Raw genomic sequence first — 144,179 nt, forward strand, 5'->3', positions numbered from 1 at the left:
CAAAAGAGGTCGAGTTCATACCAGCTTTTCTCATCTCAGTCAGTCCATCATATATCATCATAATTGCCTTTCACTTGCATGACCGAACGGTGTGAATAATAATAAGAGTGCACGTGCATTGGACTAAGCTGGAATCTACGAGCATTCAATAAACAGGAGAAGACAAGGCAATATGGGCTCTCGGTTAATTCAACAATGATGCATATAAGAGCCACTTCAACAATTTAATTATGGTCTTCTCCTACCGACCCCAAAGAAAAGAAAAGAAATAAAACTATTTACACGGGAAAGCTCCCAACAAGCAAAAGAAGAACGGGAAATATTTTTGGGTTTTCTTTTTAATTATTACTACTACAGCAGAAAAATAAACTACTACTATTTTTTTTGGTTTTTATTAAGGTTTAACAAACACACAAGAAGAAAACAACAAAAAGAAAATAAACTAGCATGGATATTACAGTGAAAAAGTATGAGCACCGGCATTTAGCAATGAGTGTGTGAACATAAATGTAATGTCGGTGAGAAATACGTACTCCCCCAAGCTTAGGCTTTTGGCCTAAGTTGGTCTATTGCCAGGGATAGCCTGGCGGATACCCGTAAGTGTAGCTGGAGTCGTACTGCGATGATGAAGAATAGTTGGGATCATACTGTGATGAAGAAGAAGACTCTGACTGCCACTGGCTGACAGTCATCTCTGGATCCCAAGAACAAACAGATTGTCGTGGAGGCTCATCTTGTGGTTCCTATTCCGGGGCTGGTGCAGGATTCTTGTAAGCTTGGACGGCAGCCCACGTAACGAGGTAGTGTCCTACAAAATTAAACAAAGAAGGAGCAGGCAACGTAATAGTTTCAGGATGATGTTTGTTAAAGAACAATTGATACTTAAGCTCTCCTGCCCTATTCTTAACAATAAAATCATGTGCCACCATACTTTTATGATCTAGATAAACACGGGGCAACACCTTTTCTTCCTTCTCAACATGCCTAATAGGTATGTTAAAATGTGCGGCTAGGCGTGTGGCATAGACGCCTCCAAAGATGGGACCCTTAGTACGGTTCATACTTAACCGTCTAGCAATAATACCGCCCATACTAAAAGTGTTATCACTGTATAAATCGTGGTGCAGAATAATTATATCAGGGATACTAAGGTTTCCACTCTTTCCACGTCCAATTAAACAACGACTAGCAAATAATGCAAAGTAACGTAAAACAGGAAAATGTATGCTAGTGATTCATGCATCGGAAACCTTTCTAGTTTCTCCTACAGTGATAGTATCAATAAACCCAGCCACATCATCATGATGTGGTTCTTCTGTCTTGCCCTCAAAAGGGATTAAACAAATCCGACAGAAATCATAAAGTGACATCTCCTTATGCTCATCATATAAATGAAACTCCACCGTAGGTGGTGAGTTCCTAGAATGAAAATGAAAGTTTTGCACAAAATTATTTGTGAGTAAGAGATACTGATCGCATTGGTCGTGGAGGAAAGCGGTGAGGCCTGCATTGTGAGCCAATTCATGAAAATCTTCATAGATACCGGCTGCTCTCAAGAAATCTTCAGAAGGCCATTCACACGCCCGAATCTCCGCGGTGCGCGGCCAACTATACTTAGGCTTCGGTGCCTTTTCCTTCGAGCTTTGGCTTGATGAGCCCCTCAAAAATCTCCTCATTATTTTTCTGAAACAATCTGAAATTTTTAGTAACTTCAAACAAAAGTGAACCAACTTCAATAATATTGATAGCAACTACTCCTACAAGTGCCTAGAGCCTATATCAAGCATTAGAACTACTTGGAACCATATAAATTTGACATGCAAGCTCAAGAAAATGGTCACCTATGCAGCACAAATTTGCAAAGAATAAGGCACTAGAACAAAAACTAATTGGACCAATGGAGGAGTCACATACCAAGGAACAATCTCCCCAAGCAGTTTTGCGAGAGGTGCTTTGAGCAAGGAGATCGAAAATCACAGCAAAAGTGGCTGAAACTCGTGCTTGAGTTGGTTTTTCGGGTTTGTGTGAGATAGAGGAAGAAGATGGGTGCTGGAATAAGTGGAGGAGGGCCACCGTGGGCCCATGAGGCAGGGGGGCGCGCCCACCACCCTCGTGGCCAGGTGGCAGCTACTCCCGCAGTAATTTTTGCACAATAAATCCTCAAATATTCCTGAAAAAATCATATTAAATTGGCATGGCATTCTGAGGACTTTTATTTTCGGGATATTTTTATATTGCACGGATAAGTCAGGAAATAGACAGAAAATACTATTTTTACTTTATTTAATATAAATAACAGAAAGTAAAATTGGGGTAGAGAAGGTTGTGCTTCTAGTTTCATCCATCTCATGCTCATCAAAAAGAATCCACTAACAAGGTTGATCAAGTCTTGTTAACAAACTCATTCCGATAATCATGAAATCGGAGAAATTTCGAATAACACTAGGTTACCTCAACGGGGATATGCACATCCCTTATAATAATTATATCATATTTCTTCTTGACAGTAGGAAGAGGAAATTCAAAACCTCCAATTATAATCGATGGAATTTTTCCAATGGAGTTGATACTATGAACTTGAGGTTGTTTCCTCGGAAAGTGTACCGTATGCTCATTACCATTAACATGAAAAGTGACATTGCCTTTGTTGCAATCAATAACAGCCCCTGCAGTATTAAGAAAAGGTCTTCCAAGAATAATAGACATACTATCATCCTCGGGAATATCAACAATAACAAAGTCCGTTAAAATAGTAACGTTTGCAACCACAACAGGCACATCCTCACAGATACCGACAGGTATAGCAGTTGATTTATCAGCCATTTGTAAAGATATTTCAGTAGGTGTCAACTTATTCAAGTCAAGTCTACGATATAAAGAGAGAGGCATAACACTAACACCGGCTCCAAGATCACATAAAGCAGTTTTAATATAATTTCTTTTAATGGAGCAAGGTATAGTAGGTACTCCGGGGTCTCCAAGTTTCTTTGGTATTCCACCCTTAAAATTATAATTAGCAAGCATGGTGGAAATTTCAGCTTCTGGTATCTTTCTTTTATTAGTAATGATATCCTTCATATATTTAGCATAAGGATTTGTTTTGAGCACATCAGTTAATCGCATACGCAAAAAGATAGGCCTAATCATTTCAGCAAAACGCTCAAAATCCTCATCATCCTTTTTCTTGGATGGTTTCGGAGGAAAAGGCATGGGTTTCTGAACCCAAGGTTCCCTTTCTTTACCATGTTTCCTAGCAACAAAGTCTCTTTTATCATAACGTTGATTCTTTGATTGTGGGTTATCAAGATCAACAGCAGGTTCAATTTCTACATCATTATCATTACTAGGTTGAGCATCATCATGAACATCATCATTAATATTTTTACTAGGTTCATGTTCATTACCAGATTGTGTTTCAGCATCAGACATAGATATATCATTTGGATTATCAGGTGGTTCAGCAATAGGTTCACTAGAAGTTTGCATAGTTCTATCATTTTTCTTCTTCTTCTTTTTAGAAGAACTAGGAACATCAATATTATTTCTCTGAGAATCTTGCTCGATTCTCTTAGGGTGGCCTTCAGATATAAAGGTTCCTGGTTCATTCTAACAGTTCTAGTAGCCACTCTAACAGCATAATCATTTTTCTTACTATTCATTTCATCAAGCACTTCTTTTTGAGCCTTAAGTACTTGTTCTACTTGAGTGGTAACCATAGAAGCATGTTTGCTAACAAGTTTAAGTTCACCTTTAATATCAGCCATATAATCACCCAAGCGTCTAATCATATAAGCATTTTCTTTTAATTGTCTACCAAAATAAGCATTGAAGTCGTCTTTCTTAAACATAAAGTTATCAAACTCATCCAAGCACTGACTAGCAATTTTAGTAGGAGGGACTTCAGCTTTATCATATCTATAGAGAGAATTTACCTTTACTACCTGTGCCGGGATATCGGGATCAGGAGGTTCTTCAATAAATAAAGAATTGATATCATATGTTTCTTCAACAGGCGGTATATTAAGACCATGTATTTCATCAATAGGAGGTAAATTTTTAATGTCTTCAGCTTTAATACCTTTCTCTTTCATAGATTTCTTTGCCTCTTGCATATCTTCGGGACTGAGGAATAGAACACCTCTCTTCTTCGGAGTTGGTTTAGGAATAGACTCAGTAACTGGAGCAGGAGCTGGCTCAGGAGCTGCCCAATTATTTTCATTTGTCAACATATTATTCAATAAGATCTCAGCTTCATCCGGTGTTCTTTCCCTGAAAAGAGAGCCAGCACAACTATCCAGGTAATCTCTGGAAGCATCGGTTAGTCCATTGTAAAAGATATCAAGTATTTCAGGTTTCTTAAGAGGATGATCAGGCAAAGCATTAAGTAACTTGACAAGCCTCCCCCAAGCTTGTGGGATACTCTCTTCTTTAATTTGCACGAAGTTGTATATTTCCCTCAAAGCAGCTTGTTTCTTATGAGCAGGGAAATATTTAGCAGAGAAGTAATAAATCATATCCTGGGGACTATGCACACAACCAGGATCAAGAGAATTAAACCATATCTTAGCATCACCCTTTAATGAGAACGGAAATATTTTGAGTATATAGAGGTAACGCGATCTCTCATCATTAGTAAACAGGGCAGCTATATCATTTAACTTAGTAAGATGTGCCACAACAGTTTCATATTCATAGCCATAAAACGGATCAGATTCAACCAAAGTAATTATATCGGGATCAACAGAGAATTCATAATCCTTATCAGGAAAACAAATGGGTGAAGTAGCAAAAGCAGGATCAGGTCTCATTTTATCTCTAAGTGATTCTTTGTTCCATTTAATTAATAACCTCTTAAGCTCATATCTATCTTTGCAAGCTAAAATAGCGGCAGAGGATTCTATATCAAAAAGATAACCCTCAGGAATAACAGGCATATTTTCATCATCACTATCATCATCGTATTCAGATTCAATAATTTCTTTTTCTCTAGCCCTAGCAATTTGTTCATCAAGAAATTCACCAAGGAGCACAACAGTATCAGGCATAGAAGCAGTTTCATCATAAGTATCATGCATAGCAGAAGTGGCATCATCAATAACATGCGACATATCAGAACGAATAGCAGAAGCAGGTGTAGGTGTCGCTAACTTACTCGTAACAGAAGGTGAATCAAGTGCAGAGCTAGATGGCAGTTCCTTACCTCCCCTCGTAGTTGAGGGATAGATCTTGGTTTTTGGATCTCTCAAGTTCTTCATAGTGTCCAACAGATATAAATCCCAAGTGACTCAAAGAATAGAGCTATGCTCCCCGGCAACGGCGCCAGAAATTAGTCTTGATAACCCACAAGTATAGGGGATCGCAACAGCTTTCGAGGGTAGAGTATTCAACCCAAATTTATTGATTCGACACAAGGGGAGCCAAAGAATATTCTCAAGTATTAGCAGCTGAGTTGTCAATTCAACCACAGTTGGAAACTTAGTATCTGCAGCAAAGTGTTTAGTAGCAAAGTAATATGATACTGGCGGTAGCGGCAACAAAAGTAAAGACAGCAAAAGTAATGTTTTTGGTATTTTGTAGTGATTGTAACAGTAGCAGCGGAAAGTAAATAAGCGTAAACCAGTATATGGAAAACTCGTAGGCACCGGATCAGTGATGCATAATTATGCCGGATGCGGTTCATCATGTAACAGTCATAACATAGGGTGACACAGAACTAGCTCCAATTCATCAATATAATGTAGGCATGTATTCTGTATATAGTCATACGTGCTTATGGAAAAGAACTTGCATGACATCTGTTGTCCTACCCTCCCGTGGCAGCGGGGTCCTATTGGAAACTAAGGGATATTAAGGCCTCCTTTTAATAGATAACCGGAACAAAGCATTAGCACATAGTGAATACATGAACTCCTCAAACTATGGTCATCACCGGGAGTGGTCCCGATTATTGTCACTTCGGGGTTGCCGGATCATAACACATAGTAGATGACTATAGACTTGCAAGATAGGATCAAGAACTCACATATATTCATGAAAACATAATAGGTTCAGATCTGAAATCATGGCACTCGGGCCCTAGTGACAGGCATTAAGCATAGCAAAGTCATAGCAACATCAATCTCAGAACATAATGGATACTAGGGATCAAACCCTAACAAAACTAACTCGATTACATGATAAATCTCATCCAACCCATCACCGTCCAGCAAGCCTACGATGGAATTACTCACGCACGGCGGTGAGCATCATGAAATTGGTGATGGAGGATGGTTGATGATGACGACCCCCCTTTCCTTCCCTCTCTCTCCCTCTTCCTTCTTCTCCTACTCCAACTAGGAAGGGGGGACCTACTCCTACTAGGAGTAGGACTCCCCCTTGGGCACGCCATAGAGAGGGTCGGCCCTCCCCTATTCCCTTGCTTTATATACGGGGGGAGGGGGCACCCCATAGACACACAAGTTGACAGTTGTCTTAGTCGTGTGCGGTGCCCCCCTCCACAGATTTCCACCTCAGTCATATCGTTGTAGTGCTTAGGCGAAGCCCTACATCGGTAACTTCATCATCACTGTCATCACGCCATCGTGCTGACGAAACTCTCCCTCGGCCTCAGCTGTATCAAGAGTACGAGGGACGTCACCGAACTGAACGTGTGCAGATCGCGGAGGTGCCGTGCGTTCGGTACTTGGATCGGTTGGATCGCGAAGACGTTTGAATACATCAACCGTGTTACTCAATGCTTTCTCTTTCGGTCTACAAGGGTACATGGACACACTCTCCCCGCTCGTTGCTATGCATCTAAATCTTGCGTGTGCGTAGGTAAATTTTTTTGAAATACTACGTTCCCCATCAGGAAACATTAGATTTCAATTTCCATTAAAGAAAGGCATGTAACACTTCCCTAGAAAGAAAATTAAATTGACTTATGAATCTATTATGAGAGCCACTTATGGATTGCATACCAAAGATGATAATACTTAGATCTATTCGTGTTTATATGCCTAGCTAAGGGCGTTAAACAATAGCGCTTGTTGGGAGGCAACCCAACTTTATTTTTGTTTTTGCTTTTTAGCTCCTGTTTTGCAAAAAATAATTTATCTAGCCTCTGGTTAGATGTGGTTTTATATTTTAATTAGTGTTTGTGCCAAGTAAGACCTTTCGGATAGCTTACGGTGATAGTTGATTTGATCTTGCTGAAAAACAGAAACTTTTGCGCTCAGGAGACTGATTTTCATTTTTAGCAGAAGCGTGATAAAATACTGATTCCTTTTTCAGAAGATTTATAAACAAATTGCTTAGGTCGTCCTAATTTTTCAGGATTTTTGGAGTTACAGAAGTATCCGAAAAATCCATATTGCTACAGACTAATCTGTTTTTGACAGATTCTGTTTTTTGCATGTTGTTTCTTATTTTGATGCATCTATGTCTAGTATCGGGGGGGTATGAACCATGGAAAAGTTGGAATACAGTAGATACTACACCAATATAAATAAAGAATGAGTTCACAACATTACCAAAATTGGTGATTTATTTTTTTATACTAACGGAGCTTACAAGATTTTCTGTTGAGTTTTGTGTTGTGAAGTTTTCAAGTTTTGGGTAAGGATTCGATGGACAATGGAATAAGGAGTGGCAAGAGCCTAAGCTTGGGGATTCCCAAGGCACCCCAAGGTAATATTCAAGGACAACCAAGAGTCTAAGCTTGGGGATGCCCCGGAAGGCATACCCCTCTTTCATCTTCGTCTATCAGTAACTTTACTTGAGGCTATATTTTTATTCACCACATGATACGTGTTTTGCTTGCAGCGTCTTGTATGATTTGAGTCTTTGCTTTTTAGTTTGTCACAATCATCCTTGCTGTATGATGTCTACTACACAACCTTCTTCTTGTAGACGTTGTTCGGCCTCCAAGTGCAGAGGTTTGTAGGACAGTAGCAAATTTCCCTCAAGTGGATGACCTAAGGTTTATCAATTCGTAGGAGGCGTAGGATGAAGATGGTCTCTCTCAAGCAACCCTGCAACCAAATAACAAAGAGTCTCTTGTGTCCCAAACACACCCAATACAATGGTAAATTGTATAGGTGCACTAGTTCGGCGAAGAGATGGTGATACAAGTGGTATATGGATGGTAGATAAAGGTTTTTGTAATATGAAAATATAAAAACAACAAAGGTAACTAATGATAAAAGTGAGCACAAACGGTATTGCAATGCGTTGAAACAAGGCCTAGGGTTCATACTTTCGCCAGTGCAAGTTCCCTCAACAATAATAACATAATTGGATCACATAACTAGCCCTCAACATGCAACAAAGAGTCACTCCAAAGCCACTAATAGCGGAGAACAAACGAAGAGATTATGGTAGGGTACGAAACCACCTCAAAGTTATTCTTTCCAATGAATCCGTTGGGCTATTCCTATAAGTGTCACAAACAGCCCTAGAGTTCGTACTAGAATAACACCTTAAGACACAAATCAACCAAAATCCTAATGTCACCTAGATACTCCAATGTCACCTCAAGTATCCGTGGGTATGATTATACGATATGCATCACACAATCTCAGATTCATCTATTCAACCAACACATAGAACCTCAAAGAGTGCCCCAAAGTTTCTACCGGAGAGTCAAGACGAAAACGTGTGCCAACCCCTATGCATAGATTCCCAAGGTCACGGAACCCGCAAGTTGATCACCAAAACATACATCAAGTGGATCATAGAATACCCCATTGTCACCACAGGTATCCCACGCAAGACATACATTAAGTGTTCTCAAATCCTTAAAGACTCAATCCGATAAGATAACTTCAAAGGGAAGACTCAATCCATTACAAGAGAGTAGAGGGGGAGAAACATCATAAGATCTAACTATAATAGCAAAGCTCGCGATACATCAAGATCGTACCACCTCAAGAACATGAGAGAGAGAAAGATCAAACACATAGCTGCTGGTACATACCCTCAGCCCCGAGGGAGAACTACTCCCTCCTCGTCATGGAGAGCACCGGGATGATGAAGATGGCCACCGGAGAGGTATTCCCCCTCCGGCAGGGTGCCGGAACAGGTCTAGATTGGTTTTTGGTGGCTACGGAGGCTTCTGGCAACGGAACTCCCGATCTATTGTCGTCTTCGATAGTTTTAGGGTATATGGATATATATAGGTGGAAGAAATACATCAGGGGGGCACAAGGGGCCCACTAGGGTGGAGGGCGCACCCAGGGGGTGGGCGCCCCCTGCCTTGTGCTCTCCTCGTTGATCCCCTGACGTGCACTCCAGGTCTCCTGTATTGCTTTCTTTCCAAAAATAACTTTTCCGAAGGTTTCATTCCATTTGGACTCCGTTTGATATTCCTTTTCTGCGAAACACTGAAACAAGGGAAAAACAGAAGCTGACACTGGTCTCTGGGTTAATAGGTTAGTCCCAAAAATCATATAAAATAGCATATAAATGCATATAAAACATCCAAGGTTGATAATATAATAGCATGGAACAATCAAAAATTATAGATACGTTGGAGACATATCAGCATCCCCAAGCTTAATTCCTGCTCGTCCTCGAGTAGGTAAATGATAAAAACAGAATTTTTGATGTGGAATGCTACCTAACATATTTATCCATGATCCATAAGATTCAAGACAAAAATTTAATATTGACATGAAAATAATAATACTTCAAGCATACTAACCAAGTAATCATGTCTTCTCGAAATAACATGGCCAAAGAAAGCTATCCCTACAAAATCATATAGTCTAGCTATGCTCTATCTTCACCACACAAAAGATTTAAATCATGCACAACCCCGATGACAAGCCAGGCAATTGTTTCATACTTTTGATGTTCTCAAACCTTTTCAATCTTCACGCAATACATGAGCATGAGCCATGGACATAGCACTATAGGTGGAATAGAATGGTGGTTGTGGAGAAGACAAAAAGGAGAAGATAGTCTCACATCAACTAGGCGTATCAGCGGGCTATGGAGATGCCCATCAATAGATATCAATGTGAGTGAGTAGGGATTGCCATGCAACAGATGCACTAGAGCTATAAGTGTATGAAAGCTCAAAAAGAAACTAAGTGGGTGTGCTTCCAACTTGCTTGCTCACGAAGACCTAGGGCATTTTGAGGAAGCCCATCATTGGAATATACAAGCCAAGTTCTATAATGAAAGATTCGCACTAGTATATGAAAGTGACAACATAGGAGACTCTCTATCATGAAGATCATGGTGCTACTTTGAAGCACAAGTGTGGTAAAAGGATAGTAGCATTGCCCCTTCTCTCTTTTCTCTCATTTTTTTATTATTTTATTTGGGCCTTCTCTTTTTTATGGCCTCTTTTTTTGGGGCTTCTTTGGCCACTTTTTTTCGTCCGGAGTCTCATCGCGACTTGTGGGGGAATCATAGTCTCCATCATCCTTTCCTCACTGGGACAATGCTCTAATAATGTTGATCATCACACTTTTATTTTCTTACAACTCAAGAATTACAACTCAATACTTAGGACAAGATATGACTCTATATGAATGCCTCCGGCAGTGTACCGGGATGTCCAATGACTCATGAGCGACATGCATGAAAGGATTATGAATGGTGGCTTTGCCACAAATACGATGTCAACTACATGATCTTGCAAAGCAATATGACAATGATGAAGCGTGTCATAATAAACGGGACGGTGGAAAGTTGCATGGCAATATATCTCGGAATGGCTATGGAAATGCCATAATAGGTAGGTATGGTGGCTGTTTTGAGGAAGATATATGGTACCGGCGAAAGTTGTGCGGTACTAGAGAGGCTAGCAATGGTGGAAGGGTGAGAGTGCGTATAATCCATGGACTCAACATTAGTCATAAAGAACTCACGTACTTATTGCAAAAATTTATTAGTTATCGAAACAAAGTACTACGCGCATGCTCCCAGGGGGATAGATTGGTAGGAAAAGACCATCGCTCGTCCCCGACCGCCACAATCAATAAATACATCATGCTCCGACTTCTTAACATAACGGTTCACCATACGTGCATGCTACGAGAATCACAAACTTTAACACAAGCATTTCTCAAATTCACGACTACTCAACTAGAACGAATCTAATATCACCATCTCCATATCTCAAAACAATTATCAAGTATCAAACTTCTCATAGTATTCAATGCACTTCATATGAAAGTTTTTATTATATCCCTCTTGGATGCCCATCATATTAGGACTAAATTCATAACCAAAGCAAATTACCATGCTGTTTAGGACTCTCAAAATAATATAATTGAAGCATGAGAGTTCATCTATTTCTATAAAATAAAACCACCACCGTGCTCTAAAAAGATATAAGTGAAGCACTAGAGCAACAACAAACTACTCCGAAAGATATAAGTGAAGATCAATGAGTAGTCGAATAATTATGCAACTATATGAAGACTCTCTAGCATTTAAGAATTTCAGATCTTGGTATTTTATTCAAACAGCAAGCAAAATAAAATAAAATAAAATGACGCTCCAAGCAAAACACATATCATGTGGCGAGTAAAAATATAGCTCCAAGTAAAGTTACCGATGAACGAAGACGAAAAGGGGATGCCTTCCGGGGCATCCCCAAGCTTAGGCTCTTGGTTGTCCTTGAATATTTCCTTGGGGTGCCTTGGGTATCCCCAAGTTTAGGCTCTTGCCACTCCTTGTTCCATAGTCCATCGAATCTTCACCCAAAACTTGAAAACTTCACAACACAAAACTTAACAGAAAACTCATAAGCTCCGTTAGTATAAGAAAATAAATCACCACTTAGGTACTGTAATGAACTCATTATAAATTCATATTGGTGCAATATCTACCGTATTCCAACTTCTCTATGGTTCATACCCTCCGATACTACTCATAGATTCATCAAAATAAGCAAACAACACATAGAAAACAGAATCTGTCAAAAACAGAACAGTCTGTAGTAATCTGAATCAAACGTATACTTCTGGAACCCCAAAAATTCTAAAATAAATTTCTAGACGTGCGGAATTTATATATTAATCATTTTCAAAAATAATTAACTAAATATCACTTTCCAAATAAAAATGGCAGCAATTATCGTGAGCGCTAAAGTTTCTGTGTTTTACAGCAAGATCAACAAGACTTTCCCCAAGTCTTCCCAACGGTTCTACTTGGCACAAACACTAATTAAAACATAAAAATTCAATAATAAAAGAGGCTAGATAAATTATTTATTACTAACAGGAGCAAAAAGCAAGGAACAAAAATAAAGTTGGGTTTCCTCCCAACAAGCGCTATCGTTTAACGCCCCTAGCTAGCTAGGCATGATGATTTCAATGATGCTCACATAAAGGGTAAGAATTGAAACATAAAGAGAGCATCATGAAGAATATGACTAGCAAATTTAAGTCTAACCTTCTTCCTATGCATAGGGATTTTGTGAGCAAACAACTTATGGGAACAAGAATCAACTTGCATAGGAAGGTAAAACAAGCATAACTTCAAAACTTTAAGCACATAGAGAGAAAACTTGATATTATTGCAATTCCTACAAGCATATATTCCTCCCTCATAATAATTTTCAGTAGCATCATGAATGAATTCAACAATATAACCAGCACCTAAAGCATTCTTTTCATGATCTACAAGCATAGAAATTTTATTACTCTCCACACAAGCAAAATTCTTCTCATGAATACTAGTGGGAGAAAACTCAACAAAATAATTATCATGTGAGGCATAATCCAATTGAAAACTAAAATCATGATGACAAGTTTCATGGATATAATTATTCTTTATAGCATAAAATTCATCACAATAATCATCATAGATTGCAACTTTGTTCTCATAATCAATTGGAACCTCTTCCGAAATAGTGGATTCATCACAAAATAAAGTCATGACCTCTCCAAATCCACTTTCATCAATATAATCATCATAAATAGGAGGCATGCTTTCATCATAATAAATTTTCTCATCAAAACTTGGGGGACAAAAAATATCATCTTCATCAAACATAGCTTCCCCGAGCTTGTGGCTTTGCATATCATTAGCATCATGGATATTCAAGGAATTCATACTAATAACATTGCAATCATGCTCATCATTCAAATATTTAGTGCCGAACATTTTAATGCATTCTTCTTCTAACACCTTGGCACAATTTTCCTTTCCATCATACTCACGAAAGATATTAAAAAGATGAAGCGTATGAGGCAAACTTAATTCCATTTTTTGCCATTTTCTTTTATAAACTAAACTAGTGATAAAACAAGAAACAAAAAGATTCGATTGCAAGATCTAAAGATATACCTTCAAACACTCACCTCCCCGGCAACGGTGCCAGAAAAGAGCTTGATGTCTACTACACAACCTTCTTCTTGTAGACGTTGTTGGGCCTCCAAGTGCAGAGGTTTGTAGGACAGTAGCAAATTTCCCTCAAGTGGATGACCTAAGGTTTATCAATCCGTAGGAGGCGTAGGATGAAGATGGTCTCTCTCAAGCAACCCTGCAACGAAATAACAAAGAGTCTCTTGTGTCCCCAGCACACCCAATACAATGGTAAATTGTATAGGTGCACTAGTTCGGCGTAGAGATGGTGATGCAAGTGGTATATGGATGGTAGATAAAGGTTTTTGTAATATGAAAATATAAAAACAATAAGGTAACTAATGATAAAAGTGAGCACAAACAGCCTGTTTGGTAAACACTTGGACATGAGAATGAGAGTTTGCATCAGGGTGTTTATGGAGGGATTATTCATGGGACGTTGATTTTTACTCCCATTCCCTTGTTTGGTATATGGTGGGAATTAGCATGGGATAAAACTCTTCTCATGAATTAACAGGGTACCCCCTGGGAAGAAATAGGTGGGAATTGGCTTCCTCAACTCCCAAACCCCTTCCCACTTAAACTCCCATTCCCTCTAATCAAATAGTGGACTTTTAATCTCCTCACCCCTCAACTCCCATTCCCCATCTCTAATTCCCCCGAACCAAACGCGCTAAAACGGTATTGCAATGCGTTGAAACAAGGCCTAGGGTTCATACTTTCGCTAGTGCAAGTTCCCTCAACAAAAATAACATAATTGGATCACATAACTAGCCCTCAACATGCAACAAAGAGTCACTCTAAAGCCACTAATAGCGGAGTACAAACGAAGAGATTATGGTAGGGTACGAAACCACCTCAAAGTTATTCTTTCTAATCAATCCGTTGGCCTATTCCTATAAGTGTCACAAACAGCCCTAGAGTTCGTACTAGAATAACACCTTAAGACACAAATCAACAAAAACCCTAATGTCACCTAGATACTCCAATGCCACCTCAAGTATCTGTGGGTATGATTATACGATATGCATCACACAATCTCAGATTCATCTATTCAACCAACACATAGAACCTCAAAGAGTGCCCCAAAGTTTCTACCGGAGAGTCAAGACGAAAACATGTGCCAACCCCTATGCATAGATTCCCAAGGTCATGGAACCCACAAGTTGATCACCAAAACATACATCAAGTGGATCATAGAATACCCCATTGTCACCACAGGTATCCCATGCAAGACATACATCAAGTGTTCTCAAATCCTTAAAGACTCAATCCGATAAGATAACTTCAAAAGGAAAACACAATCCATTACAAGAGAGTAGAGGGGGGAAAACATCATAAGATCCAACTATAATAGCAAAGCTCACGATACATCAAGATCGTACCACCTCAAGAACACGAGAGAGAGAGAGAGAGAGATCAAACACATAGCTACTGGTACATACCCTCAACCCCGAGGGAGAACTACTCCCTCCTCGTCATGGAGAACCCCGGGATGATGAAGATGGCCACCGGAGAGGTATTCCCCCTCCAGAAGGGTGCCGGAACGGGTCTAGATTGGTTTTTGGTGGCTACTGAGGCTTCTAGCGGCGGAACTCCCGATCTATTGTCGTCTTCGATAGTTTTAGGGTGTATGGATATATATAGGCGGAAGAAATACATTAGGGGGGCCACGAGGGGACCACGAGGGTGGAGAGCACGCCCAGGGGGGTGGGCGCCCCCCCTGCCTCGTGCTCTCCTCGTTGATCCCCTGACGTGCACTCCAAGTCTCCTGTATTGCTTTCTTTCCAAAAATAACTTTTCCGAAGGTTTCATTCCGTTTGGACTCTGTTTGATATTCCTTTTCTGCGAAACACTGAAACAAGGGAAAAACAGAAACTGGCACTGGGCTCTGGGTTAATAGGTTAGTCCCAAAAATCATATAAAATAGCATATAAATGCATATAAAACATCCAAGGTTGATAATATAATAGCATGGAACAATAAAAAATTATAGATATGTTGGAGACGTATCACTGTACGCACCTTTTGATAGAGACACACATGAATCATGGTTTATTAGAATACTCTATGTGCTTCACTTATATCTTTTGAGCTAGGCAAATTTGCTCTGGTGCTTCACTTATATCTTTTTAGAGCACGACAGTAGTTTTATTTTATAGAAATTGATGAACTCTCGCACTTCACTTATATTATTTTGTGAGTCTTTAAAATAGCATGGTAATTTGCTTTGGTTATAAAATTAGTCCTAATATGATAGGCATCCAAGAGGGATGTAATAAAAACTTTCATATAAAGCGCATTAAGATATGAAGATGGTGATATTAGAGTCATGCTAGTAAGTAGTTTTGAATTTGACAAATACTTGTGTTAAGGTTTGTGAGTCCCATAGCATGCACGTATGGTGAACCGTTATGTAAGAAAGTTGGAGCATGAGATATTTTTTTGATTGTCTTCCTTCTGAGTGGCGGTCGGGGACGAGCGATGGTCTTTTTCTACCAATCTATCTCCCTAGGAGCATGCGCGTAGTACTTTGTTTCGATGACTAATAGATTTTTGCAATAAGTATGTGAGTTCTTTATGACTAATGTTGAGTCCATGGATTGTACACACTCTCACCTTTCCGCCATTGCTAGCCTCTCTTGTGCCGCACAACTTTAGACGGTACCATAAACCCACCATATACCTTCCTCAAAACAGCCACCATACCTTCCTATGATGGCATTTCCATAGCCATTCTGAGATATATTGCCATGCAACTCTCCACCGTTCCGTTTATTATGACACACTCCATAATTGTCATATTGCTATGCAGGATCATGTAGTTGACATCGTATTTGTGGCAAAGCCACTGTTCATCTTCTTTTATACATGTCGCTCTTGATTCATCGCACATGCCGGTACTCCACCGGAGGCATTCACATAGAGTCATATTTTGTTCTAGTATCGAGTTGTAATTTTTGATTTGTAAGTAAATAAATGTGTGATGATCTTCATTATTAGAGCATTGTCCCATGTGAGGAAATAAAAAAAAGAGATAGAGAAAGGCGATAAAGAGAAGGCCCAAAAAAAGAGAGAGAAAAGAGAGAAGGGACAATGTTACTATCCTTTTGCCACACTTGTGCTTGAAAGTAGCACCATGATCTTCATGATAGAGAGTCTCCTATATTGTCACTTTCATATACTAGTGGAATTTTTCATTATAGAACTTGGCTTGTCTATTCCAACGATGGGCTTCCTCAAAATGCCCTAGGTCTTCATGAGAAAGCAAGTTGGATGCACACCCACTTAGTTTTCTTTTTGAGCTTTCATAAACTTATAGCTCTAGTGCATCCGTTGCATGGCAATCCCTACTCACTCACATTGATATCTATTGATGGGCATGTCCATAGCCTGTTGATATGTGATACGTCCATTTTGCATCATGTTTTCTTACTATTATTTATAATGTTTTTATCCATAATAATGCTTTTTGGAGTGATTCTATGCCTTTTCTCTCACAATTTGCAAGGAACACACCAAGAGGGAGAATTCCGGCAGTTGGAAATCCGGACCTGGAAAAGCTACGTCAGGCCACCTATTCTGCACAACTCCAAATGAGCTGAAACTTTATGGAGATTTTTTATGAATTATTGGAGGAATACTGAAGCCAATAATCACCAGAGGGCGGCCACCAGGTGGGCACAACCCACCTGGGCGCGCCCTGGTGGGTTGTGCCCTCCTCGGCCCACCTCTAGTGCCCATCTTTTGGTATATAAGTGGTTTTGACCTATAAAAAATGGGAGAAGGACTTTCGGCACGAAGCACCGCCGCCTCGAGGAAGAACTTGGGCAGGAACACCTTTGCCCTCAAGCGGAGCGATCCTGTCGGGGGAACTTCCCTCCCAGAGGGGGAAATCATCGTCATCATCATCACCAACAACTCTCCCATCTTGGGGAGGGCAATCTCCATCAACATATTCACCAGCACCATCTCATCTCTTGTATTCTATCTTGTTACCGAAACTATAGATTGTTGCTAGGGGGTGACTAGTAGTGTTGATTACATCTTGTGGTTGATTACTATATGGTTTATTTGGTGGAAGATTATGTGTTCAAATCCATTATGCATATTAATACCCATATGATCATGAGCATGTTTGTTGTTTGTGAGTAGTTACCTTTGTTCTTGAGGTCACGGGATAAATCATGTTGCAAGTAATCATGTGAATTTGATATGTGTTCGATATTTTGATAGTATGCATGTTGTGATTCCCTTAGTGGTGTTATGTGAACGTCAACTACATGACACTTCACCATATTTTGGCCTAAGGGAATGCATTGTGGATTTGTAAATAGATGGTGGGTTGCGAGAGTGACAGAAACTTAAACCCCAGTTTATGCACTATTCCGTAAGGGACCGATTGGATCCTAGAGTTTAATGCTATGGTTAGAATTTATTCTTAATATTTTTCTTGTAGTTGTGGATGCTTGCAGGAGGGTTAATCATAAGTAGGAGTTTTGTTCAAGTAAGAACAACATCTAAGCACCGGTCCACCCACATAGCAAATTATCAAAGTAGTGAACACAAATCAAACCAATATGATGAAAGTGACTAGATGAAATTCCCGTGTACCCTCAAGAATGCTTTGCTTATTATAAGAGACCGTTTTGGCCTGTCCTTTTCCTCAAAAGGATTGGGCTACCTTGCTGCATACTTGTTACTATTATCGTTACTTGCTCATTACAAACTATCTTGCTATCAAACTACTCGCTACTTACAATTTCAGCACTTGAAGACACCACCTTACTGAAAACTACTTGTCATTTCCTTCTACTCCTTGTTGCGTTCGACACACTTACTTATCGAAAAGAGCTACAATTTATCCCCTATACTTGTGGGTCATAAATATGCCTAGTTGATGTGACACTATCTCCTTCTTTTTTGTCTTCTCCACAACCACCTTCTATTCCACCTATAGTTCTATGTCCATGGCTCACGCTCATGTATTGCGTGAAAGTTGAAAAAGTTTGAGAACGTCAAAAGTATGAATCAATTGCTTGGCTTGTCATCGGGGTTGTGCATGATTTGAATATTTTGTGTTATGAAGATGGGGCATAGCCAGACTATATGATTTTGCAGGGATAAGCTTCCTTTGGCCATGTTATTTTGAGAAGACATAATTATTTTGTTAGTATGCTTGAAGTATTATTGTTTTTATGTCAATATTAAACTTTTGTTTTGAATCATACGGATCTGAACATTCATGCCACAATAAAGAGAATTACATGGATAAATATGTTAGGTAGCATTCCATATCAAAAATTCTATTTTTTATCATTTACCTACTCGAGGACAAGTAGGAATTAAGCTTGGGGATGCCTGATACGTCTCCAACGTATCTATAATTTTTGATTGTCCCATGCTATTATATTATCTGTTTTGGATGTTTTATATGCATTAATATGCTATTTTATATTATTTTTGGAACTAACCTATTAACCTAGAGCCTAGTGCCAGTTCCTGTTTTTTTCCTTGTTTTAGAGTTTCGCAGAAAAGTAATACCAAACGGAGTCCAAACGGAATGAAACTTTTGCGATGATTTTTCTTGGACCAGAAGACATCCAGAGGGCTTGGAGTGCACGTCAGGAAAGCCACGAGATAGCCACAAGGTTGGAGGGCGCCCCCAGGGGGTAGGGCGCGCCCCCACCCTTGTGGGCCCCTCGTGACTCCACCGACCTATTTCTTCCGCCTATATATTCTCAAATACCCCAAAACCTTCCAAGGGAGCCACGAAACCACTTTTGCACCACCGGAACCTTCTGTACCCATGAGATCCCATATAGGGGCCTTTTTCGGCATCCTGGCGGAGGGGGATTCGATCACGGAGGGCTTCTACATCAACACTATTGCCTCTCCGATGAAGCGTGAGTAGTTGACCACAGACCTACGGGTCCCTAGCTAGTAGCTAGATGGCTTCTTCTCTCTCTTTGATTCTCAATACCATGTTCTCCTCGATGTTTTTAGAGATCTATTCGATGTAATACTTTTTTGCGGTGTGTTTGCTGAGATCCGATGAATTGTGGATTTATGATCAGCTTATCTATGAATATTATTTGAATCTCCTCTGAATTCTTATATGCATGATTTGATATCTTTGCAAGTCTCTTCGAACTATCGGATTGGTTTGGCCAATTAGATTGGTTTTTCTTGCAATGGGAGAAGTACTTAGCTTTGGGTTCAATCTTGCGGTGCTCGAGCCTAGTGAAAGAAGGGGAACCGACACGTATTGTATTGTTACCATCAAGGATAACAAGATGGGGTTTTCATCATATTGCTTGAGTTTATCCCGCTACATCAAATCATCTTACTTAATGCGTTACTCTGTTCTTATGAACTTAATACTCTAGATGCAAGCAAGAGTCGGTCGATGTGTGGAGTAATAGTAGTAGATGTAGAATCGTTTCGGTCTACTTGATATGGACGTGATGCCTATATTCATGATCATTGCCTTAGATATCGTCATAACTTTGCACTTTTCTATCAATTGCTCGGCAGTAATTTGTTCACCCACCATAATATTTTCTATCTTGAGAGAATCCTCTAGTGAAACCTATGGCCCCCGGGTCTATTTTCCATCATATAAGTTTCCGATCTACAATTCTAGTTTCCTATTTACTTTCTTTGCAATCTTTTACTTTCCGATCCATAAATCAAAAATACCAAAAATATTACTTTACCGATTATCCATCTATACCAGAGCTCACTTTGCAAATAACCGTGAAGGGATTGACAACCCATTTGTCGCGTTGGGTGCAAGTTGGTGTTTGTTTGTGCAGGTATTCGGTGGCTTGTGCGCTGTCTCCTACTGGATTGATACCTTGGTTCTCAAAAGTTAAGGGAAATACTTACTCTGCTTTGCTGCATCACCCTTTCATCTTCAAGGAAAAAACCAACGCAAGCTCAAGAGTTAGCACAACTATAGTTGAAAACAATAAGAGCGCTAGTTTTTGGCTTCACCCGTCCGATGTACGAGTTCGAATGACCCGGTCGTAACAATCGCAGAGGTGCTCCCTTTACTCCCTAGCCGAACAATCGGGAACGTAGGGGTATGCACATGAGCCAAGCAACCCAGCTTTGCGGAACACTTAAGTCAACATGATATTTTGACATAATGCACGAACAAGGAATGGTGTGATACATTTATAATCATATGCAAGAAGAATGACGTCATAAAGGAAGCCCCCAAGTAAACAGAGTATTTGAATTTTTTTGTAACAAACAAGGTTTTGACAAAGAAAGTTTTTCGCAAACGACTTTTTGTCAAAAAAGTATAATGCTTGGTCTCGAACAAAATTTAAAACCGAAAGTTTTTGAGCATGAAAGCGACTTAGTTGATTAATGTGCTCGGTGTGACGTGGGCCGAGCTAGTAGCGGCTCAAGGTCCCAACCCCCAAGCCGGTCTTAACGTACCCAAGCGAAGAGCTCGACTTGATGAAGTGATAGCATGACAGTGCCAAAGTGCCGAGGCGAAGCCCCCGATCCAGCCGAGGAGACAGAGTAGTTCGGCAGCGTGACAATGAAGCCCCCACATCAGTCGGTGTGTCGAAACAGGTCGGCATGGTGGACGTCAGTTTGATGAAGCGACGACGCGATAATGGCGACACAGGGTATCACACCATGGTGACGGTGGAATTTGGTTGATGGAGGCAAGAGGACGACTCTGTATGCGCCAAGGTGACGGCGTAACAGTGAAAATTAATTATCTTCACACATAAAATAGTGCAAGGCAGAAGTAACAATAATAAAATATTTTAAAACAAAAAATAGTTGCATGATTAATAATTTAAGCGAAGTGGGTAATAAAAGATATATGGCCTGTGTGCCGAACGCTCAATGAGGTAGAGCTCTCTCAGCGATGCCGAAGTCCCCGAGGCATCCGAACATGTCGATATGGCAATTCGACCAATAAGATGATCACGCGAGTCGATTTATGCTGATTGGGACGACGGCGTCGGCTTGCCGAAGTGAGCGCGTGACGCAGTCGAAGTCGATTACCTACACATGTAAAATAGTGCAGCCCAAAAAATAATAATATAAATATATAAAAATTCCCCACATAATTAATTTATGCAAAATATTTTTTTAAAGAGATGTTGCCTGGTGTTGAAGCCAATGTCGATGCGGGGCATCGGCGTGACAAAGCCTAAATTCGCAGAGCGGTCCAAGTCCCAAATGTGACATCAAATAGGCCAAACAGTTGTCTGCATACACACAAGAGTGCAAACCAACAGAAAATATGATGACACAAATAATTCATACTGTTCATAAGGAAGAATAGTACTTGGTCCGGATGTAGCCATCGGAGTGAGAGAACTGCCCCAAAGTGACTATATAGCTTCACATGGGAGTCACTAGGTAGGCTAGCTCGTGGCTCGTCTAAAGTAATAGTACTCATTGCCTCACAGGAAGTGCATGGAAGATAAACCATTAGAGAAAGTGTGGTGGACCTGCTTAATTAAATAATATAGAGGGAGAAAGGAAAAAGGAAGGTCAAATCTCCCTGTGGTTGCGTCGAGCCGAACTTTCTTCAGCCTCAATGGGCGTCGTTGCGCCGGGTAAGGCGCGGTGTAAGTCAATTGCCTGAACACCGTGGTCGTCCTGATAGAATGGCCGCGGACATGCTGACACAGGGACGCGCGCTGAGGCGATGCTGCAACTTGGTCGATGCAGGCAAGACGATGACATCGACCCACAGAGTTATCCGCGTGATGCAGTCGAAGTTGATTACCTGCACAAATAGAATAGTGCAAGCAAGTAATAATAATAATTGAAAGAAAAAACACATAATTAATTTGTGTGAAGCGAATAATATGGTGAATATGGCACCAGCGCCAAGGTTGACTTGATGGCGTGACGGTGTTGTGGCGCGGCAATGTCCACACAGGTCGGCCGACTTAGTTGACGGCGAGAGTCTGGCCAGACCGACACCCTAGTTTATTTTGCGTGTAGCAGACCGAAAAGGAAATTCTTCTACGTCCCAGTGTGATCTAGGCAGACCAGCCTCCACGAGAAGTTGTAATGGCGACTGACAAGGAGCAACCAAAAATCAAACATTAAATTTTGTCATCATCGTGAGCAAAAGCTGAGGCACCCTATTCATTAATGAAACCTTGACAGACATGCTGTACTTAAAACAAATAGTACTATTTAAGGAATTGATTTGTTTCCCGGGTTGATCATGTGAGGAAGAACTGGCACGACCTCGGTTTATGCCACGCAAACCAGAAAAAGGGTGTACGGCCTCGTGGTTGTCCCTAGGACCACACGCGGAACCAAAAAGCGGTAGCGGCCGCCGAACCCATTTTTTGAAGCAGGTCCACAAGTCTCAGCGTAGAGCACACGTATCAGTTTGATCGAACCGATCCCACCGCAGAGCTCGGCCACCGAACACCCTGCCGCCGCCGCTCTAAGCGCGCGCCGCCATCTAGAGCCAATGTATACACGCATACATTCTGCCCAAAAAATATATCTATGCAACGGCGGATCCTTGGAATTGTTGATCGGTCACACAAATTTTTCCGCGAGCTCGATCTGCAGAAAAGCAGAGATACTTTTGCAAATAATTTGATCTATGCAAAACAGAATAAAGTGGAAATATAACACCTGATCGTCCCATCGATCCGTGACGACCACCCAGCAAACTCTCAATGAAAGCACCAATTTCAGTGTCAAAACCAGCGAATCTCGTAGTAGGGGTCCTAAGCTAGACGTCTTGGAGCAATGGTAACATGGACACACGATTTTACCCAGGTTCAGGCTCTCTCGAAGAGATAACACCCTACGTCTTGTTTTTGATTGTATTCATATGGAGTGTAGTACAAGATACATGTATCTACCACAAGATTGTTCTAATGAATATGAGATTGTCTATTGACTAGCCTCGCCTCGGTTTATATATGCACCATAGGCCTTAGGTTTAGAGGAGTCTTTGTCGTGTGCGCCAAATCTTGTGGAATTCTCCTTATATTCGGCATGGGCTGCCCGAAGTGGCCCATTAGTGAATGATCATGGGGGTCCTCGGTCCGACCCACTGGTCGGGAAACGACATGGTGAGTACCCCCTAGTTCAGGACACCATCACAAGGGTTCCTAAAGAAACTATTCATCAAAGGAACATTACATCAAAGTTTTCAGTGAAATTACAAATGAGGTAGTCTAAGTAGAGAAGGAGATTAATGATTACAGTCAATTCTCTATTCACTTCATTAATCATTTGGACAAATTTTAAGACAATCTTTCATTTCTTTTGTGGCGATGTATGTAGTCTAAAATATATCATGCATGCTCACCACCTCTTAATTTTTTTGTGGAGTATGATTGACTGGATTTTTTTACTCAGCTAGATCATCTATACTAATACAAAAAGACCCAAAAGGGCAGAATCAATCAATCTGGGCTATTAAACCATGTTAATCCAACGACCTAGATTGCTCTAAACGCTCAACTTGTTTATCGTGCAATTAATATCATACTAAATATCAACATACGTCCTAATCACATAATTAACATGTAATCGATATTCTACCTAATGTAATTAATTTTCCTCCAAATATCAACGTGCATTGCATTTATGTATTTACTAGTGCACAATATAGCAACTTACACTAAGCTATTATAACCCGCAACTGATTGACATATCAAACCCCATAATTGATGCAAACCAATCAGTAGTTGGATGGTTAGAGGGACTGTGGTATCCCCAGCCCACCCAGGTTCAAATCCTGGTGCTCGCATTTATTCCTGGATTTATTTCAGAATTTCCGGCGATGCGCATACAATGGGAGGAGACGTTCCCGTCGATGACGAGGTGCCTACGGCAACTTCGTAAATCTCAAGATGATATGCCGGCTCAGTCTTTCGGAGGTTCTCATAGGGGTAGGGTGTGCGTGTGTGCGTTCATAGGGGTGAGTGTATGCGCTTGTACATAAGCGCTTATGTCTATACTGATGTTCAAAAAAAATCATAACTGATTTGTGCATTCCTAATTTGCCTACCATTGATTCAAAGGACACTTTTTATTTTAATACTCTCTCAGCGACACTTATTTTGGAACGGAGGAAGTATATCATAATTGATACATCTCTTGTGGCTATTACATTTATGTAACATAATTATATTAGCTGAACCATAGTCAATAGATCTTCATCACTATCTATAAACCCTTTTGGCCGTTACTCTGGCGGGCCTTGATTATTGTTTCAAGCGTAAAATATAGAGTTCTATAATCGTGTAACCAATAAACAATGACCAATAATCTGAATTTTAACCTTCCATGGTGACCTAACATCACACAAAAACTGCCAAGAAGCTCAGGATGTGATATTTCTGGAAATGTCATAATAACTATTTGCCCCCATATCAATTACGATTAAAGATATACACCACAAAAGTGATATATTATTCGGCAAAATATTTGTGGTGGTTTTAGAATATCATTACTTGTCATATATAGTGTAATATATTTTTATGCAAAACACAAAATAATACTCCCCTAACACATTCAACGCACACAAAATTGCGAGGGCCACTTTGCTAGTTCTACTAACATCAAAAGCTAGTGCAATGATGAACATAAAGTGTCATGGACACAGAAACAATTACAACGAAGCACTCAATTAACAAGGCAAATCAACAAAACTCACACGGCAGTGGGGCCGGGGGGGCATGCTTACTAGTTTGATAGAAAGCTAAAAATTAATAATCTAATACCTAGTGGTTTTCAAAAATTAAATAACAAAAATCCTATTCCTACTTAAATGAAGCAGTACAAGGATACGTAGGTGTGTGCAATAGGTGCGGGGGGGGGGGGTATAGAGTGATCTCTCAGATATTGGTTGTACAACAGTTTTCTCCTCTCTCCATTTCTAAATATAAGCCTTTAAAAGATTTCAATATGAACTACTCTCTCCATTCCCTTAGACAAGGCCACAAGCTTAGGTTACAGGTATCAAGGTAAAATTTAATAACTACTTTACAAGGCAACTTTTCTTTTCGTTAACCAGGATCATTAATTAATACGCCACATGCATGCAAAAAAGAAATGAGAGGGAAGTAGTTGAGTGTCATTATGACTTACAAGCATGTAAGTATTAAAAGAGTTGCTAGTATGAGGAAACATCATTAATTTTTTCCTCGATTACTATTGGTGGCCTTGTATAGATTCAAATGTATTTTTTCATATTGGACTTGTATAAGAGAAGGAGGGAGTATATACAGTTGGACTGTATTACTCTCACACATTGTATTACATGGCCTCGATGGGCTTATATAGGGTACATCAGTAGAGTACAGAGAGGTGGGGTGAGAGGTTGGATCGGCATGCCTAGCATACAGGACGTGCAGGCACATGTTGAGCGAGAGAGAGAGAGAGGGGCTGGTGAGGGAGTCCTGGATTAGGGGGTGTTCGGGTAGCCGGACTATACCTTCAGCCGGACTCCAGGACTATGAAGATACAAGATTGAAGACTTCGTCCCGTGTCCGGATGGGACTTTCCTTGGCGTGGAAGGCAAGCTTGGCGATGCGTATATTTAAGATAGCCTACCATTGTAACCGACTCTGTGTAACCCTAACCCTATCCGGTGTCTATATAAACCGGAGGGTTGTAGTCCGTAGGACATCAACTCCATATACAACAATCATACCGTAGGCTAGCTTCTAGGGTTTAGCCTCCTCGATCTCGTGGTAGATCTACTCTTGTACTACCCATATCATCAATATTAATCAAGTAGGAGTAGGGTATTACCTCCATCGAGAGGGCCCGAACCTGGGTAAAAACATCGTGTCCCTTGTCTCCTGTTACCATCCGGCCTTGACGCACAGTTTGGGACCCCCTACCCGAGATCCGCTGGTTTTGACACCGACATTGGTGCTTTCATTGAGAGTTCCTCTGTGTCGTCGCCTTTAGGCCCGATGGCTCCTTTGATCATCAACAACGATGAGGTCCAGGGTGAGACTTTTCTCCCCGGACAGATCTTCATCTTCGGCGGCTTCGCACTGCGGGCCAATTCGCTTGGCCACCTGGAGCAGATCGAAAGCTACGCCCCTGGCCATCAAGTCAGGTTTGGAAGCTTAAACTACACGGCTGACATCCGCGAAGACTTGATCTTCGACGGGTTCGAGCCACGGCCAAGCGCGCCGCACTATCTCGAGGGGCATGATCTAGCTCTGCCTCCGGACAGTGTCCTGGAGGCCGCACACGCACCGGTTCCAACCCCTAACTTGGAGCCTATTGCGCCAATCGAGGATGAGCAGTTGGACGTCACCTCGGGGGCTGCGATCTCAAAGGCGATCGAGCCGAGCGCCAGCCCCACACTCTGCATGACCCGTGACTCTGAGGATCCGGACTCCTCCCCGGACTCCGAACCCCCCGCGCCCCTGCCAATCGAATCCGATTGGGCACCGATAATGGAGTTCACCGCCGCGGACATCTTTCAGCACTCGCCTTTCGGCGACATCCTGAATTCTCTCAAGTCTCTCTCTTTATCAGGAGAGCCCTGGCCGGATTACGGTCAGCGAGGATGGGATACGGATGATGAAGAAGTTCAAAGCCCACCCACCACCCACTTTGTAGCCACTGTCGACGATTTAACCGACATGCTTGACTTCGGCTCCGAAGACATCGATGGTATGGACGACGATGTAGGAGGCGAACAGGAACCAGCACCTGTAGGGCGCTGGAAGGCCACCTCGTCATATGAAATATACATGGTGGATACTCCAAAAGATGGAGATGGCGATGGAACAGCGGGGGATGACACCTCCAAGAAACAGCCAAAGCGCCGGCGTCAGCGGCGCCGCTCTAAATCCCGCCAAAGCAAAAACGGTGATTCCGGCATGGGAGATAATACTACCCCGGATAGCGCCGAAGAACACCCACCCCAGCAAGATTCGACACAGGAAGATGGAGAAGCCAGCCCTCATGAGAGAGCGGCAGACCAAGAGGTCGAGGATAATAACTATATGCCTCCCTCCGAAGACGAGGCAAGCCTCGATGACGACGAATTCGTCGTACCATCAGACCCCGCCGAACAAGAGCGTTTCAAATGCAGGCTTCTAGCCACGACAAGCAGCCTCAAGAAAAAGCAGCAATAGCTTAGAGCTGACCAAGATTTGCTAGCTGACAGATGGACTGAAGTCCTTGCGGCCGAAGAGTATGAACTCGAACGCCCCTCCAAGAGTTACCCAAAGCGCAGGCCGCTACCCCGATCAGAGGAGGAAGCACCTACATCACCAGCGCACGACATGGCAGACCAGCCACCTCGCGGCTGCGATAGAGAGGCCTCTCGGCCCTCCACCCAAGCCATGCCCCGACGCCGCTCAACTAAGGCACGGGAAAATGCGCCAGACCTGCGAGACGTACTGGAGGATAAGGCAAGACAAACAAGATCGATCTACGGATCGCGCAGGCGCCCTACGACATGTGACGATGATCTTCACTCCGGATACAACAAATCCGGCCGGGCCGAACACAACAGACATAGCTCTTCCGAGCTGCGTCGTGATATAGCCCAATACAGAGGCGCCGCACACCCGCTATGCTTCACAGATGAAGTAATGGATCATAAAATCCCAGTGGGTTTCAAACCCATAAACATCGAATCATACGATGGCACAACAGATCCGGCGGTATGGATCGAGGATTATCTCCTTCACATCCACATGGCACGCGGCGATGATCTACACGCCATAAAATACCTCCCGCTCAAACTTAAAGGACCGGCCCGGCATTGGCTTAACAGCTTGCCAGCAGACTCAATCGGTTCTTGGGAGGACCTGGAAGCCGCATTCCTCGACAACTTCCAGGGCACTTACGTGCGACCATCGGATGCCGACGACTTAAGCCACATAATTCAGCAGCCAGAGGAATCGGCCAGGCAATTCTGGACACGGTTCCTAACAAAGAAAAACCAGATAGTCGACTGTCCGGACGCAGAGGCCCTAGCAGCCTTCAAGCATAACATCCGCGACGAGTGGCTTGCCCGGCACCTGGGACAGAAAAAGCCGAAATCTATAGCAGCCCTCACGACACTCATGACCCACTTTTGCGCGGGAGAAGACAGCTGGCTAGCTCGCAGTAACAACTTATCAAAGAACCCTGGTAATTCGGATACCAAGGACAAAAGTGGTAGGACACGTCGGAATAAGCAAAAACACCGCGTCAGCAGCGAAAGCAATGAAGACACGGCAGTCAATGCCGGATTCAGAGGCTATAAATCCGGTCAGCGGAAAAAGCCATTCAAAAAGAATACTCAGGGCCCGTCCAGTTCGGACCGAATACTCGACCGCTTGTGCCAGATACATGGCACCCCCGAAAGGCCAGCCAATCACACTAACAGGGATTGTTGGGTGTTCAAGCAGGCAGGCAAGTTAAGAGCCGAAAACAAAGACAAGGGGCTACACAGCGACGACGAGGAGGAGCCCAGGCCGCCGAACAACAATGGACAGAAGGGCTTTCCCCCACAAGTGCGGACGGTGAACATGATATACGCAACCCACATTCCCAAGAGGGAGTGGAAGCGTGCGCTACAGGACGTATACGCGATGGAGCCAGTCGCCCCAAAGTTCAACCCATGGTCCTTCTGCCCGATCACTTTTGATCGAAGGGACCATCCCACTAGCATCCGTCATGGCGGCTTCGCTGCATTGGTTCTCGACCCAGTCATCGATGGATTTCATCTCACAAGAGTCCTCATGGACGGCGGCAGTAGCCTGAACCTGCTTTACCAGGATACAGTGCGGAAAATGGGCATAGATCCCTCAAGGATTAAGCCCACAAAAACGACCTTTAAAGGCATTATACCAGGTGTAGAAGCCAACTGTACAGGCTCAGTAACACTTGACATGGTCTTCGGGTCCTCGGACAATTTCCGAAGCAAAGAGTTAATCTTCGATATAGTCCCGTTTCGCAGTGGCTATCACGCCCTGCTCGGACGAACCGCATTCGCAAAGTTCAATGCGGTGCCGCACTACGCATATCTCAAGCTCAAGATGCCAGGCCCTCGAGGGGTAATCATGATCAACGGAAACACCGAACGCTCCCTCCGTACGGAGGAGCACACGGCTGCTCTCGCAGCGGAAGTACAAGGTAGCCTTCTTAGGCAATTCTCCAGTCCGGCCGTTAAAAAGTCACACACTGCCAAGCGCGCCCAGAGTAATCAACAGTAGTACCGCCTAGCACGCTCTGAGCAAGCGTAGCAATGCGGCCCCAACCCCAGCTCTCGCGACATAGCGAAACCAGTGCCTCGCGTACATAACTACGCCCTTGAAATACCATGGGCACAGGGGAAGGGGCACAATAACGGCACGCCCAAAATACGACTTAAAACGTACTAGGGGCTGCCGGACTCTTTTTTTAAATTTTTTCTTACTTTCAGGACTCCATACTTCGGACAACCTGTTCGGCAATTCGACTGCCGCACAAACGATGCAAGATCCAGGGAGGCAGACAAGTCATGCCGCATTATGGAACTCCCAGGTGGTCTCTGTTACGAGCAGTATACCTCTTTTGAATACAATTCCGCGGCCTGCCCCTGGTCAGGACATGTTAAATAGTCCAATATCTTTTTTGCTTATCGCACTATTTGTATCGTTCGGCTTTGATAAATAGCCTCTCTATAAACAATGCATAGCTTTTTGTCTATTTTTTGCATTATCCTCTTTTCACATATATGTTTATTAAATGACATGATTGCACCCGTACACCATGGTACGGCAAACACGCCAGGGGCTTCAGTACCCCTCATTATGGTGTGAGAAGTCTGTACACTTTCACAAGTGCGGCACCCCGAACTTATAGCACTATATGCATCGGCTCCGAATCATGATTTGGATCAATAGTTGGGTTTGCCCGGCTCCTATGTTTTGGTGCCTTACGTTCCGCTATATCGGCTAAGGTAGCACTAGGAGAACCACTGCGATTGTGCCCCGGTTCAGCTGGGTTAAGCACCTCACTGGAGAAAGCTAAAACTGACTGTCATGATGAGGCAAGAGACCGGTCGCTGTTCGAGAGGTTTTTCGAGTCCCTAAAGACTTATGCCGCTTCAAGCGAGGAGCTGGCTTTGTCCGGCCAAGGCGTGGATAGCGCCCCGAACTCGGTCTTCCGAACTAGGGGCTTCGCCGAAATTTAAAATTATAGAGTTCTATGGCTAAGTGAGAGTGTTCAAGCATTATAGTCCGATTGCCTGGTTCGTTGTGCTGAGCGCCTCCCTCGAAGGACCCAACTATGGGAAGAAGAGCGCTCAGGTTTATCCCGAACACCCCAGCACTATTGGCATGGGGGCAGAAGCCGACGACTGGCCATCTCTCAATTTTTTGATAAACGACCGGACAGAAAGTAATATTTTAAATTCAATAAGCATTGCTTAGCGCATATGAACAAGTTTTCAGCGCACAGGATAAACACGAGCGAGTTCATTCAAAAATCACATCCTTGGTACATTCATCCGCCACAAGGCGGGCACCTGCAAGAACATCCTTGTAGTAGTTCTCGGGCTTGTGATGCTCCTTCCCCGGCGGCGGCCCGTCCTTCACAAGCTTCTCACCGTCCAGCTTACCCCAATGCACCTTTGCACGGGCAAGGGCCCGACGGGCACCTTCAATGCAGACGGAGCGCTTGATGACCTCGAGCCTCGGACAGGCCTCCACCAGCCGCCGCACCAGGCCGAAATAGCTCCCAGGCAGGGCCTCTCTGGGCCACAGCCGAACTATGAAGCCCTTCATGGCCTGTTCGGCCGCCTTGTGGAGCTCGACCAACTGTTTCAGCTGGTCGCTCAAGGGCACAGGGTGTCCGGCCTCAGAATACTGAGACCAGGACACCTTCTCCATCGAGCTGCCCTCTTCAGCTCGGTAGAATGTGGTGGCGTCGGATATGCTGCGGGGAAGATCTGCGAATGCCCCTGGAGAGCTCCGGATTCGGGTAAGTAACAAGTAGTTTACTTTTATATTTCTGCTTTGCATAAAGAATGCCTTACCCGCTGCTATCTTCCTCATCTCCTCCAACTCTCGGAGGGCCTTTTGGGCTTCGGCCTTGGCAGACTTGGCAGTCTCAAGCTCCAAACTCTCATGTTTTTTCATGAGAGCCTGAAGCTCTTGCTGCACCTCGCCGACCTGAGCCCCAAGTCTGTCTCGCTCGGCGCACTCCGCGGCCATTTTCTTTTCGGCCTCAGACAGCGCCTGCTTAAGGGTCGCCACTTCAGTCGTGGCCCCTACAATAAGCAGTACAATCCTGTTATCTTTTTTGCAATCACGCCTTTCTATAGGCACCTTTTCTGTAAGGTATTTCTTACCTTCTTTCTCCTCGAGCCGCCGCTTGGCAAGGCCGAGCTCTTGCTCGGTCCGCTCGAGGTCCTGCTTCAGGACACCCACCTCCGCAGTCAGTGCAGCGGTGGATAGCAGCGAAGCCTGCATACGCATATTGACTCTTTTTTTTGTTAGACTCCTGCGAAATTTAATAGATCCTTTATTCGGCTTTTCTTTCCGAACGCCAAACAGAGCATCAGGGCTACTATCTATGCGGTAATATTTTTACATATTTTTACTTACCTCGAAGCCTGTAGAAGGCTAGCGCAAGCTTCAGTCAGTCCGCTCTTGGCGGACTAAACCTTCTAGATCACCGTACTCATAATAGTACGGCGCCCCTCGTCGATGGAGGCGCCGTCAAGCACCTCCAGCAGATTGTCCGGCACCTCCGGTTGGACGGAGGCCGCCGGCTCAGAAGGCTTGCTCCTCTTGGAAGGAGTTCGCCTACCGCGGTCCGGAACTGTGGAAGATTCCCGAGCGGTGTCCGGCACAAAGCCAGACTTGGATCCCTGAGGGGCCTTATCCCCTTCACTCCTGGAGTCCGGGAGGTTGCCTTGCGGCTCCTCCGGGACAACCTCCTCCTGCCCCGGAGCTTTTCGCGACGCCACTTCGGCGTCGTCTGCAGTGCGGGGGGAGACAGCGGGCGGAACTGAGTTCACGTCCGATAAGTCCAGGGAGCCGCCCGACGATTCGTTGAATTCGGCCCGGGGCGGGCTGCATAATTACATTCGACATTAGGGAAAGCTGTGCGACAAAGGAACATCATGAGTTACTCTGATATCCGAACTTACGATTCCGCCGAACGCTTGGCCCTATTTGGCCACTCCTATTCGCCCTCTTCGGCGTCGGGGGAGTAGTCCAGCGGAGGGGTCTTCCTTTTCCTAGACCCCTCGGCCTCCCCCGTTGGGGCGGCCTTCCTCTTCTCTTCTCCCTCCGCTGGGGGGAGAGTTTTCTTCTTCCTCCTCCTCGTTTTCACGGGAAGAGGGCGTCTCGGACTCGTCGGAAGACGAGTCCGACACCACCACGTTACGGGCACTCTTTTGAGTCCCCGTGGTCTTCTTCTTCTTCTTGGCCTTCTTCTCCGGCACCACATAAGGCGCCGGAACCAGCAGCTTCACTAGTAGAGCTGGGGCTGGGTCTTCGGGCAGCGGAGCCGGACAGTTAATCGGTCCGGATATCGCCTGCCAAGCCTGTCAAAGGTAAGGGAGTTTAGATCCCGCATAGAGTCAAACTATGAAAAAAGCTTAACATCCTGTAAAAGGTGAAGATAGCTTACCTCGCTAGCGTGACGCTGCGAGCTGTATCCGCGGTCCTCAGAAGCGGATGCGGGAGCCTCGGCGCCCTTGAATAGCACCTTCCAGGCATCGTCGTACGTCGTGTCGAAAAGCCTGCTAAGGGTTTGGTGCTGCGCCGGGTCGAACTCCCACAGATTAAAATCTCGTTGTTGGCACGGGAGGATCCGGCGGACGAGCATAACCTGGATTACATTAACAAGCCGGATTGGCTTGTTCACCAGGGACTGGATGCATGTTTGCAATCCGGTCACCTCTTTTTCATCACCCACGACAGGCCCGTCTCTTTCCAGGACATAAGCCGCGTGGGGGGTCCGGATCGGAACTCGGGGGCTGCGATCCAGTTCGGATCGCGTGGCTCGGTGATGTAAAACCACCCGGATTGCCACCCCTTTAGGGTCTCCACAAAAGAGCCCTCAAACCATAGGATGTTGGCCATCTTGCCCGCCATGGCGCCTCCGCACTCCGCCTGGCTGCCGCGCACCACCTTGGGCTTGACGTTGAAGGTCTTGAGCCAGAGGCCGAAATGAGGGCGGACACGGAGGAAAGCCTCGCATACGACGATAAACGCCGAGATGTTGAGGATGAAGTTCGGGGCCAGATCGTGGAAATCCAGGCCGTAGTAGAACATGAGCCCCCGGACAAATGGGTGGAGTGGAAAACCCAGTCCGCGGAGGAAGTGGGGAATAAATACTACCCTCTCATGGGGCCTCGGGGTGGGGAGAAGCTGCCCCTTTTCGGGAAGCCGGTGCGCGATGTCCTTAGACAGGTATCCGGCCTTCCTTAGCTTCTTGACTTGGCCCTCCGTAGCGGAGGAGACCATCCACTTGCCTCCCGCTCCGGACATTGCTGGAGAAGGTTGAGGTGGTAAGTGCGGGCTTGGGCGCTGGAGCTCGAGTGCGCAGGAGATGGATAGGCAAAGGAGGAAGAAGGCGTAGGTAAAAAGGTGGATCCTTATCCCCTTATATGGGCGGATGCGGTTGTGCATCCCCACCAGCCTAGTAAAACTCGCTTGCCTCCCAAGCGCCGTGATAAATGGCGCGGTTGGGTTACCCACATCCGTATTGATGAGAATCCCGTAAAAGGGGTACACGATCTCTGCTTTGACAAGACGTGCCAAGGAAACCGCCTCGCAAAATGTGCTGAGGTGGAAAAGTAAAAACGATTCGAGTAAAGGACTTGGCCGTAGTGTGATGACGCACTGCGGAATACGTCAGCAGATTTGATATGTGTTAATGTTATTCTCTCTATGGCAATATGTGGAAATTTATTTTGCAGAGCCGGACACTACTCTTGGTGTTTACAATCTTCTATGAAGGACTTGGAGGAGGAACCCGCCTTGCAATGCCGAAGACAATCTGCGCGCCGGACTCGTCGTCATTGAAGCCTGGTTCAGGGGCTACTGAGGGAGTCCTGGATTAGGGGGTGTTCGGGTAGCCGGACTATACCTTCAGCCGGACTCCAGGACTATGAAGATACAAGATTGAAGACTTCGTCCCGTGTCCGGATGGGACTTTCCTTGGCGTGGAAGGCAAGCTTGGCGATGCGGATATTCAAGATCTCCTACCATTGTAACCGGCTCTGTGTAACCCTAACCCTATCCGGTGTCTATATAAACCGGAGGGTTGTAGTCCGTAGGACATCAACTCCATATACAACAATCATACCATAGGCTAGCTTCTAGGGTTTAGCCTCCTCGATCTTGTGGTAGATCTACTCTTGTACTACCCATATCATCAATATTAATCAAGCAGGAGTAGGGTATTACCTCCATCGAGAGGGCCCGAACCTGGGTAAAAACATCGTGTCCCTTGTCTCCTGTTACCATCCGGCCTTGACGCACAGTTCGGGACCCCCTACCAGAGATCCGCCGGTTTTGACACCGACAGCTGGCCGTTTAGCCCAGCGGCAGACCCAGTCAGGTGGTTCAGCCACCTGATGACTAGAGAGTGCGTGCAGTCGAACACCCCCCCCCCCCGCAGCCTGAACGTGGGGCTCGCCAATGTTGAGGCTGGAACGAAAGTCGGTGAAGATGCGTGTCGGCAACCCTTTCGTGAAGATGTCCGCGAACTGGGAGCTTGTGGGCACATGAAGGACCCGGATCTCGCCCAGTGCAACACACTCCCATACAAAGTGGAGATCAATCTCAATGTGCTTCGTACGTTGGTGTTGCACCGGGTTGCTGGACATGTAGACGACGCTGACGTTGTCACAGTAGACCACGGTAGCTCGTGAGGGGTGTTGGTGAAGTTCTCCAAGAAGATGGCGCAGCCATACTGCCTCGGCGACGGCGTTGGCCACCGCGCGGTACTCGGCCTTGGCGCTGGACCGAGAGACAGTGCTCTGGCGCTTCGACGACCAAGTGAGGAGGTTGCTGCCAAGGAAGACACAAAAGCCCAAGGTGGACTTCCGTGTGTCGGGGCAGCTGGCCCAGTCGGTGTCGGAGTAGGCAGTGAGCTCGGTGGAGGCGTCACGGTGGATCTGAAGACCGAGTTGTGTCATCCCGCGAACGTACCAGAGAATCCTTTTGACAAGCTGGTAGTGACAATCCCGCGGTGCATGCATAAACAAACAACACTGTTGTACTGCGTAGGAGAGGTCCGGGCGCGTCAACGTCAGCTACTGGAGAGCATCGACCAAGTTGCGGTAGAGAGATGGGTCGTGGAAGAGCAGCCCATCTTCGGTGGAGAGCTTGGCGAGTGTGTCGACTGGCGTGGTGAGCGGCTTACAATTGAGCATCCCGGCGCGATCGAGGATCTCCAAGGCGTACTGTTCCTGAGAGAGGAAGAAACCGCGAGCCGTGGTGGTGACGTTGATCCCGAGGAAGTGATGAAGCGCGCCGAGGTCTGTCATCGTGAACTCTCGATGGAGCGCCTGGATCACGGAGTGGAGAACAACACCCGAGCTGGCGGTGAGGATGATGTCATCCACGTATAGCAGCAGGTAGGCGAGCTGCTCACCACGGCGGAGGACGAACGGTGAAGAGTCCGCCTTCGACGTGACGAAGCCGAGGGTACATAGGTGCGTGGTGAAGCGGGTGAACCACGCCCGCGGGGCCTGCTTGAGGCCGTAGAGAGAGCGGTTCAGCCGGCACACATGCGAGGGCGAGGAAGAGTCGACGAAGCCGGAAGGCTGAGCGCTGTAGACGGTCTCGGCGAGGTGGCCGTGAAGAAAGGTGTTCTTGACGTCGAGTTGATGAATAGGCCACCCGCGCCCCACCGTAAGAATGAGCACGGTGCGGATGGTCGCCGGCTTGACGACAGGGCTGAATGTCTCATTGTAGTCGACGCCGTCCTGTTGTGTGAAGCCGCGCAAGACCCACCGCGCTGCGAGCGAGGGAGCCGTCGGAGTTGTACTTGTGCCGGAATATCCACTTCCCTGTGACGACGTTGGTACCTGCAGGACGTGACACTAAACTCCAAGTGTTATTCCGCATCAGTGCATCATATTCTTCTCGCATAGCGTTGGCCCAGTTGGGATCTTTGAGGGCAACACGGTAAGATGAAGGGATGTGGCTGATAGCGGAGGACACAGGAGCAGGAGAGGAAGTGGTGAGAGCTTTGGGTTGTGTGAATCCGGATTTAGCACGGGTACGCATGCCGTGGAGGTTGGCAGGGGGTACTACGGCGACGGCCCGAGGAGGAAGGGCGTGCATGGGGACTGCATGGCGGGGTGATCCCGAGGGACGTGGGTGAGGCGCAGGGTGCGGGCGTGCATGCAGGGTCACGAGCGGGGGATGGGTGTGGTGGGGTCGCGGCGGCTGGCGAGCAGCTCCGCGCGCACACGGATTGGGTGGGAGTGGAGGACACGGGTGATCCAGGGGGGCCACGGATTGGCTGGTTGCGCCGAGTGAGTGGGATTGGTGGTTGGGATCGCGCGTAGGGAGGGCGGTGGGTGCTGCATGGCGGGGGGCGGAGAGACCGAGGTGGGGACCTAACGAGGCAGGTACGAGGTAGGTACACAGAGTTCGGGGGGGGATCCCGAGGCCCGGATTTTCTGTGGCCGTACGAGTGCGTTGTGGTGGCGTGTCGCCAGATGAGTAGGGAAAAACTGTTTCGTCGAATGTGACGTGACGAGAGATGATGACCTTGCGGGTAGTGAGGTCTAAGCACCGATAGCCCTTGTGCTCTAAGGGGTAGCCGAGGAAGACGCAGCAAGTGGAGCGCGGGGAGAGTTTGTGCGGGCTGGTGGCAATGGTGTTTGGGAAGCAGAGGCAGCCGAACACGCACATATGGTCATAAGTGGGGTGTTTGCCTAGAAGGCGAAAAAAGGTGTCTCGGAGGCGATGGATGAGCATGGGCGGCGGTTGAGTATATATGTGGCGGTGTGAAGAGATTCTACCCAAAATAGTGGCGGGAGGTTGGCATGGATGAGGAGCACTCGTAGGATGTCGTTTGTAGTGCGGATAAGGCGCTCGGCCTTACTGTTTTGGGGCGAGGTGTGGGGGCAGGAGAGGCGAAGAGAGGCGCCATACCGAGAGAAAAGGTCACGAAGGGAGGTGGCGAGGAATTCTCCTCTGTTATCACACTGCATACACTGGATGGCAACGTGGAACTGAGTAAGTACGTAAGCGTGAAAGCGGTAAATAACATCAACGGTGTCAGACTTGTGGCGCAAGGGGAAAGTCCAAGAGTAGTGAGAGTAGTCATCAAGTATCACTAAATAATATTGAAAACTAGAAAAACTACAAGTGGGGGAAGTCCACAGATCACAATGTATGACTTGAAATGGCGCACTAGTAGTAGAAGTGGAATTGGGAAAAGGCAGTCGTGGCTGCTTGCCTAATTGGCATGCCGTACAAACAGAAGTTTTAGACACACCATTATTACATGTTGGAAGGAAAGTGCGGGATAAAATGGAAACAGTCTTATTACTAGGATGCCCCAATCGCTGGTGCCACACGTCACCGCCAACGACGGTGAGGAGAGCTTGGACGCCGGTGTTGGTGAAGAAAGGATACAAGTCCCTGTGACTATTGGATCTCATGATGGTCTTGCTGGTGGCTAGGTCCTTCACGGAAAAACCGAACGGGTCAAATTCTATACTGCAATGGTTATCAATGGTGAAACGACGTACGGAAATTAGATTCTTGATGATAGTAGGTGATACTAAGACGTCGTTAAGTGAGAAAGATGAAACGAAGGTGGAGCCAACAGCAGTAATAGGTAAACGGGATCCGTCGCCAACAACTATCCCAGAAGAATGATGCAACAATGGGGAAGAAAACTTGGAGAGAGTGGACGTCATACCAGTCACGTGGGAAGAGGCCCCGGTGTCCAAGGACCACTCCTGGCCGCCGCCGCCATGGTGCTGCATGGACAGGTTCTGAAGCGCGGCGTAGAGCTGGTGGTACTGCTCCCATGAGGGGTCGCCGGCCGGCGGCGTGGTGGCCATCGGGTACGCCTGATGAGGAGGCGGAGGGCGTGGCCCCAGAACCCCCGTGGCATTGGGCGCGGCCCAGGCTGGACGAGGCGGAGGCGGCCCGGGCAGGAGCGTGCCGTAGGGTGCGAAGAACCCAGAGAGCGGCGAGCCAGTAGCGGGAGGGACGATGCCGTGCCCGGTCGAGGAGCTGCCCGCGGTAGGGGAGCCGCGTCCATGACCGCGGCCGCACCCACGTCCGCGCGCGTTGGTGTCGGTGCCGAAGGATGCCGTGGCCTTGCCCTTGTCGTGCGAAGCCCGGTCGATGGAGAAGCCAGGTCCGGGGCGATCGGCGGGGGAGCCGGCCCCGGCGGTGCCGATGGTGAGCGTCGTGGCGGTGACCTCGGGGCGCCCCTCGAGGCGAGCGCATTCGTTGGCCGAGATTTCTTCCATGAGGAGACGTGAGCGCGCCCGCGCGAACATGGGGAAGGGCGACTGCATCGGGAGGAGAGTCGCCATGACATGGAACTTGCGGTTCAGCCCACGGATCAGCTGCAGGGTCAGGGTCTGGTCGGTGACGCGCTCGCCGACCTTGGAGAGCTCGGTGGCGAGGGTCCGGAGGCGCCGACAGTACTCGGTGACGGAGAGATCCCCCTGCACCAAGTTGCAGAACTCGGCGCTGAGGATCACGGCGCGACCTGCTTGGTTGTCGCGGAAGATCAGGTGCAGCTGGGACCAGATGTTGAAGGCGGTGCTCGCCGGGGAAGCGGCGACGTCCATCAGCTCGTCGGCGACGACCCCATAGAACCACAGGACTATGGTTAGGTCATTATTGCGCCAGACGGCGCTCTCATGCAGTGGGACGGGGCCTCGTCGAGATGATGCTGCACGTGGTGTTCGCAGCAGATGACATAAAAGAGATGACGCCACTTTGTGTAGTTACCAGACTCTAAGTCCAGTTTGGACTGGAAGTGATGCGCGATCGAAGATGGCAGGCCGGCGGGAGCGAAGGAAGAGCCGGCGTCGGGCGTGGAGAGGCGCGGGATCATGGCGCCGTGGGAGATGGGGACGCTGCCCGCGAGGTGAAGAGAGCCCACGGGAGGGGCCGTGGGTGGCGCCGGGGCCGCGGCGAGGTGGAGCCCGTGACCTGCAGTGGTCGAGGAAGAGGGAGTGGCCTCGGGGACGGGCTCCTTCCCACGGACAACGTCCGGCGCGAGCCGGGTTGGACGGGCCGCGGGGACCGCGGCGGGATTGGGGATGGCTGCGGTCGGAGCTGGGGTAGCCGCGGCGGGAGCGTGGACGGCCGCGGGGGACGCGGCGGTCAGGGGAACCGCGGCGAAGGGTCGCGCAGGTGCCGCCGGCGAGTCGAAGTCGGCGGAGAGATAGCGACGGAGAAGGCGGTTCATGGCGGAAGCGAGAGAGGTGGATCGGGAGATGCGTCTGATACCAAGTTGGACTGTATTACTCTCACACATTGTATTACATGGCCTCAATGGGCTTATATAGGGTACATCAGTAGAGTACAGAGAGGTGGGGTGAGAGGTTGGATCGGCATGCCTAGCATGCAGGACGTGCAGGCGCACGTTGAGCGAGAGAGATGGGCTGGCCGTTTAGCCCAGTAGCAGACCCGGTCAGGTGGGCTATTTTTTTTAAAATAATACATTTTTTGATTAATTTGCACAAATATTACGCTTAAAAAAGAATTTCAGAAATAATACACCGTCGGCCCGCTGTGGACCGACTGGGCCTAGTCAGCCCACAGCAGGCCGACTGGATGCACTCGGCGAGGAGCATGCCGACAGTTGGCCAGCCTACGACGTGTCGCGCACGAATTGGGCAGGCCACGTCGCGAGGGGGGAGAGGGAGCTGTCGGCGCGGCGGTCATGGGGCGAGCCCCTGTCGGCTTACCGCGGTCAGTCAGTCAGTTGAAAGAATGGATTGTGGCAATGAGCGCACCTCAAACATGGTATGTCAGTCAGTTGAAAGAATGGATTGTGGCAAGTTTAGGTCTTGATACTGAAACACACACCGTAGGTGTTCATGCATTTTGGACACGGTCAAGTTTAATAATTTACTTTTATTTGAGGCCGATAGAGCGAGACTCCGAATGGGTGCGGTGGTTACAAGGTTGTGAACGAAGGGGATGCAATCTTGTTGCTTTAGTGCTTCCGTCGTGAAGGAGGTCACTGCACATGAAGGCGAGGGTGGCTACGATCCTGGTCATAGCAGTGTAGGGAGGCAGTTATCTATGTCAAATGCTGGAGATGATGGTTACGAATAAGGACAGAGCAGTCAGGTAGAAGGAGGAAATGCTTATGGTTATGAACCAGGGCAGAGTAGTCAGGTAGGAGGAAATGCCGATGGTGATTGCAATGGCGAGGTGGACGCTGACGAGGTAGATGGGCACATGCAGGACCAGATGGAAGAAGAAGACATCGATGTTGAAAGGGGTCATGCTGATGATTCTGATGAGTCAGATGAAGAAGAAAATGTAGAGGAGGTCCCGAATCCTGCATCGTGGAATCATGACTTCTCATATGCAATGACCATGAATGATGGACATGATTCAGCCTGGCAATATCACCAGAACAATATTGTGATTGGTGCTATGTATCCGAACAAGCAAGCCCTGAAAGATGCAATAATTAACTGGGCAATGTCCATGCAAAGGGTTTTCACAGCTCAGGTGTCCAGTCAGAAATTCCTGACAATGGTATGCAAGAACGCAGATTGTCCCGCCAGGGTGCACGGCTTTCTCCCTAAGTATGGCACAAGTTGGGTGATAAGTGACTTAGTTAATCACAGTTGTCTTATTCCCTGCATCCCTCAGGATCATGCCAACCTTTCATCGACGCTTATTGCTCGGTTGTTTTACGATGAGATAGTGCAGGGAAAAGCTATGGAAGTGAAGGCAGTCCAGACAAAAGTCTTCGCCAGGTTCAAGTACAGAATTTCTTATGGCAAGGCTTGGAGGGCTAAGCATGCGGCACTTGAGAGGAGATTTGGTTCTTATTTTGATGCATATGACTCTGTTGTCCAGCTCCTCCACACCCTGCAGCAGCGGAATCCAGACACCTATATCGATATCCAAGACATGTTCATGCCAGAGTTCTCAACTGTGAGGGTGCTGCATCGTCTCTTCTTCTCTTTCGGTGTATGCATCGAAGCTTTCAGGCATTGCTGACCAGTGATATGTGTTGACGGTACTTTTCTCACAGGCAAGTACAAGGGTCAGATCCTGACAGCCATAGGTCAAGACGGCCAAAATCAAGTCGTCCCACTCGCATTTGCTTTTGTGGAGAGTAAGAACATTGAAAGTTGGACATGGTTCTTCAGGCAGTTGAAAATATCAGTTGTGAAGGAGAAGCCCAATGTGTGCATCCTTCATGACACGCATGCAGGTATACTCAGTGCGATAAGGACACTGACAAACCCAGGCCCTGAGGAACAAGTTCCATGGAAGGACTTGCAGAGCCGTTGGTGCATGCACCATCTTGGGGCTAATTTATTCTCGCAGTTTAGAAATAAGAACCTGATGAATCTGTTCAAAAAACTCTGCAAGCAGAACCAGTTATGGAAGTACAATTTGATACGCGACAGACTTAATGTGTGCACGCAGAGACACGTGAGGGACAGGAAAGCTGCAAGAGATGCAGCGGTGAGGGCACATGTTGAAGCAGTAGCTGCATAGTTGGCAACAGGAACAGCGGCCGTGGAGGAGGAGCCTGTTGGGCTATGTGACCTACCAGGCTTTGACCCACCTGGTACTAGGAGAAGGCTTGGGAGGTCGATTAAAACCTTCGAGCAGTGGATAGAGCATGAGCCTATGGAGAGGTGGTCTTTGCTACATGACACACATGGAGCAAGGTACGATGTCATGACAACGAACCTCGCAGAAACATACAACTTTGTCCTCAGAGGAAACCAGGCATTGCCACTTACAGCCATCGTTGAGGGTATTTTCTATGGCACCGTCAAGTATTTCAGAGATAGACGTCAAAAAGCAGAGCAGCATATCTTCAACAACCCGAATACACGGTACTATGAAAGAGTCACGAAGTACATGGACAACAAGATGCAAAAAGCTAGATCACACACTGTAGTCGCCATCGGTAATCAAGAAAGAAGGTTTGAGGTCCGCTTAGCCAACAACAAATTCGGATGTGCAAATGACTTGAGGACGCATGAGGTGAAAATTGGTAATGAAGCCTGGCCAACGTGTGAGTGCACATGCAACAAACCGAAATTGCTTCACCTACCTTGCTCACATGTACTTGCTGCTTGCGGGCATCTTGGAATGGACGCAATATCGTTTGTGTCTCCATTTTTTCTGAAAGAGTCTGTCCTCAATACCTGGACAGGTGAGCTGATGGGTTTTCGATCAATGGGTAATTTCAACAGCGTCAACCCCGCTGAAAGGTGTTACATTCCAAACCCAGAGCATATGCATACAAGTAGAGGCAGACGGCAGTGTCAGCGCATCCAGAATGATATGGATGAATCTGAAGCAGGAGGTCCGACTAGGCAATGCATTCTATGCAATGAATTTGGCCATAGGGACACTAATTGTCCCACTTTCGTCACTGGGCGTGGACGAGGCAACTGGGGAAGAAGAGGAGGTAGAGGCAGTAGAGGAGTAAGGGCGAGAGGAAGAAGCTAAGCTAGCAGTAGTATGTTCTGAATTTGTATTAGGTGTGGCACTATGTTCTGAATTTGTATTAAGTGTGGCACTATGTTCTGAATTTGTATTAAGTGTGACACTATGTTCTGAATTTGTATTAAGTGTGGCACTATGTTCTAAATTTGTATGAAGTGTGGCACTATGTTCTGAATTTTTATTAAGTGTGGCACTATGTTTTGAATTTGTATTAAGTGTGGCACCATGTTCTGAATTTTTATTAAGTGTGACACTATGTTATGAATTTGTATTTAGTGTGGCGCTATGTTCTGAATTTTTATTAAATGTGGCACTATGTTCTGATTTTTTATGTGCAGGAATGTCGGGAATGTGGTTGCTGAATGGGGACATTGATAGGGGTCATCGTGGTGCGATATGGTATGAGCGCAAGCTTGAGCCTCTGGTCACTCGCACTCCTAAGGAAAACTGGATGATACACCCAGGATGGCTTCAGCGGTACGTGCTTTATTAATTTGCACACTAACATGCATATTAATGGGAGACACTAACTGAAATGTTCTCTGATGAAGGTTGAAATGGGTCGGCCTTTTACTTTTTGCGCGTCTGGGTGAGTCTATCCCCGGTGAGAAACGCATCTCCATCGATGGGTCCTTGTTGAGTTGCTTAGTGGACCGTTGGAGGCCAGAGACCCACACGTTTCACTTCCGATGGGGAGAGATGACTCCTACTCTGGAGGATGTGTCACTTTTGCTCGGACTACCGTTGGCTCCTACTCTGGAACGAATTCAGAACAAGATACAGACTGTGTACGAGGCTATCACGTGCACCCAGAGAACCGACGTTGTTCAGCACCAGCAGCAGCAGCCGCATCACTACATGCACCGACATCAACCACGTCCACGTCTAGCACATCAGCCGACAACCAGGCCACCCCGTCCTGACCAACCTGGAAGTTCAACGTGGCAGCAACCACAGCACCACTAGTGCAGAACCGGGCAATAGCACCGGTTCGTAAGGGGCTTTAGTGCCGGTTCGGTAACAGGCACTAAATTGTAGGCACTAAAGCCCCCCCCCCTTTAGTACCGGTTCAGCATGAACTGGTGCTAAAGGGCAAACACTTGGCACGAGCCAGCTCCGTGGGCGCGTAGGACATTAGTACCGGTTGGTAACTGTTGGAAATATGCCCTAGAGGCAATAATAAATTGATTATTATATTTCCTTGTTCATGATAATCGTTTATTATCCATGCTAGAATTGTATTGATAGGAAACTCAGATACATGTGTGGATACATAGACAACACCATGTCCCTAGTAAGCCTCTAGTTGACTAGCTCGTTGATCAATAGATGGTTACGGTTTCCTGACCATGGACATTGGATGTTGTTGATGACGGGATCACATCATTAGGAGAATGATGTGATGGACAAGACCCAATCCTAAACATAGCACAAAGATCGTGTAGTTCGTATGCTAAAGCTTTTCTAAATGTCAAGTATCATTTCCTCAGACCATGAGATTGTGCAACTCCCGGATACCGTAGGAATACTTTGGGTGTGCCAAACGTCACAACGTAACTGGGTGTCTATAAAGGTACACTACAGGTATCTCCGAAAGTGTCCGTTGGGTTGGCACGAATCGAGACTGGGATCTGTCACTCCGTGTGACGGAGAGGTATCTCTGGGCCCACTCGGTAGGACATCATCATAATGTGCACAATGTGATCAAGGAGTTGATCACGGGATGATGTGTTACGGAACGAGTAAAAGAGACTTGCCAGTAACGAGATTGAACAAGGTATCGGGATACCGACGATCGAATCTCGGGCAAGTATCGTACCGCTAGACAAAGGGAATTGTATACGGGATTGATCGAATCCTCGACATCGTGGTTCATCCGATGAGATCATCGTGGAACATGTAGGAACCAACATGGGTATCCATATCCCGCTGTTGGTTATTGACAGGAGAACGTCTCGGTCATGTCTGCATGGTTCCCGAACCCGTAGGGTCTACACACTTAAGGTTCGATGACGCTAGGGTTATAGGGAATAGATATACGTGGTTACCGAATGTTGTTCGGAGTCCCAGATGAGATCCCGGACGTCACGAGGAGTTCCGGAATGGTCTGGAGGTAAAGATTTATATATGGGAAGTCATCATACGGTCACCGGAATAATTCGGGGGTTACCGGTATTGTACCGGGACCACCGGAGGGGTTCCGGGGGTCTACCGGGAGGGTCCACCTGCCTCGGAGGGCCCTATGGGCTGTATGTGGAGAGGGACCAGCCCCTTAGTGGGCTGGGCGCCTCCCCCCTTAGGGCCCATGCGCCTAGGGTTTGGGGGAACCCTAAAGGGGGGCGCCTCCCTTGCCTTGGGGGGCAAGGCAACCCCCCTTGGCCGCCGCCCCCTCCTCAGATTAGATCTGAGGGGGCCGGCCCCCTCTCCCTTGACCCTATATATATGCGGGGGGTGGGAGGGCAGCCGCACCCAAGTCTTGGCGCAGCCCTTCCCCTCTCCCAAGTCCTCCTCTTCTCCCGTGGTGCTTGGCGAAGCCCTGCAGGATTGCCACGCTCCTCCTTCACCACCATGTCGTCGTGCTGCTGCTGGATGGAGTCTTTCCCAACCTCTCCTTCACACCTTGCTGGATCAAGGCGTAGGAGACGTCACCGGGCTGTACGTGTGTTGAACACGGAGGTGCCGTCCGTTCGGTACTAGGATCTCCGGTGATTTGGATCACGACGAGTATGACTCCTTCAACCCCGTTCTCTTGAACGCTTCCTCATAGCGATCTACAAGGGTATGTAGATGCACTCTCCTTCCCCTCGTTGCTGGTTTCTCCATAGATAAATCTTGGTGACACGTAGGAAAATTTTGAATTTCTGCTACGTTCCCCAACAGTGGCATCATGAGCTAGGTCTATTGCGTAGATTCTATGCACGAGTAGAACACAAAGTAGTTGTGGGCGTTGATTTTGTTCAATATGCTTACCGTTACTAGTCCAATCTTGTTTCGGCAGCATTGTGGGATGAAGCGGCCCGGACCGACCTTACACGTACTCTTACGTGAGACTGGTTCCACCGACTAACATGCACTAGTTGCATAAGGTGGCTAGCGGGTGTCTGTCTCTCCCACTTTAGTCGGATCGGATTCGATGAAAAGGGTCCTTATGAAGGGTAAATAGCAATTGGCATATCACGTTGTGGTTTTTGCGTAGGTAAGAAACGTTCTTGCTAGAAACCCATAGCAGCCACGTAAAACATGCAAACAACAATTAGAGGACGTCTAACTTGTTTTTGCAGGGTATGCTATGTGATGTGATATGGCCAAAGGATGTGATGAATGATATATGTGATGTATGAGATTGATCATGTTCTTGTAATAGGAATCACGACTTGCATGTCGATGAGTATGACAACCGGCAGGAACCATAGGAGTTGTCTTTATTTATTGTATGACCTGCGTGTCAACTTAAACGTCATGTAATTACTTTACTTTATTGCTAAAGCGTTAGCCATAGTAGTAGAAGTAATAGATGACGAGACAACTTCAAGAAGACACGATGATGGAGATCATGATGATGGAGATCATGGTGTCATGCCGGTGACAACGATGATCATGGAGCCCCGAAGATGGAGATCAAAGGAGCTATATGATATTGGCCATATCATGTCACTATTATTTGATTGCATGTGATGTTTATCATATTTTTGCATCTTGTTTACTTAGAACGACGGTAGTAAATAAGATGATCCCTCATAATAATTTCAAGAAGGTGTTCCCCCTAACTGTGCACCGTTGCGACAGTTCGTTGTTTCGAAGCACCACGTGATGATCGGGTGTGATAGATTCTAACGTTCACATACAACGGGTGTAAGACAGATTTACACACGCGAAACACTTAGGTTGACTTGACGAGCCTAGCATGTACAGACATGGCCTCGGAACACAAGAGACCGAAAGGTCGAGCATGAGTCGTATGGTAGATACGATCAACATGAAGATGTTCACCGATGTTGACTAGTCCGTCTCACGTGATGATCGGACACGGCCTAGTTGACTCGGATCATGTAATCACTTAGATGACTAGAGGGATGTCTATCTAAGTGGGAGTTCATAAGATGAACTTAATTATCCTGAACATAGTCAAAAGATCTTCGCAAATTATGTCGTAGCTCGTGCTTTAGTTCTACTGTTTAGATATGTTCCTAGAGAAAAATATAGTTGAAAGTTGACAGTAGCAATTATGCGGACAGTAGAAAGCTTATGTCCTTAATGCACCGCTCAGTGTGCTGAACCTCGAACGTCGTCTGTTGATGTTGCGAACATCTGACATACACATTTTGATAACTACGTGATAGTTCAGTTAAACGGTTTAGAGTTGAGGCACCGAAGACGTTTTGAAACATCGCGAAACATATGAGATGTTTCGAGGGCTGAAATTGGGATTTCAGGCTCGTGCCCACGTCAAGAGGTATAAGACCTCCGACGATTTTCTTAGCCTACAAACTAAGGAGAAAAGCTCAATTGTTGAGCTTGTGCTCAGATTGTCTGAGTACAACAATCATTTGAATCGAGTGGGAGTTGATCTTCCAGATAAGATATTGATGTTTCTCCGAAGTCATTACCACCAAGCTGCTAGAGCTTCGTGATGAACTATAATGTATCAGGGACATATATGATGATCCTTGAGATATTCGCGATGTTTGACACCACAAAAGTAGAAATCAAGAAGGAGCATCAATTGTTGATGGTTGGTGAAACCACTAGTTTCAAGAAGGGCAAGGACAAAAAGGGATGCTTCATGAAATGGCAAATCAGCTGCTGCTCTAGTGAAGAAACCCAAGGTTGAACCCAAACCCGAGACTAAGTGCTTCTGTAATAAGGGGAACAACCACTGGAGCAGAATTACCCTAGATACTTGGTACATGAGAAGGCTGTCGACAGAAGTATATTGGATATACATTATGTTAATGTGTACTTTACTTGTACTCCTAGTAGCACCAGGGTATTAGATACTGGTTCGGTTACTAAGTGTTAGTAACTCGAAACAAAAGCTACGGAATAAACGGAGACTAGCTAAAAGGTGAGATGACGATATGTGTTGGAAGTATTTCCAAGGTTGATCAAATATCGTATGCTCCCCCTACCATCAAGATTGGTGTTTGCGTTGAGCATAGACATGATTGGATTATGTCTATCGCAATATGGTTATTCATTTGAGGAGAATAATGGTTACTCTGTTTATTTGAATAATACCTTCAATGGTCTTGCACCTAAAATGAATGGTTTATTGAATCTTGATCGTAGTGATACACATGTTCATGCCAAAAGATAGTAATGATAGTACCACCTACTTGTGGCACTGCCACGTAAGTCTTATCGGTATAAAACGCATGAATAAGCTCCATGTTGATGGATCTTTGGGCTCACTCGTTTTTGAAAGGTTTGAGACATGCAAACCATGTCTATTGGTGTATATGCATGAAGAAACTCCATGCAAATGGAGCGTTTGGACTCACTTGATTTTTGAATCACTTGAGACATGCAAATCATACCACATGGGCAAGATGACTGAAAGCCTCGTTTTCAGTAAAATGGAACTAGAAAGCAACTTGTTGGAAGTAATACATTTTGATGTGTGTAGTCCAATGAGTGCTGAGGCATGTAGTGGATATCGTTATGTTCTTACTTCACAGATGATTTGAGTAGATGTTGAGTATATTTACTTGATGAATCATGAGTCTGAATTATTGAAAGGTTCAGTAATTTCAGGGTGAAGTTGAAAGATCGTCGTGACAAGAGGATAAAATATCTATGATATGATCATAGAGATGAATAACTGAATTACGAGTTTGGCACAGAATTAAGACATTGTGGAAATTGTTTCACAACTAATACAGCCTGGAACACCATAGTGTGATGGTGTGTCCGAACATCATAATTGCACCCTATTGGATATGATGCATACCATGATGTCTCTTATCGAATTACCATGATAGTTCATGGGTTAGGCATTAGAGACAACCACATTCACTTTAAATAAGGCACCACGTAATTCCGATGAGATGACACCGTATGAACTATGGTTTAGAGAAACCTAAGCTGTCATTTCTTAAAAGTTTGGGGCTGAGACGCTTATGTGAAAAAGTTTCAGGCTGATAAGCTCGAACCCAAAGCGGATGAATGCATCTTCATAGGACACCCAAAACAGTTGGGTATACCTCCTGTCTCAGATCCGAAAGCAATAAGGGATTGTTTCTAGAATCGGGTCCTTTCTCGAGGAAAAGTTTCTCTCGAAAGAATTGAGTGGGAGGATGGTGGAGACTTGATGAGGTTATTGAACCGTCTCTTCAACTAGTGTGTGGCAGGGCACAGGAAGTTATTCCTGTGGCACCTACACCAATTGAAGTGGAAGCTTATGATAGTGATCATGAAACTTCAGATCAAGTCACTAACAAACCTCGTGGGATGACAAGGATGCGTACTACTTCAGAGTGGTACGTAATCCTGTCTTGGAAGTTATGTTGCTAGACAATAATGAACCTACGAGCTATGGAGAAGCGATGGTGGGCCCGGATTCAGATAAATGGCTCGAGGCCATAAAATCCGAGAGAGGATCCATGTATGAAAACAAAGTGTAGACTTTGGCAGAACGGCTCGATGGTCGTAAGGCTATTGAGTACAGATGGATTTTAAAAGGAAGACGGACAATGATGGTAAGTATCACCATTAAGAAAGCTCGACTTGTCGTTAAGATTTTTTCTGACAAGTTCAAGGAGTTGACTATGATGAGACTTTCTCACTCGTAGCGATGCTAAGAGTCTGTTGGAATTATATTAGCGATTACTGCATTATATATGAAATCTTGCAGATAGGATGTCATAACATTGTTTCCTCGACGATTTTCTTGAGGAAAGGTTGTATGTGATACAACCGGAAGGTTTTGTCAATCCTGAAAGATGCTAATAAGTATGCAAAGCTCCAGCAATCCTTCTAAGGACTGGAGTAAGCATCTCGGAGTTGGAATGTATGCTTTGATGAGATGATCAAATATTTTGGGTGTATACAAAGTTTATGAGAAACTTGTATTTCCAAAGAAGTGAGTGGGAGCACTATAGAATTTCTGATGAGTATATGTTGTTGACATATTGTGGATCAGAAATGACGTAGAATTTCTGGAAAGCATATAGGGTCATTTGAAAGGTGTTTTTCAATGGAAAACCTGGATTAAGCTACTTGAACATTAAGCATCAAGATCTATAAGGATAGATCAAAAACGCTTAATGGTACTTTCAAATGAGCACATACCTTGACATGATCTTGAAGGTGTTCAAGATGGATCAGCCAAAGAAGGAGTTCTTGTCTGAGTTGTAAGGTATGAAGTTAAGACTTAAAGCTCGACCACGGCATAAGAAAGAGGAAGGACGAAGGTCATCCCCTATGCTTTTGTCATAGGCTCTATACGGTATGCCATGCTAAGTACCGCACCTGATGTGTGCCTTGCCACATGTCTGGCAAGAGGGTACAAAGGTGATCCAGGAGTGGATCACTAGATAGCGGTCAAAAATTGTCCTTGGAGTAATAAGGACATGTTTCTCGATTATGGAGGTGATAAAGAGTTTGGTGTAAAGGGTTACATCGATGCAAGCTTTAACACCTATCCGAATGACTCTGAGTAACAAACCGGATATGTATAGTGGAGCAACCATTTGGAATAGCTCCAAGTGGAGCGTGGAAGCAGCATTTATAATATGACCTAGAGATTTGCGAAGTACATACGGATCTGAATGTTGCAGACCCGTTGACTAAAACCTCTCTCACAAGCAAAACATGATCAAACCCAGAACTCATTGAGTCTTAATCACATGATGATGTGAACTAGTTTAGTGACCTGTGAGTGTTAATCACATGGCGATGTGAACTAGATTATTGACTCTAGTGCAAGTGGGAGACTGTTGGAAATATGCCCTAGAGGCAATAATAAATTGATTATTATATTTCCTTGTTCATGATAATCGTTTATTATCCATGCTAGAATTGTATTGATAGGAAACTCAGATACATGTGTGGATACATAGACAACACCATGTCCCTAGTAAGCCTCTAGTTGACTAGCTCGTTGATCAATAGATGGTTACAGTTTCCTGAACATGGACATTGGATGTCGTTGATGACGGGAACACATCATTAGGAGAATGATTTGATGGACAAGACCCAATCCTAAGCATAGCACAAAGATCGTGTAGTTCGTATGCTAAAGCTTTTCTAAATGTCAAGTATCATTTCCTCAGACCATGAGATTGTGCAACTCCCGGATACCGTAGGAATACTTTGGGTGTGCCAAACGTCACAACGTAACTGGGTGGCTATAAAGGTACACTACAGGTATCTCCGAAAGTGTCTGTTGGGTTGGCATGAATCGAGACTGGGATTTGTCACTCTGTGTGACAGAGAGGTATCTCTGGGCCCACTCGGTAGGACATCATCATAATGTGCACAATGTGATCAAGGAGTTGATCACGGGATGATGTGTTACAGAACGAGTAAAAGAGACTTGCCAGTAACGAGATTGAACAAGGTATCGGGATACCGACGATCGAATCTCGGGCAAGTATCGTACCGCTAGACAAAGGGAATTGTATACGGGATTGATCGAATCCTCGACATCGTGGTTCATCCGATGAGATCATCGTGGAACATGTAGGAACCAACATGGGTATCCAGATCCCGCTGTTGGTTATTGACAGGAGAACGTCTCGGTCATGTCTGCATGGTTCCCGAACCCGTAGGGTCTACACACTTAAGGTTCGATGACGCTAGGGTTATAGGGAATAGATATACGTGGTTACCGAATGTTGTTCGGAGTCCCGGATGAGATCCCGGACGTCACGAGGAGTTTCGGAATGGTCCGGAGGTAAAGATTTATATATGGGAAGTCATCATACGGTCACCGGAATAATTCGGGGGTTACCGGTATTGTACCGGGACCATCGGAGGGGTTCCGGGGGTCTACCGGGAGGGTCCACCTGCCCCGGAGGGCCCTATGGGCTGTATGTGGAGAGGGACCAACCCCTTAGTGGGCTGGGCGCCTCCCCCCTTAGGGCCCATGCGCCTAGGGTTTGGGGGAACCCTAAAGGGGGGCCGCCCCCCTTGCCTTGGGGGGCAAGGCAACCCCCCTTGGCCGTCGCCCCCTCCTCAGATTGGATCTGAGGGGCCCGGCCCCCCTCTCCCTTGCCCCTATATATATGTGGGGGTGGGAGGGCAGCCGCACCCAAGTCTTGGCGCAGCCCTTCCCCTCTCCCAAGTCCTCCTCTTCTCCCGTGGTGCTTGGCGAAGCCCTGCAGGATTGCCACGCTCCTCCTTCACCACCATGCCGTAGTGCTGCTACTGGATGGAGTCTTTCCCAACCTCTCCTTCACCCCTTGCTGGATCAAGGCGTAGGAGACGTCACCGGGCTGTACGTGTGTTGAACGCGGAGGTGCCGTCCGTTCGGCACTAGGATCTCCGGTGATTTGGATCACGACGAGTACGACTCCTTCAACCCCGTTCTCTTGAACGCTTCCGCATAGCGATCTACAAGGGTATGTAGATGCACTCTCCTTCCCCTCGTTGCTGGTTTCTCCATAGATAGATCTTGGTGACACGTAGGAAAATTTTGAATTTCTGCTACGTTCCCCAACAATAACACCAACCGGTACTAAATGTTTTGGTGTGTTTTGGTTTTATTTTTTATTTTTACTTTAATTTTGTGTTTTCAATTTAATTTAGTGATTGTTTTACATTATAATGAGTTGTTAAATCATTAGGTGATTAGTTTGACTGGATGCGTGTGGATCCTAGCTAAGTCATCAAGTATATGTCATATCCATATTATATATACTTGATCACCTACTTAAGTGATGGAGGTAATATGGATATGGCATATACTTGATCACTTAGCTAGAATCCATCCAGTTGAAACTAATATGCAATTTCTTTCATAAATGATATAATAACTCATCATCATCATCATCATATTAATTAGTATAAAAACTCTTGCATCATATATATCATCACCAACGGTTTTCATAGCAAAGATATCATCGAGTTCAACATGGTAATGATATTATAAGCGTTCATAACACCACAAAAGCAAATCACTCTTTGAGATTAAGTTCAGGACGAAGAACACGGACATGAGAGGACAAGTACTAAGAGCATGAACTAGCTAATTAATCACTCCTGCTGCTCTCTCTCTCAGGTAAAATAGCATAGAACATGTATAGCTTTGCTGATTCATCATATTGGAGCATGCAGATGAACCTGTCTCCTAATCGTGGGTTGCGCTTCTGATTGCTTCCCCCTAGTACTTCTCTGTGATCGTTCACAATTTTGCTCCAGTCTTTTACTATTAAGCATTCCTTGCTATTAGAAATCATGGATGCACTAAAGTGCATTGTAGGATATCTTGGCCGTAAGCTAACAATATTCATGGTACCTTTAGTCTCGATCCAATCAGGCACAACATTCATCGGGAGTCCCTGTTGAAGAACATCGTATAGTAACATACTTAGCAATGAAGTTTAGCTTAAAAAATAATGGATGCAAAAGATGCATTGAGGAGAAATAGTAGAAATCTTACCATCTTTCCTAAATATATGTGACCGTAGTTCAGTACGAACACTATTGGTCGCACGTTTTGAGTACTAACATTTCTAAGTGCAGGAAAGAAATTTGTCTTGACAGCATCAAGATCCTCAAGCCATGAAACATAATGACTTGTCTCCTCGCAGTTTAGTTCAGCCCCGAGATAGTGGACGGTCCTGTCTACCAAGCGTCGGACATGTTTGCTTGATTGGAAGTAAGCTGTCAATATAAATTGAGATCTATTAATTATTCAACTGGTTCAAATAATCTCATATCGAAGACATAAATATGGTTGAGAAACTCACATAATGGTAGAACTGGAGGCGTCTGCACATCGACCCGGATGTCTCTATTACCTTCAATATCATCTTCTGGACGAATATCAAAGGTGATAACCATATCAGGCTCAAATGCATAAGCCTTGCATAGTGCTTGCCAAGTTTTGCATTCAAAATAGGTGTATGTGTCTGCATTGTATAATTTGACGTTGAAGGTATAACCATGCTCGGTCTTCAAGTAAACTCTTTTTACCTCCATAGTTTCGTTAGGACTGAAACCTATCTTATCCAAGACAAAAATTCTTGCATGGCAGGGGATACGCTAGTAGAATAGTGAAAAATTAAAATTAAAAGGTGAAGCAAATGAAGCATAAGTCATGCTTAATTACGAAAAAATACTTGTCGTTGTGACTTACTGTATCCACTTCGAAGTTCTCATCCAGCTTGATGCTGAAGCGTCTATCATCAACTAGAAAATTTCTGCCGCACAGGCCGTGCTGGTCTTCGCAATTTTCGCACATAATGAAATCGTGTTCGTCGTCAGACGACATTCCTATGTTCATAGGTGAAACATTAAACACTTATTAATTCAACTAGTTCAACTAAGCACTTACGAAAAATATACCTAATTAATTGAACTAATTCAACTAACTAGTTCAACCAATCAATTCAACTAAACTAGTTCTGTTAATTAGATAATGAAATCTCATATAACTAAATTAAATATATATCTAACATATAATTTATATCTAATATCTAACATATATGTTCATATATAGGTGAAATATTAAACACTTACTAGTTCTATTAATTCAACTAAATAAACTAGTTCTATTAATTCAACTAAGCATTTACTAAAAATAAACTAGTTCTATTAATTTCTTACTAAAATAAAGTAGGTAGTTTTATATAGTAATATTTTGATTAGATCATCAAATCTCATATACCTAAATTTTCTTACTAAAAATAAACTTGTTCTATTAATTTTCATACTAAAAATAAACTAGTTATATTAATTCAACTAGTTCAAATCTCATATATATACCTAATTAATATCTAGCTATACTAATTCAACTAGTTCAACTTGTTCTAATTCATGTAAAATATATTTGACATTAATATTTAACATCTTTTCCATATAATTCATCTAACATTAACATTCTAACATTATTATCTACGTAATTTATCTAACATTAATCTAAACAACAGAAAATAGAATAAGTAAAAACAATGTGTGTGTGTATGTGTGTGTGTCTCTCTCTGTGTGTGTGTGTGTGGTGTGTGTGTGTGTGTGTGTGTGTGGGGGGGGGGGGGGGGTGTGTGTGTGGTGTGTGTGTCTCTCTCTCTCTATGTGTGTGTGTGTACGACCGGGGGGCGGCGGCGTATAGGCGGCGGCGGGCGACGACGGGGGGACGGGGGCGGCGACGTACGGGCGCGGCGGGGGCGACGGGCCGGGCGGTGACGGCGACGACAGGTGGCGGGGGCGACGGCGGTGACGACGACGACGGGTGGCGTGGGCGACGGCGGTGACAGCGACGACGGGCGGCGGGGGCGGCGAGGGCGGCGCGCGATGGGGCGACGAGCGCGGCGAAGAAGTTTGGATCGAGAAGAACTACTGGTGGGCGAAACTAATTTTTTCGTAGGTTCCATATATATAGGAGGGGTCTTTAGTGCCGGTTGGAGCCACCAACCGGTACTAAAGGCCAATTTTCGCCAGGCCAAGGGGCAGGAAACGTCCCCTTTAGTACCGGTTCGTGCCACGAACCGATACTAAAGACCCCCCCCCTTTAGTACCGGTTGGAGCCACCAACCGGTACTAAAGGTTGTGCGCTGCCACCGGCGGTGCACAATGTTTAGTCCCACCTCGCCGAGCGAAGGGCAGCCGCACTGGTTTATAAACCCAGCCGCGGCTGCTCCTTCGAGCTTCTCTATATAGCAGGCTTCTGGGCCTAATTAACTAGGGCGCGCTGCCCTGTGAGCCTGCTGGCCCTTCTGGGCCTGCATTTGCACACCCTAGGTCTGGCAGGCCCACTGTGCAGCGCCAACAAATTTTTTATATAGTTTTTTCTTTTCTGCATTATTTATTTTCTTCTACTTATTTTGAGTAGTTTTTATATAGTTTTTTTATTTTCTGCATTATTTATTTTCTTCTATTTATTTTTGAGTAATTTTTTGTATAGTTTTTTTTTCTGCATTATTTCTTTTCTTCTATTTATTGTCTTCTGGAAATTGAATGCTGCATACTGGACACAAAAAAAGTCTGGAGTTCAAATAAGTTTAAAAAACATTGAAGTGGCCGTATAACAGATGAGTTCTCGTCCGAAACCTTGATACTCCGAAAGAGTTTGTCTAGTTTGTACACAAAGTGTGTCCAGCTTTTGCCGTGACCCTCTCTACTCTTTCGTGCATGCTATGCGGGTCATATGATGATACCATGCCAAGTTTCAACATTTTCAGGATTCATTTTGTAGTGATTTTCAATTTCACGGTCATTTAGCTCTCTTAACAATTAGGTAAATGACCGAAAAACAACAAATGATGTCAGAACATGTTGGAAATTGATGACATAGCTTTGAATGTTGCATACTGAACACAAAAGAAGTCCGGAGTTCAAATAAGTTTAAAAAACATTGAAGTGGCCATGTAACAGATGAGTTCTCGTCCGAAACCCTGATACTCCGAAAGAGTTTGTCCAGTTTGTACACGAAGTGTGTCCAGTTTTTGCCGTGACCCTCTCTACTCTTTCGCGCATGCTATGCGGGTAATATGATGATACCATGCCAAGTTTTCAACATTTTCAGGATTCATTTTGTAGTGATTTTCAATTTCACGGTCATTTAGCTCTCTAAACAATTAGGTAAATGACCGAAAAACAACAAATGATGTCAGAACATGTTGGAAATTGACGATGTCACTTTGAATGCTGCATACTGAACACAAAAGAAGTCCGGAGTTCAAATAAGTTATTAAAAATAAAAAAGAGGTGCAATGCTGGTTAATTTGCTTCAAGCCATTCGGAATAGTGTAGACTGCACTGCACATAGCTCAGTGCAATCTATGCTATTCCGCAAGGCTTGAAACTAATCAACATGCAGGTGAGCATTGAAACTCTTCGTCATTGTCTGTGCACTCACGGCTTATAAACCGCTCATATTGCCTCTCTCTTGGCGAGGTGGGACTAAAAATCAGATTACAATGAAACTCTAGTACCGGTTCATGGCATGAACCGGTACTAAAGGTCTTTGTGGGGGCCCCAGCCTGACCATAGCCTGACACAGCCTCATTAGTACCGGTTCGTGGCATGAACCGGTACTAAAGGTTGCCCACGAACTGGTACTAATGATGCCCGCCCGCCTAGCCGTTGGAACCGGCACTAATGGTCACATTAGTGCCGGCTCAAATTCAAACCAGCACTAATGTGCTTCACATTTGACCGTTTTTCTACTAGTGCACTATGGGCCCACGTCGAGCTTCGTGTTTTCTCCACAGCCACAGCATCACGGTCCCTCATCGAGCTTCGTGTTTTCTCCACAGCCACAGCAGCACGGTCCCTCATCGAGCTTCGTGTTTGAGCGAGAGCAGCCGTCACAACCAGCAGGTAAGTGTCTTCATTTTTATTGTTTTCAATATTAATTGAGGCGACCTCATTCTTCATGACTAAACGTTCCATCATGCAGGAGCCTACGGATATCATGCGTCTATGTCAGCATCACATGATACGTGGGGGAGTGATCAACAACCCGAGAAGAATATACATGCTCAGATGTCGCAGCACACCCAGTGGATGAACATGTATTCGACTCCTCCACCAGGCCCCACACAGGATACACAGCATGACCAGGGAGAGTCTAAAATTCCTCCTCGTAATATTAAGCCACCTAACAGGTTGGGATGGTCGCCGCTTCAGATCCGCCTCCCCGCCAGGCCAGACGTCGTCACTGACGCTTCCATCTATCAGTAGAGACATGACCATCTACTTATGTATGAGACTTATGTCTATTCTATGTATGAGACAAATGACTATGTACTTATGTATGAGACATATGCCTACTCTATTTTAGTACTCTGTTATCCGAACTATAACATCATATTTAGATAGAACATAATGCTCATACAACAAGACAGTATAAACAACTAGATAGAACTACATCTAAATTAACGGTACGTACGACTAAACTTACAACATACATCATAAAAATTACATGAAGTCATCATCGTCATCCTCCGTCGATGCAGAACTCTTTCCCTTCGAGGATGCAGAACTCTTACCCTTGGACGATGCAGAACTCTTGCCCTTCGAGGATGCAGTACTCTTGCCCTTGGACAATGCAAAACTCTTGTTCTTTGACGATGCAGAACCCGGAAGCGGCGGCATGAAGATATCATCTTCGTCCTCGTTCTCCTCAGTCCATAAAAATGGATGCTTTTCTGCAGTCCTTCTGAAAGTTTCACTCTCCGGCTCCACTACCTTCTTCCACCTTGCATGCAACCTAAGAAGTTCTATACGTACCTCCTCATAGGTCCTTTCAGGCCACCCAGACATACGTAATTCGTGAGCCAACTCATTCATTATGGTGTCACTACCAGTGAGTTCGTCCCATGGAACTATCCTATTGTCCATCCTGAAATCGGTAGCTAGCCTCAGAAGAGTCCTGCTCATCTCAGGGTGAAAACTACGATCGAAAGGATAATGGGACATCTCAACTACACTACACTGGAATGCTTATCCTCCTCTGTCTGAAGGGGGTTTTATAGGTAGGGATGAGAAAATGGCGGGAAAGAACGACTGCGGTATGGCGGGAAACGATTGGCGGGAAACGGGTGGCGGGAAAGAGTTGGCGCGAACACATGGCGGGAAACGGGTGACGGGAAAGAGTTGGCGCGAACATATGGCAGGAAAATTTTGCGGGGAAAGGGTTGCGCAAAATACGTCATAGTTTATAAAAAAAATCCGGAGATCGTTCGGGACAAAAATGATGGCATGCACCTGTCGGCCCACAGCAGGTCAATTAGTCCCTGTCGGCCCACAGCAGGCCAATTAGTCCCTGTCGGCCCACAGCAGGCCAATTAGGCCCTGTCGGCCCACTACTGGCCGACTGGACCTGAACTGGTGGCCGATAGGCCAATCGGCCAGCTGCAAGCCGATAAGATCTCAGTCGGCCTGCTGTGGGCCGACTAGGTCCACTCGGCCTGCTGCGGGCCGACGGTGTATTACTTTTAAAAATTATTTTTTGAGTGTAATATTTGTGCAAATTAATAAAAAAATGTATTATTTAAAAAAAATTAGCGTCAGGTGGTTCAGCCACCTGATGACTGGAGAGTGCGTGCAGTCGAACATATACAGATGTATATTTTAGAGTGTAGATTTATTCATTTTGCTTCGTGTAGTCAATATTGGAATTTCTAAAATGTCTAAAACGGAGGGAGTAGTGCTGGTGCAGTATTTTTCGAGCGAGTCTTGTGTAGACAATGCCTGACTTTTATTGTCACGTTCCTCCGTAGATAATTTATGTATGGCTTCTATCCATGTGAATCTTGGTAACTATTCTTCGGAGTATAACTCAGTGTTGCTGCTAAGAGCACTACTAGTATTGTGCTACAGATTCTTATAACAAAGGAAAAGCCATAATCAATCGATGCAAGCTATCCTAACAATGTACTGGGCTAGTATCATGATCGAGGTCTTCTAGGAGCTATTAGTTGGCAGTGGTCTGATCCTCCGTCTTCCTGTTGATGGTGATTCCCTGATCCCTCCTCATCGGCGGCAGGCGTTCCTTCTCCTCCTCCACCTGCTCCAGCAGCACCTGCAGCTCCGCCTCCGACAGGCTCTCCAGCCGTTTCTGCAACGAAAACAGTTTTAATGGTGGTCAGTCACAAGTCACAAGTCACAACTTGTTTCTTGTTGATGGCAGAGGGGTCACTAGCTCACCTCCATGACTTGCTTCTCGTAGTTCCTGAGCTGCGTGGCGTAGGTCATGTCCTTGTTGGCCACCCGGATCATGTAGGAGGAGATCCACCCCACCGTCATCCCGAGCACGATGAACAGCTGGACCACGTTGCCGGCTTGCAGGGGGTCCACGCCGACGAACTGCGCGCGGTCAGGGAAAGGGTTTGCGATCAGGTTCAGGTAAAATACAAACATGTTCTTCATCATCGTTGGCAAATCGAGCAGCTGCCGGATTTTGCTAGAGAAATGAAGAGGAGGTCACCTCGAGGCCGGACTTGAGGCCGTAGCCGAGGAGGGTGACGCCGACGCCGATCAGCAGCACGTCTTTCCTCGAGTACCCGAACTCCACCTTGTCATCCGTGGCTTTGGAGTCATCCACGCTGCTTCTCAGCGCCGAGCGCCTCCTCTGCCCCACGGGCCTCTGCAGCAGCACCTTCGATCGCAGCACGGTTTGGCCTTTTGCAGAACATAACAAGATCAGTTTGTTAATAATCCATCTGCTCACTGGATTCGTGCAGCTCATTAGCACAAGAAAAGAGCATGGAGCAGAAGCAAGAATACCAGAATGGCCGGAGTGCAGGCAAGCCGTCTGGCCGAAGCGGAGACCGCCGGCGGGCGCGGCGGCGGCGGCCCTTCCAGCCGACTGTGGAGAGACGCGAAGGACGGGGGCGGACAAGGCTGCAGGCGCCATGGTTGCCGAGTAATTCCACCGTTGCTGCTCGGCCGCACACCCGCCCTCTGGCTCCCTATTATCCCACCTTATCCTCGACGTGCTGACTGACTGAGGGGGCGCTGCTCAGCCGCGTCCCCGGCACCTCTTCCGTACACGTACACGTACACAAACTCGCCACATCGAGATCAAGAATGCGAGCGCGTCGACAAGGCCAAATATCACACTCGTCTGGATAAGAGTGGCCGTTCTTCTGACCCTCCCGCGCGCGAACCCGTGGCCCTCGCGCGCTCGCTCATGGCTTCTTCCTCCTCTTCCGTCTTCTCCCCGCTCCTGCGGCCTACGCTCCGGCTGCGGGTCGCCTCCTGCGCCACGCGCTCCTCTGCTCTCCACGCTGTGTCTGCGGACAACGCTGCCCCTGCCCCGCAGTCGGCGCCTCTCGCGGTTGCTAGCCACAGGAGGGAGCTGGTGGTGGGGACGGCGCTCGGTGCGCTGTTCTCGGCGACGCCGCTGCCCGCGGGAGCGCGCGAGGTCGAGGCCGGCAAGTACCTGCCGCCGGCGCCGGCCAGCCCGGGCTTCGTGTTCTTCAAGGCCACCACCAAGGACACCCCCGCCCTCCGGGCTGGTGATCACTCGGTTCTTGCTACTTTCTAGCTATCTCCATGCATTGTTCCTTGTTAGTGCTAGTACCTATCTTGCAATCTGATGCACCCTGTCGATTAGTCAACTGAGTTGAGTTTTGTCATGAAATTCAGGCAATGTGGAACCATATGAGTTCATCCTGCCGCCCACCTGGAAGCAGCTGCGAGTGGCCAACATACTCTCCGGCAATTACTGCCAGCCCAAGTGCGCGGAGCCATGGGTGGAGGTGAAATTCGAGGACGAGAGGCAGGGCAAAGTGCAGGTGGTGGCCTCGCCGCTGATCCGCCTCACCAACCGGCCGAACGCCACCATCGAGGACATCGGCAGCCCCGAGAAGCTGATCGCCTCCCTGGGGCCCTTCGTCACCGGCAACACCTTGGAACCCGAGGAGATCATCGAGGCCTCTGTCGAGAAGATCGGCGACCTAACTGTAAGTCGCCGTCGATAACTCACTGAAGGTGTTGCTGAAACCTGAATTCCTGATGCATGGGCGTAAATTATTTGTGACGCAGTACTACAGCTATGTGCTGGAGACCCCACTGGCACTGACGGGCTCTCACAATCTGGCCAAGGCCACGGCCAAGGGGAGCACGGTGGTGCTCTTCGTCGCGAGCGCCAGCGACAAGCAGTGGCAGTCGTCGGAAAAGATTCTGAAGGCTATGGTAGATTCATTCCAAATATGATTGCAGCAAGTGCAGGCTTGGCCTCCAGACCTGGACGCGCGGGTTTGCTTGCTTACTGCTTCCACGAAAGAAAATGGTACCTGTTTTTGAGGCTTGGAACAGTTGTAATGAGCTACTTGATCGACTAAGGTGACTATAAGCTTGTACACTAGCTTTTTATAGAGGTTATTCCAATGTACACACTGATCAGAATCAGTTGGCATCTTCTTCCCAACAGCAAAAAAGTTTGAGTTTGAATATTCTACCATGCACGTGAGGTACCATGCAGCGTTTGGAGCATCTCTAGCCAATCTCTTAAAAGACTTTAGAGAGTAAAAATATATTTCAAGGGCCTAAACTGGATCTAGCCGATCCTTATTAGCATTAGAGAAGTAAAACATTTACACCTGGCGTCGGTGGCCCCTTAATTTATTCGACCGGCGCCACTCTCCCCCGCTCGACCGCATCCACTCCAGAGCGGCCATCCCTTTCCTCCACCAGCCACCATTCACCACCGCAGTCGCCTGGCACCACCCGCCGCTCCTCGTCCTTGCACTGTTGGATTCGACGCGCACCCCCACCGGATTCGATGCACCCATGCCCGGCGCCGTCGTATTTTGTCGGGGTTCGTCAAGCGTAGCCACCCGGAGCTCGTTGCGCCGCCTCGTGGTATGTATTCCTCCTCTTACCGCTTGCATTGTCAGTCACCCACCAGCAGATCCTCGTTGGCCATTCGAGCGGGCTCGGCCCTAGCCCGACAACTCGACATGCCTCTGCCGATCATCAAGTGTGATGACTGCTGGCGGCTGATTCTGTGCCAGGTCTCGAAGACGATAGATTATTCCGGATGGGTTTTCTTTAAGTGCGAAATGGACTAAGTGCGTTTTTGTGCGATAGTTCTTTGGTTCAACTAAAATTTGTGCTTAGACTTAACCAAGTCTCAGTCAAGTCACATAACATATAAAAGTTTAAAAGAAAATTTTGAACGGATCTTCATGTGAGATCTCACGAATAAAGCATCGACTGAGACTTGGTTAAGTACCCAATCGACTGAGGTTTAGCAATTCCATTGTTTGTTTTTCATGCAAGAGCACTGCATGTCTTTTCCATTGAGATGAGAGACAAACATCATTTACAACCGAGTACAGGGCAGGCAATCAAATGTGAGATCAAACCCTACCCCACTGCTGCACAACTAGTGTACTTGAAATGTAGGCCCACCATAGACATGCGCTAAGGCCCCTTCTAATGTTCCACCATGTATAGATGATAAGGCTATCGAATCGGCATAAAATCGGATGGTGCAATCTAATTAAAAAGAGAGAGTACTTTGATGACCCCATAAAAATGGTACTAAACACGTGTACCTAGATGGAAACATAATTCTAAGTCTACAACTAATTAAGTGAAGGATGCTTAGCACCCAAAAGCTAAACAACTATGCATTGAGGACATTGAGTGGCAACAGCTCGAGCTCCGCTTTGATCGTGGCAACCACCAGGCCTGGTAGGGATGACTTATGCACAACCATTCTGTTGTTATGTTCTAGCCAGATGACACCACAAGGTAACATAGACAACCATGGTTAGCTCTTTCATCCTAAAACGCTCCACCGCTAAGCTCGACGTGGGCCACCACTCGAGGATCCTGCTCCTTCCTAAGGGTATGACACAGTGCAACTGCAGTAGCAGAAGCAAGTGGTATCAGACCTCCCTTGTGAAGGAGCAACCAAGGGCGTCTTTAGTTGCCCTCTTAGAGCCCAACCAGCCCTGTGTGCAATGAAATGGCATGTGTGATTGCCTACATTCACTGTTTGGGCTGCATAGCACGAAACTTACAGTACCTCCTAGCCAGGCCCGCAAAGAATGTGCAAATCGGCAGTTTCCAGCGAGTCAAGCTTGGGCGATGCACGAGAGCACGCGTGGGTTGGTCCAGGAATGCAACCTCATTCGGTCTCATACCTCGTGCACCTGAGGTTTCAAGATAAGGTCTACATGAAAAAAAAAGCACATCGATGTTGTAGTTTCATTCAGGCGACCGGTTCATAGTTTCATATATGGTAAATATTTAATTTTGTGTTCATGTTTAAAGCTATTCTGGACGAATTTTATCAAATTCGTCGCGCGACTTTCGTGTTGCATGTTTTCTGTTTCCACGATCGTAGACGCGTATATCTATATCTTCCTCGTGATTGTACATATGCATATGTGTGGTCTGATTTAAGAGGCTACTTAATCGTTCCTCTAGGACTCTGTCCCGCGTCCTGTTACACTGACGCCAGCAATGGTGTTGGGGATATAACTATTAGGTATAACCCGCCTAGGAGGGGCCGGGTCATACCACTGACGACTTAAAGATGAAGATGGCGGGTCATGAAGGAAGCCCATTGAAGGCCCAAGACCCAGAGGCGACTTGAGGCCCAAGAGGATGAACCGCCATATGTATAACTTGTATTGTAAGGCAAGCTTAGTTAGTCACCGAGCCAGACACGTTGTGTATGAGCCAGTCGGGACTCTGTTAGCCGCCGGGCATCAACCTGTGTATATAAAGGGGTGACTCGGCGGCGGGTTAACTCAAGAAACAACAAGTCGAGAACTAGGTCAAGCGGATTCGCTCCCTGGTAATCGAAACACAAGCAAAACAACCCCAAACTGGAGTAAGCCTTTACCTCATTACGAGGGGCCGAACTAGTATAAACTCTCTGCGTCCTTTGTCCCGATTAACCCCTTTAAGCTAACCTAGTCGCGATGGCTCCACATCTAAGTTCTTTCGCTAGGACATCTGCCGTGTTAAACCCACGATAGTTGGCGCCCACCGTGGGGCCAGTGCACGGTGGTTTCGAGTTCTTAAAGGGCGACTTCGCAGGGATCAAGAGATATGCCGTGGGCCGGATGACCAAGAGTCATCGCGGCAAGCTCTACATCGACGATGCGGGCTGGGACCCCGAGGCCGGCTCAATCGAGTATGGGTACCGGGTCCCCTTCGGCGGAATCCACGTCTTCATCGGCAAGATCGGCGAATCAGGCCCTGAGCCAGACATCTGCACTGACATCGTCGAGGCGGTTCAGCGTGCACGACCCGCCAAGATCAAACCGTTGTGAAGCACGCCTTTGTGGGTTTCATCCATGGGGCGGAACTTGAGAAAGGATCTGTGTCTGCTGGTGAGACGGCCATCTACTCTAATGGTGAGTCATCAACCGGAGAGACCGATTCAATGTATCAACTATAGGTCGGCCGGCTTGGGGGCTGTTCAGATGGTGACAGTATTCCGGACCCCTATGAGCAGCCGAACAGGGTTGCAATCTTCATGACTGGTACACAACCAGTGCTCGGTTCAACGACCGCCGTGGCCATGACCTCCAGCTCAGCGGCTGCAGCAACGGCTGTGGCTAGCGGCTCCGCGCGCCCGCCGGCTCAGGTTCTGACCGAACTGCTGGATGCTTTGGCAACTTTGATGGGGGCGGAGGTGACCCCGGACACTCAAGAACATCATAAAGTGGATGTTGTGAAGCTACGAGATGAGATAGCTTAGGCCAATGAAGAGTTGGCGGCTGAAAATGCTAGCATGGCCACGGAGCAAGCTGCTTTGGACGTTCAGGCACAACAGATTCATGCAGAATCTTTCCGGCTTACCTTGGATTGAAACGCTTCAAATGCCAACATGAGAAGGAGGCACCAAAGTCGCTTACCTTCGGATTACGACGCGAGAAACCTCTTCAACACACCTGGGGCAGGGACCAGTGACCCGCCTGTGATGAATCGGGCTGGTGAAGTACCGGTGACAGGAGCGCCGGTTCAACCATGAGCTGCTGACTCGCCCCGCTTGACTCCACCTCAGCACGCTCCGACATCGCCGGGTCACTGTTCCAATCCTCTAGATAACATGATTGCTGCGGCGACACGATTGGCGGCTCTCCCGGTGGAAGGCGAGTCTCCAGCCGCGATAGAGATGCGAAGGGCCAGAGAGCTTCTTCAGACAGCAGTGGCTCAACAGGCGGCTTATACGTACAATTTCAAGTAGTGAGCAACACCGTAGCCAACCCCGTAGGCATTGTTGGGGAACGTAGCATGCAATTTCAAAAAAATTCCTACGATCACGCAAGATCTATCTAGGAGATGCATAGCAACGAGAGGGGAGAGTGTGTCCACGTACCCTCGTAGACCGAAAGCGGAAGCGTTAGATTAACATTGTTGATGTAGTCGAACGTCTTCTCGATTCAACCGATCAAGTACCGAACGTACGGCACCTCCGAGTTCTGCACACGTTCAGCTCGATGACGTCCCTCAAACTCTTGATCCAGCAAAGTGTCGAGGGAGAGTTTCGTCAACACGACATCGTGGTGACGGTGATGGTGAAGTGATCCGCGTAGGGCTTCGCCTAAGCACTACGTGAATATGATCGGAGACGTAAACTGTGGAGGGGGCGCCGCACACGGCTAACAATGTTTGCTGTGTGTTCTAGGCGCCCCTCCCCACATATATATAGGTGGGAGGGGGAGGGGGACAACCATGGGGCGCCCCAAGTAGGAGGAATCCTACTTGGGGGCCTCCTCCAATTCGGCCTCCCCCTTTCCTTATCTCCGAAGGGGGGAAGGAAAGAGGGGAGAGGGGAAAGTAAGGGGGAATCCTATTCCCTCTATTTCCTTTCCTCCTTCCCCTTTCCTTTCTCCACTTAGGCCGGCACATATGGGGGCGCACCAGCCCCTTAGGGGCTGGTCTGTCCTGTCGTAGGCCCAATAAGGCCCATATCTTTGTCGGGGGGGTGCCCGAAACCCCTTCCGATGACCCGATACGTACCCGGTACCCCTGGAAAACTTCCGTGTCCAAATACTATCATTCTATATATGAATATTTACCTCTTGACCATTTCAAGACTCCTCGTCATGTCCGTGATCTCATCCGGGACTTCGAGCAACATTCGATCACCAAATCACATAACTCATATAATACAAATCGTCATCGAACGTTAAGCGTGCGGACCCTACGGGTTGGAGAACTATGCAGACATGACTGAGACACCTCTCCGGTCAATAACCAATAGCGGAACCTGGATGCTCATATTGGTTCCCACATATTCTACGAAGATCTTTATCGGTCAAATCGTTATGACAACATACGTTATTCCCTTTGTCATCGGTATGTTACTTGCCCGAGATTCGATCGTCGGTATCTCCATACCTAGTTCAATCTCATTACTGGCAAGTCTCTTTACTCATTCCGTAATGCATAATCCCACAACTAAATCAATAGTCACATTGCTTGCAAGGCTTATTATGATGTGCATTACCGAGAGGGCCAAGAGATACCTCTCCGATACTCGGAGTGACAAAACCTAGTCTTGATCTATGCCAACCTAACAAACACCTTCGGAGATACCTGTAGATCATCTTTATAATCAACCCATTATGTTGTGACGTTTGATAGCACACAAGGTATTCCTCCGGTATCCGGGAGTTGCATAATCTCATAGTCAAAGGAATATGCATAAGTCATGAAGAAAGCAATAGCACTAAAACTTAACGATCATTATGCTAAGCTAACAGATGGGTCTTGTCCATCACATCATTCTCCTAATGATGTGATCCAGTTCATCAAATGACAACACATGTCTATGGTTAGGAAACTTAACCATCTTTGATTAATGAGCTAGTCTAGTAGAGGCTTACTAGGGACACTGTGTTCTGCCTATATATCCACACATGTATCAAGTTTCCGGTTAATACAATTCTAGCATGAATAATAAACATTTGTCATGATATAAGGAAATATAAATAACAACTTTATTATTGCCTCTAGGGCATATTTACTTCAGGCATGACCCGAAACGCGGTGGTGTCGATGCTCAGACTTTGGTGGATCAGGCCAGGGCACGTCGGAAGGCTAAGCTGGCGGCTCAGTTAGCAGCTCAACAAAAATTTCCGGTTTATCCGTCAGCATCTGTGGAGGCAGGAGTGACCTCTAGAACCTTGGGAGTGCCATGTTTAGTGCTGGCTCTACGCAACGAGCGATTGCCTAAGGATTTCAAGGGCCCTCGTAAAAGTGCCTAACTACATAGCGGATCATCCCCCAGAGGCTTGGATTGAGAGCTATGAGATGGCTATGGAGATGTTGGATGTCAGTGATGTTGCATGTGCAAAGTATTTCACCATGATGTTGGACGGGCCGGCTCGTAACTAGTTGAAAGGGTTGCTTGCTAACTCCATTGGTTCATGGGCTGAATTGAAGACCCGTTTCATTCAGAATTTCAAGGATACATGCAAGCAATCCATGTCGATTCTTAATTTAGACACTTGTGTTCAGGGCGAAGGAAAATCAACGACCCATTGGGTGTGGCGGCTCTCGATCTCCTCTCCCGCGTCTTGCTGAAGTGGCGTCATCGTCGCCATCGCTAATCTTGGCCTCCTCTCCTGCATCCTACTAAGCTGACGCTGCCATGACGTGCACACTCTATTTATTCTCCTCTATCCTCTGCCTCAGCGCCCTCCTATTCGTCCATCCACATGAACTTTTTCTGCGGCGACGACGCTAGCAACTAGTTTGTCGTGTCAACAACGGGATCACTCGCCCGCGACCCCGTGCTCGTCGTGTCAGATGCACTGCCGCTGCCTATCTGCCTTCTCTCATGCGTACTACTACATTGGCACCACCGCCGATGTTGTTCCTCCCAGCCTCCTCTCTCGCGCTTTGTTGTTGGAAATATGTCATAGAAGCAATACTAATTGTATCATTATATTTTCATATTCATAATTATAGAGTTTATATTCTCTGCTATAACTGCTATGATCCTGAAATATGCGATTCGTTGGAAAACTCGTATGCACGTGTGGAATGATAAATGGTAAAATAAAAGGTTCCTAGTCTTGCCTTTAGGACTAGCTCAAGTGTTGTTGGTGATCATGTTTTCCGGATCTTAGGATATCTGTAAGTGTAACGATAGTTTTAAAACAACATTGAGATTATGACGTTAGAAGAACGGTCATACTAAATCGATCCAAACTTGTTTGTTATGGATTAAGTTAATATCATCTGTAATCAATTGTAATAACACGGAATGTTAACATGTGGTTTTGCTCCTTAGACCATGAGAGTATCGTAGTCACTTCTTACCACACAGTGGGATTTCGGGTTGCTCAAACGTCACCTGTAACACGGCGATCGTAACGACAACTTATATGTTCATCAGAAAATTTGACAAGGGACTAGATAGATCGATAGTGGGATTTGCTTCTATGACGATGGAGAGATATTCTTAGGGCCCTGATGACATCCATCATCATCTGTCTAGACACATGTGACTTCATCACGGGGATGCCGGAACACAATAACGAGAAAGAAGAATAAAACCGGTAACGAGGATAACGGTATAGTGAGCATGTGATGACTCAGGAGGATACCGACGCATCTTGGGTTTTGTGGAGTATCAGAAGCAAAGGGAACATCACATGATAACCAAAGGTTCACTCGAATATCATTTATGTGCTCATAAGGATCAATATGGACGTCCACGGTTCTGCTGTCGGTCATTGAACGAATGGTTTCGTTCATATCTATGAGTTACCGAACCTACGAGGTCACAAGCTTAAGGAAATCATGATCTTCTAAGTGTTAGTAGGACGAGCGTGATGAAAATATATTTTTGGAATTGTTTTATTAATATTTGGAATAATTTCGAGAGGATCTGGAAGCGTTTCGGGGGTCATCGGAAGGGTTTCACAGAGTATCAGGTAATACCGGGTATTATCGATAAATACATATAGGTGGAAAATGTTTTTGGAGATGTTAAATTATATATAAAAGGGTCTGAAAATATCTAGAACACTTTTAGAGGTGGAAAAGAAAAAAATATAGACTAGCCAAGTGGAGCGTGATTTGTAGGCCGAAAGACCAAAGACAACACCTGGAAAACATAAAAGGTCTCCAAAAGCGACGTCTTTAAGAAGGAAACAGTGCACAAGCGCCGTCGTCGCCCGATCCAAGATCATAGGTTTTCACCCTGGAGAAAGATCGAGTTCTCAAAACAATACCTTCAACAAGGCAATTGCCAGGCACAACCACTGAAGGCAAAACCTTAGGTTTTTCACCCTGAAAGTCACGACTCGCTACCCGAGGAGCACCACCAAAATATGAAATCCTCTAGTGCTATCGCCCCCACTTGACACTGTTGCTACTGAAAGTTATCAAACACCTAGCTGACTCCATCGCCTTCAAGGGCCCCCTCCGCCTTACTGATCCTCCGATCTCAGCCATCAAGAGTTTCTCTGCTGTTGTCTGTGCCATGGAAATCGAGATGCCGACATGTCCCATGGTGTAAACAAATAGCAGAGCTTCGCGTCATGCCCTCCTGGAGCCACATAGGCTGATATGGACACAAACGACCAGATACTATCCGATCCAGATATCCTTGGGCAAGATCTTCGGCAGTAGTTCCGGAACACGTCGACTGCCAGATCGAGGAGGACCAGTCAAGCAGAACGTTGCCGTGATGCGATAAGAGCACAAGGCCGTCACCACACCGCTGCCTCCACCAAGCTGACGCAATCGACGTCACGGCGGAGGACATTGGCCCATGCTGTCCATGGCCCGCGGCTCCAGGCGCCATATCTGACGGAAACGGCAGCGGCCGGCCCGCCCCGCACTCCAGCGCCGCTCTCGAGCGAAGTCAGTACGGTGCGCAGACGAGGAGGCAAGCCACCGCCCCGACCTGCCGGAACCGAGCAACCGCCCAAAACATCGTCGCCGCTGGTGTCAACAAGGGAGACTCCGCCGTGCCCGAGGACGCCCCCACGACGCGAGCAAGGTCCCTGCCGCCGCCGTCGGTCGCAGCGGCTTCGCCCTGCAGCTTCCTCCGGCAGCGGAGGAGAGGAGGAGCGCTTTTTTTGGTGGCGGCGGCGGTAGGAATCACGATCCGTCCGTGATTTAGTTTTCATGTAAACCAGACTACAAATTTTAACAAAAACAATATTTAAAAGTTTGTGAACCAGTGGGGTACTTATGAAAATACTCTTTATTTGTAGTTTTGGATTTTCTATATAGTGAATTTTAATCTGTATCTACCTTACACAAGTTAATTATATGCAGCATAGTCACCTAAATAACTGTTCTTACATCTCCAAATTCCGATTTAGCTTAGCCAAACAGCCGGAATAGAAAAAGATGTCATGATGTCAGCAATGATGTTATCATTTGCAACACTATATACAATTCCACTCATACAGATACGGGCATGATTCTTCTGTTGGCTTTGTCCATGAGAATCAGACAGCTGCATTATTATTTTAGGATTTGCAAATTCTCATCTGGATAGATAGGTTTAGAAGAGAAATGTTAAAAAATGAAAAAAGTTTGTAGAACTGGCCTGGTTTTTTTCGAAAAGGGGGGCACTATGGCCTCCGCATCAGAACGATGCAGAACTGGTCTGGTACTGAATTATTGTATGCCGCCGCCGGCATTACCTAGAAATCCGAAAAAAGATGACAACGTCTCAATCATCACCGCGTTACATAAGAGTACTCCACCGATCTCTCACCGCAGTCCGCACAGAATCAAACAATGGCCACGTCCGCAACGGCGGCTCGGCACATGGTCGCTTTGCCGTACCCGGGCCGCGGCCACATCAACCCCATGCTCGCCGTGTGCCGCCTGCTCGTCGCCGCGGACGGCGCCCTCACCGTCACCGTCGTCGTCACAGAGGAGTGGCACGGGCTGCTGGCCTCCGCCGGAGTGACCCCCACGCTGCCGGACCGCGTCCGCCTCGCCACCATCCCCAACGTCATCCCCTCCGAGCACGGCCGCGGGGCCGACCACGGCGGCTTCATCGAGGCCGTAAACTGCAAGATGGGGGAGCCCGTCGAGCGGCTGCTCGACCGGCTGGCGTTGGAGCTGGGGCGGAGGCCAGATGCTATCGTGGCCGACACGTACCTGCAGTGGGCGGTGGCGGCCGGCGCGCGGCTCGGCGTGCCGGTGTGCTCGCTTTGGACCCAGCCGGCCACGTTCTTGTTGGCGCTCTGCCATTTGGACCTGTGGCGACCAGCGGTTGAAGGTTTCAGCGAAGAAGGTACTAGCTAATTCGACCATGCTCCAAAATTTTGTTCAGAGAGTGTAGAAGACCGTTACTAATCAGGAAAAACTGAGCAATTTACTCCACAAGATTGTCTCTGTTTCCTCATAGAATATTTTGGATTCTTTAGCCTAGGACAAGCTTCAGTTTGATTCTTCACTAAATCGTAGACAACTGATGCGTTCTACTCGTATGCTCTGCAGAACTAAGCCGCAAGTCGTTGGAGCAATATGTACCGGGCCTCTCATCAGTGAGGTTGTCTGATGTCAAGATCTTCCTCGCTTGGGAGGGGCCAATCAAAATATCAGCGGAGGTGTTCGTCAAAGTACGCAAAGCGCAGTGCGTCCTATTCACCTCCTTCCACGAGCTCGAGCCCAGTTCCATGAGCAAAATAGCAGAGTTACTTCCCTGCCCCATCTATCCAATCGGCCCTGCAATCCTGCGTGCGCCGGACAACGGGGAGAGCGCCCGTGACGAGGAGCACCGGCGCTGGCTGGACGCGCAGCCGCAGAACTCGGTGCTGTACGTCTCGTTCGGCAGCTTCGTCGCCATGCCGCCCAAGCAGTTCGAGGAGATCGCCGTGGGGCTGCGCGACAGCGCGGTCAGGTTCTTCTGGGTGGCCCGGGACAGGGCCACCGCCGGCCTGCGGGAGATGTGCGGCGACAGGGGGTTGGCGGTGCCGTGGTGCGACCAGCAGGAGGTGCTGCGCCACCCGTCCGTCGGCGGCTTCCTCAGCCACTGCGGGTGGAACTCGGTGCTCGAAGCCGTGTGCGCTGGAGTGCCCTTGATTGGCTTCCCTGTTGTGTGGGATCAGCTGGTGAATGCCCGGATGGTCGCCGACGAATGGAAGACCGGCATCAACCTGAGGCAGCAGAGGGGAAAGGATGGGATCGTGAGCAGGGCCGCGGTCTCTGATGCCGCGAGGAAGCTGATGGATTTGGACAGCGGCGCTGGCCAGGAGATGAGGAGAAGGGCTGCGCAGCTGCGCGAGGCTTCCCGTGGTACGGTCCTCGAAGGCGGCTCGTCGCAGCGTTCTCTCAGCGGTTTCCTGGAGGATCTTGTTGAGGGGAAATTGGAGGTCGCTGAAAGTTCTGCGTGAATTCTTCGTTTAGTCCAGTCACCGCCAGAAAAATACTAGCTGCTTGTGGTTCAAAATGGTGCATCATAGCAAGGCCATGTGTTATTTTTGAGCTTAGAAATTTCAATTTTAAGGCTCACAATCTCGCAAAGCATGCATGTAATCTATGCATAGACATACATGTGTGGTTGGGCACTTCTCGTGACCCAACTATTGTATCTATGAACATTACTCTTATTCAATAAAGCATGGGAGATTTCTCAAGAAAAAAAAGCAAGGCCATGTGTCCTACAGATATTTCATTTTTTTTGCTGCACTTGAGAGCATTCTGACCGATCCCTATCCGGCGTTAGAGAAAAACAAATTCGATTCTGGCCATTACTAGGCGCCGGTGCGCCGGCCCAACTTTGAGCCGGTCATACCAGCAGCGTCCGATCGAACAACTCATGGCCGTACGATTCTCTTCTTTACTTTCACCAGGCGTCTTCTTCCTTAAAAAAAACTTCCAGCGCGCTACCATGGATGAGCGATGCGCCCAGTTTGAAAGTACCACCCTGGTGCGCTCGCCTGTAGCCGCCCTCCCCGCCGGTCGTCGTCGTCGCCGCCGGCCGCAGTCGTTGCCGCCGGCCGCCGTCATGGTGGAAGCAAAAACAAAAGCTGGATTCAGCAAAAACAGAACATGATGGAAGCAAAATTTGAAGTTGGTTCTAGTAAAAAATTATGGTGGTAGCAAAATAATTTGTTGGATCCAAACTTCTGATGATGCATGTGCTAGCAGTTAGGGTGGATGGCTGCATCATCTCTGCGTCTCCAGCTCGCCGGGTTCGAGTGCCAAGCAGCAAAAAATCTAGAAGCAACAAAAATCTTCCAGCAAAAAACTTCACCCTGGGTCGAAATCCGGTGGTCGGTTGAAGCAAAATCAAAAAAATGCTTCTAGCAAAAACAAGCTTAGGTGCCAACAAAAACGACATGAGCATTTGAGAGCTCTGCATCCGATGAAGCAAAAAAATATCTTGGTTCCAGCAAAAAAATACACCGGTTCCAACAAAAACAAAAAATTGGTTCAGCAAAAAATGCATCAACAAAAAATGGCCACCCTCTCTTGCAGCTCCCCCAGTAACCGGTTGGAGCTCCGGCGTGCACGATTGCAGCTCCCGACATTCGAACAACGTTGGATACAACACTCCTTGCTGCTGGATGTAGCTTCCCTGGCGAGGCACCGACCTTGTAGCACATACACCAGCTGGTTGCAGCAGACAAGAGCATCAGTTCCCACAAAAAACGAAGATGTTCATAAAATTGAAAGGGGATGGTAGCAAAAAACAAAGGGGTTGTAGCAAAACAAAATGGTGGATCCAGCAAAAAAAATACCCGGTTCCAGCACAAACTCGCCACCGTTGCCGGGGCCGGGTGCAGCTTGGCCATGGCGATCGAAGCACCCTGGTTGCGACGGCCATGGAGAGGGCGCGTGTCCAGCTGCCGGCGGAGGCAGACAAGGTGATGAGCGTCACAGCCATGGAGAGGTAGGAGCCACACGAGCACCATGGAAGGAGCTGCTCGTCGGGGGGATGGTCGTGCCATGGCTGACGAGATTGGGATTGGGAGGAGAGAGACTTGAGGGGAACGAATGGCTGTAGTGTGTTCTGGAGAGATAAGATGAAGAGATAGGCGATGGGTGGTCCCAAATGCTCACGTAGTCACGTGGAGAGAAAAACTAAAGCGAGCTACGCGGCGCGATGGGCCGAAGCTTCGGCCGGCACACCGTTTCCAAACGTTTTCCTTCGATTTTTCTTCTCTAACCGGTACTTAACCAAAGGGAACTGTTTACATGCGGCGCGCCGGCCGAAACGCTCGGCCGGTCGCTCGCGAATCGTTGGATCGGGGTGACATCCACTCCCATGTAACAACGCGCACTCATGATTCGTGAAACGTGTCTCCGTCGAAGCCGCATGCGTGGGAACGCATGGCTGTGGGGGCCCACCCACCGCTCGCCAGCGCACCTGCCTTATCACCTCTCATTCTTTTCTCGTCCATCCACAAATCTACAAGACAAAGCCGCCATTTTTGCCCCCAAAGCTCATACCGTCAAGAACAACCCACCTCACACGCTAGCCATGGTTGTACATCGCCGTGCTTAGACTCCATGTAGCGCTCGCCCACCCTGTCTGTCAAGGATGGCGCCCCCTCCCCCCGAGCTCTCCCTTTTCTGATCTGGCGTGATGCTAGAACGGCGGGTGACTAGAAATGTTGGGACCGTATTCAACGTTTGCCGAAACCGGCTCGGTAATTTTCTACCACCCACGGTCACCATTTTTTCGCTACAACCCGCATCGGCGTTTGGCTACGACCTGGGCAGCACTTTGCTGGAACTGGCGTCGGCATTTGCTGCAACCAGCCAGGCGGCATGCTGGAAGTATCCACCGTTGCTAAAACTGGACGCATTCCTGGCCGCCAACGTTTTTTTGCTGGAACCTGCTAGTTTTTTTGCTACAATCTTTTTCTTTGAATTTTCTGACGTGACATTCTTGTAGCAACCTTTGTTAATTTTAGCTGGAACTAGCTAATTTTTTGCTACAACTGACCATTAGAGGTTTTTGCTACTGAGATCTTTTTGCTGGATCAGTGGCTTTTTTTCTACAACAGGTGTTTTTTAGCTGGAACCGACTAAATATTTTGCTCCAATTGACCATTTTTGGTTTTTGCTACAGAATTCTATTTTTTGCTGGATCAGTGGGTTTTTTTCTTACAACCAGTGTTTTTTTAGCTGGAACTGACTAAATGTTTTGCTTCAGTTGACCATTTTTTGGTTTTTGCTACCGAGTTTTTTGCTGGATCATGGCAGTGCTAGTCGATGGTGGCGTGAGCTGGAGCCGCCGACACCAGAGTTTTTGCTACAACCATGACGACTGTGGGATGGAACCGATCAACAGTAGAAGCTAGCACACAATCGGCGGCGGCGCTGCAGTCCCGGTGGCCATGAGACGAGGGACGGCAAGCTGACAACAGCGCCGGTCCCGCCGGGGCTGCCGACGCCGATGAACGCATTTCCCGCATCTAGCGAAGGAGCAACCCGACAGAGGAGGCGTGGAGGCGTGGTCTGGTGGCGACTACGCACTTTTCAGGGATGGGACCCGACAGAGGAGGCGTGGTCTGGTAGTGACTATGCACTTTCTAGTGGTGGGAGATTAGAGGACCGGATCTGACGGTTAGGGAGAAAAGTATCGAATGGAGTAGGGTATTACACCACAACGGTGGCCCGAACCAGTATAAACCCTGTGTCTCTTGTGCTGTCCTTTCCATAGCTTAGATCTTAGCGAGGCGGAGGGGTGCAGGTAGGTAGAAGGAGAAATCTCCGCGCGCACCCCAGTGTTCGAATCTCAAGGGTCTGCCGAAACCCGAAATCCGACATTTGGCGCGCCAGGTAGGGGTGCGCCGGAATTCGTCTTCCACCACCCCGTTCTCCTCCGACCATCGCGTCCATGTCTGACGCTCGTCGGGCCCGCGCCGAGCGCCGGGCCGCTCTCGCTTCCCGCGTCGCCCAGACGGCTCCTGTCGGCGGGCGTCCTCGCCGTTCCCCGTCACTTGCTGTCAACGCCGCCACCGGCCCGGCGGGGGACGAGCAGCAAGCGTCGTCTCAGCATCCGTCCGTCCGGCAATACGGCCGCACCGCTACTCCCTCGCTCACCCCAGCTGGTTCTTCGTCCCGCGCGCTCCGCGCACCCATGGAGGCTCGAGCTGCGCTCATCGCGGCAAATGAGTTCCTGCGCTACCGTCCCGTCGATGACGTCTACGAAGAATGGCTCGACCGCATCGCCGAGATCGGCCGCGCCGTAGGGGCTCTCCCGCGCCGTCTGTTCCGCTGCACCGCACCCCGCCCCGCGCGGGCGACGAAGCTCCGGCGGCGCCCCAGCCACCTCCTCCTCAAGAAGGCACCATGGCTCCAAGGCGCATGGCCCCTGGGCGGAACCCGCTCCGTCAGGTGCCAGTGCGGCAAGAGCAGAGCTGCCAAGAAGTCCCTTGCCCGCAAGAAGCTGCTCGGGCGCTCCCTGCTCCAGCACGTCGCGACCATGCTCCTGCTCCCGCACGTCAAGACCCCGCGCTGCTCCCAGCTGCAGCGCGTGGGGACATGCAAGACCAAGCTCTCCGCCACCCAAGGCCTCCCGTGGCCACAGCAGGCTGCCGTGCCTTCACCATCGAGCTACGCAGCGTCGCGTGGCCCGGCAAGTTCAAGCCAGACCTGCCTCCTCGTTACGACGGCATGGCTGACCCTGCAGAGTTCCTCCAGCTCTACGAGCTGGGCATCGAAGCTGTCAACGGAGACGAGAAGGTCATGGCGAACTGGTTTCCCATGGCGCTCAAGGATGGGGCCCGCACCTGGCTCCTGAACCTGGCTCCAGGCACGATCTCCTCCTGGGACGAGATGCGCACCCGCTTCATCGCCAACTTCCAAGGTACTCGCGACTGGCCACCCGCCGTGAGCGACATGCGCCGCATCAAGCAACAACCCGGAGAGACCCTACAGAAGTACATCCAGTGCTTTAGCAACGCACGCCTCAAGATTCCCAAGGTGACCGAGGAGGCCATCATCTCAGCCTTCTCCGACGGCATGCGCGACGTCAAGATGAAGGAGGAGCTGGTGATGCATGAAGACCTGTGCACTTCCTTGGAGTTGTTCAACTTGGCAACGAAGTGCGCCAGGGCTGAAGAAGGGCGTCTCTCCCTCCTCGAGCTGCCTATCGCGGACCCAGAAGCGAAGAAGCCCAAGGCCAAGGATGTGAAGCGCAAGGGGGCTGCCGTGCTCGCGGCAGAACCAGACACCAAGCGGGGCAGAGATCAGTCCGAATCTTCCAAGGGCAGTCGGTACTGTGTGTACCACGACCTCCACACCCACAACACCAACGAATGTCAAGAGCTCCGAGCCGTGCGAGAAGGAAGGATCGGCCGTCGCCCCGACCGCGGTGACCGGGGCTACGGTCGAGGAGGAGGAAGGAACGCAGGACGCTGGGAAGACCGCTGCCCGCGCCAAGGGTGGCGCGATCGACCTCACGAGGATCGCTGGCAAGACCCGCCTCACGAGGGAGACTGGAGGGATCAGCCTCACGAGGATCGCCCGCCAGGCAACGCAGGCCTCCCTCCGCTGCCGCCGCAGCCAAGGAGAAACGAGGACCGCCATCAGGACGAGGGGGCTGGGGGCTTCCAGGAGCCGTGCGCGATCGCCTGCATCATGGGCGGGGCTCAAGCCCCAGCCTCTCAACGCATCTTCAAGCAGTTCGCCCGCGAAGTGAATGCATTCCTCCCCAAGCTCGAAGCCACGCGCCCTCTCAGGTGGTCGGCGTGCGCCATCACGTTCAGCTCAGCAGATCAGCTCAAGTGTGCGGCCACAGCCGGAGTCCTCCCGATGCTTTGTTCCCCAATCATCAGCAACGTGGTGGTCACCAGGACCCTCATCGATGGCGGGGCAGGGCTCAACGTCCTGTCCGTGGAAACATGCAACAATCTCCAAGTGCCCCACAACCAGCTTCAGCCAACCAAGCCTTTCTCCGGAGTCACCGACGGCTCCACGGTCCCGATTGGGCAGGTCCGCCTCCCTATCACCTTCGGGGCACGCAGCAACTACCGCACCGAGCTCATCGACTTCGACGTCGCTCACATTCGCTTGCCGTACAACGCCATCCTTGGGTACCCAGCGCTGGCCAAGTTCATGGCCGTAACTCACCACGGCTACAATGTCCTCAAGATGCCAGGAAGTGGCGGAGTCATCACGGTGCCCTGTGAAGAGAAGGACACGGTGTGTTCCCTGGAACGAGCCTTTCAGGCCGCATCGCTGGAAGATCCGGATCGCGGAAGCAGGAGGCTTCCCGAGACCGCCCCCAAGAAGAAGAAGACATCGTCTGGCCCGGCCCCTCAGGAGGCAGGCCCCTCAGGGCCCGCGCCTGCCCAGGGGGAACCTCCTTCCATCGCATAGGAAAGCGCGCCCGGCGCCCTCCTCAGGTAGGGCTCGGGGGCTCTCCCCTGGAGGGCCACCGACCTGGTTAAGGTCACGAGGGAGGCGCTTGGGCACCACATGGAGGCATGTTTCGAAGCATGTTTCCCTCAAGAAGGAGTAAGGCAAGGAGGGCCAGACCCTCAGGAGTTCGTCACAAGGCCATTCAGGAGCTACAGGAGTCAAGAGTCATGAGAGGCGGCCGCCGCCTACCAGCTGTGGCTCCCCATCCAGGCGAGGATGGTGGGCTGCGCGTCTGCATCAACATACCAGGGCTCAATCGAGTCGCCTCTCTGGAGCGCCTCTGGCCCTCGCGAGTGGGGCGCTGCGAAGGTCCACCCCACAGCTACGTTCGCATGCCTTACGGCTTGCCGAACCAGCGCCTCATGAGGGGCATCATGGAGGCTCAAGAGGCCAGGCGTTCCGCAGCCCTGGTGGAGATGGAGATGGTCAGCGAGGAGCCACCAGCGCCTCCAGAGCCTCCCGAGGCCCCTGGGCTTGGGGGCTCATGAGGATCGGCTTCCGCAGCCCACCGAGTCTGCTACACCAACACTCCTTCGTCCTCAACATCATCAGGTGACATTTTTCAAGTTTCATTTCCAGCTGGGAGCGCCCCTAGGGCTGCATTATTCCCGGGCCGCATGGGTCCGTCCCTGCGGCATGTATCCCTTTTATTTTATGTTGTTAGCTTACCTTGTTGGGGGCGCCCCTCGGGCTGCATCATCCCCAAGTCGCTCGGGCCTGACCCAGTGATGTCCGCCTTCCCAGCATCTATTTGAATGAATCCACTCCTTCGCGGCTAATGTGTTTGACCTAGTTGCCCGCTCAACTGACGCCAACTGACGGAGCTGCTCCCAAACGGCACGACGCTTGCGCATGGGTCCGTCCCTGCAACGCCGACAAACCTGAATGGCTGAGCTCTGGCCGTGGCAGCCCCGCATGGCGCCACCTCGTCAAGCCTTCAATGCCTCATCGCCCCTCGGAAGCAACCAACGGCTGACTGTCAATTGTCATGGCAACCCCTCGTTCTTTCTATGATGGGTCTATAGGATCTCCTAAAGGAGCTGCGTCAGGCGAGGCCCTTGCGGTGTCTCCTTCACTCTCATTCGCGCAAACCGCTTGCACGTTAAAGGGGGGGGGGTGCCTGAGCATCGCGACTCAGGGCTCCTACTGGCTCTCCAGCCCTCACCCTCTGGCCTTGTTCACGGCATCGCGACCTGGCATACCAGCGACGGCTGAGACTCGCTCGAGGGCCGGGACCTGAGGACGTAGAGCAGAAAGGGGAGCAAAGGCGAGAGGGGAGGGACACGCGAGGACCTAGCCAAGCAACCTCACGCCTGCCGATGCACGGACCCGACGACACACCAGAGAGCGGCCCCTGATTCTCGAGATAAGTCACCACCCGGAAGCACCAGCTACCGTGGCACCATCCCCGCACCTAATGCAATCCCGTGTTAGCGACGCCGCTCTCCTTTCTCACTGAACGATGGATGCTTGAGCGCCAAAGGGGACCTCCTGAGCATCGCGACTCAGGGGCTCTTACCGGACCCCGGGTCGCTCACCTCCTGGCCTTGACCACGGCATCGCGACCTGGCATACCAGCGATGGATGAAGCCGCCTTGGGACTGGGACCTGTCGGCGTAGACCACCAAGCCCTCGTGATGTTCGAAAGGGAGAACTGAGCTAAGACGTAATGAGCAACTTACACAATTCTACGACAAGGGTTATATTAACAAAACAGGATCACAGGCACCTTACAAGCCCCCACGGGACGCGTCTTTGATTCCTCGCAGGGACCAGATCCTAAAAGGACGCTAACTACACGCGCCCCTGCAAAAGACGCCATCATCAACAGTGGGCCGTCAAGCACCGACGCCAACCCCATCCAGATCAGAGTCGGCGACGGCCTGACGAGCCCGCCCTGCTCCAGGAGTGGCGCCGGCTCGAGGGCTCGTAGCTGTCGTCGCTCGTCTCCATAGTCGCAAAGAGCTCGCCGGAGTCGCTGGAACCTCCGCCGCCTCCGCCGCCTGAGGAGCCGCCAAGGGAGAGGTTGGCGGGCCCAGTCCTCGCCGTAGCAGGGTCCCGACCACCTCTCCCGGGGCAGCACTCCAGCCGGCGCCCGTTAGCATCGAAGACCTTGAAGAACATCACCGAAGCACCATCATACTCCAAGTGGATCGCGAGGGCGCCTCTTGTCCTGCAAACCCGGGCGATTTCGCTCCAGCCTCGAGTCATGAAGACCTCGCCGGGGCAACGACCGCGACCTCTGCCTCGGTCATGAGGGTGCTGCAGCCGGCGTGCTGCAGCCAAAGCTTCAGGAGTTCTCCCTGCGGCATGATGGAGGCGAAGAAGGGAGGAAGGTGAATCCAAGACTGAGGAGGCATGGCGGCGTGGAGCACGAACTCTCGGGAGGAGCCCTCGGTGTGGACCCCAGGGGGGACGACCCACACCTTCGTGACCCGTCGGCACCGACGGCGGCGCCGCCCGTGGCGATCGGCATCAACTCCTTCAGAGCCCTCGATGTGGGCGTACAAGGGAAGCGGGAACCCCGGCGATGGCCGCTCGCACCAGGGCCTCGACACCACCTGATGGGCCCCCTCGTCCCGGCCGCGGAGGGCGAGCCGTTTCTTCGGCGGGAGCGGGTCTGGTTCCTCTCGGGGAGCCTTTCCCTTCTCTGCTGTCGAGAACCGGCAGATCGGAGCCATCGCAGCAAGACGGAGCAAGGATCGGAAAGAAGGAGAAGCAAGAAGGGATGGACTGGAAGGGCGCGCGCCATTCCGTACTTATGGCCGGCGAAGGTCAACCGCCGACCTCCACGATCGCAGGTAATCATGACCCGCTTTGCATGCTGGGACTTGTCCAGTCCGTGCAGTTGCCGAGGTGCCGTGGGAAGTGGAGACGCCCATGTCCAATCAACCGCCACACGACGCCCAAGGCCGCAGGCTGTTAGGGCCCGCGGCTCTTCGCTCTTGCCCTTTCGCCTCCCTGCACGGCCAAGTCCAGGCGCGCCTTGGGCCCGGGGGCTACTGTCGGCGTTCTGGGAACGGGGGTCCCCAGACTTGCCTGCCTGCGGCCCGCGGCGTGGCTCAAAAGGGGGCCCAGCACGGCCCATCTTCATCAACACAGACCCAAGACCCTCACGAGGGGCCAAGCCTCGCGGGGCGAACGACACGGAGCTTCCTCAGGCACGGCCTCATCAGGCTGGCTCGCGAGGAGGCGGAGAGATCAAGGCGGGGTACCTCACGAGGTGCCCGTGACGCAAGCCATGATGACCAAGGGTGCCAGGCGGGCGCCAGCCGCGCAGTGTACTCCTTTCCTCTTTGGTGCAAAGGGAGCAAGCGCAGGCGAGAGCATCAAGCAAAGGCACCCGTTTCGGTGCAACGAGACCAAGACCAGTCCAACGGCAGGGAGGAAGTCATTGTGGAGACCAGTCCAGCGTCACCACCAGAGCCTTTGGCAGGCGAGGACCAACTTTAGTCAGGATAAGTGTACCAGATGTTCCCCTTCAAAATGGCCAATTGTTGGCGCCCTTCCCGCTCAATATTTGGGAAGAGGCCCAGGGCCTTTGCCTATAAATAGGACTAGCCACCCCCAGGGTAGGGGGATCGTAATCAAGAAGGGAGAATCTAGAATCGGCCAACCCAGAAACAAGCTGGAATCGGATCGACTAGCATCACACACACACAGAGAGAAGGGTGATTGAACTCCTCCTAGCAGTTCATCCCCTCAGCCAAGAACAGGCCTTCGCGAGGCTGTTCTTCCTTGTATTGCTCATCATCATCAGCCCAAGAGGCAATCCACCACACCACACACTGGAGTAGGGTATTACACCACAACGGTGGCCCGAACCAATATAAACCCTGTGTCTCTTGTGCTGTTCTTTCCATAGCTTAGATCTTAGCGAGGCGGAGGGGTGCAGGTAGGTAGAAGGCGAAATCTCCGCGCGCACCCCAGTGTTCGAACCTCAAGGGTCTGCCAGAACCCGAAATCCGACATATGTGATGTCTTGCCATTTCTCAATGACACTGATGGTCTGGAAGCAGAGGATGAAGGCTTTGGTGATCAAACAATGGAGGAGGAAAGACATGATCATGATGGCTCCGGTGACAGAATGCTGGTGGAATAAGGAGACCGTGATGACGCCTCCGGTGACCGAACGGAGGAGGGAGTTGTTGCAAAGTCCGGTGAGGTATATATATATATTAATTAAGCCTGTGCTGTCTAGCTAATTGATGCATTAATTGTTTTGGTATGTACATATATTAACTCTTCTTTCTCATTTATAGCCCTCCGGATCGAGCCAAACTTTGGTAACGAGACGAGGCCTAAGAAAAGGTTGCGCCAGGATGAAAGGTTCACGATCACGGCAATCACGGACGATGGCCAACCGATTGAACCCAGGCGGACCAAGGATGCATTTTCTGCTCAGTGCAGAGCTATTGTTAGGGACAACATCCTGATCAGCATCCAGCTATGGAGTAAGCCTAAGAATGAAGATCCTCAAGTTTCTTATGTCACCGATAGACAGAAAGATGATCTTTGGACCTCGCTGAAGGCAAATTTCACCCTACCGCTATAGGAGGATTCGAATAAGCCAGTTATAGAGCCACTGGTCAAGGCCTGTTCTCTTAAGAAGATGGTAGATCTATTCAGGAGGTGGAAGAATGAGTTGAAATCAATGTTTGTCGACAAAGGGAAGACTCAAGAATTCACCGTCCGATTTGAGAATATAAGAGATCACTGGCCCGCATTTGTGGCCTACAAGACATCGGACAAGAGTAAGAAAATGTCAGAGACAAACAAGATAAATGCTGCAAAGAAGCTGTATCACCATCGCACGGGGTTAGGTGGCTACCTCAAAGCCCAGCCGTTTTGGGACAAAGCTGAGAATGACCTGATTGCGAAAGGAGTCGAACTAGAGACATTGAACCGGCCAACCATTCAAGGACTTGGTTCTTTGAGGTTGGGGGAACTTTGGACCCTAAAACTGGGAAGTGCACTTGGATGGACGAGCAACATGCGATACCTGTCAAGAAGCTTCAGAAGTATATCGCCGCGGCTAAAAGTGCAACTATCCCTAGGTGGTTTTGGTAATTCATAACAACATATAGCTCATTGAGCTAATGCTATTCCAAGATGATTATTTCAGGAAAGCTCAATGATTGGCATGGCATGGATGTGAAAGTGGAACCCTCAAAATGCTAAGGACAAAGGATTGGCTCAAGCTCAAAAGCTCAAGACTCTTCATTTTATATTTTAGTGATCCAAGATCACATTGAGTCTTTAGGAAAAGCCAATACTATTAAGGAGGGATGAGGTGTTGCTTAATGAGCCTCTTGCTTCATGTGCTTAGTGATATGCTCCAAAACCCTCAACTACTTTCCCATATCCACATATGACCTAAACCCTAAGCCAGACTCGGTCCTACCGATTCTTCCTATCCGGCGCCACCGAGTTTCACTTGTCATTAGCCACTGCCAAACCCTAGCAATTCGGTTCTACCGATAAGGATCTCGGTCCCACCGAGATGGGGTTGCAAACTCTCTGTTTCCCTTTCGTAACTTTTCGGTCCCACCGAAAGAGCGAATCGGTCCCACCGAGATTGCAATGTAAACTCAGTGTTTCCCCTTTGTAACTTTTCGGTCTCACCGAGTTCCACTCGGTCTCACCGAAAGAGCAAATCGGTCCCACCGGGTTTGCCTGACCAACTCTCTGGTTAGCCAATTACCAAATTCGGTCTCACCGAGTTTGTGTAATCGGTCTCACCGAGATTACGTTATGCCCAAACCCTAATCGAATCGGTCCTACCGAGTTGCATGTCAGTCCCACCGAAATTCCTAACGGTCACTAGGTTTACTATTTCGGTCAGACCGAGTTTTCTGATTCGGTCCCACCGAGATTGGTAAATTGTATGTAATGGTTGGATTTTGTGTGGAGGCTATATATACCCCTCCACCTCTTTCTCATTCGGGAGAGAGCCATCAGAACACACACATCATTCCAACTCATATGTTCTGAGAGAGAACCACCTACTCATGTGTTGAGACCAAGACATTCCATTCCTACCATATGAATCTTGATCTCTAGCCTTCCCAAGTTGCTTTCCACTCAAATCTTCTTTCCACCAAATCCAAATCCTATGAGAGAGAGTTGAGTGTTGGGGAGACTATCATTTGAAGCACAAGAGCAAGGAGTTCATTACCTACACACCATTTGTTACTTCTTGGAGAGTGGTGTCTCCTAGATTGTCTAGGTGTCACTTGGGAGCCTCCGACAAGATTGTGGAGTTGAACCAAGGAGTTTGTAAGGGCAAGGAGATCGCCTACTTCGTGAAGATCTACCGCTAGTGAGGCAAGTCCTTCGTGGGCGATGGCCATGGTGGGATAGACAAGGTTGCTTCTTCGTGGACCCTTCGTGGGTGGTTGCTTCTTCGTGGACCCTTCGTGGGTGGAGCCCTATGTGGACTCGCGCAACCGTTGCCCTTGGGTGGAGCCCTGTGTGGACTCGCGCAACCGTTACCCTTCGTGGGATGAAGTCTCCATCAAAGTGGATGTAGGATAGCACCACCTATCCGAACCACGGGAAAAACATCCGTGTCTCCAATAGCGTTTGAATTCTCCAAACCCTTCCCTTTACATTCTTGCAAGTTGCATGCTTTACTTTCCGCTGCCAATATACTCTTTGCATGCTTGCTTGAATTGTGTGATGATTGCTTGACTTGTCCTAAAATAGCTAAAATCTGCCAAGAACTAAAATTGGGAAAAGGTTAAGTTTTTATTTGGTCAAGTAGTCTAATCACCCCCCTCTAGACATACTTCGATCCTACAAGTGGTATCAGAGCTTTGGTCTCCATTTGCTTGATCTCCATAGCTTTTGGTGGTCATAGCCTTGGTTTCACAACCTAGGAGAGTATGGCGTCTAGCGAGGGAAATTATCACCGTAGAGGTCCTTACTTTGATGGTACTAATTTTGCTAGTTGGAAGCATAAAATGAAAATGCATATTCTTGGACATAACCCTGCTGTTTGGGCTATTGTGTGTGTTGGTTTGCAAGGTGATTTCTTTGACGGGAGAGAACCAAACCGTGAAGCTACCGTGGATGAGTTGAAGATGTTGCAATACAATGCTCAAGCTTGTGATATTCTCTTCAACGGATTGTGCCCCGAAGAATTCAACAAAATCAGCCACCTTGAGGAATGCAAAGGAAATTTGGGACACCTTGATTGATATGCACGAAGGTACCGACTCCGTCAAGGAATCCAACTTGGATGTGCTTCAAAGCCAACTTGACAAGTTCAAGATGAAGGATGGTGAAGGTGTCGCTGAAATGTACTCTAGGCTTGCTCTCATCACAAATGAGATTGCCGGCTTAGGAAGTGAAGAGATGACCGATAGATTCATCATCAAGAAGATCCTAAGAGCCTTGGATGGAAAATATGATACCGTGTGCACATTGATCCAAATGATGCCCAATTACAAAGATCTCAAGCCAACGGAGGTGATTGGAAGAATTGTTTCTCATGAGATGTCACTTAAGGATAAAGAGAAACTTCACAACAAATCAAGTGGTGCCTATAAAGCCTCATGTGAAGCCCCTACATCATCAAGTGAGAAACAAGACTTCAATGAAGAATTGAGCTTAATGGTGAAGAACTTCAACAAGTTCTACAAGAGTAGAAGCAAAGATAGAAGCTCCAAGTCAAGGTCCTACAATGACAAAAGATCTTCTAGTCGAGAGCGAAACTGTTACAATTGTGGAAGACCCGGACACTATTCCAATGAGTGTACGGCTCCCTACAAGAGAAGAGAAGATTCTCCAAAAAGAAGAAGCAAAGGATCACCACCAAGAGAGAGAAGGAGTAGAGATGATCGTTATGAACGAAGATACTCACGGAGAAGCAAGGATTCAGAAAGGAAGGAAAAATCATCAAGGAGGTACACAAGACGAAGACATCAAGCTCATGTTGGTGAATGGGTATCCGGCTCCGACTCCGACAGCCACTTCGAGAGAAGTTATCACTCCGACTCCGAAGATACTCAAGATGAAGGTGTTGCCGGTCTAGCACTTGTGTCAACCAACTCCTACGACATATTTGACTCACCAAATGAAGGAATTGGAAGATGCTTCATGGCCAAAGGTCCTAAGGTAACACACTCCGAGTATGTTGATTTCAATAGTGATGAAGATGACTTGTTAGGTGATGATTTTCTTGGTGACAACTCTAGTGATGAATATTATGATGAAAGACCAATTAATCATGCTAATCAAGATAAAACGAATGACAATGATAAGGAGAAGATTGAGGCTCTAACTAAAGAACTAAAAACTCTTAAGTTAGCTCATGACACTATCTTCGAAGATCATCGAGAACTTTTAAGAGCTCATGAGAAACTACGCTTTCAAAAGCTCAATCTTGAGCAAGAGCATGAGTTCTTAAAGGCAATTAATGATGATCTCCACAAGAAAAGTTCTTCTTACATTGCCAAGCGTTTACTCTTATCCACTTACATGCCTCAAGTCAAGTCTAACAAGAAAGATTCTTCCTCTAGTAGTAACAATGATCATGCTAAATCCAATATTGTTGCTTCTAGTAGTTCTCTTGATTCCACTAATGATTCTCTTAGCCAAGTTACACTTGAGCAAGAAAATAGCTTATTGAAGGGAATTATAGAGAAAGGAGTGTACAAAAGCCTTGCCGGGAGTAAGCAATTCGAGGAAATTGTGCGCAAGCAAGGAATGCACCGGAAGAATCAAGGTGTTGGTTTTGAACGAAAGTTCAATGCCAATGGAGTTGAGTGGGAAGAAGATCAATACCCCAAGACAAAGTTTGTCCCTCAACAAGAGAAGTATACTTCTTTCAAGGGGACACAAGCTCAAGTTGATCTTCCACCACAAGACTACGAGCAAAAAGGCAAGGACAAGCTTCAAGAGGAAATTGATGCATTTGAAGAAGCTCCTAAGACCTTAGTCAAGTGGATTCCCAAGACTACTTCAAGTTCTACTTCATCAAGTACGACTACAACTCCAAGGATTCCCATCAAGATGATGTGGATCCAAAAGAAGAAGAACTAGAGAGTTCTTGAGGGTGACTCCGCCAACATACTTCACTCTTATCATTTTGGCAAGAACAAGTGCAATCAACTTCCACATCTTGCACTAGTTCAAGGAGTCACAAACCCTCTTGCTGGTAAGACAAGGGACAAGGTAACCTAAAAGTTTTCATGGACATCATCTTTAGTGTGCATCACTCTATGTCTATGGATATCCTTGTTTGTTCCTTGTGGGACTAACCCATGTAGGTATTGAAAGTGCAATTCACTCAAATGGATAGCTCCAAGAGATCTACATCAACATTAAGCATCCACATCTTCAATATCTACATGAAGTCATCATCGACAAAACCCAAGGTTAGTTCATCCCTCTTAGGGGGGATATCACATCTAGGGGGAGCTTTACTCTAAGACTTGAGCTAAAGCAACTCTAAAGATGTGAACACAACAATGCTTTATGTAAAAGTGGTAACCCCACTTGAGCTTAAACGATGAGTATGACCTATGATCAAGTGTTCTCACTTGACTCCTAAGTCAATATACTCATATATAGATGACCTAGTCATCGCAAATTGCTTGATAGATGCTAGAATTGGTTGTGCATGCCTTGCCACATATTTCATTTGCCATCTTATTGTGTGAGCATGCTGGTTGCATATTTTACTCATTTGAGGACATCCACTTGTTGTTTTTGATTGTTCGGCTTTATTTCTTTTTGCCAAGTGGATGGACAAGAATGCCTAAGAACCTCCTCTAGCTATCTATGCTTTTCTCGTCTCAAACTCTATTCATGCTGCATCACAAAATTTGATCAAGTCAGATTCGAACCACTCTGTGTGAGGAGCGCTCGGAGTCCCCGATTCGTCATAGACTTAAACTTCCAAAACCTCTTTATGATTCTCGGTCTGACCGATACTCCACTTTCGGTCCTACCGAGATCATTAAGTTGATCTAGGTTTTCGATCTCGGTGCAACCGATTTGAACCTTTCGGTCACACCGAGTTTTAGTAACTGCACGCAGTTATGAATCTCGGTGCCACCGAGTTGTTCCACTCGGTCACACCGACAGGGTCGGGCTATATATAGTCACGGGAAAAATTTGGAAATTTCTCCGAACCCCTTCGCCCGCGCGATAGCCTGCTCTGCCCTTGAGGTCTCCGGATCATCTTCTCGCCGCCAGCAGCCTCCAGTCGCTGGTCTCCGTCGCCGTCAACGGGAATTCTGCCCCGCCGTTGCCGCCGTAGCAAGTCCTTGCCGAACTAGGGTATGGACTTGATCTTTGTGCTATTCCTCAATCTGATTCCTAGCACATTGTGATCATATTGTTTCTAGCCACGTTTGATAAACTTCTATCCAGTCAAAACGCTCATAGATTAGGTTTGATTCGAAAATTCTAGGTTTAGGTTTCCGCCGAAACCATCTCGGACCCACCGAGTTGAAAAACTCGGTCCACCGATTTGGCTTATGCCATTGCACAAGTGAGACTCGGTCTGACCGAGAATTACTTATCGGTGTGACCGATTTTTGAACTCAGTGAAACCCTAGCAGTCTCGGTGCCACCGAACTGTGACTCGGTCCTACCGAGTTCACTAGTTTAGGTTCCAAAACTGCTTCGGTATCACCGAGTTTGAAAGTCGGTAGATCCGAGATGACTTCAGTGGGAAACTAAAACTAGGTTTTTGAATTATTCTTTTGCAAAAATCTCTGCATTTTGTGATGCTCATCCACTCTATCTCCTCTATAATCTATTCACAGGGTCAGCAGTCAGTTTGCAGCATGTCAGACCAGAGTGACAGCCAAAACTTGTCAGAGCAGCAAGTGCAGTTGAGTGAGGGCACTAGCCCCTCAAGTTCCTCAGATGATGGCAGCAGGAGCACACCCAGCAACCTGCCTAAAGCTGCCACTAGACAAAGGAAGAAGAGAACCTCAGACTCTGAAGATGAGGACTATGTGGCAGAGGAAGAGGCCACTTCCAAAAGAATTGAGCCAGCTCAAGGCACTAAGCCAGGTCTGAAAATCAAAAGGCTAGCAGGCAGGCAGCCCATGTCAAAGGCTAGAGCCTCAACTGAGAAGCCCACTTCCCAAGAGCCAGCTGCAGCTGAGGGCAAGAAAAGGAAAGAAAGAGTGAAGAAGACTGTGGCTAGGGTGCTTGGCAAAGCTTCCATCATGGAAGAGGAAGAGGAAGAAGAGGCAGCTGCACCAGCGCCCAAGGCACCCAAGCTTATGGGAGATGCCATAAGGTCAGGGGGAGCTGCATCCAAGCCCAAGGAAGCACCTAAGGCTGCATCTAAGCCTAAGAGTGCACCAAAGAGAAACACAAGAAGCATCCCAGCCACTGAGAAGAACAAGGCCCCAGTGCCTGAGACTGTTGCTGAGGATGAGGAAGAGAATGTCCTTTGGAAGCTCAAGCCCAAGATCCCAAACCACAACGATGCTCATCCTGTGGCTGAGGATATGAAGCTCGGGAGAGACTCAGGGCTCAGGAAGTGGAGAGAAGCAGATCCATATGCTTCTAGGAGAAGGACTGCAGTGGACTACAGGTTTCATACCAAGGAGCATCAGGATTTCTATGAGACAGTGCTACTTGACAAGAAGCCAATTGTATGTGACATGAGATGGGTCAACTGGACCTATATCAAGGACAATGAAGAGTACTACCCTGGAGTATTTGACAGCTTTAGTGCGTGTGGAGTTGCAGACTTTGTTGGGCAGAAGCTCACAAAGTGGAACGAGGAGCTAATCATGCAATTCTACTCCACAGCACACTTTTATCCAGATGGCAGGATCACATGGATGTCAGAGGGTACAAGGTACCACTCTACTGTTGAGGAATGGGCGAAGCTGATCAATGCCCCAGAGGAGCAAGCAGATGACTTGGACATTTATGCCAAGAAAAATATGGACCACAACTCCATGTCCAACATGTACAAGGAGATTCCGAATGAAGCACTTGACACGTTCAAGTTTGGCTCAGTGCATTATCTGCTATCAGGATTGCCTACGATCAACTGGATCCTTAGGCACACCCTTCTGCCCAAGTCTGGAGATCACAAGATGATCAGAGGTCACGCGATCAATTTGCTTCATGTCTTTGACGTGCCTCAAAAATTCAAAGTCATGAGCCTCATAGTGGAAACAATCAAAAGGACTGCGGCAGATTAGAAGAGGAGCTGTGGATATGCCCCTCAGATTCAGGATCTCATCAACTCCAAGATGGGCACGGGCGTATATTTGTTGGATAAGGAACACCTGCCCATCCGTCCAGATTTCAAAGATAATCAAGTTGTTATAACTGAAAATGAACCATCATCTGCCCATGCACAAGCTCAGAAGGAGAAGGCGAAGAAGGAGAAAGCTGCCAGGATGCCTACTCAAGAGGAGGCATCTGATTACTTCCTGAAAACCAAACAAGAGCAGCTTGGTTACCTGATTGCGTCCACCCTGCGGATTGAGCAGAGTATAGCCACCCTGACTTAGAACCAAGCGAGTTTAGAGAGGATCATGGAACAGAGGTTCTATGACTTGGACATCAAGGTGACAGAGATACAGACTGCCGTGGAGCAGCTCTAGGAGGACATGAATGAGAGGAGAGGCAGGACCACGACTGATGCTTTTGCGAGGGTGCCACGAGGTCCGAGGTCGTCTGCACAGCCAGTTGCTGACATCAGAGCTACAACGTATGCACCAGCCACAGCCTCAGTTCCACCAGCTCCAGCATCCACTTCAGCCTCGACTCCGACCACGTCTACCGAAGGCTTCGTCCTTGGAGTGCTCCGGACTCCACCACCACCTGAAGATCAAGCCTGAGCGTCGATCTAGTGCTATGCATTTTCTAGGAACTTTTTGGTAACTTGTTGCCAAAGGGGGAGAAGATGTATAGATCATAGGCTTCGAGAGAGAGAGTGTTGCTTTTCTCTCTTGCTTTATTTGGTGGTTTTCAAACTTGTTTGCTTTTGAGTGCCTGAGATACTATGTCATTATTTGTGAGACATTGATGATCATGTGTTTGATCATAAGCTACACTTAATGTTTGCTTAATGCTTGCTTAAATATTATCATTCTATCTATCGTTTGTGATCATTCACTATTCTTGGTGATGAGTGCATGTATTTCAATCTTATCATTTTTGAGCGCTCCACCAAGATGTATGTGACATGGAAGAGTAACCCATAATTCTAATTCTTTGTGCAGTTGCAGTCCAAAGCAAATTTTAAATATGCACAAATTTAGGGGGAGCTCTTACTTATCACATACTTCTCAAAGCGACGATATATTTCATGCTTATTATCATTTGTCGAAGCTTTGATCTATATGTTGTCATCAATTACCAAAAAGGGGGAGATTGAAAGTGCAACTATCCCTAGGTGGTTTTGGTAATTCATAACAACATATAGCTCATTGAGCTAATGCTATTCCAAGATGATTATTTCAGGAAAGCTCAATGATTGGCATGGCATGGATGTGAAAGTGGAACCCTCAAAATGCTAAGGACAAAGGATTGGCTCAAGCTCAAAAGCTCAAGACTCTTCATTTTATATTTTAGTGATCCAAGATCACATTGAGTCTTTAGGAAAAGCCAATACTATTAAGGAGGGATGAGGTGTTGCTTACTGAGCCTCTTGCTTCATGTGCTTAGTGATATGCTCCAAAACCCTCAACTACTTTCCCATATCCACATATGACCTAAACCCTAAGCCAAACTCGGTCCTACCGATTCTTCCTATCCGGCGCCATCGAGTTTCACTTGTCATTAGCCACTGCCAAACCCTAGCAATTCGGTTCTACCGATAAGAATCTTGGTCCCACCGAGATGGGGTTGCAAACTCTCTGTTTCCCTTTCGTAACTTTTCGGTCCCACCGAAAGAGCGAATCGGTCCCACCGAGATTGCAATGTAAACTCAGTGTTTCCCCTTTGTAACTTTTCGGTCTCACCGAGTTCCACTCGGTCTCACCGAAAGAGCAAATCGGTCCCACCGGGTTTGCCTGACCAACTCTCTGGTTAGCCAATTACCAAATTCGGTCTCACCGAGTTTGTGTAATCGGTCTCACCGAGATTACGTTATGCCCAAACCCTAACCGAATCGGTCCTACCGAGTTGCATGTCAGTCCCATCGAAATTCCTAACGGTCACTAGGTTTACTATTTCGGTCAGACCGAGTTTTCTGATTCGGTCCCACCGAGATTGGTAAATTGTATGTAACGGTTGGATTTTGTGTGGAGGCTATATATACCCCTCCACCTCTTTCTCATTCAGGAGAGAGCCATCAGAACACACACATCATTCCAACTCATATGTTCTGAGAGAGAACCACCTACTCATGTGTTGAGGCCAAGACATTCCATTCCTACCATATGAATCTTGATCTCTAGCCTTCCCAAGTTGCTTTCCACTCAAATCTTCTTTCCACCAAATCCAAATCCTATGAGAGAGAGTTGAGTGTTGGGGAGACTATCATTTGAAGCACAAGAGCAAGGAGTTCATTACCTACACACCATTTGTTACTTCTTGGAGAGTGGTGTCTCCTAGATTGGCTAGGTGTCACTTGGAGCCTCCCACAAGATTGTGGAGTTGAACCAAGGAGTTTGTAAGGGCAAGGAGATCGCCTACTTCATGAAGATCTACCTCTAGTGAGGCAAGTCCTTCGTGGGCGATGGCCATGGTGGGATAGACAAGGTTGCTTCTTCGTGGACCCTTCGTGGGTGGTTGCTTCTTCGTGGACCCTTCGTGGGTGGAGCCCTGTGTGGACTCGCGCAACCGTTGCCCTTGGGTGGAGCCCTGTGTGGACTCGCGCAACCGTTACCCTTCGTGGGTTGAAGTCTCCATCTATGTGGATGTAGGATAGCACCACCTATCCGAACCACGGGAAAAACATCCGTGTCTCCAATAGCGTTTGAATTCTCCAAACCCTTCCCTTTACATTCTTGCAAGTTGCATGCTTTACTTTCCGCTGCCAATATACTCTTTGCATGCTTGCTTGAATTGTGTGATGATTGCTTGACTTGTCCTAAAATAGCTAAAATCTGCCAAGAACTAAAATTGGGAAAAGGTTAAGTTTTTATTTGGTCAAGTAGTCTAATCACCCCCCTCTAGACATACTTCGATCCTACAGCGGCGCAGCAAGGGACGTTCATTCCCGACAGAGAGAAGGACGAGCTGACTGAGGCCCTCGGGAATCCTAAGCACCCTGGACAAACACGAGGCACGCCAGGCTCCATTGCGTGGAAGGTTGGGTTTCCCATAGCAGGCGGTGATAAAACCCGGGAGAGGAAGAGGAAACAGGAGCTGAGCTCAATGTAGAGGCTCAATGCAAGAGTACTAAAGCTAGAGGAACAATTTGAGAGCCAGCGAGTTGCCGACCAACCATCTCAGTGGCATGAAGCTACCCCGCCATCTCAGCGGAGAAGCAGCGTGGCTTCCATGGAGCTCGTTCAGCAGCCTGACTTCACGGCTCCTAGCTACCCCGTGGATGCTATCACGGAGGCTCAACATTGCCAGCTTATGATGAAATGCCAAAACCTCACCTTGAAGGCGGTTGTCGGCTCTATTGCACCTCCTAAACCCGACAGTACTTTTCACTGCCGTCCGATTCTGCATGGCTATGTTGTTGTGTCGGTGGATGACGTAATGGAGGGATTTGAGGAGCTCGATCTTGACCACCCTACAGGTGAAGGGGAGACACAGCAGAGTTATATATGCTCTGAGGACTACATGCCTATGGCGAAAGGAGTACATGAACCTTCCGAACAGGACGCCTCCGCCTCCTCCTCCTCAAGAAGGAGAGAAGGACAAGCTGACTGAGGCCCTCGGGAATCCTAAGCACCCTGGACGAACACGAGGCACGCCAGGATCCGTTGCGTGGAAGGTTGGGTTTCCCGTAGCAGGCGGTTACAAAACCAGAGAGAGGAACAGGAAACAGGAGCTGAGAAGGACGAGCTGACTGAGGCACTCGGGAATCCTAAGCACCCTGGACGAACACAAGGCACGCCGGGCTTCGTTGCATGGAAGGTTGGGTTTCCCATAGCAGGCGGTTACAAAACCCGGGAGAGGAAGAGGAAACTGGATCTGAGCTCAATGCAGAAGCTCAATGCAAGAGTACTAAAGCTAGAGGAACAAGTTGAGAGCCAGCGAGCTGCCGACCAACCATCTCAGTGGCACGAAGCTACCCCGTCATCTCAGCAGAGAAGCAGCATGGCTTCCATGGAGCTCATTCAGTAGCCTGACTTCACAGCTCCAAGCTACCTCGTGGATGGTATCACGGAGGCTCAACATTGCCAGCTTATGATGAAATGCCAAAACCTCACCTTGAAGGCGGCTGTCGGCTCTATTGCACCTCTTCAACCCGACAGTACTTTTCACTGCCATCCGATTCCGCATGGCTATGTTGTTGTGTCGGTGGATGAAGTAATGGAGCGATTTGAGGAACTCGATCTTGACCACCCTACAGGTGAAGGGGAGACACAACAGAGTTATGCTCTGAGGACTACATGTCTATGGCGGAAGGAGTACATCAAGCTTCCGAGCAGGACGCCTCCGCCTCCTCCTCCTCCTTCGGCAAGTCAAGGCACTCCACCTCCTCCTACTCCTCCTCCTACGGTGAGTGATCAAGGCACTCTGCCTCCTTCTACGGCTCCTCCGGCGCGTGAGGCCGGCACTCCGCCTCCTCATTCGCCTCCTCCGGCGCGTGCGAGCAGTCCGCCTCCTCCTCCTTCTCATCAGCAAGGGTGGAAGACAGACGCCGTCGCTCCGGCTCCTCCAGCACGTCGGAGCACTCCTCCTCCTTCACCGCCTCGTAAGAAACGATGGAAGAGAGACGCCGCCGCTCCGGCTGCTAGCAGTACAGCCAGAGGTGGGAGGCAATTCAGATACGGTCCATCTCTCAAGGCTTTGTAAAAGTTACCATACGAGAGGACCAAGAAGGAAAAGGCGGAGATCTGTCAAGCCCAAGTGAGGGACTTTTTTTTGCAAAGAAACCTCCACCTCCGAAGGAGATGATCGATCCGGTGAAATCAAACCACACTATCTATGCCCTGAAGCGACCACAAGCGCCTTCGCCGGATTCCAACTATGTCTGCGCTCTTAAAAAGACATATGAAGATGCGCGACGGTCGGGAACTACTTCCACTGATGCAAGGTTAGCACAGCGAAGAAGTGGGAAAAAATTCCACAACTTGGTGAACACGCGAACCAATCGTGCCCCCCGCTCAAGGTGTCTAGCGATATCGTCGCTAATCTGCTGGGGATGGTGCCCGGTACCAATCTTGCTGATTACCTGGGCGATGATGTACATTTTGAAACAATGGAGGTGGACCAATTCAGATACCAGTACGGGAAGCCTCTCGTCAAAGACAGAAGTCCTCTTCTAACAATGGTGATGCAAAGATTCCATGAATGGTCCATGGAAACCTGCAACAATTCTGGGAAGGATGCTTTGACAATGAGAATTAAAGAGGAGCACAACCTCATTGGAATGGATCTGTTTCCTGTTGAATTTGACGAGTTTTTCCAGTTATACAATCAAAAGGCCCTCGACAAATCACTCGTGACTTGCTACTGTCTGTAAGTACTACTTCTGTAATTAAGTCTCTATATATAGCTCAACTCTTTCATTGCATGTATATATAATTATCCTCACTATATTATGCAGATTGAAGATCGTCGAATGTAGAAAAGCACAAATCTATGACATTGGGTTCATTAACCCAAATGTCATACATGAATGGACGGTTAAACACAATGTCATAGAAACCGAGGACAACTTGCTACAATCGTTTCTTAAAAATCAAAACAAAGAGAAAATACTCCTTCCTTACAACTTAAAGTGAGTGTTACTGTCTTGTGCATATTCGGTTTCCCTTATTATTCGAGGTTATAGTAATGTAACTGATGAGTTATGCATGCGTGCGCAGCTACCACTTGTCCGTGTACAAAAGTAGGGGCTCTCCTTTTGCACCCCTTTACTTGTGCACGGGCAGTCAGAGCAACGCCCACGGTCGCACTAAGCAGGGCAGAGGAGGGATGGCAGAGCACAAGACGACCAAAACAACGCCAAGACCAGGAGCGCAAAGAGAGCAAGAGGGCAAGGTGGACTCCCTCGGCAAGAGTCTTGCCGAGGTGGTTTCCGCGGCCCCGGCAAGATCCTTGCCGGGGCAACTTGCTTGACATCAGCAGGGCGCGCCACCCTTGAGCCCAAGGGTTTCCAACGCCATCAACCACATTGGAACCAAGGCTCGGGAGGCACCTCCGTGGTGGCATCTAGATCTTTGTAGAGATCATAAATACACAAGATCAGATGAGAACCAGAAGACGACGATCGTTGGCGAGATCCTTGCCAAGGAAACCCACAAGACCCCCGGTAAGACCCTTGCCGAGGACGTCTGCGGGGCTGCAGCCATGCCCGCACCTGCCAAGACTCCACCGCCGCTCCCATGCAGCTGCTAGCTCGACCAGCTGGGCAGGCATCTGCGTGGCAGCACGCGGCCTCCACACCAACTCAACAAGCACCTGCGTGGTGGCATGCAGATCTTCGTGAAGGCTCCACCACCGCGCCATCCCAACAACTAGCCAACATGGCGCTACAACGCCTCGTCCACTTGGACGCGCGTCGGAGCCAGGCGAGGTGACGACAGCTGGGATGAGCTTCTTTGCCGTCCCCAATAAAGCAAGAGGGGCACGTCAGCAGTGCATTAAATGTGTTTGTCTGACGATGCCAGTGGATAGACTTGATACATCTCCAACGTATCTATAATTTTTGATTGTTCCATGCTATTATATTATCAATATTAAACTTTTGTCTTGAATCTTATGGATCTGAATATTCTTGCCACAATAAAGAGAACTACATGGATAAATATGTTAGGTAGCATTCCACATCAAAAATTCTGTTTTTATCATTTACCTACTCGAGGACGAGCAGGATTTAAGCTTGGGGATGTTGATACGTCTCCAACGTATCTATAATTTTTGATTGTTCCATGCTATTATATTATCAACCTTGGATATTTATGGGCTTTATTAAACACTTATATATTATTTTTGGGACTATTCTATTAACCCAGAGCCCAATGCCACTTTCTGTTTTTTCCTTGTTTTAGAGTATCGCAGACAAGGAAAATCAAACGGAGTCCAATTGACCTGAAACTTCACGGAACTTATTTTTGGACCAGAAGAAGCCCACGGAGTATCGGAGTTGGACCAGGAGAGTCCCGGTGAGGGAGTCCTGGATTAGGGGGTGTTCGGGTAGCCGGACTATACCTTCAGCCGGACTCCTGGACTATGAAGATACAAGATTGAAGACTTCGTCCCGTGTCCGGATGGGACTTTCCTTGGCGTGGAAGGCAAGCTTGGCGATGCGGATATTCAAGATCTCCTACCATTGTAACCGACTCTATGTAACCCTAACCCTATCCGGTGTCTATATAAACCGGAGGGTTGTAGTCCGTAGGACATCAACTCCATATACAACAATCATACCATAGGCTAGCTTCTAGGGTTTAGCCTCCTTGATCTCGTGGTAGATCTACTCTTGTACTACCCATATCATCAGTATTAATCAAGCAGGACGTAGGGTTTTACCTCCATCAAGAGGGCCCGAACCTGGGTAAAACATCGTGTTCCCTGCCTCATGTTACCATCCGGCCTAGACACACAGTTTGGGACCCACTACCCGAGATCCGCCGGTTTTGACACCGACATTGGTGCTTTCATTGATAATTCCTCTGTGCCGTCGCCTTTAGGCCCGATGGCTCCTTTGATCATCAACAATGATATGGTCCAGGGTGAGACTTTTCTCCCCGGACAGATCTTCGTCTTCGGCGGCTTCGCTCTGCGGGACAATTTGCTCGTCCACCTGGAGAAGATCGAAAGCTACGCCCTTGGCCATCAAGTCAGGTTTGGAAGCTTAAACTACACGGCTGACATCCGCGGAGACTTGATCTTCGACGGGTTCGAGCCACGGCCAAGCGCGCCGCACTATCTCGAGGGGCATGATCTAGCTCTGCCCCCGGACAGTGTCCTGGAGGCCACACGCGCATCAGTTCCGACCCCTAACTCGGAGCCTATTGCGCCAATCGAGGATGAGCGGTTGGACGTCACCTCGGGGGCTGCGATCCCAAAAACGATCGAGCCGAACACTAGCCCCGCACTCTGCACAACCCGTGACTCCGAGGATCCGGACTCCTTCCCGGACTCCGAACCCCCCGCGCCCCTGCCAATCGAATTCGATTGGGCGCCGATAATGGAGTTCACCACTGCAGACATCTTTCAGCATTCGCCTTTTGGCGACATCCTGAATTCTCTTAAGTCTCTCTCTTTATCAGGAGAGCCCTGGCCGGACTACGGTCAGCGAGGGTGGGATACGGACGATGAGGAAATTCAAAGCCCACCCACCACCCACTTTGTAGCCACTGTCGACGATCTAACCGACATGCTTGACTTCGGCTCCGAAAACAACGACAGCATGAACGACAATGTAGGAGACGAACAGGAACCAGCACCTGTAGGGCGCTCGAAGGCCACCTCGTCATATGACATATATATGGTGGATACTCCAAAAGATGGAGATGGCGATGGAATAGTGGGGGATGACGCCCCCAAGAATCAGCCAAAGCGCCGGCGTCAGCGGCGCCGCTCTAAATCCCGCCAAAGCAAAAACGGTGATTCCGGCATGGGAGATAACACTACCCCGGATAGCGCCGAAGAACACCCACCTCAGCAAGATTCAGCACAGGAAGATGGAGAAGCCAGCCCTCATGAGAGAGCGGCAGACCGAGAGGTCGAGGATGATAACTATACGCCTCCCTCCGAAGACGAGGCAAGCCTCGATGACGATGATTTCGTCATACCATTAGACCCCGCCAAACAAGAGCGTTTTAAACGCAGGCTTTTAGCCACGGCAAGCAGCCTCAAGAAAAAGCAGCAACAACTTAGAGCTGCCCAAGATTTGCTAGCTGACAGATGGACTGAAGTCCTTGTGGCCGAAGAGTATAACTCGAACGCCCCTCCAAGAGTTACCCGAAGCGCAGGCCACTACCCCGATCAGAGGAGGAAGCACCTACATCACTAGCGCATGACATGGCAGACCGGCCACCTCGCGGCCGCGACAGAGAGGTCTCTCGGCCCTCCACCCAAGCCATGCCCCGACGTCGCTCAACTAAGGCACGGGAAAATGCGCCAGACCTGCGAGACATACTGGAGGATAAGGCAAGACAAACAAGATCGATCTACGAATCGCGCAGGCGCCCTACGGCATGTGACAATGATCTTCACTCCGGATACAACAAATCCGGCCGGGCCGAACACAACAGACATAGCTCTTCCGAGCTGTGTCGTGATATAGCCCAGTACAGAGGTGCCGCACACCCGCTATGCTTCACGAATGAAGTAATGGATCATAAAATCCCAGAGGGTTTCAAACCCGTAAACATTGAATCATATGATGGCACAACAGATCCGGCGGTATGGATCGAGGATTATCTCCTTCACATCCACATGGCACGCGGCGATGATCTACACGCCATCAAATACCTCCCGCTCAAACTTAAAGGACCGGCCCGGCATTGGCTTAACAGCTTGCCAGCAGACTCAATAGGTTCTTGGGTGGACCTGGAAGCCGCATTCCTCGACAACTTCCAGGGCACTTACGTGCGACCACCGGATGCCGACGACTTAAGCCACATAATTCAGCAACCAGAGGAATCGGCCAGACAATTCTGGACACGGTTCCTAACAAAAAAAAACCAGATAGTCGACTGTCCGGACGCAGAGGCCCTAGCAGCCTTCAAGCATAACATCCGCGACGAGTGGCTTGCCCGGTATCTGGGACAGGAAAAGCCGAAATCCATGGCAGCCCTCACGACACTCATGACCCGCTTTTGCGCGGGAGAAGACAACTGGCTAGCTCGCAGTAACAACTTATCAAAGAACCCTGGTAATTCGGATACCAAGGACAAAAGTGGCAGGACATGTCAGAATAAGCAAAAACGCCACGTTAGCAGCGACAGCAATGAAGACACGGCAGTCAATGCCGGATTCAAAGGCTATAAATCCGGTCAGCGGAAAAAGCCATTCAAAAAGAATACTCAGGGCCCGTCCAGTTTGGACCGAATACTCGATCGCTTGTGCCAGATACATGGCACCCCCGAAAGGCCAGCCAATCACACTAATAGGGATTATTGGGTGTTCAAGCAGGCAGGCAAGTTAAGGGCCGAAAATAGAGACAAGGGGTTGCACAACGACGACGAGGAGGAGCCCAAGCCGCCAAACAACAATGGACAGAAGGGCTTTCCCCCACAAGTGCGGACGGTGAACATGATATACGCAACCCACATTCCCAAGCGGGAGCGGAAGCGTGCGCTACGGGACGTATACGCGATGGAGCCAGTCGCCCCAAAGTTCAACCCATGGTCCTCCTACCCGATCACTTTTTATCAAAGGGACCATCCCACTAGCATCCGTCATGGCGGCTTCACCGCATTGGTTCTTGACCCAATCATCGACGGATTTCATCTCACAAGAGTCCTCATGGACGGCGGCAGTAGCCTGAACCTGCTTTATCAGGATACAGTGCGGAAAATGGGCATAGATCCCTCAAGGATTAAGCCCACAAAAATGACCTTTAAAGGCGTTATACCAGGTGTAGAAGCCAACTGTACAGGCTCAGTAACACTTGACGTGGTCTTCGGATCTCCGGACAATTTCCGAAGCGAAGAATTAATCTTCGATATAGTCCCGTTTCGCAGCGGCTATCACGCCCTGCTCGGACGAACCGCATTTGCAAAGTTCAATGCGGTGCCGCACTACGCATATCTCAAGCTCAAGATGCCAGGCCCTCGAGGAGTAATCACGGTCAACGGAAACACCGAACGCTCCCTCCGTACAGAGGAGCACACGGCGGCTCTCGTAGCGGAGGTACAAAGTATCCTTCTCAGGCAATTCTCCAGTCCGGCCATCAAAAAGCCAGACACTGCCAAGCGCGCCCGGAGTAACCCATAGCAGGACCGCCTGGCACACTCTGAGCAATCGTAGCAATGCGGTCCCAACCCCAGCTCTCGCGACATAACGAAACCAGTACCTCGCATACATAACTACGCCCTTGACATACCATGGGCACAGGGGAAGGGGCACAATAACGGCATGCACAAAATACGGCTTAAAATGTACTAGGGGCTGCCGGATTCTTTTTTTTAAATTTTTTCTTACTTTCAGGACTCCATACTTCGGACGACCTGTTCGGCAATTCGACTGCCGCACAAATGATGCAAGCTCCTGGGAGGCAGACAAGCCATGCCGCATTATGGAACTCCCAGGTGGTCTCGGTTACGAGCGGTATACCTGTTTTAAATACAATTCCGCGGCCTGCCCTGGTCAGGACATACTAAATAGTCCAATATCTTTTGCTTACCGCACTATTTGTATCGTTCGGCTTTGATAAATAGCCTCTCTATAAACAATGCTTAGCTTCTTGTCTATTTTTTGCATTATCTTCTTTTCACATTTATGTTTATTAAATGACATGATTGCACCCGTGCACCATGGTACGGCAAACACGCCAGGGGCTTTAGTACCCCTCATAATGGTGTGAGAAGTCCGTACACTTTCACAAGTGCGGCACCTCGAACTTATAGCACTATATGCATCGGCTCCGAATCATGATTTGGGTCAATAGTTGGGTTTGCCCGGCTCCTATGTCTTGGTGCCTTACGTTCCGCTCTATCGGCTAAGGTAGCACTAGGAGAACCACTGCGATTGTGCCCCGGTTCAGCTGGGTTAAGCACCTCAGTGGAGAAAGCTAAAACTGACTGTCATGATGTGGCGAGAGACCAGTCGCTGTTCGAGAGGTTTTTCGAGTCCCTAAAGGCAGCCGCTTCGAGCGAGGAGCTGGCTTTGTCCGGCCAAGGCGTGGATAGCGCCCCGAACTCGGTCTTCCGATCTAGGGGCTTCGCCGAAATTTAAAATTATAGAGTTCTATGGCTAAGTGAGAGTGTTCAAGCATCATAGTCCGATTGCCTGGTTCGTTGTGCTGAGCGCCTCTCTCGATGGACCCAACTTTGGGAAAAAGAGCGCTCAGGTTTATCCCGAACACCCCAGCACTAGTGGCATGGGGGCAGAAGCCGACGACTGGCCATCTCTCAATTTTTGATAAACGGCCGCACAGAAAGTAATATTTTAAATTCAATAAGCATTGCTTAGCGCATATGAACAAGTTTTCAGCGCACAGGATAAACACGAGCGAGTTCATTCAAAAATCACATCCTTGGTACATTCATCCGCCACAAGGCGGGCACCTGCAAGAACATCCTTGTAGTAGTTCTCGGGCTTGCGATGCTCCTTCCCCGGCGGCGGCCCGTCCTTCACAAGCTTCTCACCGTCCAGCTTACCCCAGTGCACCTTTGCATGGGCAAGGGCCCGACGGGTACCTTCGATGCAGACGGAGCGCTTGATGACCTCGAGCCTCGGACAGGCCTCCACCAGCCACCGCACCAGCCCGAAATAGCTCCCAGGCAGGGCCTCTCCGGGCCACAGCCGAACTATGAAGCCCTTCATGGCCTGCTCGGCCACCTTGTGGAGCTCGACCAGCTGTTTCAACAGGTCGCTCAAGGGCACAGGGTGTCCGGCCTCAGAATACTGAGACCAGAACACCTTCTCCGTCGAGCTACCCTCTTCAGCTCGGTAGAATGCGGCGGCGTCGGATACGCTGCGGGGAAGATCTGCGAATGCCCCTGGAGAGCTCCGGATTCGGGTAAGTAACAAGCAGTTCACTTTTATATTTCTGCTTTGCATAAAGAATGCCTTACCCGCTGCTATCTTCCTCATCTCCTCCAACTCTTGGAGGGCCTTTTGGGCTTCGGCCTTGGCAGACTTGGCAGCTACCAGGGCCGTTGCAAGCTCGGATGCTTGCGCCTTCGACTCCAGCTCCAAACTCTCATGTTTTTTCATGAGAGCCTGAAGCTCTTGCTGCACCTCGTCGACCTTAGCCCCAAGTCTGTCTCGCTCGGTGCGCTCCGCGGCCGTTTTCTTTTTGGCCTCAGACAGCTCCTGCTTAAGGGTCGCCACCTCAGTCGTGGCCCCTACAATAAGCAGTACAATCCTGTTACTCTTTTTGCAATCAAGCCTTTTTATAGGCACTTTTTCTGTAAGGTATTTCTTTCCTTCTTCCTCCTCGAGCCGCCGCTTGGCAAGGCCGAGCTCTTGCTCGGTCCGCTCGAGGTCCTGCTTCAGGACACCCACCTCCACAGTCAGTGCGGCGGTGGATAGCAGCGAAGCCTGCATACGCATATTGACTCTTTTTTTAGGCTCCTGCGAAATTTAATAGATCCTCTATTCGGCTTTTCTTTCCGAACGCCAAACAGAGCATCAGGGGCTACTGTCTATGCGGTAATATTTTTACATATTTTTACTTACCTCGAAGCCTGTTAGAAGGTTAGCGCAAGCTTCAGTCAGTCCGCTCTTGGCGGATTGAACCTTCTGGATCACCGTACTCATAATAGTACGATGCCCCTCGTCGATGGAGGCGTCGTCAAGCACCTCCAGCAGATTGTCCGGCACCTCCGGTTGGACGGAGGCCGCCAGCTCAGAAGGCTTGCTCCTCTTGGAAGGAGTTCGCCTACCGCGGTCCGGAACTGTGGAAGATTCCGGCGCGGTGTCCGGCACAAAGCCGGACTGAGAGCCCTGGGGAGCCTTATCCCCTTCACTCCTGGAGTCCGGGAGGTTGCCTTGCGGCTCCTCCGGGACCACCTCCTCCTGCCCCGGGGCTTGTCGCGATGCCACTTCAGCGTCATCTGCAGTGCGGGGGGAGACAACGGGAAGAACTGAGTTCATGTCCGATGAGTCCAGGGAGCCGCCCGATAATTCGTCGAATTCGGCCCGGGGCGGACTGCATAATTACATTCGACATTAGGGAAAGCTGTGCAACAAAGGAACATCATGAGTTACTCTGATATCCGAACTTACGATTTCGCCGGACGCTTGGCCCGGTTTGGCCACTCCTCTTTGCCCTCTTCGGCGTTGGGGGCGTAGTCCGGCGGAGGGGTCTTCCTTTTCCTAGACCCCTCGGCCTCCCCCGTTGGGGCGGCCTTCCTCTTCTCTCCTCCCTCCGCTGGGGGGGAGAGTTTTCTTCTTCCTCCTTGTTTTCGCGGGAGGAGGGCGTCTCAGACTCGTTAGATGACGAGTCCGACACCACCACGTTGCGGGCACTCTTTCGAGTCCCCGTGGTCTTCTTCTTCTTGGCCTTCTTCTCCGGCACCACATAAGGCGCCGGAACCAGCAACTTCACTAGTAGAGCTGGGGCTGGGTCTTCGGGCTGCGGAGCCAGACAGTTAATCGGTCCGGATATCGCCCACCAAGCCTGTCAAAGGTAAGGGAGTTTAGATCCCGCATAGAGTTAAACTATGAAAAAAGCTTAACATCGTGTAAAATGTGTAGATGGCTTACCTCGCTAGCATGACGCTGCGAGCTGTATCCGCGGTCCTTGGAAGCGGATGCGGGAGCCTCGGCGCCCTTGAATAGCATCTTCCAGGCGTCTTCGTACGTCGTGTCGAAGAGCCTGCTGAGGGTTTGATGCTGCGCCGGGTCGAACTCCCACAGATTAAAATCCCGTTGTTGGCACGGGAGGATCCGGCGGACGAGCATAACCTGAATTACATTAACAAGCCGGACTGGCTGGTTCACCAAGGACTGGATGCATGTTTGCAATCCGGTCACCTCTTTTTCGTCACCCCACGACAGGCCCGTCTCTTTCCAGGATATAAGCCGCGTGGGGGGTCCGGATCGGAACTCGGGGGCTGCGGTCCATTTCGGATCGCGCGGCTCGGTGATATAAAACCACCCGGATTGCCATCCCTTTAGGGTCTCCACGAAAGAGCCCTCGAACCATAGGACGTTGGCCATCTTGCCCGCCATGGCGCCTCCGCACTTCGTCTGGCTGCCGCGCACCACCTTGGGCTTGATGTTGAAAGTCTTGAGCCAGAGGCCGAAATGAGGGCGGACGCGGAGAAAAGCCTCGCACACGACGATAAACGCCGAGATGTTGAGGATGCAGTTCGGAGCCAGATCGTGGAAATCCAGGCCGTAGTAGAACATGAGCCCCCGGACAAATGGGTGGAGTGGAAAACCCAGTCCGCGGAGGAAGTGGGGGAGAAATACTACCCTCTCATGGGGCCTTGGGGTGGGGAGAAGCTGCCCCTTTTCGGGAAGCCGGTGCGCGATGTCCTTGGACAGGTATCCGGCCTTCCTTAGCTTCTTGACTTGGCCCTCCGTGGCGGAGGAGACCATCCACTTGCCTCCCGCTCCGGACATTGCTGGAGAAGGTTGAGGTGGGAAGTGCGGGCTTGGGCGCTGGAGCTCGGGTGCGCAGGAGATGGATAGGCAAAGGAGGAAGAAGGCGTAGGTAAAAAGGTGGATCCTTGTCCCCTTATATGGGCAGATGCGGTTGTGCGTCCCCACCTGCCTAGTAAAACTCGCTTGCCTCCCAAGCGCCGTGATAAGTGGCGCGGTTGGGTTACCCACGTCCGTATTGATGAGAATCTCGTAAAAGGGGGGCACACGATCTTTGCTTTGACAAGACGTGCCAAGGAAACTGCCTCGCAAAACACGCTGAGGTGGAAAAGTGAAAATGATTCGAGTAAAGGACTTGGCTGTAGTGTGATGACGCACTACGGAATACATCAGCAGATTTGATTTGTGTTAATATTATTCTCTCTATGGCAATATGTGGAAGCTTATTTTGCAGAGCCAGACACTACTCTTGGTGTTTACAATCTTCTATGAAGGACTTGGAGGAGGAACCCGCCTTGCAATGCCGAAGACAATTTGCGCGCTGGACTCGTCGTCATTGAAGCCTGGTTCAGGGGCTACTGAGGGAGTCCTGGATTAGGGGGTGTTCGGGTAGCCGGACTATACCTTCAGCCGGACTCCTGGACTATGAAGATACAAGATTGAAGACTTCGTCCCGTGTCCGGATGGGACTTTCCTTGGCGTGGAAGGCAAGCTTGGCGATGCGGATATTCAAGATCTCCTACCATTGTAACCGACTCTATGTAACCCTAACCCTATCCAGTGTCTATATAAACCGGAGGGTTGTAGTCCGTAAGACATCAACTCCATATACAACAATCATACCATAGGCTAGCTTCTAGGGTTTAGCCTCCTTGATCTCGTGGTAGATCTACTCTTGTACTACCCATATCATCAATATTAATCAAGCATGACGTAGGGTTTTACCTCCATCAAGAGGGCCCGAACCTGGGTAAAACATCGTGTTCCCTGCCTCCTGTTACCATCCGGCCTAGACGCACAGTTCGGGACCCACTACCCGAGATCCGCCGGTTTTGACACCGACACCCGGGCTGCCCACGAGGGTGGGGGGCGTGCCCACCCCCCTGGGCGCGCCCCCTACCTCGTGGACAGCTCGGAGGTCCACCGACGTACTTCTTCCTCCCATATATACCCATATACCCTAAAAACTTCGGGGAGCATAATAGATCGGGAGTTCCGCCGCCAGAAGCCTCCGTAGCCACTGAAAGCCAATCTAGACCCGTTCCGGCACCCTGCCGGAGGGGGAATCCCTCTCCAGTGGCCATCTTCATCATCCTGGTGTTCTCCATGACAAGGAGGGAGTAGTTCTCCCTCGGGGCTGAGGGTATGTACCAGTAGCTATGTGTTTGATCTCTCTCTCTCTCTCTCTCGTGTTCTTGAGGTGGTATGATACGTCTCCAACGTATCTATAATTTTTGATTGCTCCATGCTATATTATCTACTATTTTGGACATTATTGGGCTTTATTATCCACTTTTATATTATTTTTGGGACTAACCTATTAACCGGAGGCCCAGCCCAGAATTGCTGTTTTTTTGCCTGTTTTAGGGTTTCGAAGAAAAGGAATATCAAACGGAGTCCAATCGGAATGAAACCTTCGGGAACGTGATTTTCTCACCGAATACAACTCAGGAGACTTCGACCCTATGTCAAGGCACGTAACATGAGGCTACGAGGTAGGGGGCGCGCCCTACCCTACCAGGCGCGCCCCCACCCTCGTGGGCCCCCTGTTGCTCCACCGACGTACTTCTTCCTCCTATATATACCCACGTACCCCCAAACGATCTGATACGGAGCCAAAACCCTAATTCCACCGCCGCAACTTTCTGTATCCACGAGATCCCATCTTGGGGCCTGTTCCAGAGCTTCACCGGAGGGGGCATCGATCACGGAGGGCTTCTACATCAACACCATAACCTCTCCGATGAAGTGTGAGTAGTTTACTTCAGACCTACGGGTCCATAGTTAGTAGCTAGATGGCTTCTTCTCTCTTTTTGGATCTTAATACAATGTTCTCCCCCTCTCTTGTGGAGATCTATTCAATGTAATCTTCTTTTTGCGGTGTGTTTGTTGAGACCGATGAATTGTGGGTTTACGATCAAGTCTATCTATGAATAATATTTGAATCTTCTCTGAATTATTTTATGTATGATTGGTTATCTTTGCAAGTCTCTTCGAATTATCAGTTTGGTTTGGCCTACTAGTTTGATCTTTCTTGCAATGGGAGAAGTGCTTAACTTTGGGTTCAATCTTGCGGTGTCCTTTCCCGGTGACAGTAAGGGCAGCAAGGCACGTATTGTATTGTGGCCATCGAGGATAACAAGATGGGGTTTTCTTCATAATGCATGAGTCTATCCCTCTACATCATGTCATCTTGCTTAAGGCGTTACTCTGTTTTTAACTTAATACTCTAGATGCATGCTGGATAGCGGTCGATGAGTGGAGTAATAGTAGTAGATGCAGGCAGGAGTCGGTCTACTTGTCTCGGACGTGATGCCTATATACATGATCATACCTAGATATTCTCATAACTATGCTCAATTCTGTCAATTGCTCAACAGTAATTTGTTCACCCACCATAGAATACTTATGCACTCGAGAGAAGCCACTAGTGAAACCTATAGCCCCCGGGTCTATCTTTATCATATTAATCTCCTACTACTTAGTTATTTCCTTTGCCATTTACTTTGCCTTTATTTTACTTTGCATATTTATCATAAAAATACCAAAAATATTATCTTATCATATCTATCAGATCTCACTCTCGTAAGTGGCCCTATAGGGATTGACAACCCCTATTTGCGTTGGTTGCTAGGATTTATTTGTTTTGTGCAGGTGCGAGGGACTCACGCGTAGCCTCCTACTGGATTGATACATTGGTTCTCAAAAACTGAGGGAAATACTTACGCTACTTTGCTGCATCATCCCTTCCTCTTCGGGGAAAACCAACGCAGTGCTAAAAGAGGTAGCATGGTACGATCTTGATGTATCACGAGCTTTGCTATTCTAGTTGGATCTTATGATGTTTCTCCCCCTCTACTCTCTTGTAATGGATTGAGTTTTCCCTTTGAAGTTATCTTATCGGATTGAGTCTTTAAGGATTTGAGAACACTTGATGTATGTCTTGCGTGGGATACCCGTGGTGACAATGGGGTATTCTGTTGATCCACTTGATGCATGTTTTGGTGATCAACTTGAGGGTTCCGCCCATGAACCTATGCATAGGGGTTGGCACACGTTTTCGTCTTGACTCCCCGGTAGAAACTTTGGGGCACTCTTTGAGGTTCTATGTGTTGGTTGAATAGATGAATCCGAGATTGTTTGATGCATATCGTATAATCATACCCACGGATACTTGAGGTGACATTGGAGTATCTAGGTGACATTAGGGTTTTGGTTGATTTGTGTCTTAAGGTGTTATTCTAGTACGAACTCTAGGGCTGTTTGTGACACTTATAGGAATAGCCCAACGGATTGGTTGGAAATAATAACTTTGAGGTGGTTTCGTACCCTACCATAATCTCTTCGTTTGTTCTCTGCTATTAGTGACTTTAGTGTGACTCTTTGTTGCATGTTGAGGGAAAGTTATATGATCCAATTATGTTATTATTGTTGAGGGAACTTGCACTAGTGAAAGTATGAACCCTAGGCCTTGTTTCAACGCATTGCAATACCATTTGTGCTCACTTTTATCATCAGTTACCTTGCTGTTTTTATATTTTCAGATTACAAAAACCTTTATCTACCATCCATATACCACTTGTATCACCATCTCTTCGCCGAGCTAGTGCACCTATACAATTTACCATTGTATTGGGTGTGTTTGGGACACAAGAGACTCTTTTGTTATTTGGTTGCAGGGTTGCTTGAGAGAGACCATCTTCATCCTATGCCTCCTACGGATTGATAAACCTTAGGTCATCCACTTGAGGGAAATTTGCTACCGTCCTACAAACCTCTGCACTTGGAGGCCCAACAACATCTACAAGAAGAAGGTTGTGTAGTAGACATCAAGACTCGGCCACTGTACACCTTTCCACCTCCTGTTTGCCACTGTGGCTACCCCTTTTTGTCTATAAAAGGAGGCCTGATGCGTACTGGAGAGGGATTCAGATCTTTTGAACTAGAGAGACATCGCAGCTAGTTCAAGAACACAAGAACACTCAAATATACACAAAAGCATGACTAGGGTTTTACGCGTCTCCGTGGCCCGAACCTGGGTAAACGATTTGTGTGCTGACCGCCAGACCCGCTCTTTGCACAACCCCGCGCCCGCCAACCGTAGAAGGGATCCCAGTGACCCCATAGGTGTCGTTTCCCACTGACATCTCTGGCGCACCAGGTAGGGGGTGCGCAGTTATGAAAATCCACTCTAGCAGTTAGTTTAGCAGTTCTTTATCGCCATGGCTCTCAAGAAGAATACGATCATAGCCTGTACCAGCGCGGGCGAGCGGTGGGGCGATCACGGATGGAAGTCGAGGTGCGGCCCGCGAACACCCGCATTGCTCTGGCAGCCAAAGCCTGGCGAGCGGCGTCGCTCGTGCGCGAGATGACGGGCCACACGCCACCAAGTCTAACGATGGAGTCGGGCCCCCCGTAGGGGTCACGGGGCCCTCCAGGGGCGGCGCAGTGACTTCCAAGGCACCTACACCGGCACCCACGACACGCTCCTCCCAGGTTGCGCGCGACGAGCAGCGTCACCCCGCTGGTGACCCTGGGCGCCGCCGTGGGAAGAGTCCCGTGCATCATCCGTGGGATGTAGAAGGCCAGCATGCACGCCGAGACGCTGGAGAAAACGGTGCACGCTCCTTCTAACATGGTTAGGAGTCGGAGCGCGTCATGGTCCACGCAGATTTCGCCACCACCCACACCAGCAGAAGCTTTGGCGCGCACGCAGTTGCTCCTCGACTTTCCTCCTGCTGTGGAAAAGCTCGACGAGTGGAGAGCCACCATCCGGAGGTTCATTGGTGTTGCCAACAAAGATGAGCCGCAACCAGCGGGGCCCTCAGGCCGGCACTCCGTCGAGCCACCACGTGCCAGTGGCGGAAGGATCGGAGGTGCTGCAGCCAAGGTGCACTCTCCTCCCCCACGTCCATCGCCACGGGTGTCGGTTCGTCGTGATGACGCTTGTGATAACATATCCATGGCGTCGTCCGACCCACGGACCCACCATGATCAGCGCCAAGTTCTTCGGGAGTGAGCCTGTGAGGACGCTCGAACCACCATCGAGCGTCGGCGCGACGCACGCCACCAATCAGATCGGCGGGCAGGGCCCACTATGGACCACCCAGCGCCGGGAGGATCTGGCGACCTACCCTACGAGGTGGGTTGCCCAGCATTTACCCGTGAGCTGCGGCAATTCCAGTGACCCTCCCACCGCACATTCAAGCCTGACGTTGGCGAGAATTACAACGGCAAGACACACCCGTCGGATTTCCTCAGTATCTACACCATCGCGATGCAAGCTGTTGGGGCCCGCGACGACAAGGTGCTTGCCAATTACTTCCCGTTAGCACTTAAACCCAATGTTATGTCGTGGTTGATGCACTTGCCGGTGGATTCCATTTTTTCTTGGTCGGACTTGTGCCATGAGTTCGTTGGCGCCTTCACCGGAGGCCACCAAGCTCATGGCCAGGCAAGTGATTTGCATATCATCCCCCAGAAGGAAGGTGAAACCCTGCGCAAGTACATACACAGGTTCAGCCAGGTGCAGTACAACATCCCAGATGTTCATCCTGCCGCTGTGATCATCGCATTTCATCCGAATGTGCGCAACCACAAGATGGGGAAGAGCTGGCGATGAACAAGGTCAAAGATGTGGCCGAAGTTTATGTTCTGGCCGATAGGTGCGCTCGAGCTAAAGAGGGGAGGAAGTACCCCGGCAAAGACAGCAGCATGGAAACCGACTCCACAGACGAAGGCACAGCCACCCCGACGAAGAAGGGTCGGCACCGCAACAGGAAGCATAAGGGAAAGATCGTGCTTGCCGTCGAGGGATCCGAGGACACCGGCGCTACCAAGAAGGCCAAGGCAGACGACCCCGGCAAGGAAATTGCCGGGTGCGCCGCTTGCCGGGCCTTGGCGGCTACCGACAAACCAGGAAGCTTCGACAAGGAATACTGCAAGATCCACCGCACCAAGTGATGAAGCTATGTACCTAGGGTAGGGGCATGGACCTGTCCTAAGTACCCTACCCAAGGACATCCCTAGAAGAAGTCACCTTTCAATCGACTTGGAGGTATCCCACTCGACGGATTCAAGACACTCGACCACGAAGCAATCGCTCGACCAAGATCCAACCACTCGACTGCCAGGAGATCTAAAGTCACCCTGCACGCAAACGGTCGGTCATTAAGTAGCTTTTATGGTCATCATAGCACTTTATTAGGGGCGTTACCAGTAACCCCCAGTCTTAATGTACTTTAAACCCTGCATTACTGAGGGCTGGAGGGGCCTGGCGAACTCTATATAAGCCACCCCCCTCCTCAGTATCAAGGGTTCGCACCCCTGTTATTCATACACACATAATTCAGTCGACCGCCTCCGGGCACCGAGACGTAGGGCTGTTACTTCCTCCGAGAAGGGCCTGAACTCTTAATCCTCATGTGCTTACAACTCCTCCATAGCTAAGATCTAGCCTCTCCATACATACCCCCCTACATCACTGTCAGAGTTAGAACCACGACAGTTGGCGCCCACCATGGGGCTAGGAGTCTTAGCGCCTAGTTTGAGAAGATGCGATTTTTTTCCGATCTCTTTGATCATGGTTTCGGGCGGAGCTTTGGTGGAGGGCCGTGAGATCCTCTCGGCGCGCTCACGTTCATCGCCGACGACTCCGCTTGGCTTCAGGAGGCTCCACTCGACGTCGACGCGCTCCCCGTCCGTGGGGCGACGCACTTTCGCGCATGCGTCCGTGGTGTCCTCTTGCGGCAGCCGTCGACCCAATATCGGTCGGCTCCTGTGGCGTCTCCCCGCCCTGTTCCTCGCCGGCGCAAGCGCTCCGGTCGGTCGAGGCTTCAGAGGTGGGTGAGACATGCGGTGTCCCGCCAGTCGGCCACCCCACAAGTCGCGGCAATCGAGCCCGACGAATCCCTCTACGGCCTGTTCGACTGGCTCCGCAGAGAACGCATCCGAATGCGACAGCAGTGACCCGGCTGCAGAGGTTCTGGTGATCGATGGGACACACAGTCTTCCCGGTTTCCCCCGCGCTGACGGAGGCGCGGATGGGGGCGACCCGTCGCGTCCTCACGAGGAGTATCTCCCCGAGCCTCTCACGTCATTGCAGCGGGAGGAGCTTCGCCGCCGGAACATGGATGCACTCCACACTCCTATCGTTGGAGAAACCCCCGAGGCCCGAGCCTTGGAGGACGCGTGCTTGGCTAACTTGGCCGAGCGCACTCAACTGGAGAATCTCCAGCGAATACTCGACGTGCGAGCGCGTCAACGGGCTCCAGAATCCAGTCGACGTCAACTCTTTCCGCCCCCGCAGGTATATCGTACTCCGATTCAGAATTTGGCGTCTGTGGCCCGTATAGCAGAGTCGATTCAGCCCTCCCAGTTAGAGGCTGGCAGAGGCTTGTTGCAAATCAGAGCGTTGCTCCGGGCAGCGGGAGACCAGAATTCCGTTGTTTCTCAGTCGCAGAACAGGATCCACAGTCGATCCCTTGCAGCGGATACAGTCCAGTCAGCTCACAGCCCAATATCGCCTCCGAGGTGTGAGGGACGTGGAGACTGGCGTGATCAGTACAGAAGGAATGAGCAGTATGATCACCGATTCGATCGTGACGATCGACGTCGAGTGCCAACCCCTCCTCGAGGAGTGGATCGTATGTGCCTCGACAGCAGGATGACAGACGCCCTCATAGTGTTGGGCGGAGAATTCCAGTCGACCCCAGGGAACCAGGCTTTGATGCGAGATCCATTCTCGTTCAAGGTTTGGTCGACAGGAATAGAGCTCACCGAGAAGGCCACGACAAAGATGCGCCAACCAGTAGCAGAGTATATGTTTCAGGGCCGGAGTGTTTCAGTCGAGCCATCAGAGCCGCTGTAATTCCTCCCAACTTCAGGTTGGCGACTGGAGTTAGTAAGTTCACCGGTGAGTCCAAGCCCGATACTTGCCTCGAAGATTACCGCGTGGCTGTCCAGATTGGCGGTGGGAATGATGAGGTAGCCATGAAGCACTTGCCTCTCATGTTAGAAGGCTCGGCCAGAGCGTGGCTGAATCAGTTAGCACCCAGCAGCATTTACACTTGGGAGGATATCTCCCGAGTGTTTGTCACCACATTTGAAGGAACATGCAAGCGACCTGCAGGCCTTACGGAATTGCGGTCTTGCGTGCAGAAACCGAATGAAACTCTGAGGGATTACATCCAGAGATGGATCACATTGCATCACACAGTTGAAAATGTACCAGATCATCAAGCAGTTTGTGCCTTTAAAGAAGGCGTTAAGTACAGAGAATTGAATCTGAAGTTCGGTCGAACGGGAGAGATGTCTCTGAATCGGATGATGGAGATTGCCACCAAATATGCTAATGTTGAAGATGAGGATTGACTCCGGAGTGGCAAGCATAAAGCAGTCACCCAGGAAACCGGAGGAAATTCCAGTCGGAAACAGAAGCGGAAAGCCGAGCCAGCCGCTCCTGGGGAGGCCCTGGCCGTAACCCAGGGAAAATTTAAGGGAAAACCCAAAGGACTTTGGAACCCAAAGAAAGTTAAAGGCCAAGATGGAAATGATGTTTTGGATCTACCATGTCACATCCACACCAAGAAAGATGAAGAGGGTAAACTCATTTACCCAAAGCATACCACTCGACAGTGTCGGCTTCTGATCCAGCAGTTTCAGGGCAAGCAGTCCAAAGATAAGGAAAAAGAGTCAGACAAAGTTGAGGACAAGGAAGATAGTGACGATGGGTACCCCCAGGTCAATTCCACCCTGATGATTTTTGCTGATGTTGAGAGCAAAAGTCGACTGAAGGTTATTAACCGTGAGGTAAATATGGTTGCTCCGGCAACACCCAATTATCTAAAGTGGTCCCAGACTGCCATCACATTCGACCAGTCTGATCACCCTACGCACATTGCCACCCCTGGGAGGCAAGCTCTGGTGGTCGACCTAGTTGTCGAAGGCACTCGACTGACCAAAGTCCTGATGGATGGAGGCAGCGGTTTGAGCATACTATATGGAGAAACTTTGAAAGGGATGGGCATTCCGATGTTCCGGCTCAGTACCAGTAACATGAGTTTCCATGGAGTCATTCCTGGGAATAAAGCCGAGTCACTCGGCCAAATTGCTCTTGATGTGGTTTTCGGTGATTCCAAGAATTACCAGAAGGAAAAGTTGACATTCGAAGTTGTGGATTTCCAAAGTGCTTATCACGCTATTTTGGGCAGGCCAGCTTATGCATGCTTCATGGCTCGACCATGTTATGTGTATCTCAAATTGAAGATGCCTGGTCCCAAAGGTGTGATCACTGTTACAGGAAATCGGAAGAAAGCAGAACAGTGTTTTCAGGAAGGCTCAAAGATTGCTGACGCTCAGATGGCAGTGGTCGAGCTGCAAGAGTATGAGAAGACTGCAGATCCGAGTGAGTTGCTACGAGCTAAGAAGCCTGCTTCAGAATCAGCTTTTCAGTCGTCCGGTGAAACAAAGGCAGTTCACTTTCACCCGACCAATCCAAATGCTGCTCCGACTCACATCTCAATGACGCTCGACTCCAAATAGGAAGAAGCGCTCGTCCAGTTCCTCTGTGAGAACTGGGACATCTTCGCATGGAAGCCTGCTGACATGCCTGGAGTTCCCAGGGGGCTGGCTGAGCACCGTCTACGAGTCGACCCAAAATTTAAACCTGTGAAAGAACATCTTCGACGGTCCGCCGTCTAGAAGAGGAAGGCCATTGGCAAGGAGGTGGCTCGGCTCTTAGCAGCGGAGTTCATCCGAGAAATTTACCACTCCGAGTGGCTCGCCAATGTTTTCATGGTCCCCAAGAAGGACAAATCACTTCGCATGTGCATTGATTTCAAGCATATCAATCGGGCCTGCCCGAAAGATCATTTTCCTCTCCCCCGCATCGACCAGATAGTCGATTCGACTGCGGGATGTGAGCGTTTGTCTTTTCTAGACGCCTATTTCGGGTACCATCAGATCCGTCTGTACGGGCCCGACAAGATCAAAACAGCTTTCATCACTCCATTCGGGTGCTTCTGTTATGTCACCATGCCGTTCAGCCTCAAGAATGCCGGAGCCACATTCATGAGGATGATTCAGAAGTGTTTGGTCACTCAAATCAGTCGGAATGTGGAGGCATACATGGATGATATTGTGGTTAAGTCACGGAAGGGTTCCGACCTGCTGACTGACCTTGCTGAAACCTTCGCCAACCTCAAGAGGTATGATATCAAGCTTAATTCGTCAAAGTGCACATTCGGAGTTCCAGGTGGGAAGTTACTCGTTTTTCTCATTTCCGAACGGGGAATCGACGCCAATCCTAAAAAATTGGTACTATACTCCGGATGAAACGTCCTGTGCGTGTGCATGACGTCCAGAAGCTTATTGGATGCTTGGCCGCCTTAAGTCGATTCATCTCTCGCCTCGGTGAAAAGGCATTGCCTCTTTACCGACTGATGAAGAAGTCCGACAAGTTCGAGTGGACTCCAGAAGCTGATGCAGCGTTTACAGAGCTCAAAGCTCTGCTCTCCACCCAGCCGGTGCTTGCTGCCCCAATCAGCAAGGAGCCTTTGCTGCTTTAAATGGCAGCCACAGGACAAGTTGTCAGTACAGTACTTACGGTCGAGCGGGAAGAAGAAGGAAAGTCCTTCAAAGTTCAGTGCCCAGTATATTATGTTTCTGAAGTTTTGAATCCTTCAAAGAAAAGATATCCTCATTACCAGAAGCTTGTATATGGGATTTATATGACCACGAAGAAGGTTGCACATTACTTCTCTGATCATTCCATTACAGTCGTCAGCGACGCTCCACTATCAGAGTTTTTGCACAACAGAGATGCAACTGGTCGAGTGGCCAAATGGGCGATTGAACTTCTTCCCCTAGATATCAAGTTTGAGGCAAAGAAAGCTATCAAGTCCCAAGCAATTACAGATTTCGTCGCCCAGTGGATCGAACAGCAACTTCCGACTCAAGTTCACTCGGAGCACTGGACCATGTTCTTCGATGGATCTAAGATGCTGAATGGTTCCGGTGCTGGGATAGTATTGGTTTCCCCCTGAGGAGATAAGCTCAGATATGTTCTCCAGATTCACTTCGATTCCTCCAATAATGAAGCAGAATATGAAGCACTTTTGTATGGGTTGCGCATGGCCATTTCACTCAGCATCCGTCGCCTCATGGTCTATGGCGACTCAGATTTGGTGGTTAATCAGGTGATGAAGGAGTGGGACGTCAGAAGTCCAGCTATGACTGGTTATTGCAATGAAGTGAGAAAGTTAGAGAAGAAATTCGAGGGGTTAGAGCTTCATCACATCCCCCGACTGAAAAATCAAGCGGCTGATGATTTGGCAAAGATAGGCTCCAAGAGAGAAGCCATCCCCAGCAATGTGTTTTTGGAACACATCCACTCACCATCAGTCCAAGAAGATCCTTTTACAGATGAAGCCCCGCAGCCAAAGAGTGCCACAGATCCGACTGAAGTTGAAATTCCAGCAGTGGTCGACGTAATCATGGAAGTTTTGGCAATCACCCCCGACTGGACGATACCATACATCACGTATATCCTGAGAAAGGAACTCCCGGAGGATGAAGAAGAGGCTCGACAGATCGTCCGTCGATCCAAGGCCTTTACAGTCATAAAGGGACAGTTGTATAGAGAAAGCGCGACTGGAGTCGGTCAGAAGTGTATAACACCAGAAGAAGGTCAGATAATCCTTGATGATATCCACTCGGGGACCTGTGGTCATCATGCGTCCTCTCGGACCGTTGTGGCTAAAGCATACCGAGTGAGATTTTACTGGCCAAGAGCGAATGAAATGGCAAAAGAGATAGTCGACAAGTGTGAAGGGTGCCAGTTCTACTCCAACATGTCGCACAAGCCTGCATCAGCCCTGAAGACCATTCCACTTGTCTGGCCCTTCGCTGTTTGGGGACTGGACATGGTTGGCCCATTGAGAACAGGCAGGAGCGGTTTCACACATGTGCTTGTGGCAGTCGACAAGTTTACCAAATGGATTGAAGCTAAGCCTATCAAGAATCTTGATGCTTGCACTGCTATCAGTTTCGTCAGGGAGTTAACATTCAGATATGGAGTCCCGCATAGCATCATCACCAACAATGGGTCAAACTTTGATTCAGACAAGTTCAGAGCTTTTTGCGCCTCTCAAGGCACACGAGTCGACTACGCATCGGTCGCCCACCCCTAGTCGAATGGACAAGCAGAAAGGGCAAATGGTCTGATTCTCAAAGGACTAAAGCCTCGGCTGATGCGTGATCTCAAGCACGTAGCAGGCGCTTGGGTCGACAAGCTTCCGTCAGTTCTGTGGGGATTGAGGACCACCCCGAATCGGTCGACTGGAAGAACTCCGTTCTTTCTGGTTTACGGAGCGGAAGCAGTCCTGCCAAGTGATCTACTTCACAATGCACCCCGAGTCGAGCTTTATACCGAAGATGAAGCAGAACAAGCCCGACAAGATGCAGTCGACCTCCTGGAAGAAGAAAGAGAAATGGCTATCATCCGATCGACCATTTATCAGCAAGACTTGCGTCGATTCCATGCCAAAAATGTGAAGAGTTGAGCCTTCCAAGAAGGAGATTTGGTCCTCCGAATGGATCAACAGAAACCACACAAGCTCGCTCCTACTTGGGAAGGTCCCTTCATTGTCACCAGAGTCCTCCACAATGGAGCGTATCACCTTTACAATGTCGATCGCCAGATCGATGAGCCACGAGCTTGGAATGCGGAACTGCTCCACCCCTTTTACGCTTGAATTCTCACTTGAATGAGATGTTATAAGAAAAACTTCTGTAGTCTATTTATTAAAGACAAGAGTGTTACAATTTTTCCTATAATTGTTGTCGCCTTCGTTTGCGTGTGAAATCCCCTAGTGGGTGGCTTAGCTGCGAATCCATTTCGCCTAAGTTTGTAAAAAAAATCCTACTGAGTGGTGAGCCATACTCCCACTCGGAGGCTTAGCTGCGAATCCGTTTCGCCTAAGTTTGTAAAAAAAATCCTACCGAGTGGTGAGCCAGACTCACCACTCGGAGGCTTAGCCGTAGCCCAGTGCTCGCCTAAGTGTTTAAAAATCCTACCGAGTGGTGAGCCAGACTCCCACTCGGAGGCTTAGCTGCAGCCCAGTGCTCGCCTAAGTATTTAAAAATCCTACCGTGTGGTGAGCCAGACTCCCACTCGGAGGCTTAGCTGCAGCCCAGTGCTCGCCTAAGTGTTTAAAAATCCTACCGAGTGGAGAGCAAACCTCCCACTCGGAGGCTTAGCTACAGCCCAGTACTCGCCTAAGTATTTAAAAATCCTACCGAGTGGTGAGCCAGACTCCCACTCGGAGGCTTAGCTGCAGCCCAGTGCTCGCCTAAGTATTTAAAAATCCTACCGAGTGGTGAGCCAGACTCCCACTCGGAGGCTTAGCTGCAGCCCAGTGCTCGCCTAAGTGTTTAAAAATCCTACCGAGTGGAGAGAAAACCTCCCACTCGGAGACTTAGCTGCAGTCCAGTACTCGCCTAAGTTTGAAAAAATCCTACCGAGTGGAGAGCAGACCTCCCACTCGGAGGCTTAGCTACAGTCCAGTACTCGCCTAATTTTGAAAAAATCCTACCGAGTGGAGAGCAGACCTCCCACTCGGGGGCTTAGCTGTAGTCCAGTACTCGCTTAAGTTTGAAAAAATCCTACCGAGTGGAGAGCAGACCTCCCACTCGGGGGCTTAGCTGTAGTCCAGTACTCGCCTAAGTTTGAAAAAATCCTACCGAGTGGAGAGCAGACCTCCCACTCGGGGGCTTAGCTGCAGTCCAGTACTCGCCTAAGTTTTTAAAATCCTACCGAGTGGAGAGCAGACCTTCCACTCGGGGGCTTAGCTGCAGCCCAGTGCTCGCCTAAGTACGGAACACATCCCAATCCGCAAGGACGACGAGGTGCAAATCGACTGCTACCTTCTCCTTCGGAGCTGCACCACAAATACAAAATTATTTCGAGTGAAGAACAAGTTCCACTCGACAGATAATTCATGAAGATATTCAACGATAAATCAAGTTCAGATAAGATCCAAAGGTCCTAGACCGCAGATCAAAGTACTCGAGCCTCCAGCTCGACAGAGTTTAGCGGTTACAAAATCCACTCGGCATTCCGAGGAAAATTTAAAGTGAAGCATAAAAGTTTTTATTCCTCAGGCGGAGGACTGGAAGGGGCGACGAACTCGTCCAAATCGATCCCGTCTGCAATGCGAGTGGTAGCAGCAATGAAAGTCTCCATGAAGTCTTGAAAGTTGTGCTTCCTGGTATTGGCAACGTGGATGGCGGCCAACTTTTCTTCTCGCGCCTCCTTGCAGTGGACGCGGACCAGAGACAGAGCGACGTCAGCGCCACATCTAGCAGAAGATTTCTTCCATTCCGCCACTCGACCTGGGACTTCATTCAGTCGAGTCATCAGGGACTCGAGGTCATTCTGAAGCGTCGTCCTAAGCCAGAGCGACGTGTCGATCCGCGACATCGCAACCTTCAACCGAGCAAGATAGTCAACAACGCCGGCAACACGAGATTCCAGTCGGAGCACGTTCATAGCAGCCTCGTCCTTCACTGGAGAATTGATGGGGTCCAAGTTTGTCTCCACTCGACTGGTCTCCTCTTCGAAGTTCTGGCAGAATTCTGTAAACACAATTCAAGGATAAGTCAATGGCTCTATGCAGGTTTGGTAACTGCAAGTCAGTCGGGCCGGAGTAATTACCCTCGAGCATGACGAACAGCTTCTTGGCGAGTCCACCGAGATAAGCCTCCAGATCATTCCTCTTCCCCGCCAGTTCACTTGCCTTGTCATTCAGAGCTATATTGCCATTCTTCAGACGGCTGACCTCTTGGTTAGCCGCGTCGATAGCAGTTTTCAGCCTGGAGTTTTCCTTTTCAAGAGTACCGACTGAAGCCAGTTTTTCTTCAGCAAGCTTCGTTTTGTTCAGGGCCTCCTTCTGCGCTTCGGCAAGGTCTTGATCCTTCTTCTTCAGAGCCTCCTCCATTTTGTCTGCGAAACAGCAAGTGAGATCAACATCGAGGACAGCCAGAAAGAAAGGACAGTCGACAAAAGCTCACCAGCCATACCTTTTTCTTCGTCCCTCGCCTTCTGCAAGTTCTCCTGAGCAAGCTTCAAGTCAAGGTTCAGCTGGATCTATTTGTTCTCCAACTCAGTGTAGCGAGCCACAAGTTCGCAGGATTTCTGCAAAAAATCAGTCGACAGACATCCAAGATAAGTTGCTTCTGAGTAACCAAGAGACAATGATGGCGTTTCTAAGACTACAGCCGAATCAAAAACATTTGACAGTAGTCTCGGGGACTACACCCAGTGGGTGCACTTAGCGTGCCCCCACTGGTTCGACCAAAAAAAATCGACTGCCCACAGTCGACCATGTACAGTTCCATTCGACATGGCCTGACCAGACCGAGTGAAGAAGTTCAACTAAGGCAACACAATATAAAGACTACAGTCGACTGCCAGCAGTCCACCGTAGTCTCGGGGACTACACCCAGTGGGTGCACTTAGCGTGCCCCCACTCATCAAAAAGATTAATAGACACACCCAGTGGGTGTACAGATATAAAGATCTTCGGAAAAGAGATTCTTCAGATAGCATATCCTAACAGAACAAGCGGTGAATCGACTGACCTGGACGTTGCTCTGAAGAGCTGAACTCGCGTCATAAGCTGCTTGGCTGGCTTCCCGAACCACCTTCACTTGCTCCATCATGATCCCCGCCTGGCGTATAGCCTCTTTAGCGGCACCCACTTGGTCCTCAGGGACGTGGTGTGTGGCAAAAAGCGAAGGCGGATTTGCAGTCGACGTCGAAGGCCGGACACTCGTCAGAGGTTCAGCGAAGGTCACAGAAGCCCGAGTGGTATCACCACCCTCCCGGACTACGGCCTCAGGCGTCGGAGTGCTTTGTGGGGTCTTGCCAGCCGGCGCCCTTCTGTTCCTTCGCGCCCTCAGCGGCGCTTCGTCGTCATCATCAGGGAGGTCAATGACATGAGGAGGAGCTACAAGAAAAATCCAATCGACCGGAATTGTAAGAAATCGTCAGTCGACTAAAAGCAGAGCATCAGTAATCGTACCGGGGTTGGAGGTAACAGCGTCTTCCATCTCTTGATCATCGTCCTTGGCGGAGATCTCCGAGGTGGCAGCACTGCAAATTTCGAAAGTCAGTCAGCTTATTCAATGAGTCGACCAAGCGTCCGTCACGTTCAACAAAGGAAAACAAATTCTACTATTACCCAGAAATGGTGGGGACAGTCATCTTCATCTTGGGCAGAGCCTTGGGCGTCTTGGACGGCGTCGCGCGTGGGTGCTTGGGAGCTTTTTCTGTCGGCGCTGGAGATGAGGTCCGAGGGCGCTTCGATGACTGCCCAACAAGGACAGTCGCCTTACCACGTTCCCGCACAGGGTCGTGTGTAAGCTTGGATCGCCGTTCCGAACGGGGAGGTTCGACTTCTTCCTCCTCTTCACTGGAGTCGTCGTCATCCCCTCTCCTTCGCCGTTAGATTCCCACTCTTCTCTCTCGTCTCCACTTTCGCCTCCGCTCCCTCTCCTTCCTCGGCCTGCTCCTGTGCTCCATTGGGTGTCGAGTACATCTCAGTAATGGCCTAGAGGACAGCAAACAAGACAAAAGTCAATCGACTGATCCAAAGAGAACAAATAAAGAAAGCAAGATCACAGTCGGAAACGCAAGGTCAGACCTTGTCCACTTCGTATGTTTGGTCGAGTGGAGGAATCCTCCTGGCTCCTCGGGGGTTGTCCTTGTTCCCTGTGATACTCGACAGCCACCCTTCCAACATCTCGTCAGTGACCTCCTCTGGGTGAATCCGAGTGGTGTCTTCGAGACCCGAGTACAGCCACATCGGGTGGTCACGAGCCTGAAGCGGTTGGATGCGCCTCCGAAGGAAGACTTCCAACAAGTCCATGCCAGTCACACCCTCGCGGACAAGCTGAACCACTAGACCGACTAGCACCTTGACTTGCGCCTTTTCCTCTGGCGTCACTTTCAGAGAGGCAGGTTTTTGCGCTCGATTCAGAGAAAAAGGGGGAAGCCCAGTCGACTGTCCTGGGGTCACCTGGTCTTTACAGTAAAACCAAGTCGACTGCCACCCGCGGACTGACTCGGGAAAAGTGATAGACGGAAAGGAACTTTTTCCCCTCATCTGGATCGCCAGGCCCCCGCACAGCTGGATCACCTGCGTCCGTTCATCACTCGACTTGGCCTTCTTGACCGACTGAGAGCGGCAAGTGAAGATGTTCTTGAAGAGTCCCCAGTGGGGCGGCAACCCAAGAAGTTTTCACACAAGGAAACGAAAGCAACAAGATACACAATAGAATTGGGAGTAAAGTGATGGAGCTGCGCTTCGAAGAAGTTTACGAAGCTCCGGAAAAAAGATGAGGAGGCAGAGAGAATCCGCGATCGATATGGGTGGTGAGGAGGACGCACTCACCATCAAGAGGCTGGGGTTTGACTTCTTTCCCCAGGAGACGCGCAGATTCGTGGGGAATGAATCCCCCCTCAACCAGATCATCGAGATCATCCTGCCGAATCGCCAACGGCATCCAGTCGCCCTGGATCCAATCCTTGGGTAGAGCAGTCCTTGAGGAAGATCCGCCCCGAGCGGACTTCTTCCCCTTCCCCTGCACCGCCGCCTTCTTCGCGCACTCCAGAGCTGACGTCTTCTCCTTCACCATCGTCGCCGGCGAAGCTTGAACAGACCTACGGCACCAAGGTGAGAGCGGAGGTGGCGGAGGATCTTGTGAAGGAAGGGGAAAAGTGAAGGCGCACTGTTCGGGGGTCCCGAGCCGGCAGCTTATAAGAGGTCGCTTCCGAGTGGTTGACTGGTAGGCCCAGGTAATCCCGTCAAATCCCGCAACAGGCGCGCACGCGGTACGTGGCGAAAAAGGTGGCACGGGGATCAAGGAGTTTCCGTCCTATCCCATTCGATTACTACGGCCGCCCCCGTCCCGCGCGCTTCCCAAAATTCAAATCCCGCAAAATCCACGGGCCGCAGAACAACTCGTCAAACAAAAGATCCCTTTCACACCGTCACTCGTAACTTCACAAGTAAAGAAATTCACTCGACAAGAGGCCAGGAATGGATCAAGGCAACTGAAAGAAGTTGACGACGTCATCCGTGACAATTGATCCAAAACAAGACATTCATATAACATGAAGAACCAGTCGGAAAGATCCCCAACTCCTTCCCCACTCGAACCTCGATCCATTCGGGGGCTAATGATGAAGCTATGTACCTAGGGTAGGGGCATGGACATGTCCTAAGTACCCTACCCAAGGACATCCCTAGAAGAAGTCACCTTTCAATCGACTTGGAGGTATCCCACTCGACGGATTCAAGACACTCGACCACGAAGCAATCGCTCGACCAAGATCCAACCACTCGACTGCCAGGAGATCTAAAGTCACCCTGCACGCAAACGGTCGGTCATTAAGTAGCTTTTATGGTCATCATAGCACTTTATTAGGGGCGTTACCAGTAACCCCCAGTCTTAATGTACTTTAAACCCTGCATTACTGAGGGCTGGAGGGGCCTGGCGAACTCTATATAAGCCACCCCCTCTTCAGTATCAAGGGTTCGCACCCCTGTTATTCATACACACATAATTCAGTCGACCGCCTCCGGGCATCGAGACGTAGGGTTGTTACTTCCTCTGAGAAGGGCCTGAATTCGTAATCCTCGTGTGCTTACAACTCCTCCATAGCTAAGATCTAGCCTCTCCATACATACCCCCTACATCACTGTCAGAGTTAGAACCACGACACCAAGGGCCACGACCTCCAGAACTGCCGGCAAGTTGAGCTGCTTGTTGAGAAGAAAAAAGCTGAGTATGAGAGGCGGGACAAGGAGAAGGGCCAGGATGGTGCCGAGTGATCTGGCAAGAAGTGTGGTGGCCAAGGAGGTTGCCCTAGGAAGGATAACCAGCAAGAGAGGCCCGCTCGGGGCCGCGACAAGAAGCAAGGAGACGATGATCATGACGAAGACGACGAGTCCGGCGAGCATGAGTTCCAGAAGGCTACGGATGCCATGTGCGTCGATGGTGGCACCTCACTGCACACCTCTCACCGCCAGCTCAAGCAGTGGGCGCATGAGATCACAGCAGCGGAGCCATCGCTCGATGCTCAGAAGCCGCTGAGGTGGTCCAGCACACCTATCATTTTTGACACCGAGGACCACCCTGATCGCACAACTGCGGTCGGGTGTTTGCCGTTGTTGGTCTCGCCAACAATACGCAACCTCAAGGTGACGAAGATGCTAGTTGACGGCGGGGCCAGTCTGAACTTGATCTCGCCCATTGTGATCAAAAGGCTGCAGATTCCTGATGGAGACCTCGAAGAAACGGGCATGTTTCAAGGGGTCAACCCGGGGAGGAGTCAGCCGAAGGGTAAGGTCTCGCTGCCCTTAACGTTTGGAGGCGAGTTAAATTACAGGACAAAGAGGGTTGTTTTTGATGTAGCTGAGATCCCCTTGCCCTACAACAGGATTCTCGGTCGCCTGGCACTAGCCAAGTTCATGGCGGCGTCACATTACGCCTACAACACACTGAAGATGTCTGGGCCGATGACCATCATCACCGTCCCCTCCGACAAGAAGGACGCACTGGTCTGCGCCGACCAACTCTACTGGGAAGCAGTTGCAGCGACTGCCGCCAAGGCACTTGCTCCTGCCGCTGGAGCCCTGGGAGAGAAGAAGACCGACAAGACCTCTCGCACCCACTTCGGCAAGCGTACCTATTCGAAGTGTTGTGCTCTCGTCGAGGACGTGCCAGAGAGCTCTACCGGAAAGAGCAAGAAATCCAGAGCTGCACCACCAGAGACCAAGAAGGTGTCCGTCAATGAGGATGGCATAGGAGGGGCTTTCACCATAAGCTCCACCCTGGACAGTAAATAGGAAAGCACGCTCGTCACCTTCCAGCGGGCGAATGTCGACGTGTTTGCATGGCAAGCATCCGACATCCCCGGCGTTCCCAGGAGGTGATTGAGCACCATCTTGATGTCTGTCCTCATGCGTGACCCGTCAAGCAGAAGGTCAAGAAGCAAGCTTTGGAACGGCAAGAGTTCATTACGAACGAGATCAGGAAGTTGGAAGCAGCAGGCTTGGTGAGAGGAGTATTCCATCCAACATGGTTGGCCAATCCGGTGGTGGTGCGCAAGGCAAATGGGAAGTGGAGGCTGTGTATTGACTACACAGATATCAATAAGGCTTGTCCCAAGGACCCTTTCCCGTTGTCATGCATTGACCATATTGTTGACTCCACGGCCAGGTGTGATCTGTTATCATTCCTTGACGCCTACTCGGGGTACCACCAGATCTTCATGACAAGAGAAGACAGCGTTCATCACCCCATGTGGCACGTATTGCTTTTTACGGATGCCTTTCGGGTTGAAGAGTGCTGGCTCGATGTTTGCAAGGGCAGTACAAATTGTTTTTGAGCCCCAACTGCATAGAAATATGGAAGCTTATATGGATGAGATAGTGGTCAAAACCAAGGACAGGGCGACACTTGTGCAAGAATTGGAAGAGACATTTGGAAATCTGCGCAGGATCAACCTCAAGTTAAACCCTGAGAAGTGTGTCTTTGGTGTTACGTCCAGCAAACTTCCCGGGTTCTTTGTGTTACAGTGTGGTATCGAGGCGAATCCAGACAAGATCAAGGCTATTGAGCAGATTGAGGCGCCCAAGCGGATCAAGGATGTGCATCGGCTCACTGGCTGCGTTGCTGCCATGAGCAGATTCATCTCCAAGTCTGCTGAGCGCTCCCTTCCCCTTTTCAAAATCTTGAAAAAGGCAGGCCCAATGGAATGGACCCCAGAGGCCAAAGCAGCGCTGCAGGATGTGAAGAAATACCTCTCCTCTACACCGGTACTGGTTGCGCCCAAACCACAAGAGCCATTGCTGCTATATCTGGCGGCAACGAATCAAGTGGTCAGTGCCGCGCTAGTGGCGTAGAGAGAGGTCGACGAAGAGGCAGTGGCAACGACAGGACTGGTGGATGACAAGCCAGAGCTCCCCCCAGCAGGGCCTGATGCCGGCAAGGCAAGGCCCCCAGCAAAGCATGACGCTGGCAGGACATGGCCTATGCAACCAAACAAAGTGGTGCAGAAGAAGAAAATGATGCAGCACCCGGTTTACTTTTTCAGCTCCCTCTTGCAGGGGGCTAGGTCAAGGTACTCTAGTGTGCAGAAATTGCTCTTCGGCCTCCTTATGGCCTCGAGGAAGCTGCGTCATTACTTCTAAGCACACGAGATCACCGTCATCACCCGCCTCTCGTTGCAACAGATATTGCATAACCCAGACGCAAGCGGGAGGATTGTGGAGTGGGCCGTGGAACTGTCGAGTTTTGATTTGAAGTTAGTACTTCGACAATCCAAAGCAGAGTCTTGGCAGAGTTCATTGCCGAGTGGACCTCAACGCCCGACAAAGAGATCCAGGAGACTACCCTCCCCGACAAGGAGGTAGATCGCAACTGGATTATGTACTTTGACAGGGCTTTCTCACTTCAAGGCGCCGGGACTGGTGTGCTGATCGTTGCACCCATCGGAGAGCACCTCAAGCATGTAATCCAGATGCACTATCCTAGGGAGATGTCCACAAACAACACTGCTGAATACGAGGGGTTGCTTGCCGGTCTCAGGATCGCAGCAGACCTCGGGATCAAGAAGCTCATCGTCAGGGGCGACTCACAGCTTGTCATCAGGCAAGTCAACAAAGATTATCAAAGCCCGCTGATGGAGGCCTACGTAGATGAGGTGAGGAAGCTGGAGGGGCGTTTTGACGGGATACGGGCGGAGCATGTTCCCCGAGTGGAGAACGACATCGCCGACTACCTGTCAAAATGCGCCGCCTTCAAACTACCTATGCATCCAGGTACTTTTGTGCTTCGGTTGACTTGACCATCCGTTGAACCATCAACAAAGCAAAACAAGCGAAGAAAATCAGGTCCCGGCAAGTACTTTCTCAGCGAGCTCCCAGGAGCCGCTGGCAAAGATGTTATCGTGGACGCTGAGCCTGCCATGGGGCAACCGACTCCAGCGGGGCGTCAAGCCCTGCCTGTAGAGACAGCTGATCCCACGACAAAGGAAATGCCTTTAGTCCTTGCCGTTGAGCCCCAGGCTCCAGCATGGGCACAACATACCGTCCAATTCCTCCAAACAGGGGAACTTCCCGAGGAGCAGGAAGAAGCGGAGAAAGTAGCCCGTCGGCCTGCCATGTATCAGTTCATCGACGACGTCCTTTACAGGAAAAGACCAAACGGTGTGCAATTGAAGTGCATTCCCCCGGAGGAAGGACTGGAGCTGTTGGCAGAGATACACGAAGGCATATGTGGCTCCCACATAGGTTCGAGAGCCCTTGCCAGCAAGGGATTCTGACAAGGTTTCTTCTGGCCCACTACTAGGGAAAACCTTATACACAGAATATTAGCAGCAGCGCGGCACAAAAAGAAGCACTACTGCTAATTAGCAGTAGCGCGGTCAATAAAAACCCGCTACTGATGCAAATTTAGCAGTAGCGTGTGAGGGCTAAACCGCACTGCTACAAAAATCAACCAACAGTAACCAACACCCTAAGTTTAGCAGCAGCGCGTTGCGTGCTACTGCTTCAGAAATAGTAGTAGCGCGCTTTTTGCTCACGTCGCTACTGCTAATTTTGAAATTGTCCACACGGTTGGCCCCGTTTAGCAATAGCGCGTGCGAGAAACACGTGTTCCTGCTACGATCTTATCAGTAGCGGGTTTTCGCTCCCGCGCTACTGCTAAGTCGCAGGACCCCACCACCTTTTTTCCGCCCACCCATCGTCCCCTCCCCCTCCCCCATCTCCTCTCCTCCCTTTCCCCTACCTCCCATCCTCCCGCTTCGTCTTCCTCAATACTGTTGGGGAACTTTGCAGAAAACAAAAAAATTTCCTACGGTTTCACCAAGATCCATCTATGAGTTCATCTAGCAACGAGTGATCGGATTGCATCTACATACCTTTGTAGATCACGGGCGGAAGCGTTCAAAGAATGGGGATGAGGAAGTCGTAGTCGACATGATCCAAATCACCGGAGATCCTAGCGCCGAACGGATGGCACCTCCGCGTTCAACACACGTACAGTCAGCGTGACGTCTCCTCCTTCTTGATCCAGCAAGGGGGAAGGAGAGGTTGATGAAGATCCAGCAGCACGACGGCGTGGTGGTGGATGCAGGGGTCACCGCAGCAGGGCTTCGCCGTTCTACTACGAGAGGGAGAGGTGTTGCAGGGGAGAGGGAGGCGCCAAGACTCAAAGGTGCGGCTGCCCCCTCCCTCCCCCCTTTATATAGGCCCCCTAGGGGGTGCGCTGGCCCTAGGAGATCTCCTAGGGGGGGCGGCGGCCAAGGGGTGGAGTGCCCCCCAAGCCAGGTGGGGCGCGCCCCCACCCTAGGGTTCCCAACCCTAGGCGCATGGGGTGGGCCAAGGGGGGCGCACCAGCCCACTATGGGCTGGTTCCCCTCCCCACTTTGGCCCATGGGGCCCTCCGGGATGGGTGGCCCCACCCGATGGACCCCCTGGACCCTTTCGGTGACCCCCGAAACTCTCCCGATGGCCGAAACTGCACTTCCTATATATAATTCTTCACCTCCGAACAATTCTGGAACTCCTATGACATCCAGGATCTCATCCGGGACTCCGAACAACTTTCGGGTTACTACATATTCATATCTCTACAACCCTAGCATCACCGAACCTTAAGTGTGTAGACCCTGCGGGTTCGGGAGACATGTAGACATGACCGAGATGGCTCTCCGGTCAATAACCAACAGCGGGATCTGGATACCCATGTTGGCTCCCACATGCTCCTCGATGATCTCATCGGATGAACCACGATGTCGAGGATTCAAGCAACCCCGTATACAATTCCCTTTGTCAATCGGTATGTTACTTGCCCGAGATTCGATCGTCGGTATCCCAATACCTCGTTCAATCTCGTTACCGGCAAGTCACTTTACTCATACCGTAATGCATGATCCCGTGAACAGACACTTGGTCACTTTGAGCTCATTGTGATGATGCATTACCGAGTGGGCCCAGAGATACCTCTCCGTCATACGGAGTGACAAATCCCAGTCTTGATCTGTGTCAACCCAACAGACACTTTCGGAGATACCCGTAGTATACCTTAATAGTCACCCAGTTACGTTGTGACGTTTGGTACACCCAAAGCACTCCTACGGTATCCGGGAGCTACGCGATCTCATGGTCTAAGGAAAAGATACTTGACATTGGAAAAACTCTAGCAAACGAACTATACGATCTTGTGCTCTGTTTAGGATTGGGTCTTATCCATCACATCATTCTCCTAATGATGTGATCTCGTTATCAATGACATCCAATGTCCATAGTCAGGAAACCATGACTATCTGTTGATCAACGAGCTAGTCAACTAGAGGCTTACTAGGGACATGTTGGTGTCTATGTATTCACACATGTATTACGATTTCCGGATAACACAATTATAGCATGAATAAAAGACAATTATCATGAACAAGGAAATATAATAATAATCCTTTTATTATTGCCTCTAGGGCATATTTCCAACAAATACTTCTCCCCCCATTACTCTCCCTCTTCTACCTACCTTTCTCTTTCTTCATTACTCCTAGTTAACTACACCACCTCCATTAATGCATCTCCTTTCTCTTTTTCCTTCCCCCTCCACTAGTTGAGGTTGTCTCCTCCCAAATTAGCTAGCTAGGTAGATGTAGGATTTAGTTAAGTGACCTATTTGCCCCCTAACTAGATCTATCTTTGTTAAGAAGAGCTTTGTGCACTTTTGATCTCCCTACATCATCGTCTCCACCGTGTGCTCGATCTCAAGATAGAGGTGATTAAAATTTCATGCTTTTGCAAAATGGAAATATGTCTATGTGTGTGTGATATGATAATTGGGCAATATGATGGAAATTATGTGTGTGGCATGAGTTGACGCCAAATTGTGCTTTTGAGTTGCCTATGTTTTGCCGAAATGTCGATTTATTTCCGTTTCGTTGAATTCCGGGCAAACTCTAGATCTACATGTCCTATTTTTAGGGAAGTTCATGCCAAATTTTTGTATGACTTTGATGCATGCACACATTTTTATAATCAATTTGTTTATTATTACCTTGCAGACGTTCATGATGGTCAGTGGAACGATGGTGGATAGGTGGTTGCAGTCGGCGGTGCAGGACATGAAAGAAAATAACCGGACAGAGATTTTATGTCCGTGTCGAAAATGCAAAGGAATAGTTTGGCTTGACCCCTATGATGATGGTCGTGTCAAAGCGCACCTGCTCATGACTGGTTTCATGGATGGCTATACTCGATGGATAATTGAAGATGAGGATGACGATGTTGAGGACGCCGATGGGACAGGCAATGATGACACGGGGCAAGACGAAGAGATGATCGATAATGGCGGCAGGGAAGAGGCCGGACATGGCGGCGGAGAAGGGGCCGGACATGGCGGAGGAGAAGGGTCCGAACATGGCGGCAGAGAGAACGTGGACTGCATGCAGCAGACTTCGTCGGTACTAGGTTCAATCATGTGGGACCCTCATGTTCAAGCACTGCTTCGCAAGGAGAGGAGTACTGAGAGAGCTGCTTCTAGAGAGGAGGCTAAGCTAGAGCAACTGGTGGTAGACTCGAACACCCCATTGTATGATGGTTGCAATCCTGAGGTGACCCTCTTGAGTTTCACGCTCCAACTCCTGAAGACGAAGGCTAAAAACAAATGGACCGACACTAGCCTCGATGAGCATCTCAAGTACCTAAAGGATGTTCTTCCCGCGGGGAATCTATGTCCTACTAGGGTTGATGACGCCAAGAAGATCGTGTGCCCTCTTGATCTGCCGCACGTTAGATACCATGCATGCATCAACGATTGCATACTTTATCGGAAGGAGCACGCGGAAAAAACAAGTTGTCTGGTGTGCAATGCTTCTCGATACAAGAAGGCCGGGAAGAAATGTCCGCAGAAAGCTGTATGGTACTTACCGATCACTCCCCGTCTCCATCGGTATTTCGTAGATCCAAAGGAAGCAAAGTTAATGCGCTGGCACACGGAGAGGAAGAAGCCCAACGATGGAGATGATCCGAATCTAAGACACGTCAAGGATGGAAGCTAGTGGAGAGCGTTGAACATTCTCTATCGGTCTTTCGAATGTGATGCAAGGAACATCGTGCTCGGCGCGTGTGCCGATGGCATGAATCCGTTTGGCATCCAGAACACCAACCATAGCACATGGCCCGTGTTTGTATGGATGTACAACCTCCTCCCTGGTTGTGCATGAAGTCGAAGTACATTCACAGGAGCATGCTTATTCAAGGGCCAAAACAACAAGGAAATAATATTAATTTGTATCTGGGGCTACTTCAAGAGGAGTTAGACATGTTATGGAAAACACCGGCCAAGACATGGGACGCCAGCAAAGGCGAGCATTTCTACATGAGAGTCATGCTGATCATGACGGTACACGACTATCTCGGTTACGGACATGTCGCAGGCCAGGTGTGCCATGGATATTGCGGATGCACGCGGTGCATGGATGATACGATGTCTCAGCAGCTAACGTCAAGGAAAGATGGGAGTCTGGGAAAATCGTGTACATGGGGCATCGAAGATGGCTCGAATAGGACGACCCATGGAGAAACCGTGGAGATCTATTCAATGGTCACGCTGAGCATCAAGGACCTCCACGTAAGCGGAGTGGCGCCGAAATCGATGAGCTGTTGAAAAAATGGAAGGAGTGCCCCGCACTGGGAAAGACGATGAAAAAGGCGCCGGAGCCGCTGCTGAAGGTATGTAAGACGAGGTATGTGTTCTGGGACTTGGAGTACTAGCACAAACTCGATACACCTCATTACCTTGATCAAATGCATATCTGTAAGAATGTCCTTGAGAGCTTGCTCGCGACACTGATGAACATGCCGGATAAGACCAAGGATGGTCCGAAGGCAAGAAAAGATTTGCAAGATTTGAATATCATGGAAGATCTACACATGCCGCCCCGTAAAAAGTCAGACGAGACAGAGACGGACACAGAGGCGCGGGAGAAGAAGGGCAAGAAAATAAAGAAAGGGGATTATTGCCCCCCCTTCTTGCTTCACCTTAAGTCAGGCAGAGATCGATCAATTCTTTAAGTGCCTTACCAGAGTCAAAGTTAGTTCCGGTTACTGTGGCAAGATAAGGAGATATCTAGACACGGACAAGAAATGGTTCAACAGGATGAAGTCCATGACTGTCATGTGATGATGACGCAGATACTACCTGTTGCCCTTAGAGGGATAATGGACAAGCACGTCTATGACACGCTTATTGGTCTCTGCAACTTTTTTGACGTCATCTCTCGAAAGTCGATCAGTGTGAAGTATCTCCGAAGGCTACAGGAAGAGATCGTTGTGATACTGAATGAGCTTGAGATGTACTTCCCACCTGCATTCTTTGACGTGATGGTGCATCTGTGTGTCCATATTGTGGACGACATAATAGACCTGGGGCCGTCATTTCTGCACAACATGATGCCGTTTGAGAGGATGACTGGGATCATCAAAGGATTCATTCGTAACATGCCTCGTCCGGATGGAAGCATCATCCAGGGCTATCTGACACAAGAGTGCATCTCTTTCTGTGAGAATTTTCTATATGGCACAGACCAGCCGCCTGGTGTTAGTGTTGGTTTTCCCGTTAACAAGCACGACGGGAGGCTCGAAGGAGAAGGCCACTCTAATGGTCGCAGCGAACTGCACGTGGCATACTCAGATCGACGCAGCGACTTTGACAGAGCAAACTTGGTAGTGCTACAACACCTAGATGAGGTAGATCTTTTCGTGGCACTGCACAAAGAAGTTATCGCAAAGGAGTATCATGACCGGGGGTATGCAGGATGGATGCCGAAGTTACTAGAGAGCAAAACTCCACTTTCCTGCATTGGTTCAAAGAGCATATTATTGCTAATCCCTTGGAGGAGGGCTCTAAGGACGAATTGCTCATATACGCCTTAGCACATGGCCCCTCGCCCAACCTCGTAACCTATCAGGCATACGATATCAACGGATACATGTTCTACACAGAGACCAAAGATATGGACTGTGATGATCAGAACTCAGGGGTGAGGATGGAATGCATGACCGGCAGCGACAACGACGCAACTGAAAGATTTTACGGAAGGGTCGAGGAGATCTGGGAGCTTGACTACTGTAGACTGCACAACACGACGATGTTTCGTGTCAGATGGGCTAAGAATGTCGAAAGAGAAAACCGGAATTTCACTACTATGACTATACCCGACGCCAAGAGCGCTACCGTGAACGCTATTGCAAAAAACAAGACATGGGTACATGCTAAGCACGTGACACAATGCTTCTTCATAACTGACCCGCGCAATCCTAGCCGTGTTGCCGTGAGGAGAGGCAAAAGGAACATCATTGGAGTGGATGGAGTCGCCAACGAGGAAGACTACGATCAGTACATCAATCCAATGAGGGAAGGTGACGACGATGATGAAGTATACGTCAAAATCAGAATCAGTACTACATTACCTAAGAAAAATCGTACTCCATGGAAAAGGCAAAGTCACAATGAGGGGCTCAATTATTCTTCACCCAACAAGAAGGGAAAGAAGCTGACTCAAAAACGAAAACGTCAACACTGAGGAACCGTATGTTATCGGTCAAATGATGTAATATATATGTTCCTATTTTGTATACACACTTAGCCATTATTATGCATGGGTCGAATGATGTAATATATATGTTCCTATTTTGTATACATATCTAACCGTCAAATGATGCAATATATATCGCTTTCCCTTCGTTCACTGCTCTCGGAAAAAAAGAAAAGAAAAGTGAGAGAAAATAAAGGAAAATAAAATAGAAGAAAACAAACAGGAAAACTGTTATATATAGGTACTGGTTATAGCAGCAGCGCTTTTGTGAGAAAAGAGCTACAACTAGTCAAGATAGCAGTAGCGGTTTCTACACGAAATCGCTATAGCTACCTGAAGTAGCTATAGCCCGTTTTGCCTAAACGCGCTACTGCTATGCCCGCTTAACCCCCAAAATCCCCACTCCTCCCTTCATCCCGCCTCTTTTCCCCGAGGAACATGGGGAAGCATCGCCTCAGAAGCCGTGGCTACCTCGGTAAAAGGCCCATATGGGATAACGAGGATGCGGAACGTGAAGCCGCGGATATCCCAGACCCCTTTGCGAAGTTCACCAACCCCTTGGAGCATGACTTCATTAGGGCCCGCTACAAGTGGGACAAGGAAAAGTAGGTTTTTTACACGGACCAGATCACGAGGAAATTGATTAGACTACTGGTAATTATTCTTTTACCACCTTACATTTAGCTCCAGATCTAGTTGACTACACATTCCTAAACGGTTCATGCTCCTTCTGCAGGAGCAACACCAGCTTCCAGCCAAAAGCCCTACTTCTCCGATGAGGCCCAAGTGGGACACCCCTCTTAACCAGGCCTTGAACGAACCTAAGGGACTCCCTTTGGACCAGCGGCCACAATATGGTCGTTTGCACGGCGCTGATACGGCGCCACGTGGAAGGTGTTTTACAATGAGGGCCCGGAGGCCAAGAAGCAGGAAAAGAAGTTTAGTCAGGCGGACATCGATGAGAAGGTGAAGCTTGCGGTCGAGAAAAAAGGCAGCTGAGGACACGAAAAAAATAGCCGAGGAGAAAAGTGAGCTGCTACCACAGGCAGTCAATGCAGCTGTAAATGCCTGCAGAAATGATTTTGCTACTAACTTGGTTCCAGCTATCATCAACTAGACGAAGGAAAATCCAGACAAGACGGTACATGATTTCCCGTTGCCCAGTTTTGTCGGGAGCAACTCCGTGAACAACAACACCACCGCACCATCACTTGCTCATGCAACTGGGCCTCCTCTCGTAGTCGCTCCCGCTCATAGCAGCCCGTCCTCAGTCTCTGGCGCGCTAGGTCGGCCTTCGTCTTCGACTGAGCTCGACGCCCTCACGGTAATTACATGTCGCACCAAGATATATATATATAGAATATTCCATTTCCGTTGCCTTTTGGATGTTTTACGCCACAGACGTGTGTTTGCAGGCCGAAGAAACCCCGTGCACCATACTCTACTTGATCAAAGGCCAGAAGGTGGACGTGGGAAAGGGGATGATAATGAACCCCTTGCAACCCACATTCCACAACCAGCCGATCCCCGCTGGGCACTTCAGGGTCAACTTGTCCAGTGTGAAATCAGGGCACGAGGATTTGCCTCCTCCAGTACAGCATGTGGGAGAGGACGACGAGACCCCACCGCGGATTGGAAGCTGCAAGGGTTGGGTGTTGCTATGGCCGAAGAATCTTATTCGTCTTGAGCAAGCCGAGAGCACACCAATAACCACACATCAACAAGCATGTGCGGAGACCATCACCCCGCCTATGCAATTACCAGCTCCTATACTATCAGGTGAGAGCAGCGGACGACGTGATGAAGGGGTTGCAATAGTACTAGCTGATGTAATCCGTCATGTAGAACAGAGAATGGATGATGAGACGGAGGTTGACCCAATGGGTTTCCTCAATACAAACGCGTATGAGTGTGACTTGGATATGATGAGTGAACCATATGATGAATCGGGCTATCAGCATGCTAATGAGGATATGGATGATCTTCCCGGGCAGGAAGGTCGTAGCAGGGATTGCAAAAAGTCTCTCTTCATGAAATCCTCACAGGACACGCCTGAAGATGCCGCCTCAACACAGGCTCAACTAGCCGGGGGTCGTACAGTTCTTAGCCCGGGAACACTGGGGCACGGGTTAAGGAAGGGTCTGGGAGGTGTGCCCAAGAAAAAGGACATGAAGAGATCGGGGAAGATAGCTACCTCCAAACAAGCCAGAGCACATAGCAGCCAGACGATGGATTATGAAGAGCGTGTACCCGTGAAAGGTGCGGCCATTATCGGAGTAAATGACAACGGGTAGCCTAGCCGGCACCCCCTGGCTCTTCTGAAAAATTACGAGCCGATCCGGCCCTCAAGAATCCAAGACGTGGGGCCGCCTTCCCCTTGCTAGCTGTCTCCCAGGCCGACTATCAGAGGGGGGCCCGACTTTAGCCCTCATGGAGAAAGCCGTGGGAGGGCCGGCTCCAAGAAGCCGGCCACGAGAAGGCCGACTCCAAGAAGCCGGCTCCCACAAATCGGTCGAGATCGTACCCTCGAAGTCTGCATCCACGTAACGGCGATGTGACGGGGCGTGGCTACAGTAAAGCCTGCCACCCTCGAATCCTGGTGCACGCCTGGCACAGTGCGCCGTACGGGTGGCTATGACCCGTCTGGCGCGGCACTGTTGCCATGTTGACCCTGATGTCATCCACAACGGGCTGCCAGCACGGCCCACGGGCGGTGGGTCCCTTCGGGCAGAGAGACACCCGAAGGCGGCCAGGCCTCCCCCAGTCGGCCCAAGACAGAGCTGGCTCCCCACAGCCGGCTTGCCACCTCCCTCGAAGGAGACGCCCCATTAAGGAGACAAGACACGGTGAGGCTACAGCGATCGCCCGCCGGGCGGTGGCGCTATAGCCACGCTCACCCCAGCAAAGCCCTCGTCACCAGGTCGAGGCAACAGTAACCAGCAACCGACAAGGCCCTGGACAGTGGGGCCTGCCTGTCGACCAAGGAGCCGGCAGCCGGCAGGACCCACCAGCCGGCGGGGCCCAGCAGCCGGCGCAGAAGCCGGCGAGTGTAGACACAGACGGCTGGGCCCCGCGCCCAGCCGGATTACCATTGTACCCCCGGGGGGTAGGCCTATATAAACCCCCCGGGACACCCATGCAAAGGGTCGATCCCTGCTAGTTTTAGACACCACATAGGGAGGAGAAAAGAGCGAGCCGTGCCCTTCTTCCTCCTCTCGCCAAACAGCTCAAGGAGCATCGTGTAGCTACTTGTTCATCTAGTGATCATGCGGAGACCCCGCAGAGCAGCAGTAGGGGTGTTATCTCCACGGAGAGCCCCGAAGCTGGGTAAGATTCGCCGGCGTGCATGTCTTCGCCTCATCCCGTTTTCAGGCACCGGCGACGTCTTACTGGCTCCCACAATGATAAGCCATCCGTAGGCATATGTCGCACCTACCACCCGACATTTGGCGCCCACCGTGGGGCGAGGTGCACCGTCGTTCGGAGACCTGTTCTGGACGGGAACCCTCTTCCTCCCCAGTGAACGTAGCCAGCCCGGCACGCCCGATGGCGCTTTCCACGACGCGCTGCAAGCCGTCACCAACATCTGCGCAGCGAGCGGCCTCGCCGATCTCCTTGACAAGACCCTCATCTCCGACGAGCTCGCCTCTGATGCGGGCACCGACCACCTTGTCAACCTCCTCGACCAGCTTCGCGTCTCCGGCGAGCCTGCTGTGGACTTGGAGTCGGTTGGCTCCACCGATCCGATGCCTGTCGACTCCGACACGGCCTCGCTCGACCCTTTCCCCACCAACGTCACGATTTACAATGACCCGCTTCCCCGGACCGATGGCTGCGACACTGTCACCACCGAGGTGATGGTCATCAGCCACGGCGATGCTTCTGACGAGAGCGCCCACGCCGCCCCGCACGCGGCGGTCCATGACTTGTCCATCCCCCTCCCCACCGATGCCGATGCCGAAGCACTGGAGGATCGCCGCCTCGCCCTCCTCACGGAGGGTCGGAAGTTGGCTTCCATGAGACGCCTCACTGAGGCCCACCGACGCGAAGCCGACCGCGCCGCCTTTGGCACGCCGCCCCCAGGCGGGCCCAGTCGGGCCGGCGTTGTCAGACAGCGCGGCGCTGTCGTCACCGACACGTTAGGAGTCGACCGCCCAGTCTACGCCACTCCACTCGAGAACCTGCGCGCCGCCCAGGCGGCCGTAGACGAGCTAGACGGATTGGGGGCCGAAGAACTCCCCCACATGACCCGACGCATCCAGCAGCTAATCGATGCAGCCGCGCAGCGGCACGAAGCCGACGCCCGCGTGGAAAGCCCTCCCCCGCGCTGAGATCACGGCGCGACGTCCCGGACGCCGACTACGGGTAAAACCTGCACGCGGCGCGAGAAAGAGCCGGCTGCCAGCCGAAGCCGAACCCGAATCTCCATCGAGCGAGACGCGGAAGGCCACCCCCGGGCCGTGGAGTGGCGGGGCAACCCGCCTCCGCCTCGGTCCCGTGGGGAGAGATATCCCACTCCACCGCCTATTGCGCATCCGACTCTCAGCGGCCGACTAGGTCGCCGCGAAGGAGTCGGCGAGAACGACACCCGCCATCGGATCGACCGCCTAGCGCGATCCCTGGCGCTGGAAGAAGAAGATGATGTTAGCCCGCCATGCTTCGGCCCCCGCATCCGCGACGAGCCTTTCCCCAAAGGGTTCTCGCTCCCAAGAGACACGCCCAAGTACAACGGCTCCGTGAAGCCGGAAGATTGGTTGATCGACTACTCCACGGCGGTTAGCATAGCAAACGGCAATAGGCGCGTTGCCGTGAAGTACGTGCCCCTCATGCTGCAAGGCACGGCGCGGACCTGGCTCAACAGCCTCAAGCCATACAGCATCAACAGCTGGCTAGACTTCACAGAAGCCTTCGTCCGCAACTTCACCAGCACCTACAAGCGGGCTACCAAGCCCAGACAGCTCTCCTTGTGTGTACAAGGCTTCGCCAAGTCCACTTGCGACTACCTCATGCGTTGGGCCGAGCTCCGCAACTCTTGCGAAGGGGTGCACGAGGTGCAAGCCATAGAATACTTCACTGCCGGGTGCCGAGAAGGCACCCTCCTCAAGCACAAGCTTCTCTGCGACGAGCCGACTACCCTCGACGAGCTTCTGGACATAGCAGACAAGTACGCCACCGCCGACTCCTCAATGAAGACCGAGCTCCGGGTAGACACGTCCGGGAAAGTACTCAACCCGGCGCCCAAGACGCCGGCGGGGGACTCTGGCCGACGCCCACACCAGAACGACCACAAGCGCAAGGGCCCCGTGCCGCCCTCCACCAGTCGGCAGGTGGCCACAGTCGAAGACGAGCAGCCCGAAGGGCGGCCCACACCCAAGAAGCAGAGGGGCGGCAAGCCGGCTTGGCAGCCGGCCTTCTCCTATGAGCAAACTCTCGACGCCCCATGCAAGTTCCACCGCGGCGCGAATCCGTCCAACCATACAACCCGTAAGTGCCACTAGCTCACCCGAATCTCCAAAGGCGAAGGGCTCGCGCCGCCTCCGCCTGCCGGTCCGCCGCCTCCGGCTCCGCAGCCGCCGAGCGCTCGGCCTGCAGTCGGAGCCGTGCACGATGAGTTCCCCGACGAGCATGCCGCCTATGTCGTCTTTACAAGCCAGCCCGAAGACCGGCGCGGCAGACACCGAGAGCACCAGGAGGTCAGCATGGTCGGTGCCAACCCTGCCGAGCACATGCACTGGTCAGAAAAACCTATTAGCTGGAGCCGGGCCGACCACCTAGAGGTGATGCCATCTCCCGGCTCTTATGCGTTGGTTCTGGATGCCACCCTTGCAACGGACAGACGCGCCGCCCGTTTCTCCTGCGTGCTGATCGACGGCGGGAGCAGCATCAACATCCTGTACCGTGACACCCTGGAGAAGCTAAACGTCAAGACGAAGCAACTCATGCCTACTCGGACTGTGTTCCATGGCATCGTACCCGGCCTGTCCTGCGCCCCCATTAGCAAGATCAAGATTGATGTACTCTTTGGGGACAAGGATCATTTCCGCCGGGAAGCGATCTGGTTTGAAGTGGTGGACCTGGAGAGCCCCTACCATGCATTGCTTGGCCGACCTGCCTTGGCCAGGTTCATGGCTGTTCCCCACTATGCTTACCTCAAGATGAAGATGCCGAGCACCAAAGGCATCATCACCATAGCCGGCAATTACAAGAAATCTTCCGAGTGTGCAGCAGCCAGCAGCCGGCTGGCCGAGTCCCTTGTGATTGCCGAAGAAAAGAAGATGTTGGACCGAGTCATGGCCATGGCCGGCAAACAGTCGGCCTTGTCCCCCGATCCCAAGGAGTATGATGCCCAAGGATCTTTCCAGCCGGCCAAGGAGACGAAGAAGATACCTCTTGACCCCGAGCACCCAGAGAGGTTTGCCATCATCGGGGCAAACCTAAACAGCAAATAGGAAGGCGAGCTCGCCGATTTCCTCCGTGAGAATCGGGACATCTTTGCATGGTCCCCCAAGGACATGCCGGGTGTTTCGAAGGAATTCGCCGAGCACAAGTTACACGTCCGAGAAGACGCAAAACCAGTGAAACAACCCCTCCGCCGACTGTCGATGGAGAAAAGAAGGATTGTGGGAGAGGAGATAGCCCGGCTTCTGGCAGCCGGCTTCATTATGGAAGTTTTCTTTCCAGAGTGGCTCGCCAACCCGGTCCTCGTGCTAAAGAAGAACGACAAGTGGGGCATGTGCGTAGACTACACGAGCCTCAACAAGGCCTGCCCCAAAGATCCCTTTGCCCTGCCGAGGATTGATCAAGTGATAGACTCCACAGCCGGATGTGAGCTGTTGAGTTTCTTGGATGCTTACTCAGGATACCACCAGATAAAGTTAGATCCGGCAGACCGCCTGAAGACTGCCTTCATCACGCCATTCGGAGCCTTCTGCTACCTGACTATGACATTCAGCTTAAGAAATGCCGGTGCCACTTTTCAGCGTTGCATGCAGAATTGCCTCCTCAAGCAGCTCGGCAGCAATGCCCACGTCTACGTAGACGACATTGTGGTGAAGACAGAGAAGCGCGGCACCTTGCTAGAAGACCTCAAGTAAACATTTGAGAACCTGTGCCGGTTCCAAATCAAGCTCAACCCCGAGAAATGCGTGTTCGGAGTGCCAGCCGGCCAGCTCCTAGGCTTCCTGGTCTCCGAACGCGGCATCGAATGCAACCCAGTAAAGATCAAGGCCATTGAGAGAATGGTGATTCCCACCAAACTTCGAGACGTCCAGAAATTCACCGGATGCTTGGCCTCCCTGAACCGCTAAATCAGCCGGCTCGGAGAGAAAGCTCTCTCCCTCTACCGCCTCATGAAGAAGACCACTCACTTCGAGTGGAATGACCAAGACGACCAAGCTTTTCACGAGCTGAAGAAGATGCTGGCCATGCCGCCTGTCCTGGCGGCACCGACTGAGAAAGAGCCCATGCTCCCCTACATTGCTGCAACCAGCCGGGTGGTCAGCACCGTCATCGTAGTCCAACGCCCAGAAGAGGGCCGAGCCCAGCCGGTCCAGAGGCCGGTGTACTATTTGAGAGAGGTGCTGTCTACCTCGAAGAAAAACTACCCGCACTACCGGAAGATGTGCTACGGCATGTACTTCGCCGCCAAGAAGCTGAAGCCCTACTTCCAAGAGCATCCCATCACGGTTGTATGCACCGCCCCGCTGGCCGAGATCATAGGCATCCGGGATGCATCCGGCCGGGTGGCGAAATGGGCCATCGAGCTGCCCCCCTACACGATCTTCTACCAGCCTCGCACCGCCATCAAGTCCCAAGCATTGGCCGACTTCCTCGTCGACTGGGCCGAGACCCAGTACCTACCGCCAGCTCCTGACTCCACTCATTGGCGCATGCACTTCGATGGGTCCAAGATGCGCACCGGCTTGGGAGCCGGCGTCATCCTCACCTCTCCCAAAGGCGACAAGCTCAGATACACGCTGCAAATTCACTTTGCCTTCTCCAACAATGTGGCCGAGTATGAGGCGCTCATACACGGGCTCCGGCTTGCCAAAGAGCTCGGCATTCATCGGAAACTATGTTATGGCGACTCGGACTTGGTGGTCCAGCAATCATCCGGTGACAAGGATGCCAAGGACGCAAATATGGCAAGCTACCGCTTCCTCATTCAGCAGATCAGTGGGTATTTTGAAGGATGCGAGTTCCTCCATGTACCGCAAGCCGACAACGAGCCAGCTGATGCCCTGGCTCGAATAGGCTCCACTCGGCAAGCAATAGCAACCGGTGTCTCTCTACAACGCCTCCTCAAGCCGTCTATCAAGCCGTCTCCAGAGTCCGATTCCATCTTCGTGCCGCCTGACCCCGATGCAGCCGGGTCCGGCTCGAAGAACCAAGCGGGTGACCCGGGGACTTCGATAGTCGGCCCGGGGACATCAGTAGGCGGCTCGGGGACTTCCGTAGTTACGCCCGACCCGGGGACTGCCACACCCGGCTCGGGGACTGCGGTAGTTGGCCCGGAGACTGCACCAACACAACAGGCGGCGGCCGACTCCAGCATTTCACCACCCAGCCCGCCCGCCCTGGTCGCAGTAGCCGTGTTGGCAATAGAAAAAGTCGCAGCTCCATCATGGGCTCAATCCATCCTCAACTTCCTAATAAACCAAGATCTGCCGGCTGACGAAACAAAGGCAAGACAAATCCAGCGCCGAGCCGGAGCATACACAATCGTCAACAGAGAGCTCGTCAAGCGCAGTGTCACTGGAGTCCTCCAGCGATGCGTCGAGCAAGAGAAGGGCATTGCAATCCTCAGAGACATCCACCAAGGAGAATGCGGCCACCATGCGGCCTCAAGATCACTCGTCGCCAAAGCTTTCCGCCATGGTTTCTTTTGGCCGACTGCTTTGGATGACGCCAAGAAGTTAGTTAAACATTGCAAAGGGTGCCAACTCTTCAGCTCTAAGCAACACATGCCGACTTCGGCACTCAAGACCATTCCCCTCACTTGGCCCTTCGCCGTTTGGGGACTGGACATGGTGGGCCCATTCAAGACGGCGCGCTGCTGCATGACACATCTGCTTGTC

At 49.4% G+C, this 144,179-nt stretch overlaps 5 protein-coding genes, 1 long non-coding RNA gene and 1 pseudogene across 6 annotated transcripts; 3 read left to right on the top strand and 4 right to left on the bottom strand.

Annotated features, from left to right (window-relative positions):
* Positions 1-35,554: 35,554 nt before the first annotated feature.
* LOC147980510 (uncharacterized) lies at positions 35,555-40,178 on the bottom strand (annotated as a pseudogene).
* A 1,382-nt stretch (positions 40,179-41,560) lies between these two features.
* Positions 41,561-42,241, bottom strand: LOC147980511 (uncharacterized). Its single transcript, XM_087516900.1, has 2 exons — positions 41,730-42,241; positions 41,561-41,636 (listed from the first exon to the last, which is right to left on the bottom strand). The coding sequence occupies exons 1-2, from the start codon at positions 42,239-42,241 to the stop codon at positions 41,561-41,563; spliced, it is 588 nt and encodes a 195-aa protein (XP_087373026.1).
* A 17,124-nt stretch (positions 42,242-59,365) lies between these two features.
* Positions 59,366-60,643, bottom strand: LOC125545081 (uncharacterized). The gene is made up of 4 exons (XM_048708940.2): positions 60,345-60,643; positions 60,046-60,239; positions 59,766-59,924; positions 59,366-59,676 (listed from the first exon to the last, which is right to left on the bottom strand). The coding sequence occupies exons 1-4, from the start codon at positions 60,472-60,474 to the stop codon at positions 59,533-59,535; spliced, it is 627 nt and encodes a 208-aa protein (XP_048564897.1). The 5' UTR covers positions 60,475-60,643; the 3' UTR covers positions 59,366-59,532.
* Positions 60,642-62,022, top strand: PPD6 (thylakoid lumenal protein (Mog1/PsbP/DUF1795-like photosystem II reaction center PsbP family protein)). The gene is made up of 3 exons (XM_048708939.2): positions 60,642-61,078; positions 61,209-61,525; positions 61,608-62,022. Exons 1-3 carry the CDS (start codon positions 60,751-60,753, stop codon positions 61,776-61,778), a joined length of 816 nt encoding a protein of 271 aa, XP_048564896.1. The 5' UTR covers positions 60,642-60,750; the 3' UTR covers positions 61,779-62,022.
* A 9,245-nt stretch (positions 62,023-71,267) lies between these two features.
* LOC125545082 (UDP-glycosyltransferase 87A1) lies at positions 71,268-73,165 on the top strand. Its single transcript, XM_048708941.2, has 2 exons — positions 71,268-71,811; positions 72,018-73,165. The coding sequence occupies exons 1-2, from the start codon at positions 71,307-71,309 to the stop codon at positions 72,911-72,913; spliced, it is 1,401 nt and encodes a 466-aa protein (XP_048564898.1). The 5' UTR covers positions 71,268-71,306; the 3' UTR covers positions 72,914-73,165.
* On the bottom strand, positions 73,127-74,549 carry LOC125545083 (uncharacterized). Its single transcript, XR_007299889.2, has 2 exons — positions 74,264-74,549; positions 73,127-74,135 (listed from the first exon to the last, which is right to left on the bottom strand). It is a non-coding gene; the product is annotated as an uncharacterized LOC125545083 (long non-coding RNA).
* A 379-nt stretch (positions 74,550-74,928) lies between these two features.
* On the top strand, positions 74,929-85,074 carry LOC125545084 (uncharacterized). The gene is made up of 3 exons (XM_087547717.1): positions 74,929-75,175; positions 75,735-83,064; positions 83,162-85,074. The coding sequence occupies exon 2, from the start codon at positions 76,689-76,691 to the stop codon at positions 78,855-78,857; it is 2,169 nt and encodes a 722-aa protein (XP_087403843.1). The 5' UTR covers positions 74,929-75,175; positions 75,735-76,688; the 3' UTR covers positions 78,858-83,064; positions 83,162-85,074.
* Positions 85,075-144,179: the final 59,105 nt, after the last annotated feature.

This window comes from Triticum urartu, chromosome 3A (assembly GCF_056163025.1).
Source record: "Triticum urartu cultivar PI428250 chromosome 3A, HENAU_Tu73, whole genome shotgun sequence".
In the NCBI taxonomy this organism is placed as follows: domain Eukaryota; kingdom Viridiplantae; phylum Streptophyta; class Magnoliopsida; order Poales; family Poaceae; genus Triticum; species Triticum urartu.

Excerpts from the sequence above, each read along its gene's own strand:
- LOC147980511 (XM_087516900.1), bottom strand. The coding sequence starts at position 42,241 with ATGGCTGTAAGTGGCAATGCCTGGTTTCCTCTGAGGACAAAGTTGTAT. Across the intron at positions 41,637-41,729 it reads GGAACTTGTTCCTCAGGGCC|CAACTGCCTGAAGAACCATG; the intron begins TGGGTTTGTCAG and ends AACTGATATTTT.
- LOC125545081 (XM_048708940.2), bottom strand. The coding sequence starts at position 60,474 with ATGGCGCCTGCAGCCTTGTCCGCCCCCGTCCTTCGCGTCTCTCCACAG. Across the intron at positions 60,240-60,344 it reads CCTGCACTCCGGCCATTCTG|GCCAAACCGTGCTGCGATCG; the intron begins GTATTCTTGCTT and ends GTTCTGCAAAAG. Across the intron at positions 59,925-60,045 it reads GCCTCAAGTCCGGCCTCGAG|TTCGTCGGCGTGGACCCCCT; the intron begins GTGACCTCCTCT and ends GACCGCGCGCAG.
- PPD6 (XM_048708939.2), top strand. The coding sequence starts at position 60,751 with ATGGCTTCTTCCTCCTCTTCCGTCTTCTCCCCGCTCCTGCGGCCTACG. Across the intron at positions 61,079-61,208 it reads CACCCCCGCCCTCCGGGCTG|GCAATGTGGAACCATATGAG; the intron begins GTGATCACTCGG and ends CATGAAATTCAG. Across the intron at positions 61,526-61,607 it reads AGAAGATCGGCGACCTAACT|TACTACAGCTATGTGCTGGA; the intron begins GTAAGTCGCCGT and ends TTTGTGACGCAG.
- LOC125545082 (XM_048708941.2), top strand. The coding sequence starts at position 71,307 with ATGGCCACGTCCGCAACGGCGGCTCGGCACATGGTCGCTTTGCCGTAC. Across the intron at positions 71,812-72,017 it reads TGAAGGTTTCAGCGAAGAAG|AACTAAGCCGCAAGTCGTTG; the intron begins GTACTAGCTAAT and ends TATGCTCTGCAG.
- LOC125545084 (XM_087547717.1), top strand. The coding sequence starts at position 76,689 with ATGGCTCGACCGCATCGCCGAGATCGGCCGCGCCGTAGGGGCTCTCCC.